The sequence below is a fragment of the Rhamphochromis longiceps genome, linkage group LG17, assembly GCF_057381845.1.
Source record: "Rhamphochromis longiceps isolate RC_006_pf linkage group LG17, R_longiceps_female_GT1.1, whole genome shotgun sequence".
In the NCBI taxonomy this organism is placed as follows: Eukaryota; Metazoa; Chordata; class Actinopteri; order Cichliformes; family Cichlidae; genus Rhamphochromis; species Rhamphochromis longiceps.
This window is the reverse complement of record NC_140573.1, coordinates 34,632,020-34,776,198: the sequence shown is the minus strand read 5'-3', so window position 1 is coordinate 34,776,198 and position 144,179 is coordinate 34,632,020. Positions and strand designations below refer to the sequence as shown.

The following is a 144,179-nucleotide window of genomic DNA, read 5'->3' as shown; positions in this document are numbered from 1 at the left end:
TTTGTAGCTTTAAACGGACTGGCACCTGGATATGTGTCTGAGCTGCTTCACATTCACACACCTGTGGAAGCCATGAGGTCATCCAACCAGATGTTCTTACACAAACCCAGAACCAGATTAAAACAGAGATGTGATCGAGCTTTTGCAGCCATAGTTTCATTGCATGAAACACATCAGGTTATCTACTAACACTAGCTAACAACTCTCTGAGTGGTAGTGAAACACAAACTGGAAACAGAGACTGTTTGCCTTCAAAGCAAATGTATTGGCTGCAGTGCTGAGGCACAACTTTTAGTTCGAAGCTGAATGTTTCTCAGTTTCTGGTTTACATTGTACTTTTCAAAGGAACTTACAGATAAAGCTGGAAAACAATGTCAGTCATCACTAGCATGGTGTAGTCCTCTGCCTGAAACGTGTCCTTATTGTAATGGCTGACAAACGTTTTGTGGCCACTTCCTTTCCAATAGGATTTTTCAAAAGGCTATACACAGCATTATTAAGACCATACAACCATTTTTCCTAGCATAAAACACAAAGTACAGATGAGTCTGATGAATTAGAAGTCTTGAAGGCATTTAGTCATGAGTAATAGGGACAATTCATTCAGTGGGAATTATTCATGTCTGTACCAAAGTTCAATGCAATCTATCCTTATGAAAATTCAGAGATTATTATGGTCATTAGGATTTGTGTGTTGGGAAATCTGCAAGCTTTTATGGCAATCAAAGCAATCGTTTTGGGGATATTTTATTCTAAATTGAGGAGTGAAGCAAGCAACACTATCACTAAAGTCATTTTTGAGTTAGCTAAAATAGCACAGATAATCATTACAATATACAGTAATCTAATAAGCCAGTTCGTGATTTTTATCTAGTCATAGCAAAGTGATTAGTCAGAATCCAAGAAGAGTTTCCAATGATTTTTGCATATATCTGCTAGCTTAATTCTATTCGATTTTGTATTTTATGTAATTTCTTATAAACTTTTATAAATTTAATTTATTAAGCTTTGCATGCCTTATAATGCGCAATCACAAAAATCTTTTCCTGTAAAACACCTTTGAAAATCATAAGCTGGCAGGCTCATGCACGAGAAAAGCCTGCCACTGGGTGATGAATACATGAAAAATATAAATCCTGATACACAAGTGGGTGAAAACACAGTAACACTCACTCACTTATGTCTGCATGGCTTCAGAACACATTGTATTGACTTACAACAATTTCTTAAATACTTACTCTAATTTAAAGCATAGCTACTGCTTGACTAACCCCACCCCAACCTTAAAACAGATCTTTGCCCTAAAATTTAAGGATTGACAATGTAGCAATTGGCTTTTTGTACTGGTGAGGAAGACATGTTCTCCTGTTATCCCCACAACATGAGGAGTACCTGGACCCCACACACACACACACACACACACACACACACACACACACACACACACACACACACACACACACACACACACACACACACACACACACACACACACACACACACACACACACACACACACACCTTGCATAACCAATCCCCCTAGATTCCTAATGAAAGCTTTCATTATGCGTATACGGCCACTACTTAGAGAATCTTGCAGACTAATGATACCCATTTGCACCACTCTTGACTCTGACACCAAAGACTGGCTGTAAATCACTCTCCGCACGTTGCGCTAATTAATAAAGCCGTGCCAGACTTTGCGACTCTAGGGAAATTTAATAATGATCACAAAAAAACCTTCAAAGTCAAACTTGATTATTATAGACAGAAGTGCTGGAGTTTGTTTTGCTGACTCAAGAGCAAACCTCAGCGGGTATTTTGAATGCGTTTATGCTTGTGAATGTACATGTTCAGTTGTTGCATGTGTGCTTTTTTGCAGCCTAGGGGTTCTAGGCCTTCAACCTTCTCAGTGGGAAAGCACCCTTGTAACTACCAAGGTCGAAGTGCAATGACCCTCAGTCTAGCAGGGGGGTGAAGGTCAGCCATCCTACAGGGAATCAGTGGCGACACCTAAGACCAACAGGCTTGAGTTAGTAGACCAAGCACTGCGTCAAAGTTGACAGTCTAAATTTTATGTGAACAGTGCTCAAGAAAGAAAATCAAATTCAATCCAACAGATTCAATAATGGCATAAATGGCATCAGGTAGGAGCCAGTCTCCTGAATAATCAGCTCAGAGACCAACCTTTGCTCTCTTTGCAACTCACCAGGCTCATTTAGCCTGCCATTAGCCTGAGGGCACAACATGGTGTGACCTCACCTCGCCACAACCAAAACAAAGGCACTGACAAGGTCGCGTGTGTTACTTTAATGGTTCTGAAGTGTTTTGCAGCCAACAGAAAATAGTGGCTCTGCTTTTTCCTGACATCAGTTCCCAGAAAAAGAAGAGATTTATTTTATATGGATTCTCAGATATTTGACAAACATACTGCCTGTAAATCGAAAGTGTATCAAGTTGTGAGATACGTACTAATAGCTACACTCAAACCTGAATGGTTGTATTTGTCAACTGAAAATGTTGTCTACACTGAAGTAGCTCAACAACCTGAATAAAGGATTTAAAACCTTTAAAACATCACTTATGGCATCTTTGTTTCTCTGTCATGCTTCTTTGATCTTTGTGGTCTTTTTGCTACTTCTGCCTGTTCATGTTAAACTCATCTATGGATGTTCCCTTTCCTTTTAAAGAAAACCAATCAGCAATAGATCAATGCATAGCTTATCTTGTGTGGGCTAATGTGTCTCTAGCCTTTGCATTGATTAAATCCTCATAATCCTTCACTTTGTGTTGCTGGATGGCATTATAAATGGACATAAAAGATAATAACTCAAGCTTTATCTCACTAGGCACTCTTAACGTGTCAGAAAATCCATTTGACAGCTCTTTACCCTAGAATGATTACAGTACATCTTCTGTTGACCATTTATTTCTCACGTGATCATTTTGCATTGGATAATATGGTGGATAAAGTTTACAATCAAGATTTGAAACAGTCCTACATAATGGAAGTCTCAAACTATATAATGGACGAGTGACACATGCAGTAACCTTTTCATAACAAAACTAGATTGCTTTATTTTCTGAATGACCTTCAACTGGCAAGACAGAAAAACAGAAACCCCGCCTATTTAAAAGGCATTTCTTGCAAATTTAGTTTGGGAGTGTCCTTTTGTAAAAGTCAATCAAATTAAGCAAACTTTAAAGTGTTTAGTCAGACACTAAATAGGTTGTCTGTTGGTTTGATGGATTTGCTTTTCCTGCCAGCCAGCCCCCAGTCTAACATGAAACCATACATCATGCTTGATTATGGCTCACTTTATGTGCCCTGCTGCTTTGACACCTCCAATAGTTAAACCGATTGCTACCAAGCAGCATCACAATCAAAGGTCTGCAGCTTTTAAAGTCACATCTTCATCTGGAGCAAAAATCTGGTAATCTCATCACAGTCTTTTAATGTTGTTAGTGGTTTCTCTCCAAATCCAGTTTTCAGGGAAACCTAAAACACTTTTTCTGTTTTCTGCATAGCTAATCTTGTCGTTTTGAATAAAAAAAGACTTCGGATTTCAGTCAGTAATTCACTTCTGCTCTAGGCTGCACTTGAACCAAGACCACCTAGGAAATGTTTTTAAGTAGCTTCTTGCTGAAGCCGTCCAAATGGAATAAAGACACTATTCATTGACTCGCTGGCCCGATTTCTGTTGACTTAAGGAGAGGGGGAAGAAAACATGAAAACACATGCAGATTTAGACACAACCCTGCAACTTCCAGCCTAAATGGATGAATTTCAACGTGAGTTCTGAATAACTCAAAATAACACCATTTGTAAATGCCATTTATTTAATGTGAATAAGATAAATGCATAAACGGCGTTCCCAAATCCTACAAAGGCAAGAAGATGAATGGTTTCGTTCTCCCTTCTTGATCTTTCCACTAGTGATGAAGAGACACGGCCAGGTGATGTCAGTTTTTGTTTTAACTGTAGCCATAATGGTTTTTTGGAACCAAAAATGTCTATTTGGATGAATGGGTGGACTGAATGTGTATCTGACATCCCCATGTTGTTGTTATTCCTGCACCATCATAATAATGTTTGCCTAAGATCAACATTTCAACTGACCAATCAGGCTGTTGTAATGTTATAACTTTGCAGTGTGTGTGTGTGGCAGGGTAGGGGTTACTACTGATTCTATAAAACTCTCTTCTGGATCAACTAAGTAAGTATTTCAAGTGTTTTCTTTATTAATTTATATAAACTAAAATATATATATCATCAAGTTAGGCTTAGACAGATTAGGTTACTCATCAACTTCTTGGCTAAATCTAACTAAATGCTCAGATATCACTGGTCAATTGTGATGTTGTTCCTAGACCAGCATTATTATGACAATGCAGGAACAATACCAAAACCAAGATATCAGATGGTGCAGACTGGTAAGTTTAGTAGCTTTAGCTAGCAAGTAAGTTTCAGATTCTACCATAGTTTCAGACACTTTATGTATTTGTAAAAGATGCAAATAAAATAATACTCACTTACGTATTGGGATGTGGCTTCCAGCCATCAGCTACAGGCTCAGTGTTGACACCTGTCAGTCAAAACAGCAATTCTGGTTGCCTTGAAGAATAATTTCTACTGTCTACTTAAACTTAAAAAGCTTTCTAAATAGAAATAATAAGAAAGAGAAAAAAAACAACAACTCTCAAACACACCCCAGTGGTGATTCAAACTCATGACGTCACACTTTTATAGCCACCAGATATCCTAACGAGCTAATTGATTTAATTTATAAATAGTAGCAATTCTGAGTATATGATGTTGACATCACAGAGAGGAAAAATTTTAGGAGTCCAATGCATTAAAAGCCCTGATGAAATAAAATTTTGATGTACAAAACTAGAAATAGCTTAATTAACTTAAATTCAATTTTATTTATATATCACTAATTTAAAACAACAGCTAGATCAACATGTTTTGGAAAGAAACCCTCTTCATCAGACAACCCCCAATGAGCAAGCACTTGGCGACAGTGGAAAGGAAAAACTCCCTTTTAACAGGAACCCAGTGTTTAATAACTTCTTCTGATCTATATTTCTCACTTTGTAAGAGATGGTCTGACTCTACCTTTGATCTACATGGAAACAAAATAGAAATTATGTCAGGGATTAAACCAAGTTTGAAGGGTAGGTTTAAAAATTCACCCTCTGCACAGCTGGTATGAAGGGGGGGAAACAAACAAACAAACAAACAAACAAACAAGCAAACAAAAACCATCAGGCTGTGTACCAAGTTGTATACACGCTAGTTTTTGCTGTCAAGCTGGTCGTTTTAATATGGAAATCTATGGGGACCTATTTGTGTTTGGAATGAACTTCAAGGGTACTTCTTGGTTTCCTCCAGGTCATTACTTAATACCCAAATGCATCCTGCAAAAGGCCTATGCTTGTTACTCACAGCCCATTGAGTCACAATGAAACCCAACGCTGTCCCAAGGTTCATGCTGGTTCACGTAGCAGCAAAGCTATTCTCAATACTCGGAGGGGTGGGGGTGGGGGTGGGGGGGGGGGGGGGGGTGTTAGTCATGGAAAGGAGAGTGGGAAAGGACCATTGTGGATAACATAAGGTATGGCCTGTGTGCTTTTACCCTCACTCAATCCCATACAGAGTGGGCAGGATAGAACCTTTGCAAAAAAAGAGTGTCGGAGTGGGGTCAAAGTCATATAAAAAGAGCCCTAATCTGAACATAAAAGCAACATAAAGAAAATCACAACTGCTCAGTTATTATTTGGCATCTATAACTTGGCATTAGAGCCAGTCTTGGGTATCTGAGCACACTAAAGTGTTGTATTCGGGGCTGTAGTAACAGTGTCCATAAATAGACTGAATTTTGATAGTGTTTTTTTAAGCCCTCTTCAAAATGAGAAATGCAAAAGCAATTTAGAAATGACTTAAACAGCATGTTTATGTGCTCTATGAGACACTGGGACCCTCTGGCAGCTGTCCCTAATAAATGTTACTAGTGGAAATGGTCGAGTTGGTGTTAAAAATAAATAAATAAAAAGATGAAGCCACATTCATGACTTCCACTTATGTCGCTGTTTGACAGCTGGATAGAAGCAGGCTAATGTCAAATCAAACCTGTGTTTCATAACCTAAGTTTGTTTAATGCTGAGTCGTAAAAGGTTACAAGAGACCGATGTGTGTGTTATCTGGCACAATGTAGCAGAAACATATATGAAGATCAACTGAATGTCTAGCAAGCAAAATGGCAGAAGTATAATAAAGCAAGACGGCATACAGTAATAACAAAACAGGCACTCCCAACAGTTTCAGCTGAAGAGGGGGTCTGAAATATGCTAGCTTGATTAACCTCGTTTGCTTGACTAACCACAAGTGTGTGCATGCATCCGTGCACGCTTTCTCTCGTGTGCAGGGTGATTGCTATTGCGCGCGCGCGCGCGTGTGTGTGTGTGTGTGTGTGTGTGTGTGTGTGTGTGTGTGTGTGTGTGTGTGTGTGTGTGTGTGACACGGTCTGGCTGTTGCAGTGGCATTCATTACAACTGCGCTGGTGGCGTGGCCCCCTGCAGCCCAAAGCTTTAGGTAAATAAAAGCGGTAGGATTAAAAGGGCTGTTTTGCACTCAGAACTTAACAGTCTTTTTTTGAAGTAAGCTGCCCTGATGCGCATGACTTTAACCACACATCCATCACATCAAGTGATGTCAAATTTATTTCTAAAGCATTTTATACATAAACAGGTTAATTACAAGGTGGTCTACAGAGCGAGAGACATCACTCTGTTGCCTGGAGGGAGTGGGGGGCTGAGTCAGCCAACATTAACCACATTAGGGGAGCTTATGTGAGTACTAAGGCAGGAGTTTGGCAGAGTGGTGAGAAAGTATAGTAACAGGGTGCACAGTGAGCTCATTAATACAAAGAGTTGTTGTACATTGATGAGTGATGCTCTAAATTCAGCAGCATCCCAGGATTAGTTGAGCATTTGTTTTTTTAATCTGTGCATTCAGGATTAATTGTGCCACATGGTCATTATGTGGATTTACTGTCCATTGAGCGATTATTTGGAGACACAAAGGCTCAGGTTTGTTATGATCTCATTATTCCTATGACGACCAAAAGTGTTTACAGTTTTCCCATTACAAATATAGATCACTACTGCATGCAATGCATTTTGTTAGTGAAAAAAAAAATGCAGTTCCCTTACAAAATAAGATTGCCTTTTTACATGCACGTTAATAACATGGTTATTTTATTTCTGTGAGAACCTGATTTCTTAAATAAATAACCTAGTAAATTAGAGTAAAGGATTAGGCTAAACCCGGATGACACCGCGGATTATCTGACAGCACAACCTGATTTTCTTGCTGTGTTTACGCTTACCTGGGATTCTATAGGGGGGTTAAACCAATGTGTATGAGCATGACAAGAAATTGTTAAAGGGGGAGTATATATTGTTTTGTACCTGACCACTTTCATTTTCAATTTTTGCTTGTTAAACCACTTTACACTGACTTATGAATCAAACATACAAAAGGCACCTAACTCGAGGGACACACCACTCGAGAACTTAACAAGAAATAAATTTACATTGTGAGTTTAGAGCCGTTTTTACTAGCAGCCTGTCACAAAGACATCTATGGAAAAAAGGTAGATAACAGTTTGAAAGGCATAATTTTTGGTTCATAAGTTTTTTGCAAGACTAAGATTTTTCCCAAAAAGCTATTAGTCACAAACTTGGAATATCCTAGCATAGTGTACAGTTTGTCCTTTAAATAATAGGAGGAATTGGGACAAGTGGAGGACAAAAGAAGTGACAGGTCTAGAAACTATCCATCTTAGAAATTAGAAATAAAAAACAACAGCAAAGGTCTAACAGAGGACCTACAACATCCATCTGACCCTCACTTGATCCATCTACTGCTCATTGAAGCCTCATCAAAAATGGTCTCAAGAAGCCATTGCTAAGCAAGGGAAACTGTACAACATGGCTGAGGTATGGCAAATTACACAAGAACTAGACTGAAAATCAGTGGCAGCGTTGTGTTGAATCCAAATTTTAAAATTTTGTTCAAATTGTAACCACTATGTACAGAGGAGGTACTACAGTGAGTGTCAACAACTATCTATAAAATATAGTCGAGGCTCTGTCACAATTTGAAGCTTCATTTTAGTCATTGGTGTTTAAGGTTATAAAAGTCAGCAGATGTTGCAGACACAGAAAAAAGGGGTTACTACATTCAAATAGCTCCTACAAGTTCTTGGATCTAAATGTGGAGCTTGATGTCAAGCCATAGTCTTTCTCCAGCTTTTATCAGTTTGTTTGTTTGTTTTTTTACCAACTTAAACTATAAACTCTTAATCATGTTTGTAATGACCATTTCAGAAATTGTGCCATACTTGAAGGGGTGTTTTCTTTTTTAGTTTGGAGGGCCTACAAATCATAAATGCTTTATTATTTTTCCAACAAGCCCCAAGTTTCATGCAAAGTCTTTATAGTGGACTGAAATATTCACATGTAGAATTTATGATTAAGTACGCTCCATTGTGTCTCAGCATTAAATGAATTCATGCAGTTGTGTCCTTGTCCACATTATCACCATGAAATTAATAAGGCCCGTCAATCAACTTAGCAATATTAACTCAGAATGATGGCGACAGAATTACACACACACACACACACACACACACACACACACACAAAAACCCCATTCTTCTGGACTGCTGCCCTGCAGAAATAAGTTATTAGTAGTAATTATTAATAGGTCTCTGCAGTCCTGTGGACAATAATATCTTGCTGTGCCCAGTAGCTGCTGTTATAACAGCCAGGCGATCACATCTTGGTTTGGCAGAACGTCAATATCACGCCACAGTGTTTGCATTCCCAGCTCGCCGGCTTCAATAATTCGGGAGTCACGCTGAGTTTGTTGACATTTATTCCTTTCTTGACTTAGCTGTGTGTCTGCACAGAAAGGAGATAATGTGGAGAAATATTGTAGGTGGTATTATGTTTAAAATCAGTATGCATCCATAAAAATGTCTTGAGATTCATCTAATGTAAGTTATTGTTTTAATACATCTGTTTGATAACCCCTTAAAACATCCTAACTGCATGATGGTATGCTAATTATGAGAGGTCTGTGAAGGTTCTCAGTCATCCAGGTCATCGCAGTCAAAGGAGCTTGCAAAGAAAAGCGTCTGGACTTCTTTAAGTTGCTTTAAGACGTTTCACCTCTCATCTGAGAAGCTTCTTCAGTTCTAAGGTCAAATGGTGGAGAGTCCCAGATTTAAACTCCAAAACACAGACTTAATGTGGTGTATGCTGTACAGTGCAGCGAGGAATGCCCAGACCTCTACATTGGAGAGACCAATCAGCCACTTCACAAGTGCATGGCACAACATAGAAGAGCCACCTCCACAGGACAAGACTCAGCAGTTCATCTGCATGTGGAAGACAAAGGTCACTCTTTCGAGGATGCCAATGTTCGCATTTTGGACAGAGAGGACAGATGGTTGGAAAGAGGAGTGAAAGAAGCCATCTATGTCCACTGTGAGCGACCATCTCTGAACAGAGGCGGTGGTTTACGACACCAACTCTCTGCCATCTATAATCCAGTTTTGAGTTCCCTCCCCAGACGCCTTAACGCCCACTCACATCCTGGGCCATCTGACCTCAGGAATTCGCATGATAAGGTGGGGCCAGGTTTCACAATGAGCTCACCCGAAACTCTGGCTGATTGGGACCCACACCCACTTTCACACCTTGGCTCAGGCGATTAGAGGATCATCAGGGGGTCCTTTTGTCCCTCTGTGGGGGGATACTCCCACTAGGTTTATATCTGGGACTCCCCACCATTTGACCTTAGAACTGAAGAAGCTTCTCGGATGAGAGGTGAAACGTCTTCAAGTAACTTAAAGAAGTCCAGACGCTTTTCTTTGCAAGCTCCTTTGACTACTTATGAGAGGCTTTTTAAATCCGTCATGGGTTTCTAATTCCTTAGACACAGACTCAAACATCTTATAGGATACACATGAGGTTCCACACCTGTTTCTATATCTACAGCTGCGTCCGTTTCTCCAATATCAATCTGCAGCTGAATGCAAATACACCTCTGGTTTACACCCATGCTCTACCTTAAATGGAAGGCTGAGCTCCTATAGTTTAAAATCTTCTCTTTCAGCTGTGCCCTTTATGTTGGACTCCAGCGAGATTTTCACATTATACAGTAAGACATGATGAGACAGACAGACATCTGCGCCTGAACTCTGGATGACTTATCATCCTCGAGCAAAAGCCCATCACTTTCTGCCTGTAACTGTCAGCTTGTCATCTGCACCTGTAGCTATGATAGTTTTTACAGATTTCACCGTAGGTGTCGTGGTATTTTAAAGATTTAATAGGGATTATATCCAATGACATAGGCATTGTTATCATTGTGAAATGCAGGAAACTGTTCACATTATAGTTTCATATGCACATTTCATTGCTTCATAAGCTTTGTTACTGGGACAGGTTTAAACAGATGCACCTCAGGACAGAAAACACTTTGTCAGAGCTGAATAATAAATTCCGAGTTTAGCGAGTATGACCTCTTTTCTTTGAAGACATATCCTGCATTAGGATAATGCACTGACTCCTCTCCTCTGACCACAGTGTCCTTTGTACAAATCACTTTTGACAGACTCGTGGATTACTCATCTCATTACCATGTCCTGTTTGGTAGCTCTTCAAATGTGAGCAAGCCAGGCAAAAAATAACCTGGTCCTTCTTACTGGAATAAATGTTACCTGAATTATTCCAAATTAAAGTTCGTAATCAGGTCTAGAAGTGGCACAATCACCAGTTCGCATGTAAAAAGAATCTATTACTCGAAGCACAGCAGAAGTATTACACAGTCATGACATCAACACATAGAACCCAGCTGAGAGTATCCAATCAAGATCATCAAGGTAATGAGTCCTCAGGTTTCACACGTCACCGTGGGGAGTGATCAATTATGTGTGTAACAATGTGCTTTGGCACGTTATTGACACTACACTAGCATGACATGGGTGGAACAAGCCCGCGGCGGGGATGAGAGGCGCAAGCAATTACAGATTTATGCAAACCACAGCCACACAAGCCCTGCACACACTCATGCTTGTGCAATACTCTGATGTTGCACAGCTCATTCCTAAACAGGAATAAAAATTAGTCAAAAAGCAGAGAAGCTGCATGTACATGTTAAACATAAGAACTTTATTATCCTTAAATCATTTACTGTATCACCCTCAAAATGACATATACCATAATCTTTTTATCATAGTGAGCGCGTATGCCACTTAAGAAGTAGGTTGTTATAGCAAGTGTTCTGATCATGCTGGATGGAGACACCAATGTTTTTAAAGAATAGTGTTTATACACCCTAAGCATTGTGTACTGTTGATACATCATTCTTGGAATAATGAAAATAATCTTATCTTAATACCGTTGTGATAGATAGCAGTTTTTGCTGAAGCAGATTATGAATGTTTCCAGATAGCTGCCCAGCAGCTTTGATTTGATTTGGGTGGGTTGTTAATCACCTTTTTTAGGCTATGGCTAAAGAGACACCTAAACACCTCGTTACTAGCAGACTGATAAACTGCTAAATGCAAAAGGGTGAAGCTGATATAACGATGAAAAGGAAGTTCCATGAACTTAATACCCATTTCCTTTTTACATGCAAAGACAAGATTCCCTAAGCGTCTCTGGAGGTTTGCTGTCAGACTTACCGGAAACAATAGTGGGTCAGAAGTCAGTTCACAGACCTGAGTCTCCTGGGACCTGCAAAACAGCTTCAACTCAACGTGAAATAAAGGACAAGTATGTAATATGTGCCTTAAAATATTCCTAAGAAATTATGTCTATGTTTTAATGATGCAGATTCCCCGGGATGACTTATCTTAGTCATATCAAGCTAAGAAGATGAATGAATATAATGACTTCTCCACATCAGCAGCCTTGTCTACTTTTTCCATCTCATTATCACAGATAATGCGCAAACAAAATACACAGACAGGGAGCAAGTAATCACCCAGCCCCTCCTTATACTGATATGACATCATTGTACTGCACAGTTAGTGGGACAGCCCTGAAACAGTAACATTTCTATCCTCTCACCGACAGGCGCCTTTAGATGTATATTGTTTGTTCCCGCAAAGGAATCAAATACAGACTGACTAGATGTTCTGTACCTATGCAGAAGGTCTGTATTTAGGCTACCCTTCTCCAGGCCAGTATAATTATTTGCTCTCAACCTAATAATATGCAGACTTAACCTCAGTTTGACCCCAGACGAAACCCATCCCCCTTGTGTGTATGTCCAAGCAAAAACAATAGACAAGGTCTGGAAGTGCTCTCTCTCCTTGTTTACATCCTCCCAAAGTAACATAACAGATGATATCTCATTATCAAAACACATCATGTCATAAAGCTGCTGTCAGAGTTTTGACACATCAAGTCGTGGTGCATGAAAGTGTTAAGAAGCCACATCAACGTTTCAATTAAAGTAAATAAAGACCACAAAAAGACAGCCCAAATAAAGCGCATTTAGGTCATTGTATAGTAGAGAGCTTTAGTGGATTTGCAGCCTAAATTTAAGTATGATACAAAAGGTTTTTAGTTTTATGAAAGTTATATACAGGCCATCCTGAAAAAAAACAAAAAAAACAAAAAACAGATAATGAAGCAAATGACAGTTTATCTTCAACCAAGCAGCTGAAAGATAAAAATTGCACTTTTCCGAATCAGCAAACCGCAAACAATTCTGGGTACTCGTGGCAAGAGGTACTAGCGCACGCAGGCTTTCAATTGAAATCAGTTACACAGCGATAAAAAGAAACAAAAAATGGCAAGAAGCCGTTGTATTATTAACTGCAATAGCCGGTCGCATGACAGCCACAGGAAGCCGACGGGTAAAGAGATCGGTTGTTATCGGATTACGTTGTTGAAGAGAAATTGTTCGAGCCATGTTTCCGAAGTAACAAAGAGGCGACGGATGGCCTGGATTGCAGCCATTCAAAGAGCAAATATAACGTCCCAGAACACTCCAGCTCACAGGTTAGTCTGCTCCAAGCATTCCCACAAAGGTCAGTCTTCTGTTGTAGTTAATACGTCATTTTTCATAACATAACTGGTGATATAGGTTACAAGCAAGTCTGGCGCTGAACAGCTATGCTCCTTTGTTTATTGTGCATAAATAATGAATTGTCCTGACATAATATTGCGTTTCGCTTCTGTTATTACCATGGTACATTGACAAAAACATGTACTTTTATTCACAGGGTAAAACAGTTTTTTTGTATCACTAATTGCCCAGTACGATTACAGCATACAATATTATTGCCACTGCTACATTTCTGTAATCCGTACCAGAAATTATTTCCACTGCTAATTAATTACTGTTGAGCTCAAAAGTCCTATTAATAAACTGTTAACGAATGTGTATTTATGAAGACTTGTGAGACTGGTAAACTTATGATAGGTACGATGGTCTTTTGTTCTACACGGTGCATTTTAAGGTCCTGTACCCATCCATCGGTAAACTGTCCCTGGGCTTGTTGCAGTGACCTGAAGTTACTAAACTCCATGAGTGTGTGCACTCACTCCAAGAACCGTATAATTATAAATATGAGCGTGGTGAAAGTTGGGCAGCATGCTAACATCTTTTGTCCACTCTGTGTGCTCGTAAGGGTCTAACCCTTTCACTCCTGATTTTTTCCTCGTATCTTTTTTTTGACTTTTCATCAAGTCTGTCTTTGTACGGACCGGCATTGTTCTCCTTCGTTTTGTACATACCTTTTTTGGGGGGGGGGCAAAGAAAAAGCAAGAATTTATTGGAACTGGAGAATGAACGTTTTGCGGTGCTGCAAATGCTTGCATTTGATGCGGTACTTGGATTGTTTTGCCACGAGTTCCCGGCATGCAATGCACGAAAGTCACGTGGTCTGTCAATCTCTATAGTTTTTGCCTCTCCCCCTCCATGCTTTACCCAAGAAGTTTCATCACCTAACCGTAGTATTACAAGCTGGCTACTCAAGTACAATTGTACTGTTGGCTACTACCAAGTTCTTTATTCAGATGCTATTCTTAGTCGCTCTAAATGAATGCTCTGTATTGGACATATAGAGGACTTGATAGAAATGTTGACCTGCTTTCCAAGCGGCGCATATTTCTTTAATGCGTTTCTGCAAGACTCCCTCAGGACTGTAGATTAATGAGGAGAGAGCCCGAGCTGGAGAGGTTTTGGTGACAGGGCTCTCTATCTTTGTCTCTCTCTTCTCGACCCACTGGAGTCTCACAAAACTGAGAAGGGCCCCAGTTGGAAGCAGGACCGCTGCTGGAAGCCATACCGCACTCATGACACAAACATGCATACACTCTTTTTCTCTGTCGGACACGAAGTACACTTAAAACAAGCGTATAAAACCTTTTAATTGCACGGTTTTTTTTTTTTGTTTACAGCAGGGATAATGTTTGAGTATTTCTGTATGGCAAGGAAGTTTTTGTGGACAGCTGGGGGATGAATTACAAAGAGAGAGGAGGATATAACAGGAGAAGGCAAAGAAAGAGGAAAAGCAGGAGAGAAGCAAGACGGCGATCTCTTGCATTTACATTCATGATTAGGAGAGTAAACACTAAGACCGAGTTTTGTGCGTTGCATGTGTTTTTCTTGTCAGTCATTATTTGTTACAAGCACAGGAAAGACGCACAAGACTGATTTCATTTGGACTATTAGGCCACTTTGTTTTGGCTATTGCTCAATGCTCTGCCTGCTGCAGAAATCAATTACATGTGTGGAACATTTGTAGTCCAATCTCCCAATGATTCACAATACAAATTGGGAATGTGGAGCTTTAATTGAGCCCAGAGCTGTTTTTTAAGCATTTATAATTCGCTGGTAAAGGGACAAATCAAACACTCCACAACATACACATGCAAGCCATCATTGCATGTGTATATTCAGTTGTTTAGAGTGGTTTATATAACATAGTTGTAGCCAAGGTCAATGAAATTGGAAACTACTGTATACAATGTACACAATATTAAATGTTGTATGTCTTTATATACATACAGTTATTCATTACAACAAATCACAGCAGTAGCAACAGACAAAGAAACAGAAGCTTTCCCAGTGCTGATTGAGGTTACAAGTTTACATATGCATAAACAGGTAAATATGAATATGAATCTATGAATCCTGTGCATGTGTGTGTGTGTGTGTGTGTGTGTGTGTGTGTGTGTGTGTGTGTGCGCATGCGCTATAGTGTGAGTGCATGGACACAGAGAGAGGTTGTTCGCAGGCCCCTGTCCCTCCCCATTCCTCTACAAGCCCACATGTGTTTTATTAGCAGGCAGGCCCATCGGACTGTAAATTCCAACGGCGGGATGGCCTGAGGATACGCACGGCCCGAGGTTGAGAAAGATGACAGGCATGGGAGGAATAACTTCCCTTCTTGTCTGGCCTCCATTTTTTCTGTCTTTTTAAGTGTCTGTCTTTTGAATGTACTCCAACGAATTCTTTCTGCTCCATCTTATACTTTCCTCACACTGTCTTTTGTTTCTGCAGCTCTACCTTTCTCTCTCGTTCCTCTTCCCTCCATCTGATTTCCTCCCCCTACTTACTTTGTTTCTCTGTTAGTGCGACTCTACTGATTGTTCTGTGACTCCAAAACCACAGCATTCCCACAACAGCAAACACTTATAAGACAAGAGCTGCGGCTTAAACAATGGTTTCCGTTTGCCCCGGGACAAAATAACTCACTCTCTTCCGCCTCCAAACACACAAAACCCTCTCTCTATCGCTCCCTCTCTCTCTCTCTCTCTCTCTCTCTCACACACACACACACACACACACACACACACACACAGATAAAGCAGAAACATGCGCACACTCCCACACAAACACTCAGACACTGATACTCACGCCCCAGTATCTATCATTACAATTTATGTTAGCTCTCCAATTCTCCAGCCCTTTCCCTCTCCATCAATATGACAATCACAATTAGAGCATGACACGGCAGGTCGTGACCTGCACCCCTCTGATGCCCCCTGAACCCTGACACCCTCATCACGGTGACTGACACACACACACACACACACACACACACACACACACACACACACACACACACGGGTACAACAGCAGGCTTTCACTTTTATAGTAGAAAAGAAAAGTGCAAGTGACTGAGGTTTAGCCTATAATCAGCATTTCCTCGTCCTCTAAAAAAAGCAAAGCCTAACCTAAAGGGAAAGTTAGAGTTTAATATAGGGATTAAACTTGATGCCGTTTTCCACTACACATTTTCTCCTATCAAAAGACCCAAAGATGGCTTGTGTGTTGGCATACTATACACATAACCAATGCTGCAGTGCAACTAAGAAATAATCCATCAACAACTGTATGAACCTGATTAAAATCTGTTTCAATATCTATATTATATATATTATCCTGATAACGCTGTAAGACCTGCTAGGAAAGCCGTTCTTCTACTCCACCAGGCATAACAAGATATTTTAAAAAAGGATATTTATTTATTTATTTTTAGAAGCTTAGCATAAAGATATGCTAAGCTTGGTTTCTGTGCTAATGAAAACCCACAGAAACCAAGATTGACCACTGATCTTTCTTGCTATGGCTGGTGGAGGAGAAGAACAGCTTTCCCACCTGGTAATTATCAAGATGATTCGCAGCAGTAGACCCACAACACCCTGCGCACAAAAGGACCATCAAAACTTCTTCTGGAAACCCAAGGTCAAATCGCCACAGGCTAGCAACAAGGAAGCTTGACTATGCTTTGATGACTGCTTACCTATTGTCCTGAAGAAAGTGCTAAGAAACAGCTCAGATGCTACATATTTTGTCATCTCGTCTATGTGGAAGGGGAAAGCCAATTTGGAGACATGCCTAAAAGAACCACTGTTCCAGACAAAGCAAAAGACAAGAGGGAAATCCTACAGCTGGCCAAAGAATGTTGCCTTCTGAGGAAGTCATGGAGGAAAGCCGAGGGGGGAAAAAGGCTTAGGAACCTGGGAAAGATCAGTGAAAGGCTTTAGCACCTCAAGATAACTGAAAGATCAAGAAGTGCAGAGAGCGAGGGGAAGGTTTTTCCATGCCATACCAAGGCCATGCAGCTGGAGTGTTACACTAAAGACCAGCTGTGAAGTAGTTCAAATGCAAGACCCCTTCAATAACCAGGCAGTTCCCAGTCCACCTGAGTTTGATACCACTCCTTCAAAGTGGAGGTCAAACAGATAATAGAATGAGCAAGAGCATCATCGGAACCTGGATCTATCAGTGTACCCTTCAAGCTGCTCAACTGATCATGAAACTTTATGAGAGGTGTTTGGAAAAGTCTCTTTCTCACTTAAGGTTTCCCAAAACTGTAACCAGTTCAGAGGCATTGCTCTGTTGAATGTGGAGGGAAAGATCTTCTCTCAACTGAACCATTTAAATCCTGGCAAATAACTACTTCAATACTAGTTGTGAGCAGGCAGGTGTCCCAGGGTTCCCTATACTCCACAATGATGTAGGAGCACATCCAGATAGCCAAATGCAGCAAGTAACAAGTACTGCTCTCTTTATGGCCAGATTATCCTGATAGGTACAAGACAGACTGTGAGAGAGGGTAGATCCCTGTCAGACCAACAACTCCCAGCCATCTGTTGCTACATGGATTATTTTACCACTTTTCTCTAGACACAAGCTTGTACCTCTAGATTGGTTAAAAGTCTGGAGGAGCATCTATCCCTGGCCCAGAAGGAAATCAAGCCTGCCAAGTCCAGCAACTTGTCAGTCAGGAAACTGCAAAGGAACAATAAACACCTTCTACTCAACAGACTCCCCCTCTTGGTTGAAGGACTCCTGAGAAGACTTGATAGAGAAGCCAGCACTGGAAAGCGTATTTACTCCATGTCCACTGCAGTTACAGCCCAACATCAGGATGGTCTGCAGAAGATTGACCAGTGCTTCCTTCCAGGGAAATTCAAGGTTGGTGAGTGTTACTAGTCCATTTAATACCTACAGTCCATATTATATCGATACCTAATGTGACCTCTGAAACTAAGTGACATCACATTATCAACAGTCTTAAAATTGAAAGCAAAAGCTAACCATTTCCTTTGAAAAAGGATAAGTCTCACTTGCTGTCTTTGTATCACAGCACTGTTTGTCAGAGACATCTTGAAATTTCCATCCCTGGGTTACAAAAAGGAAAAGGGTAAGACTTAGTCGAGCTGAGAAAAATCACCAGATCTGGCAAATTAAATTGCCAGCCCTCAAGTTGGCACAGGAAATAAATGACATGTGACTTATCTCCTGTACTTATTTCATGCAGTACACTATTTTTACATAGAATAAATTAGATTTTAAAAAGCTATGAGATGTTGCCTTTTAAATGACATCTTGTGCATTATTTTTGGGATTACAATGTCTTTTCAACAAATGTACTTTTCATTTTGTTTGGGTTGCGTTTTCTCAATAGGTGAAAATTCTATTAATAAAATAAACTTAATAAAAAGGTGGATGTTAAATGAACTCTACACTAGACTGATCACTGTAGACCTGATGAGATACCTAGTGGACCTGAATGCAAGATAAAAGTCCAAAATTGTACAACTTTAAACCAGAGATGAGCAGTAGATGTACGCAAAACCATAAAATCCAGGAAACAATCCAGCAGCCGTCAAAGAGAGGTAGGAAAAAATCCACACGGAATACTAAAAATGGCTGGAATGTTTCACAACAAAAAGCATATGAATACAAGATAATTTATCAAGGTGTAAGGGAAAAACTGTAATGTATTGACTGAGGAGACTGAATTGAAATTGGTGACACTAACGAGCACAGGGCAACTGAGGAAGGAAGGAAAACTGATAGGAAAACCAATAAAGACAGGAAGTGCAAATACAGCAGGAAGTAGCTTTAATAATTGTTTAGTTTAATATCTAAAGTGGCAAAAAAATTCACTGGATTTCTTGAACTTTGAATTTTAGATATCTCGTAGACAATGAGAAAAACTTAAATCCAAACAAGGACATAAAAAGGAAAAAGAACAGCAAAGATTTAACACAAGTTCACAGTCTTCATTAAGATATTCACTATTATACTTTTTCAAAGCAATTAATGACATTAAGCTGAAATAAGAAAAATCCTGACACTGTTCAGTTTTATCGCTTGTTACGTGGAAGTCAACTGGAAAAGAGTTAGGAGGTAAAAACTTCTTTAGAGGAGTTTATGAGTGGTGACGCCATTGTTCTGCGCAGTTTAATTACCTCTCTGCCAGCAGGTCTGGTTCCCATTATGTCTGCTAACAGCCAGCTCTCTTCTGCTCTCCTTCCCGCTGCCTTGTCCTCAGCTGGCATCTTTTTCACCACAAAATATACTCATCTCAACATGTATTGCACTCTAGCATTCAAACTTTCAGTGCTGGTTTCACTAGAACAATTGGAAATGTTTGCCAGCAGCGCTACCCGGTTGCATTTCTGTTCAGTTAAAGCCAGTTATCACGAGTTTTCTAATTCTACATGTGGTGTACTAATGTAAAATGTCAGTCACAATGGGATACTTGCATCGTGCTGCGCTATAAAAAACTATTAATCAGAACCAGGATGCTGGCTCATGAGGGTTTTTCCATATGACAAACTTGGCACTGGAAAAGGTGTTGCATACCTTAATAATATGCTTGAAGCTCAAAGTTTTGACAGTGTACTGGCTCTGACCCAAGTGATGTTCAGATGGAGAGTGTTTGGCTCTAGCAGACAGGCTTGTCACTGTTTTCCCCTGCTGAAGACAGGATGTGGACACAGTGTCTTAGCTTACCACTGAGCTAAGGATAAGCAGGATTCAGGAGACAGATGCCCTCTCTACCTTTGAGATGAGACTTATAGCTACTTTTTTAAATAAAGCTTGTAGTTATGGCTGGATCAGGTGACCCCGAGTCCTCCCTTAGTTTTCCTGCAGTATGTTCAGGCTGCTGGAGGCCCTTCCCATGCATTTCACTACTATTGCATGCTGTTAAATTGTGTTTTCCTTCTCCCACAGTGTCCGTTTTATGCCGTCTCTCTATGATCTCTTCCCATTATGCTCTTCTCAGTATAGCCGCTAAACATTCAGTGTGTTGGTATAACAGCAGACAACATAGTTTGATTACAGTTTGTGAAATAAAATTCTATCATCTGTGGGGGTTTTTAGTGTTTCAACCCTGAAAAAGTGACAAAGACTGCTCAAGGTAAGAAGAGGCGGTTGGTTAAGGTGAGGAAAATGGTTCAGATTGCATTCCAGAACTAATGTTTGTATACTTTTGCTTTTACTCGCTGTTTAGTTTCTAAAACTACTCGAGTATTGTTAAGCACCAAAGTTTAGGCAACAGGAAAGATTGCATTTGGGGTTACAATACTAAAGTTTTAAGTAGATTTTAAGGTGCTTTTGTCTATCATTGTCTATCATTGGACAGTTTTGACAACAAAAAGTTGTGCAATCATAAACTTGGTAAGAAAAACATTCATTTCAGAATTTTGTGTGTGTGTGTGTGTGTGTGTGTGTGTGTGTGTGTGTGTGTGTGTGTGTGTGTGTTAAATACACTACATGGACACAAATATTAGGCCACACTTCTTAATCTTTGAATTCAGGTGTTTTCAGTCTGATTGTTTCAGGTAAAATAAATTAAAAATCAAGCATCCATGAGGTCTGCCTTTACAAACATTTGTATAAGAATTGCTCACTGAATTCATTGTATGCTAGCATTGCAACAAGCTAGTGTGTGAAGTTCTTTTCCTTCCTTGATATTCCACAATTAACCGCAAGTGGTATTAATGCAAAGTGGAAGCATTTAGAAGCCACAGCAACTCATCTATGAAGTGGCTGACCACATAAGGTTAGAGTGGGCTTTGAATAGTGTGCTAAAATTGGACAATGAAAGATAACACTGAGAGAAAAATCTGAAAATCTCTTTTTGAACTTCAAGGAAACATTTAAACTGTGGTCACTTATGCACACGACAGTAGCTGCATGCAAAATTCCTTTCTAATCTTTGTGCTTGCAGTCAGATTACAGCTCGCGGCTGCACACTCACCCACTCAAATGCAAATTAGTGTTTCCACTGGTGCTAAAGTATTGTGTGCTATATTGCAAATAAAATTTAAATGACATCAATTAAGCATCTTGTTCCCACGGATGTTTACCCACGACATCTAGAGCTGCTCCACTCAGAAGTGCCTCCCATCCCGCCCATAACCTCCCATCTCATTACCTACACGGCTTTAGGGTGAAGAGGATGTGGTCTGCTTAGGTAGGATTTGCTAATGTTTTCCCCCCAACACAATGTGCAGACTCCAGCTGTGGGTACAGACCCACAAGTTCATGTACTTCTAGGTGTACCTACACACGATTATCCAGTGCCGCTCAGGCACTGCATACCGGGCGCTGACCTCAGAATTACCTGTGGAAGATTTTTAAAAAAGGAGGGGGAAAAAGTGAGATAATTAAACACAGATTAAAAGCCAGAGATAGAAAGAAAAATGAAGAAGGAAGAATGAAGTAGCCTCTCTGTGACACAATCTGTTGATCTATAGCTCAGGTAATCTTGCACATCAAAGTACAATATTATTCATCTGTGATTGTATGTTTATCTGAGTGAGTGGGCAGCTATTAGTTGCCATACCTTTGCATTTCAGCGTGATTAGAGTGAAGACAGTGGGCAGTATGTGGGCAGAAACAAGGATATAACTCACATCAATGGTGAAGCCTGCTCCTACAGTTGGATTCACACTGTGAGCTGGGGTATCACAGGGCATTTCTTGCCGCTCTCTCAGCTGCACGAGAGTGGGAGACCGACACTCAGTTCAACACATTAAGGATGTATAAAGAATTAAAGCGGAGGAGATGACAGAAGAAAGACTGAAGTAAGAGCGTAGGATGTGACGAATGGCACAGAGAAATAAGGAGCCTGGTGTGGGAAAGAAGGGAGAGAAGGACACAGATATGATTAGTGCTCAGCCTGGGCTCTCTTTGTAACTCGTCCAAAGCGTCTCCTTATCTGGGCTGTTGCTGCATTCCAGACAAATGCAGCCCTATGTCTCCTATCTCCGTGTTTAAGATGCTACTAATGTAGCCATTATGTCTGTGATTTGTTGATAGGGAATGTCCAGCAACTCTCTTTTCAATTAATTACATGCTCGCTAACCTCAGCCAGGTCAGTGTGACTCAGCTGCCTTGTCAAACAATGTATCTGAGGAAAGTTAGTTTGCACTGAATGACAAAAAAAAAGTTTCTTCCGCTCTTATTTATTGTCACATACTTCAGGAAATGGAGCTGGTCTCAATAGTACAAAATAAAGGAAATTCACAAATAAATGTTTAGTTTGTTAGAGCTAACAACATAACACTGAACTGCTGTAAACGCCCCAAATGTGAACTATTAGCAGCAGTCTGAGTCAGTGAGGATATTGCTTGAGAAAGGTCATACCTACAAAGAGCTATAGAGCTAAGTGGGAAACATTGCCTGTGTGCAAGACTGCAAATGCATTCAAGAGCTCATCGTTCCTTCCCAAGAGGTGAAATGAAGCCGTGGGCAGAAGGACCAGTTTGACCCTACACTGAATAATTGTGAGAGTGAGAAATGTCTGGTTTGCTACTTGGGATGTAGAAAATGGAGGGAGGGAGACTAAGGGAGAGCCAGAAAGGGGAGGCAAACAAAGTATCTATCATATAAAAGGTTAATGCTAAAGGGAGAAACAGAGAGAGAGAAAAAAAAAAGAGACAGAGGGAGAGATAATGAAATAATGCTGATGGGCTCGAAGTCTGCAGGTAGAACTGATGCCATCTCGCCGACAAGCTTTTTCCTCTCCACACTCGACACTAAATCACTCACACTGACTCAGAAATGCCCAAGGAGATTGGGCTTTCAACAAATGCTAAATCTTTAATCTTTAATCTCAGAGTGCGTGCATGGTACAAATATGTACAGTCTGAGAAATTAGACATGTTGAAAAATTCAAGCTACATTTGATTAGTGCTGTGTAAAACGATCCCTGGGCTGCTATAACTGTTAAAATCAGCTGCAGTTTTATAGTTGGATCCATTTTAGCAGTTATAATCCAAAATAGAAATTATGCAGTTGCTTGTCTCACTCACATTTCTTCGTAACTCACATTGTACTGTAATGTGTGACATATGGAAACCAAGTGATATGTTTTCTTTTGGATGTACGGCTGAATATTGTAAGAGGAGCAGCGGTTCTTGCGAATTTTGGAGGGACGATGGGCACCTTGCTGTGGCATGAGCTCATTGGTCCTTCCAATGATGTACTGATTTTGACTCCTATCCATCCTTGGTTACGCCCAATGAAAACCTCGGCATCTTCAGCTCTGCTTCTGCAATCCTTCTGTCAAAAATCTCTGCCGTCACTCATCCACACACTCAACCCTCCCTGCATTGTCTTCTTCGCTACCTTTCACTACCTCTACACCTTATATGTTCACCTTTCCACCTGTTTCCTTCTTATTCACGCACATGTTCTGTCTTCCACTTCTACTGACTTTCACCCTTCTTCTCTCCAGTGCATACTGCTGCCTACTCTTACTCCAGATCACCATGTCATCTGCAAAGTCATCGTAGTCACCATACACCTCATCTGTCCTGTCCATCACCACTGCAAACCACCAAATCTCCTCATCTTTGTTCCTCAGTCCAGAGGATACACCAAACACCTTATTGGCAGTTTCCCCTCACCACTTCAGCTGTACTTTCCCACTCATCTGGTAACACTTCACTACCACCCAAAGCCTGTCTCAACTCCTCCCTGCAACATTCTTCCTTCCTCAGCATCTGCCATTTAATCCTTGCCTCTGCCTTCACTTGCTCCCCCTTCTTGATTTTCAAAATTAGCCTAAAGACTACTATTCAATGCTGCCAAGTTATATTCTCCCCTGCCACCACCTTGCAGTCTCCTATCTCTTTTAGCATAGTCAACCCCTCTGCAGTTTCCTCCGTCCTTATGTCACCCCATGTTCTTCACTCTTAAAATATGTGTGTTCACAACAGCCATTCCCACCCTTTTTGTAAAATCTAGTAGTAGTGCTTAACAACACAACTACCCAACACCTGCTCGTCACCTCTGTTTCCTTCATCTATATTGAAGCTTTCTCCAATCACCACTCCAGATACTCTCTACCAATTCAACCACTACCATTTCTAACTTACGTCAGAATTCCTCTCTCTCTCTTCTAGCTGACATCCAATGTTCAGCATCAGTTGTTCAGTGTCCAGCTTTAAACTTAGGATCCTGTCTCAGACTCTCTTTACCTTCACAACACCATCCACATGATTTTTCTTTAAAATTGCCTCTAGTTCAGCGGTCCCCAACCCCCGGGTCACGGACCGGTACTGGTTTGTGAGTCATTTGGTTACTGGGCCACGAGAGCTGAGGCTCAAGTGTAAAATTTATGGTTTTCAGGGTTTTTAATAGTTTTTTTTGTGTGCGTTTTTATCGTTAACTCGGTTTCCCGTGTGTTATGAATAAATCTTCTTTTGCTGCATTTACCCGCGACACCTTAAAGGCCGGTCCGTGAAAATATTGTTGGACATAAACCAGTCCATGGCGCAAAAAAGGTTGGGGACCACTGCTCTAGTTCATTTCTCTTTCTATCTACACCATGGCAAAACAGTTTGAATCTACCTTCAATGCTTCTGAGCTTGCTTCCATTCCACGTGGTCTCCTGTATAAAGAGTACACCAGTTTACCTTCCATCTTTCCATCATATCACATATCCATCTCTCTCTCCTTTACCAGTCAAAGTCCCTGGATTTAAGGTCTCTACTCTCACCTCCACACTCCTGTTAACCTGACCCCAATCAATCTAATGTGTAACTCTGAGTCTTATGATCTGCAAAGATTTTATGACAAACGCCCTTTCTGATATCATGTTTGCTATTTATCCAAGCTTGGGACTGGTAGTATGAGTACACTGGGTTGTGGCTCTGCAATTGCTGGATTAGAAAGGTTCTAACATAAACAAGATAACCCTCGAGTTGTTATAATATTAAATAATTAGCAAAGACGTAGAAATTAAAAATTAACCGGACATTTGCCTTCAACAAACAAAATCAGACTAAATGAGAAGCATCCAAGTTTGGAAATCAGATTATTTTCTGAAAGGAAGACGTCACAGAAAGTTTAGTTTGCGCATTTCCATTACTTCTGATGAATTTGTTTGTCGTCCACACGTTGGCTGAGTTGAAGTGGGAAGTGAATGGACTTTCTCTGACTTGATAATGGTGTTGCTTGCAGTGTGAACACTGAGTTCAGCCTTGTGTCCACCAGCCGCCTCTTTTTTTAGTCTGCAGTGTTAAACAGATGCTCGTGGGATGTGTAAACTCTGTTGTTGCAAAGTGACTACTGGAAATCTGCTTGTTATGTATTATACATGACCTACTTTTACACATTCTTACTGATAAATGAATGTCCAAAGTGTTATAAAAGAGAAGAAAAATATGATTCTGTATGTTTTGTCCTAAAATGTGATTCTGGCACATCAGCTGGGTGACCAAAGTGTATGTTTTTTCAAGAGCCATGACTCGCAGGAAAGAGTTGTGAAAGTGCTTCTTGCCTTAGCCCAGACCTCTCGCTGGTTTTCTGAGTAAGTGTGGAAAAGCTCATTGCGCAACACTTTGGTGAGCAGTAATTCTCCCTTTTAGTCAGCAGTGCACATTAAATTTCAGAAGCTTTTGAGCAAAACGTATTAAAAGGGTGAGAATGATATAGGGGAATGTGGATAAAATGATCTTTTAGAGCAAAAGAGTAAGAAAAAAAACAGATGAGGTAGAAAGGAAAGAGTTGAGTGGAAAAAACAAGAAATAAGAGCTTTTTATGGCTTTGATTTAAGAGGTGGTTATCCATCCAATGGAAGGAGGATGTAGTTTTTATATGACAGAGCAGTAAAAGTGAGCTGGATACATAGGAGCACTTTAAATCAATAAAGAGATCCTTGGTAGAAAGTACAAAAGATGAGCTTAATTCCACCGAGGACACAAATCTGCTGGATTATGAAGACAGGTTTGACTGTAATCAGATCAGCGTTGTCAAGCTCTTGCATGTTGTTATACATGTTTTTTATTATGCAGTGTAATTAAACAAACTGAATTACGAATTACTTGGCTTTGCTTCTAACAATAGCTCATCAAATCTATCAACAAAGGCTGTTGTGTACAAATAAAAAAACCAAAAAACCCCCCCCCAAAAAACCCTTTTGTCTGGAGCTAATGAGCCAGCAAACTGAACACCATGAACCATAAACACTGAAACACATAAAGTGATAGTGGTACAACAAAAAAAATGCAGCATCTGACCTGGCAGCAGGCACATAGCGGGGCTGGGTAAGACAGACTAAAATGCCAGCAGCATCTTCGGTGTGTTATTTTATAGCCACATCATTCATCTTCCTACTCACACAACTATGCACCATTTGTCATCTGTTATGTTGGAGGATGTCATAAATCTGACCACTGAGAAGTGTGTGGGTTTACAAACGTGTGTGTGTTTGTGTCTCTGCTGTGAATGATAAAACAGACATTATCTCCAGTATTCTGAGATCCTGTTTTCTCCTGTTTGATTGGCTCGATCAGTTGTTTTTTTTTTGTTTGTTTGTTTGTTTGTTTATAGCCGAACCTTAATCAAACAGGATTGTGCTTGGTACATTGAAACACAGTTTTACTTTAATGAAGCAGAAGCCCATAATTGTTTTAAGAAGCACATGAGATTTCTGGCTATGTTGAGACAGTTAATTATGAAGATCAAGAGGGTTTTTAAGGAATAAAGATGGGTTTGGTTTGGTTGGAATGGACTAGTTTTGTTGAAAATAGGCAACAACCACAGTTTGTAAAAATGGATGTAACAACCATGATCTCACTCACTGGTTTGAGCACTATTTTTCTGAAATCTCATGTATGGCATTATGGCCGGTACCATTTTGGTTTCTCTTAAGGCAGGCATGTTAAACTAAACAGTACAAAATGTACTTACTAGGCAAAAGGACCACAAATTTTTAGTTTTCTAGTGCAATCAGTTTCACCTTCTAAAGGCCAAGTAATCACCTTAACAATCATCCTAACTCTAACCCTTAAATTATACTAGAAAATATGTAATTTATTGCCTATTACCATTTCTCCAAATGTGTAGAGCACAGAGGGTTTAAAAATTAAAAGTTACACCTTATCACTGTGGCTTTTGATGCTACAACTTTTACTTTGAAAGCAAATGTTTCCAGTTTGCGTCACACTTTCCCAAGTTTCACTACTGCTCAGTTAGTGGTTTGCATGTAGTTGCAGACAGTTGGGACCTTCCATGCCAACCACCGGCAGCTGCAGCAATCTGCTGGTGACCAAACTGAAAACAAGATTTTTGGTGGAGCACCCTGTTTGGAACAAATTTTACCTGGAAGCAGTCAGGAACCTCCACCAAACACTTGGCAACCTGTAAGGGAATGTACATTTTTCCCTCGAAACAAGAGTTTCCCAGAAGGTCTCTAGGCCTGTATGCCTATCAAGTTGGTCAGCCCCCTTATAGATTGGGCTCTAAAGGGATTGGCCCAATTTTTTTAGCCAGCCTCAAATGCCCAATTGTGGAACTGCAGTTTTTAAACACTTTTTTTAATGGTTTAATTTAAAGAACATTGCACCTTTGAAAGAAAAGCTCTCTTTCTTTCCATCAGAGCTGTGAGCGAGTTAAAGGCTATGAGGGAGAGGTGGGAACTATTTATCACAGCCCTAACAGAGAGAGGGAGAGAGAGATAACTAATCACGCTCAATACCTGTCAATCTAACATGCATGTCCTTGGAGTGTGGGACAAACTTAGAGTGTCTCTGAGTACTCAGAGAGTGCCTGTGTGAGCACGGGCAGAATATGCAAGCTCCACGTAGAAAGGCCCCAGCAAGCCAGAACATTCAAATCCAGAATCTTCTTTTAACAGTGTGCCAGCACCTTAAATCACTGCCCCCCCCCCCCCCCCCCCTTCCCTTTAAAAACAAAAAAACCAAAAAAAAACAAAACAACCCAAACATACATGGTAGTATGGACACACTGGTTGTTTTGGGGTTCAAGCTTGTGACTTTCAAATTAAAATTTTACTTCCTTCTTTAACCTCTTCTCCACTCTCTCTCCTTCTCTGTGTGTGCGTCTCGTAGTCTGCGTGATTACGACTGGTATGGCAGGAATGTCACACATCACACACATAGACCCAGCAGCTGTCATGGCGACCCCACTCTGGGCCTAGTTGACAAGTGGATTATCAGACCTTAAGGTAGAACAACATAAGGCACAGATAGACCTCTTTTTTTTTAAAAGCAGAATAAATTCATTAAAATCAAAGCAAAACCCAGCCAGCCACTCCTCTAGATAGTACCTGGTTACTATTTCACTTTTTTTGTGCTTGTTGAGTGAGTGTAACATCCCATACCTAAAACTTCAGAGACCTCCACATCTAATGAAAAATGAAGACCAACAGAGTCTTTATTGAAGACAAATAGTATACTCTCTGTTCATCCCTAACCCTTTATACACTGAATATAGGCCTAAATCTCAGCCATTATATTTGACTGCACCATGAGGAGCTTCAGTTTTGACTCCATTTTCAGATGCTCTTCGTCTGAGTGCAATTGTGGTAGATATAGTGTAGCAGATCACCATCTCCTCATGTAGACAAGTTGATCTTGGAATCAGCTTGGGGAAATGTCATAAAATCTACTTAGCAGCCCAGCTCCCTTCTGATGAAGTGCATATAGCCTCATGCATCGAGTTAATGTGAATTCATGGTGCACGATCCCATGGCATTATGATTAGTACTTTAAGAACATGGTACAAAGGGCCAACGGCTGCTCAGTAGAACTACAGGAGGACAGCAAAGCGATATTAAAAAAAAAAAATACAGATGTGCAGTAAATACAGAGAGGTTAATTCTAAGAAGCAGCGAGGAAGAGATGTCGGATAAAAGAGCGAAAACAAAGGACAAAGGAGCCGGAAAAAGAATTAAGTGACATGATTTCAGAGGGACGGTCTCAGACTACAGTAGGATGACAAACTGCAACTGAAGCCACAATGTGACATTTAGAGGAGACCATGAAAATGTTTTTCTCATTCAATGCAGCCTTTATCCAAACTGCCCATCTCTTTTTCCACTGCTGACAAATGACTTAATGTTTTTCACATTAGATGCCTTCCTTTAAGCTTTCGGAGCATCATCTGTGCTACAATATTTCCATTTCTGCCATATTGATTCTGAGTTAAGCGACTGTACAAAGGCTGCATCTTACTTAAGAGACACCAATTACAGTTTCAAAAGATTAACACAGAGGTTTAAATGTGGTCATCACATTTAGCTGTTTAATGATCAGCTGTAGAAATACTTTGTTTAGATAGAAATATCCTAACACCATCATCACCAGACGATGAACTCCTACAGACTTATCTTTAGCACATGAATGGGACTGAGTGAGAAATATCAGCAACTAATCAACAGATTGACGTGGGAAACTGGTAAACTACTGGTGTTCACAATAATAAATAAGAGTAATAATAAAGCTTCCAGGTGTACGTTTCCTACCTGGATGGAAGAAGTAACAGTACAGGATACACAGTATGACGTGACAAAGAACAGAAACAAACTGAGGGTATAAATACACACAGAGACACTTGGGGAAGGTGAACATACGGGTGTAAACAATCAAGGCATCGAGACTGGGGAAAGTATAACTGAACACGTGAGACAAAGGCTTCAAAAATAATTTAAACTAACAGGAACACCCAACACTGATACAAAGGGAACATGAGGAAAGTGCAGAACTATAACTATAAAACCTAAAAGACTAAACTGAGTACAAAAGCAAACATCACTTTTAACTGGGAATAAATACAAAAGAAATACACAAAAGGTGAAAAACTAAACAGTAAGCAAACTAAGAATCAAACTGAAAACAACTAGCCAAAAAAAAAAATGCAGGCCATTCAAGCCTGGAGTGTCTTGAATCGCCATTTGAAGCTAGCTCCAAAAGTTCAGTTCTCATATGAGTCATTCTTGCTAAAGACGCTGTTCAAAATAGGAAGAAATATTAGGGGAAAAAGAGATTCTCACTATGATCTGACAGATGGAAACATGCAAGTAGCCAAGAGCAAGTCTGCTTTATTGTTCACTGCCTGCCCCTGCTTTTCAGGCAAAAAGGCGAAAGATTTTGATAACTTTTTGCCTGCATTTGCATCCCTAAAAAACAAAAATAACAAGAAAAAAAACCCCTATTAAACATTACTTGAAATGTAACAGAAAAATGAAATAGAAAAAAAATTCAAAAGTCCATCAGAAATTACCAAAAGCTCTTTACCACTTTGGAAAAAAGTAACACTAGCAGAGCAAACAAGAGAGATATTAAATCCAGGGACTCGGGATTATATCCATGGCTTCAATTTATCTCAGCGTAAAACTAAACTTGGCCGACCTTTCACCAAGAGTCACCAAGAGAGTGTTTAATGGAGGGCAATATGACATAAAACAACAAGCAGTTCCTCTGGGATTTTACAGAAGTATTGTGTTAATTGTTTTTAGCCATTTTTATTCATAGTACCTCATTTCCATAAGTTCAAATGTAATTGGACAAACTAACAATTTTAAATATAAAGTTTGTTTTCATTTTCCAGCTGAAATTCTTTTGGTGTCAATGGCTGCCGTTAGTTGCTGCTTGTATGTGGGTCTCTCTGTCTTCAGTTTGTCTCCCATAACTGAAAAGCACGCTCTACTGGTCTGAGATCAGGTCAACAGTTGTTGAAGAATATTATATTTCATCAGGCAGATGGCTGCCCCTTGTTGAGCCTGGTTCTCCTGGAGGTTTCTTCCTGTTAAAAGAGACTTTTTCCTTCCCACTGTTGCTTTTGTTGTTCTTTCTCAAAGGGGGAGTTAGATTGTTGGGGGTTTCTTCAGAATAGTGTAGGGTTTACAGTGTAACACACCTTGAGACAACTGTTGCCTCAAGATAATTTCATTATGGTTTTATTCTCCCAAGAATAATTTACTGGAGCTTTGATCTTTAAATTTAAAGAGTGGTTTTCACCTTCTAGTAAATTCTCTGTGTTGACATTTGATGGTGATTCTCCCCAAGAGCGTTGCTGATTTTGTTAGATGTGAAGGCGTTTTCCTTAACCATGGAAATATATCTTTATCGCGGAATTCTTTATTAAAAAGAAGTTACCATATTTTTTTAATTGGCCATCTCTCTGATAGTTTTACTTTTTCAGCCTGACAATGTTTATTTATGTTGTTGATTTTGCTTACCTGCTGTTTCCTGGAGACAATTGACAGGTCCCCTGTGGTTAGGTGGAGTCCACTGCTTTCTGTGCGTCAGCTGACACACCTGTTATTAATCAGTGCATCAACCAGCTGGTATTTAAGGGTGAGCTCAGTCTTCCAGTTGTACTTTTTTTTTTTGTTGTTGTTAATAATTTCCTGCATTTTTGCTAAAAGAAGACACCCAAGACCCAGGACGTCCTCTATTAAGTGCATCACGACTTCGTAGGATATATATGGTCTGTAATTATAATATTATGCAGACACACCAAGAAAAGGTTAAAGTCATTTCTTAATTTTTCACCATCATTTTTGATATGCTGACAGCTGAGGTGGGAAAAAAGAAAATGTACTTTTTTATATCCTAAAGAATTATAACCATCAATGTTTGAACTATCATTAAAATATTAAGTTAATTTGTCTGCCTTTGAAACAACGTTCAGCACCTCATTGTCATGGCAGATTTATGATGGTGAAGAGAAATTGTTTTCTGGTTAACCTGTAAGTGGGAGTGAAAAAAAAGCTGTGCTGTCATTTATCTGCAGGTCATATTCTCTCAGACAAATATACACATTTGGGCCTCCTTTAGAGCGATCGCCCCCCCCCCTCCAGTCTGTCTGTCAGAGAGGAATGAGTTTAGATTAATGAGAGAGGAAGAGAAAGTCACATTAAGAGCATATGTCATTATATCCTTACAGGAGCCGCAGAAGACAAAGAGAGAAGAAACAGTAAGAAGGCCTAAATAAGCTGAGACTGAAACAGCCTCTCGGCATTGCTTAAACATCTATCAAGTCAGCAACATATGATTCACAGTATTGCCAAGAATTTCTCCCACTTAAAACAAAGCCCCTAACAGCTGCCCAGGAAAGACACTGACAGCAAGGCGAGCCAAAACCAGCCTCACTACATCTCGTGTGTGTGTGTGTGTGTGTGTGCGTGTGTGTGTGTGTGTGAGTGAGAGAGAGAGAGAGAGAAAGAAATAAACGCATGGTCACAGACAGAAATGGGTCAGAGCAAAAAAAATAATGAGTGGCAGCAGATAACAACTGTACCGACAAGATACGGTGCATACAAACGGCGCATCCTGCAGTGGTTTACACCTAAAATGACGGCAGTGCAAAAGGTGACGAACATCACAGCAAAACTATGTGGTGAGATCAGGAAGTTCCACAAACACAGAAAATTTAAAAACCAAATACGTGATTTGAATTCAGATGATTTCTCCTTAAGTGTAGCCTTCTTGGTCAGTGCGGCGACACTTTAACCAGTGCTGCAACTTTTTGATTGCACCACGTAAGTCCTATTGTGTGTTTGCAGCATTCCTCCAGTGTGTCAAAATGGCAATTCCAGTTAAGCTGGACATACACTGTGCAATTTTTTTTTTCTTTCCAGTTGCGTTATTCAGCTCCTGCTCAAACTGTACAATTGAGGCTACGTCCACACCTAACCCGGATAGATTTGAAAACGGCGTTTTCGTCTGAAAACGGCGTTTTCGTCTGAAAACGCTCCGCGTCCACACTGTCGTTTTCACAGAGTTGTTCGTCCACATTGAAACAGCCGAAAACGCTTACGTTCCAGTACTGCGCATGCGTGATACTCAAGACGATTTGACCTGCCTCGTTTCTGTCTGCCGTTTATTTACTTTCCGGCTCATTGAAATGTCGCGGCAAAATGTCGACTGCATCACATGACTAAAATGTGTCATTGTTTTCAAAAAGTCTCAGTTTTTGCTGTCCACACTGCGACGCGAAAGCACCGTTTTCAAACGTATTCGTTTTCAAGAGCGTTTTCCTTGAGCGAAAACGCCGTCTCAGTCTGGACGGGAGGCCAAAACGGAGAGAAAACGATGCGTATTCAAACGAAAACGCATTAGTGTGGACGTAGCCTGAATCGCAGGGGTGAGAAGTGTCATGGTCCGGGTGTGTGCCAGTGTGTCTCCCTCTGAGCCGGCGTCTCCACCCCGGGGAGGGGCCTCAGTGTTTTTGCTGATCGCTTACACCTGTGGGTAATTTAGCCGGGGACTCATAAGGCCAGCGTACTCAATCTCTCTTCGCCAGATTCTCTGCTAACATCACTACACCCAACTGTCAACCCCTGTCGAAGAGCACCTACTTGGATGCTGGACCATCTGGCAGTCCCACAGGCTATTACCCAAATTACCTACCTGCCTCTCTCCCTCCACGCCAGGAGTTTTTTGGATTTCACACCCGGACTACTCACCCCTCTACGTCATCTCCGACCTCCTTTGGCAAGTACGCAGTACGAAGGAGGATTCTGAACCAGCAACATATTCATATGTCTCCTTATCCGTATCTGAACATCTGCACTCTGTTACAGTGACCCCGACCTTTTCCTGGATCAAATGTGACTTGCTTTCCAGTCCAATCCCTGGAATAGCTGTCCTCTCTGACCCGGACCAGATCATTACTTAGTTTCAGTGGTGGAACGTCGTACTTGTCTTCTCTCACCTTTTTGTTTATGAATATTTGTGGAAACATTAAACTTTATTCTTAAAATCTACTTACGAGCTGTTCGGCGTCCTGCGTTTGAGTCCTGTCACTCGTCCAAAACGGTCTCGGCCGTAACAAGAAGTCCGTAGGTCATGATGCATGGTCTCACACTATACGGCCCGATGCTCTGATGCGACCATAGTGCTCACACTGTGCGTCCATAACATGAAGCTTTTAACACAAAATCTGTCTCACGCTCTCTTTCTCTCTTCCTCTCTGTCTTTGACTCACACAGACACACACACCGCCACCATCAACTTTGATAAATTGCTAATGAAAAACATTGACCAGGCGGCTGCAATTGAGCAGCAATGTCTATCCAACTCTTTTCACGGTTGGTGGGGTAGTGATAATTTTGCGAGGCCACATCGAAAAGGCTCGGATGAGCTTGCCAAAGTTCTACAAGTTGTGCCTCCATCTCTTGTGTCCAGATCACACGCTGCACTGCCGTGCTACTCTGTTTTTCTACTTCAATTTCTGTTTGCGTGTGCGCAGTGTGAGAGGCTGCGTTGACACCCTTACGTAGGGTGACAGGATTTCAAACAGGTTTGATTTTCTTGCAACCATACGATTGATGATCGGGAGCTGGTCGTGAGGTGTTAATCGCTTCTCGTTATGCCATGTATACTACACGATGCATGACTCACGATTAAGGCGAAACTCGTGCCGATCCCCAAAACGGTCGCATGACTGAAAAGTCAGCTCAAAATGGGCCAAAAGTTGCACAGTGTATGCCCAGCTTTAGCGGAAGAACACAAAGTTCCTGGCGGCTAAATCTGCCAGAAGATATTAAGCAAAGATTATGTGGCGAGGCTAAAAATCTTTTTTTTTAATTTAATTATATATTTTTTAAAATGTGTTGCCAGGGTAATTTACACCAAACCATCTCCCTCAGACACTTCAGGACGTCACAGCAGAACTGTGTTGACACTTTGACGAGATGGATGGGGAATTTATGGTGCACAACCCTGTAATTGTCCGGAAAAATTACAAGCATGCGCCCAGTCATGCTCCTCACCTGAATACCAACTATAGCACTGAATACTGCTGTTTAGTTTCTGGGTCATCAACATTTCCTGCTCCTGCTTCATCCTTCACACCAAAAACGGGTCATTTTGATGCTTTTTCCCCAAATTGAGTCCACAGAAAGGAACAATAGAAGGTCCTTCCTCTCTCGAATCACAGTCTTTTTAGGCAGCGCTGCCTGAATAAATATTTCATGTTTCCCTATAATAACCAAGAAGAGCGGCTGAAAATATTACAGCAGAAATAATGAAGCTAAAGAAACAGTCTCAATCTGTTCTGCAACTTGAATCTCCACTAAAAATAGATACTAAAAATAAAACTTGAACTAAGAGTGAAAGTGACAGAGAACAAAAGAAGAGAAGAGGAAAAAGAGAATATAGAGTTAAGCCAGGCAAAGCCACAGTCAACACAACCATGCTGAAATGATCAGATAGACTTCTCAGCAGACAGCTTATCAATCAGCGATAGGAGCCATAGCACGTGCACGCGCGTGTGTGTGTGTGTAATGTGTATCTAAAAGGGCGAGGGAGAGCATGTGACGTGATCTGCCAAGAGATGTTTGTCTTAAGGCTGACTACAAAGACATGCTAACAAATGCTGCGGTCCAAGTTGTGTGTACACAGACTGTGGCTCAACACGGACACAGAAAAACACACACAGACGCACCAGACGCACACAAACACACACACACACACACACGCACACACACGTACAATCCCACTGAGAAATTGCCCTGTGTTGGTCTTCAAATTTGATAGCGATCTTACAGATTTGGGGCACTTAGCCTTGGCAGCTGAACAGACAGCATGATTGCATCTCTGTGCTTGTGTGTTTCCACATCTGTGTGTGTGAGCATTCCTGCTGAAGACACTTTTCAGAACAGGCAGACAAGTTGGGAGGGGAGGGACAGAAAGATGCTCACCACGATCTCACAGCTGGAAACATGCAAGACGCCAAGGACAGGCCTGCTTTCTTTGTTCGCTGCCTCCCGTCACATCCTGCAAAAGTTTCTGCAACTTCTTGCACTAAATGTGTTGCCTGCTTCTTCATCCTGAAATCAACTAGCACACATTACTTAGAGGTGAGCACACAGAAAAAAAAATTAGTCATCCACCAGATATTGCCAAAGGCTCTATGTTGATTTGGGAATCAGCCACTCTGATGCAGCAGAAAGAGAGATATTTAATCCAGGGATTTGGGTTTTAACTCCAAGTCCATGGCTGCAATTTATCGCCATGTGGAACTAAACTTGGCCGGGTTTTCTGACAAGGAGTCCGTTTTCCTTGGAGCAGAATGCTGTAAGAGTGATTCGCAGAAAATGAAATGCATACCATCATTCAAATAAACATCTGGGCTACGGATTAAAGAGTTAAAAAATTTACACATTTAAAACCTCTAGGGAAAATGTTAAAATTTTATGATGTCGCACTGTTTGTGGTTGTAGGGTATTTTATGGGTAAGCAATACATTTCTTAACTATAAAGTTGATGCAGTAATTTGATAAGACAACCTACTTTGTTAGAGTAAAACTTGGAGAATAAATTCATAGTTTTAACCCCTTCTTGGGTAAGTGTGTGCTTTTACTTTTGCATAGTCCCAGAGTCAGCCTTTCATTGAGGGCAGCACTGTTGCCCCATCATCAGAAACATATCAGATTTTTCTAACACCAATCATCTTGAGATGATTTGTTCCAGCATTCGACATGTCGGGCTTATTAAATCTTTTCTCCCTCACAGCATATTTTGACTGCAAGTCCGACCATGTCTCACCTCCTGCTGCTGCTGCTTGATTGATGACATTTTTTCACCATCTAGCCTGTCATTATCACATCCATACTAAGTAGATGTGCTTAATGTATTCATAGATGACGTCTGTTTATTATGGAGACAGGTAGTTGTCATGGAGGAATGAAAGCTGCCATCCTCAGAATAGAATCCAACTTAAAGGAAACAGATTTTTTTTTTCTTACTGAAAAAGCTGAAGAAAAAAAGACTTGTGCCGAGTTACAAATGTGGTGAATTCCAAGCAGGACGCCACAGTTTATTGAGGTCTGAGATGTTGACACAATACAGCGCCGTGATTCGACCATCTGCATATGAGATTGTTTTTATTTTCCAGCCCTCACGTGGATCCCGCTATTCTCCGCTCAGATAAATGCAACCTCATGTCCCCCCACCACCCCACCCCAAAACAGAGCTCACCGCACTGTCTTTCTCTCCGAATGTGTCATTCCTTCCCCTTATACTTCAGAAATTGCAACCACATGTCTGAGGGGACCCCAGGTTCAAGCCTACACCTTGAGGAGCAGCACTATTATCGCCAATTTACTTTAAAGTTTGAGTGTATAAGGAGAGGGAGCAATCATTCAGGGAGAGATGGTGGCAGAGGGTGGATGGAGAGATGGCGAGATTAAAAAAAAAGAGACAGACGAGGTTAAGAGGGGTGAGCCCGCCGGTGTATTTGTTTGGATGTGGATGTCTGCGTGCGTGCATTTACCCCCCTGCTGCTGTCCAAATCCCAGGGAAGATTGATTGCCTTCCAAGGATAATCTGTCCCAGACACTTTAAAACACCCCTCACCCAATCCCCATCATACTCCTCTCCCCTTCTCACCCTTCTCTACCTTCACTCCCCTTTGCTCTCCCAGCTGCTGTAACCTCTCCATCCTGTCTGTGAGCACCCTGTAACCCCTTTAAGTACTTTTCCTACCTTCCTAGTGATTTGTTATCTTTATCTTTATCTGAACGCACAAACATTTTACAGAAGAACAGGACAGAGCACAGCCCTGAGCTTACATTCCACTCAAATGAAGCTAAATATGTGACAGCACAGCTCCCATGTCCAGAAGAGATGTATCAACCTCTCTCCGTGTCCTGCTGTCTCAAAAAAAGACAAAATATCCACACTTTCCACAGCCAGTGTACCCAGAAAAGCTTGATTTTGTTCTCTCCATGCTTATGTCTTGAAGAATTTATGACTCGGCTGTGTTAGAAACCTCTTCCATCTGGTTTTAAGGTAGAAAATGATAAAAAAAAAAACGTCTGACGGACAGAGAGGCACCTTTGCTCTTTTTTTTGTTTCCTGTTTGTCCTTTTCAACCTTCCACCAATTAACAAACTAAGAGGACAAGCATCTCTGGGTGATATATTAAGCCAAGGTAGCAAGTAAATCTCAGGTAAACAGTCCTGCCTACTTCTGCCTGTGCCTGACGACTAGCTCTGCAGTGGCTTGTACAAGAAATGCATACCACCCTTCACTTAATGTTCAGTTATAACATAACATAACATAACATAACATAACATAACATAACATAACATAACATAACATAACATAACATAATTGTCCTACATTATGGTTCTGCTACAACTATGTGCATGCAGCTTCATTTCTTAGATTTTATTCATTTTTTTAGTGTCTGAGGCATATTCAGTTATAGCATGGCAACTATAGTGAATCGTTTCAGTTATATAATGATGCTGGCACTCTTTCAATATTCCTGTCAACAGATCATTTTAGTGTCTATGTTTGCTGAATGCTGCTTGCCTCAGGTGTGGGAAGCACTGCTCTGTACAAAACTGTTTTAGTTCGTCAATATTGCTGCAATGTCTTGACTAAATAGTGCACTCTTTGCTTTAACTTTGCTGTTCCAAAACCATCATTTTTATTTTTTTATTTACTTGCTTTGAGGTATTGTCTGGTTAGATTATCTAACCTTCTTTTGTCAAATATCCTGACACAAATTTGAATTAATTGCAATACTTTCAGGCCCATAATCATGATCCTTCCTCCACCATGCTCCATTGTTGGAATGTGGTTTCGACAATGGTGGCGCCCTTTTTGATTTAAATATGAAACTTTGTTCAAGGAGTGAAACTTCTACTTCATCTGTCCACAGAAGATTGTCCCATTGATTTTGTGGAACAACCCGATTGTGTTTTACAAGTTTAAAGACATGATGCAAAGTAGCTATATTTTAATATTTATTTATTTAGATGTAATGCAATAAATACCCAGACCAATTCAAATCCCTTTCTAGCCTTTTCAGATTCATACGTAACTGTTTCTTTTAAAAACATTTAGCGACTGCCTGGTAACCATGAATTGCTTGGGAAAATAAATATTTGCCAGCTGGTAATGAGTGGTTGCTGGTTGTCTAAAACTGACTACTAAAGTTCTAGTCACACAGGACTTGATACTGGTCAGTGACTCCCTGGCTAGGGAAAAATGTGTATTCCTGTTTGTTGGCTAACAATCCCTAAAGGTTGTATAGATTTTAATAGTAAAGCATAACTGTTCTCTGTTTCTGGCTTGCATCATCTTTTTCATTTCAGCTTAGAGTAAATGGCTAGTGTTTGTGTGTTATAAGTTACATATTTGAATGAAAATCCAACTATATTTTATTATTAATCATTAAAAAACCCCAGAAATGTTATTCTCCAGGAAAACTGACCGTCACAAAATGCCAATCAGTCCATTAAACTTCACACTTTCTTGTGTCACACAGCTAGCCTACATCTCTTGTGGATGTGGACAATGCTAGCAAAACAGCAATGTAAAATGACTTAAACATTCCTTCATTTAATGATATTGGCATTGTAATAATTGGAAACTATATATTCTAAAACCAATAAACACGTGTGGACCTGCAGATACAACTACCACCAAAAGCACAGCTTGGTTAAAGAAGAAATCAGATAGAGACAATGAGTCAAACCAGATGTGATCTAGCAGTAATGGAACTAATAAACACTGAAGTCAAAACCAAAAGCCTCAACCATGGCAAAAGGCCTCAGTACTTAGAGCGAGGCTAATTGTAAAAATGATGCCCCACTTTCCTTGAACTCCCTCTGAACCTGTTCACCGTCTCCAAATGATGCCCCTGTATGTGTGTTCGACCCCTGTGTGGAAATAACAACCTCAGTTGTCCTTGGGAAATTGCAGGGTATGAATGGAGATAACTGGGACTAGTCATGGCTGTTGGCAGCTAAAGCCCCGAAAAAAAGAGAGAAGACAACACACTGTTGCTATTAGCGTGTAAGTCTGCCTTTAACAAATGGCTGATGTGTCATGACATGCTCTTCCTTTCCCTGGTGGATCTGTGACAGCGTTGGTGCAAAGACAGGTCTCTGTCGGTTTGACTTGGCACGCCAAAAACTGTTGTTGATGAGATTTGTTACATATGGATTTCAGCTAGACTGAAAACTATAAGCTCAAGGTTTTGTTCAACAAATTATCAAGTACAAATTCAGGATTTTGTTGGTCCAAAAAATACTGATGTCTGCTTGTCAAACTGTAATCTTAGGTATTTATGTAAATTCCACTAAAGAAATAGGAACATTCCTTTTTGTAACAGGCTGCTAGTCACAAAGTGTCAAAAAGATACAATTTAAAACTGATTCTTTGTAACATTTCTAAATGTGCTAACTTTTAGAAATGGCACAACACTGGTTCATTCCTTGAGTTTGGTACTTTAAAAAAAAATTTAATGATTTATAGTTCGGTGTTATGTGACTTAACAAAAAGTGGTTAGATACAATCACTGGACTGAATTTAAGATCTTTGCAGAGTGTTGGATATAACGATGAGTAAAATATATAATAACTCGTAAAATGATTAATATATGAAATCATTCAAATTGCACATAAATTTTAGACTCCTGTATTTGGTTGCATCAACTTTTACTCCTTCTGCCAGGTGTTCAAGATGAGGGGATGGAATGCATTTACTGTCGATTTTGCTCCAAAAAGGAACAAAAAACAAAGTATTCATCAAAATGCAAAATGATTCATACTAAATCACAAAATGAAAACACACTGAGGTTACTTGGGTTGATAAACTGAGTTTTTAAGGCCTGAAGATAAACCATTTGACAAGCATTTCCTTAACAGGAATGCTAATGTACACATGTGTTTTCAATTTTTGAGAAAAAGTAGGACGTTACCTTGAACTTGAGGAAGTTATGTCGCATGTTTTCTTGCTTATCTTGTGTGTCAAGTGTCTTCAATTACACTGCCTACTAAGTGTATTAAAGTGAGTGCTTAAATGGCACAAAGTATTTTCAAGTGTGGGTGTCACTCTTTGTCGGCTAAGGATATCATATGTTGGCATAAACCTTTGTTTTGTTTAAACGGGCTGGTAAGCTTTGAGTCTGGAGTCAGATCTCAAGATAAAGCATTGTTTGGGCCAGAAAAGCCTGCAGTCAGGATACACAAAGGTTACATTCACACTGCAGGCGAAAGCGCATCAAATCCGACTTTTTTGACCCTATGCGACCCATATCCAATCGTGGTATAACAGTGTGAACAGCACAAATCCGATATTTTCAAATCCGATCTGGGTCACTTTCGTATGTGGTACTGAATCCAATACGTATCTGATGTTTTAGAAAGCGACTGCTGTTTGAATGGTCATGTCGATTTAAATCCGTCTTTTACGTCACCGGCACAAGACAGACGCCAATTATCAGCACCGGAGAAGCGCATGATAAGACATCGCGAACGCTTCCTAGCCATCCAGTGAAACTGTTGGGAAGACAACGTTGGAGAAATGTGAACATTTTATTTGTACTGTAAAATCTGCAGATTCTGACAGAAATCTGCAACTATCCTTTGAAGCACCACTCCTCTCTAAAACAGCAACAAGGATAATTATTAGGCCATATGTAAATAACAAAATGTATATCCTGTATATAAATTATGGCTGTAGCTTCAGTGTCTGAGAAGTGAATCTAATGTAGAAGAGTCTCAAATGTGCATTCAGCACGTGGCGACTCCTCTGGTTGCAAAAAGAAGTCAGATTATATATGAGAAAATGATTCTACTTCTCTCTTGATTTACTACCTCAGTTAACACTCCTATTACGAGCTTATATTCTCAATCAGTAGTTTCCAATAATCTTGAAGATATCATTGCATACATTTTGTCAAATATGGCTTCATCTAGAGGAACACAGGACCTTTTTGCTAAAGCATATAGTTAGGGCTGGACCAGGTGACCCTGAATCCTCCCTTAGTTATGCTGCAATAGACGTAGGCTGCCGGGGATTCCCATGATGCATTGAGTTTTTCCTTTCCAGTCACCTTTCTCACTCACTATGTGTTAATAGACCTCTCTGCACTGAATCATATCTGTTATTAACCTCTGTCTCTCTTCCACAGCATGTCTTTTATCCTGTTTTCCTTCTCTTACCCCAACCGGTCGCAGCAGATGGCCCCGCCCCTCCCTGAGCCTGGTTCTGCCGGAGGTTTCTTCCTGTTAAAAGGGAGTTTTTCCTTCCCACTGTCGCCAAAGTGCTTGCTCATAGGGGGTCATATGATTGTTGGGTTTTTCTCTGTATCTATGAAGCGCCTTGAGGCGACTTTTGTTGTGATTTGGCGCTATATAAATAAAATTGAAATGAATTAAATTGAATTGAATTGAGGTAGTGGTCTGCGGTGCCACTGCAGGGGAGATGGACTCACCTGCGCTGCATCTGCAATCATGCCTTGCCAGCTTAAAAGTCTGTGATGTCATTAGAATGTTGTTGTTGTTTATAAAAAAAAAAAATTAAAAAAAATTAAAAAAAAGAATGTTGTTGTTGGTAATGTGTTCCGCTGTCAGCTTTAAAGCTGCAGCCGAGGCTTTGTACAGCAACCGTGGGAGAAAATAAAGTATACTGAAAAGCGTTGACACGTTGTCACGGAGGAGCAGGGAGGACTCGGCACAGACTGAAATCTCAGAAAAACAGGTTTATTTACACACTCCAGGTGCACTATATACAGGTGAAGGAGAAGGGGGCCAGGGTTCCCAGGGGTGCAGAGCGGGGTCGGGAAAAGCGTCCAGAGTCTCCAAACCAAACACGAGAAATCTGCATACAGAGAACAAGGGTTAGCACGGAACTTTCACGGACAGAGCTCAAAACTGGCTGAGGCTAAAGTAGCACTGACGAGCGTTATTCAATAGTCCAGCGGCGAGGTGCTCTCAGTCACTGCCTTAAGTAGCGGGAGCAAACAAGGTGAGGAGCCACAGGTGATTGCCTACAGGTGGTGGAGGCCGGGAGCTCACAATGAGCTCCGCCCAGGCAGCGAGCAGAGAGAGAGGAGAGAGAGAAAAGACAAAACATAACATGTAGCCACACAGGGCCAGCCGAGCAGGCACGGGGACCATGACACACGTGGATTGGTCTGCCATGGAGTTATTACAATGACATTATTATCGACCAAAGCATCTGCACAAATAGCATGCTAACACTAAGCTACCCAAGAACCCAGAGTGATGTTAAAGCTTAGCTCTAAAGCCCAGCAGCAAGACCATGAACTTCAACAGGTAACTGGGGTTTAACTGGGGCAAGTGAGGCCTGCAGTTTTTCTTTAAATGTTGTTTTAGGTTCATTTATGATCTCCTGGATGAGCCGCTGAAGCACTCTTGGAGTAATTTTGGTAGGTTAGCCATTCCTGGGAAGGTTCATTGCTGTTCCAAGCTTTCTCCATCTGTGGATAATGGCTCTCACTGTGGTTTACTGGAGTCCCAAAGACTTAGTAATGGCTCTGTAACCCTTTCTAGACTGACAGAGGTCAGTGACTTTGTTTCAAATGTGTTCTTGATTTTCTTGTGTGTTTCATTTTGAGATTTTTTACTCTACTTCACTTTCTCAGAAAGGTTCTATTGAAGTGATTACTTGATTCAATAGGTCTGCCAGTAATCGGGCCTGGTTGTGGCTAGTGAAATTGAACTCAGCTTTCCAAAAATGCGGCTAATCACAATTAATTTATCATTTAACAAGAGGGGTAATTACTTTTTTACATGGGTCAAGGTAGGTTTTGATAACTTTTTCCCCCTTACTAAAATAAGTAATCATTTAACCCCTTCCTTTTTCTTTTATTTCCTTAGGTTATCTTTGTCAAATGTTAAAATCAGTTTGATGTGAAATATTTAAGCGTAACAATTATGCAATCAGGAAGATGACAAGCACTTTTTCACAGCGTTGTCCAAACAGAAACAGAACTGCTGTGAATTCAGTTCTGGTAAAAACTGTTACCCATCCCACTTCAAACACATGACAGAGCCTGGCAGGAAATTCTTATATTACTCAACAATAACATTCATTAGTGATGAAATTATTACCCTGATGCAGTTTATATTGGCTAGCTGAACCTCTCACATGGCCAAGAGAAAGTAAAATGACAAAAGAAGGGGGTATAATATAAGGGGGTATAAGTCAGAGGCATTAAGGTATTATCACACGCTAATTTGGACTCATTTCACTAAATCCTGCTTTATGCAGTTCAGTCTAGGACATTGCTCAGCCTCTTATAAGGACGTTTAATCCAGGCTGAAGGTGATGGCCTGTGACACTAATAACCAGCCACCTAGTGACACCGACTACCACTCCAGAAAAAAAAAAAAAAAAAAAAAAAAGTACTAACGCTTGTTCTGAAATTCACACTGCATGTTGTTCTCATATGCAAGTCATGAATGAGATCACTTAATTTGATTTCCAGGACAAATTACGTTTTAAACAGCCATTCTCCTCAGTGGATGAAAGCCTATTAGCAAACAAAAGACCTCCATCTAACTACCCTGAGATGGACCCATGGGTGGAGATGTGCAATCAGGGTAATGATCCCTTTGGGGTGATAAGGTGTCACGGCGGGGTGCGCCGATGTGTGCGGAAACAGGACCCAAAAGCAGATGATGACGAGGAATAGTAATGATTAACAGAAAAGTGAACCTTTATTGCGATGACGGCAGGAAATGAACCAAGAGACCAAAGCAAACAGGCAAAACACTAAGAAACAAAACACTGAGCTGGCAAAACACTAAAGGTACTAAGACCAAAAACTATAACTATGACCGAGGTGGAAAATAAACAGGCTATGACTATAACTCTGGTGAGAATAAACAGACGAACTGACAATGGCATGAAGAAAACAAAAGGCTTAAATACAGACATGAGGTAATCAGGGGAAGTGGCGACACATGGGGGAAAACAGCTGACAGACATAAACCTAATGACAGGACCAGGAGAGGAAAGCTAAATACAATGAACAAAGAACACATGACATTGTCAGAATAAAACAGGAAATGACAACACAACTTAACAGACCTAATACGTGATGAAATAAATAGAAAACCCCAAAACATAGAAAACCCAGGAACAATAACTGCCTAAACTAAAGGCAAATAGGAAATAACACAAACTAATAACATATCAAAAAATACAAAGAAAACTCAGAGTGCTGGGTCGGAGACCCAGCCTGTGACAGAGCCCCCCCCCTTAAGGGCGGGAACCGTTCAGGGGGCCGGCCGTGCGGAAGGCGACGGGGCGGGAACCGTTCAGGGGGCCGGCCGTGCGGAAGGCGGCGGCGGCGCCCAAGTGTCAGGCGTACCGGCCGAGGCTTGGAGGGCACAGGACCAGGTGACGCTGAAGCACAGGCAGAGGCCGGACCCGGCGTAGCAGAAGCACAGGCAGAGGCCGGACCCGGCGTAGCAGAAGCACAGGCAGAGGCCGGACCCGGCGTAGCAGAAGCACAGGCAGAGGCCGGACCCGGCGTAGCAGAAGCACAGGCAGAGGCCGGACCAGACGAGGCTGAGGTCGTACTGTCACGGTCTGACTGGGGCAGACCGTATGTGTTGCAGAGGAGGACTCAAACGCAGACCAAAATGTGGTGTGGATTAACAAAACAAGCCGTTTATTGAGGTTAGCAACGAGGGTACAAAATAATAGGGCATCGGTGAAAACTAAACAATAACCTAAACTGGGTGAACTAATAACAAAACATGAAAAACCTTAACCATAGTGAACTGACATGGGTACCTGGAGATGAGACATGGATGAGCAGACGACCTGACAACAAATGACTGAAAGCACACGGACTAAATACACACAGGATGATGAGGGAAGTGGGAACACATGGGGAAACAGCTGGCACACATGAACATAATGACGTCACAGTGGGAGAGTAAAACTGAACATGATGAACACAGAACACCAGACCTCTTCACAATAAAACAGGAAACACAGTGAGATATAAACATGACAACCTGGACTGACAACATACGCCACAGACATAAAATACATGAAAGCAGGGGAGACTTAACATAGTGGAAACACGAGGGGAAAATAACTAGTAACACCTAGGCATGATAATGATAAACTTAGGAAACCTGAAGGCTACATAAACTAAACAAAACGCTGGGTCAGCAGACCCAGGATCATGACACAAGGAACTGATGGCCAGAAATATGAAAGTTATAATTTCCATCATGCATATCCCTTTAGTCTTACTTAATGTGGGGAATGTTTTCTTCTAGGTTGGGTTTGCAGCAAGGACTCCACGCCTAAGGACTATACAGCACAGTCAGTGACATATCAGTAACATGCAGCATAGTCTGCTCCTTTACAAAAAAAAAATTTGCTGCCAGTGTGCTTTTTAACAACAGCTCAACTATCTTTTTTTCTTGGATATTGTCTATTGTTACAAGACAAAATCTGTCCTTAATCAGCAATGTGCTCCATGGGGTGGTTCAATGGTACTTTTCATGATGAAATTGTATGCTCGATGGTAAAACCTCAAGCCAGAAACGATAAACATCACAAACATATGTTTGTTTGCTTGCCAGTCAGGACCTAAACATGTGGTTGCGGTGTGGTGAATTGGTGATACTGAGATGTAGAAAGCCCGATGCCTGTCAGGAATGGATTAGTTACAGATTTCCTTCTCTTCCCTCCTTTTTCAATATTGCACACTCACTGGCCGATGGTCACTAAAACTACTATTGAGGGCATGTGTGAAACCTTTCTTTGGCCAGTGTCAGTCCACTCACATGACAGTTCTGAACTCTGACGTTTGATTCTCACCCTTTAGTCCGTCGACCTGTGAAATGCGAGTCCCATGGGAGTGTTGTAAAAAGCACATGGGAGGACTGTTCTTACAAGAAAATGTTGCAGTGGGACCATGAACATCACAGACTCTTCACAAACCTCAATGACCTCACAGTAGTTTGATCAAATTTCTGCTCCTTCACAGTCTCTTGCGCTGTTTTCATACATTGCAGTCCTGAAGCTTATTAGACTTTACCTGATGAAACTGTGTTCAAGAATGGAAGTGTCCACATAAATCAGATCCGACTCTACATGGGCTTTTACCTGCCATCTCCTTAGTACAAAGCCTGTGTAATGTTTGAGCCCCAGTGACAATAAAGCAGGTAACTGTCCGGAGAATTCAGAGTGGAAGTGGGTGTCATGTGTCCTACCTCCTGCACGGTATGACCAGGCACTACCCTTCACCTAAATAAAGCAGGGCAGCACACAGCTGCCTGTTGTGAGAAAGGGCATATCAGGGCAGGATTTTCCCAAAAGTATGTGGTCTCTTATTGAGATTTTAATGTGCTTGATTTCCTTTTGAATCTAGTTTTTATGCTAATCTAAGTTACTGCTGGCAGTAGAATTGGCTTTTATTTCTAACTCTCAGCAGGAAAGCAAGTTGGAGTATTTCTCATTCCTTCTCATAACTGTCTGTCCTCTCATATCTCCACCTTTTCCTTTATTTTTCATTTCTCCTCCTCCCTCTCTGTGCTTAGATACCTTTACTCAAAAGGATCTGATCATCATCCTAATCTGATCAACAGTCTAAGCTTGTCTTCGGTGTTATCTTAGTGTACTTGTGCGTATGCATGCACGCTTTCTCAGTTCTTGCGTATTTTGCACGCTGCATACTCTTACAGTTTGTACATGCACACAGACATCACTGTGGATTATCTGCGTAGGTGTCTGCATCTACGTGGGCTAGTTCTGACAAAGGCAGCGAGGCACGTGTGAGGCCAGATCATGCCGTCTTACCCACCCACCCTATTCTCCCACGCCTGACTGGGAGTGTGGGAATGTGTCATTTGATATCACCTCCAGCAGGATCTGTGAGGACAGGGCAATGCAGCAGGAGCGGGGCGAGTCTTGATCTGATCAGCCCAGCTATGCAGATTTGGTTTTATAGCGTGCAACTACACTCTACTTTACATTACTATGCAGTTCACAACCTTGGAGTGGAGTTGGTTCTTGTTTTAGCAAGCTGAAACAAACAATGCCCAGCAGATGTAAGAACTTGGACTATGCATCAATTTAAATTCTTTCAGAACCGGTAACAGCTGCTCAGGGGCTGCCCCTGGAGCTGCAGTGGAAATAACCTCCTGGCTGTCCCAAGTGGACGCCATGGAGAAAACGAAAATCAGTGTCACACACTTTGCACTAAAGTCCAAGCTATACTGAAGCTGTTTTGGCAGTTTATAATGGGCCAGCACTCCATTAAGAAACGGATGCAGGTGTTTTCTTTAATATATGGAATTCCTAAAGTCCAAATCAGCACGTCATCATTTTGGTTTTTCCAGTGTATAAGTGTGTTTTACACACCCTTATTTAGAAAACCGTCCTGGTCAAAGTGCCACTAGGAAACCTTTTCCACCACAGATGTGCTGCTCTTCACGAGAAGCTTACATTACCTAAAAACAAATAATGCTTTTTCACTTTGCAGCAGGCACGTGAAACTAATTTCACACTGTGGGCCACATCTAATGAAATTCCCCTCTCAGCTTAAAGAAGTTTACCTACACATTTTAATTAATGAAAAAAATCCAGTACTGTATCTACATTGTACATCCAAACAGTGCAAATAGTTTCGATGTACAATGCCTCAGCAATGAAAAACTATTTTTTTAAATCCAATTTATTATCAAAGTGATTTTAGATTCAAAAAGAAGCCAAAAGATTTGTGTATATATATTGTATAATGTGACAACCAGTGTTGGTCAAGTTACTTGAAAAACGTAATTAGTAACTAATTACTCATTACTTCTCAAAAAAGTAATCCTGTTACTTTACTGATTACTTCTTTTCAAAACTAATTAGTTACTTAGTTACTTTTAAAAAAAAAAGAAAAAGATACACAACCTGAATACGTAATAAAGCAATAGACCTTTCACCCCAATTCTATTTTTATGCATAATCCATCATATAAAATGTAAAAAAAAAAAATGGAAAGCCTCTTTTTAAAAATAGTTTTATGAGTTTTAATCTTTTAATTTTATGCACATTGCATTAAGCAAAAATTTAATTATATGCAACTGTCTTTGACTTGATGAAATTCTTTAACATTTAAACCTATTTTCTGCATATTCCAGCATATAAAATAAAATTAAATATTTTTTTGTGTTTACACTCACTCTTTTCAAATAGATGCAAGTAAAACACAGCAAAAAAGATTCAGCGGCACTAAATCCTGTAGCTCTTAAATCTATTTTCACCTGTTTAGCAGGAGTGGGACGGGTGGAGGTTTGACCAGTGCTGCATCGGTCATGTCAGTGGGGGGATCCGGGGGGTTTCTCTGTGAATTTCACATTCCCGTGATGGCTTGCTAGGTGCTTGCTCAGATTTAAAGTTCAAGTTTTCTTCCACGCAGAGTGTGCAGCAGACGTTAATGTTTTGTCACTTTTTACTAAGTAACTAAAAGTTAAAGTAATGCAAGTACTTCCACGCTTTAAACGTTGCATGATCCTACTCTCTCCCGCACTATGTTATCCATTGTTGATCTACACACGTCTGTTGCTGCCACGGGTGTCGCACGTGCTTACATCATTGTCATGAAACACTCTCACAAACAAAATCACGACGGTTTAGTAACGCAGTAATGCAGCGTGCTTATGGGAAAGTAACAGTAATCTAATTACTTTTTTGCAATAGTAATCCCTTACATTACTTGTTACTTGAGAAAAGTAATCGGATTACCTGGTGACAACACCTTAAAGTCAGCTTGCCTGACCATCACATGCTCCCAGAATCAAAGCAGTCTGGCTTAAAAAGCCATTCAAAGTCAATTAAGTCATTTTGTTAGTAGACGAGGGGAAGATGAAAGGGAGCGGGAGGGAACTAGGAATGACGCAGCAATACACCAGAGAGAGAAGATAAACCTAATGTGAGCCAAAAATAGTGAGACATGATTATGAGTAAGATAGGGTGATCAAGCAAGAGACAGACAGAAATATACAATTGTATGAATTTTTCTCTTCAAGCTTTTTCTTAAAATGGGTGTTTTTGTACTCATGATGTAAAAAAAAAGGAGTATGGTAAGAATAATTAGTATTTACAAATTTCTTCTCCTTTGCTCCCAGTGAGGTTGTCAGGACCACAAATCCCAATGAGCTTTTCACAGGCGAGCACAGGAATTAAAGGGAATTAAAGAGACGGGTTACGTTATTCTTCATAAGCACACCGTTTTCTTTTTCTAACTCTAATCAGCCACATCGTTTAGATAAGCTTTCTTTAACCACTTTATTCTAAACAGCCCTAAATGGGGCAATTTCCCTTTCTCTCCTATGCTTTCTTTCCCTGTGGAGTTAAGAGAAAACACATGAAAAGGTTGACGAAAAATATATTATATTTGCATCATACAGTGCTGCACGTAACTCAGCAGATGTTCAGATGTAATCTTGCTCTGCCTTGATTTGTTCCTTGAATGCTGAATAATCCTGCATGAGAATGTTTTCTTGATGTTCTCTGACAGATTGCACATGAATATTAAAAAAACCCTCACAGACGTAGAAGGTGACTCCAGTAGGAAATCATGTAAACTAAGTGTGCAGCCACCCAGCCCTTATCTTGATAAATCACGCAGCCTTTACAAAACTAAGAATCAGAGTCAAGAGTATGAGCCCACAATCATTCCTGAAGTTCTGGCTAAGGTCAACACATTATGAGCAACTTTTTCCAATGTTATACACACAACTGTTCAAACTGTCAGAAATGAACAGTGTTGTTGAAATAAGCTGATGAATTTCACACCCTGGTCTCTTGCCAGTGTGCCAAAGCCCTGCAGACATGGCCGCATATTGCACGCATGGATGTGCTGTAGTAAGCACAGCCATTTCTTTCCAGTGGCCATTTGTAGTGGAAGCTATCATTATAGGTCACAGTAATTCAGCAGTGGCAGCTGATAGGATGTCAGAACTAACTTTAACCAATTAGCTCTAAATGCAAAGCAGAGCTGGGACTGTTGAGATTGAGATTTTTTCACTGTGTGTGTACAACTATTGTTCAATCCATTTTGACCTCATAATGCAGATAGATGAAAGGTTGAGATTATAGATTCTTGGCAATCCATCCAAGTGTTGTTGAGACATTTCACGCAAAAGTACAATGTCAGGTCTACACCTGCGTTATTCCTTCTGTATCTGCAAGTATGCGAGGGTCCATTTCACTCCGAGTGAAACAAGTCTTGCCATCAGATGTTTAACACAAGGTTTGATATAGACATCTGGGTACCCTCCAATTTGACTGCATGATCCTGTTCAGTGCATTTCAGGGCACTGACCACATATGCCAACCATATGTACCAAAAATAAAAACGTCCGTAGTTGGCTTTGGCTTTGCAATGCTCACAGTATCTTAACTGTGTAACATAATGTCTGCAGTTTGTGGATAATGGTAAATGAAATCAGCTTACGCCACATATAGAACCTTTCTACTCTAGCACTTTTTTCAATGCTGAAGCGCTTTTTACCCATCATTCACACACATTCACAACTTGGGGTTCAGTATCTTGCACAGTCTTCAATGCAGACTGAAGGAGCCAAGGATTGAACCACCAACTTTCCAATTAGCAGATGATAAGTAGCTCTACCTCCTAGGCTACAGTCGACAGCTTCACGTTTACGATCACCTATCTCTTTCTGTCAATCTCTGACTCCACTCCCTAGCCACTCTTGAACAGGACCCGGAGATACTTGGGGACACCTGGAACAATAACTCCTTCCATACCCAGAGGGGCTACTTCACCCTTTTCTGGAAAAGTACTGTAACCTCAGAAATTAGATTTAGCACCTCCAAGTCAGTTGTTTCACTGCAAACCACCCGTGTGAGCTGGAGATTACCTACTGATGAAGCCAACAGAACCACACCTTCCACAAAAAGCAAAGGGGTGATCATGAGCTCAGGAAACCGGAAACCCTCCACCACTTGGCTGTGCCTAGAAATTTTGTCCAGGAACATACTTCATTTATTTACAACCAAAAAAAGTTGTAGAAAAGTCATCTGTTTGAACAGACTCTAACATGTTTGGGGTAAAAATACGATACACTACATGTGTATAGTCACTAAAGAATTGGGAACAAATCTGGAAGGCCTAGCAAGATTTTCTTAAAAGTAAATCTAATGGTAATATATACATTAATTCATTTAATATTTTATCTTGGACCAATGAATGAACCTGGTTAGAAACTTTAATTTCTTTGAAGAAAAAACGATTCATTTAATCCTTCCATGTTTTGCAACAAGGCAATAAAGCTGGTATGAAACCTCTTCAGTCATTAAAATTGGAAACACTGAACTGTGCTTTAGTGCTCTCTGAACAACCATGAGCAAAATCCTCCAGTTCACAGTCTCATCCAGGCTATGAATCATTCTTCTGTTTTTTTTAGTAATATACAAGCAGTTAAGAATTGTCTTTACAACTGTATTTCTCCCAGATACACATTAACGTGTAACTACTCCAACACAAACACTCAGAAGTCAGAGGACAACCTGGACTTGCCCTTTGATCGGATATATTTTGACAGGTTGACAGTGTTGATGTAGCGGATTAATTCGTTTGGAATAAACTGACTGCAGCGGATGTTCTCTTTTCTCTATCTGAATGTGTTGAACTCTTATAAGAGATCAGGGAGCCATGCAAGCTTTATGCTCCTCCAAATAACTATTTCAGTGAGAAAAGGGAGGGCATGGCGGTCGACTTATCCTGCGCATTTGCTCAAACCATAGCGAGGTACTGATAAGAGTTTGCAGGGGTGTTAGGGATCAGTCATGGTATTGTTTTGTATTGTGTTGCTACAGAGTGGTTATATTTTATCATTGCAAACATCTACAATATTCACATTTGTTTCTCCCTGTGTGGCCTTACCCAAACCAACTGCACATGATCCCATCTGTTGTTCCGCTCAGTTCCTTCTGCTCAATAGAATGCCACCAATTCAGTGTTTTCGTGTTTCATTTATGATGATGAATGATTTTTTTTCTCATTCTCTCTTTTTTCCCTTCCCCTAACTGGACCGAGTCCACTTCCTCTGCAGAACAGTTCTTTTTAAAGGACCACGCACACAAATGGATGTCAGGTTTTTCCAGATGCTCCAGCACAAAGGCACCATTCTTGGAAAATCTCCCCTCATACTTAATTCAATTAGACACTGAACTGTTCCTGCTTCTCAGCCCTTTTGTTTTTTGTCATCTCTACCCTCTTCACCGGCAGTTAAAGTAATTTGGGTTTATAGCCTAGCCGAGTGATGGTCAGCTTTTCTGAATTAAGTTTAACGGTAAGAGACTGTAAATTTCACATGTGAAAGATGACAAAGAATGCATAGAGAATAGACTTTTAAACTGTGGTTGGAGTCTGGTGGGATATCTCTGTATATGTCTGGATTATAGGGAAGGATCCATCTAATTAGCTCTAGGAAGACTTGTAGTAAGTCAAATTTATTTATTAAGAGCTTTTCACAGACAGGTGGGACAAAGCGTTAAAATAAACAAGAACATTAGGTATAGACAATACAAAAGATGAAATAAAACAGTAAAATTAATAGGTAGTTTTAAAAAGCAGTTAAAAACTTTTCTGTCTAAACAGGCTTTCTGTTGAGAATTTTTCAAATTGATTTATTTTATTTTAAAAGTATCCACAGAGTCAACCAAACATAGTTGTAGTGGTTCACTGTTCCACAGCCTTGGTACCACAGACCGAAAGACAACAACTAACAACTAACAAACTCTGAGTGTGTGAACGGAGACAACGAGCAGCAGTGTATTTTGTGAGAATAGCCAAGATAGATAATCTAGAGCCTGGCCATTTAGTGCTCTGTATGTTAAAAGAAGAATTTTTTTTAAAAAAAGCTAAAATCTATTGGGAGCCAATAGGAAGAATATAAAATTGCAGTAATGTGAGCTCGCTTGCTAGAACGTGTTAGTAGTCTGGCCGAAACATTTTGTATAGCTTGGAGGCAAGAAAGAGATGATTTGTCCAAGCTGGTAAACAGGACATTACAATAATCTAAACACGATGACAGAAGTGCATGAACAATTTCTTTTCCAGTTCAGCTTAGGAGACCATGTGTCGCAAGTTAGAAATGTTCCTTAAATGAAAGAAACAGGAACGAGACAAAGGTTTTACAAGCAAGTCAAGGCCCAGAGAAGAATCATATATCACTCCCAAGATTTTGAATGTTTGACTTAGCAGTTGGACAGAAAGAAGCAGGAACCTGACTGATTTTAGAATGTAGTTCAGGAGGAGCTATAATCATGGTCTCAGTCTAGGTTTTTAAAACAAGGTCATTGTCACAGAGCCAATCCAGCTGATGAGGCTTAAAATACATATGCAGCTGAATGTCATCAGCATAGAAATGATTTCACTTCTAGTTAAAAACCAGTGACCAGTTTAAAGTAAAATGACTCCACTCTGTGGCAATCCTATCAACATGTAATCTTCCAAGCCATTAACATTAAATAGGCATGGCTCATCTTTAAACTGAAGCTTCATCGGATGTGCATGGGCTTTTGGAAGACTGGGGAAAAAATTCCCTGATCAAATGAGTCTCAATTTTGCAAAAAAAAAAAAAAAAAGAAGGAAAAAAAAGTAGAAGAAGCATGGATCCATCCTGACTTGTATCAACATTTCACACTGGTGGTGTAATGATGTGTGGGATATTTTCTTGTCCAGCCCTTGACCACATTGTACCAATCTTCTGATGGCTACTTCCAGCAAAATAATCCACCGTGTCACAAAGCTCAGATAATCTCAAAGTGGTTTCTTGAGCATGATACTGAGTTTGATTTTCTCAAATGGCCTCCACAGTCACCAGATCTCACTCCAATAGAAAACCTTTGATATGTGGAATAGTAGATTCCCATAATGGATGTGCAGCCAACAAATCTGCAGCAACTGTTGATGTCAATATAGACCAAAATCTCTGAGGAATGCTTCCAGTACCTTGTTGAATTTATGCCATGATGAATTAAGGCAGTCCTGAAGGAAAAAGGTCTCCAGTCTTTGGGATCTGGTGGATCAGCAAGTTCCCATAATGGATGTGTAAACAAATCTGCAGCAACTGTGCGACCAGGCGAAAAATCAGACCAAGACTAGGCCATTTGACCCACTTTGGTAATAAAAAAAATGTCTGTTAATTGTTGACTAAGAATTGACTAAGATCAGTAAGAGAGAAATATGTTGTGAGTGGCTTAAAAATGAATATTTAGGCAACACTAGCATGTTCAGGTCACAGCTGTTCTTTACATAAACACAATTTAATGTTATTGAGATGGCTTTATGGGCTTAGGTGATGTCAAAGTCAATTTGTTTTTCATACCTTTCAAAAAAGTAACATGAACCAACTGTTGCCATGTAGGTATGAAATCAAGCTAAAACCAACAGTATATTTTGGCAGTCAGAGCAAGTGTACATGCTTTGTGGTTAAATGGCTCACAGAAGCTCATAAGTCCTCTAAAACCCTGCAGTGCACTCTCAAAAACAATATGAGTGGATGGTTGTGGTGTTATGCGAACAACACAAAGTCAGAATAACAAAGTAATTCAGCTACTTTTGTAAATGATTGTGCAAATCTCAGCAAATATAAATGATATCTTATTGCACACACTTTAACTCATGTCAGGACACGACTTTTCATGTCAATGAAATGCATGTCTTCGTAAACCCTTTCTCATAAGTCTTAATGCTCTTCTTGAACATTTATTTGCAGTCAAATTAAACAAATGAGATACATGAATGAAGCTTAGTCACTCTGTGCTTATGCTAAGCTAAGCTAATTCTAGCCTTGCCCTAGCTTCTGGTTTACCTTGCTGACCAGAGTTTCGATTTTCAAAACATTCCTTCATGAGTTGTTACATTGTAGTGAAGACGTGAAGCTGAAGGAAAGTAAGTATGATGATAAACAAAGATAACAAGTGAGAGTAAAGCTGGAATGAATAGAGTGGGACTAGCTAAACACTAGCAAGATATATTTTCTACAGGCTCGACTGATTGTGTAGACAGAGAATAACAGCATGAAATATGTGCCATATCCAATTTTAGCAGGGTATAATGTGCTTGTAAGCTTACGTCTGTGATACGCTGTGTTCACTGCATCATTCCATGTTTGGCACTGATCACCACCTGCACTCATGTATATATCATGTATATATCTATCCACTTAGCACTTTTAATTCTTATTCTTATTTTTATATTTTTATGACAGTATGTTTGCACTGAAGCACCGCAGCAATTTCCTAATGTTGTAAACCTGCTCAACATTTGGCAATAAAACCCTTTCTGATTCTGATTCTGATAAATAGTGCTTTTACTTTCCTCAACACATTATCTAATTGTCCAAGCATGGCCACATGTGAGATACTGTGGAGATAATTTGGCATATGGCGATATCAGCAAGTCATATGTAAACAGTATGTCATTCCTTTGTAAAACAAAGGGGAGAGTTAAGGGAATGGAGCATGGAGCTTTAAAGAGAGGAGGGGGAAGCAGTAAGGAAGTAAAAAAGATGAAGGGGGTTTAGGGCAGAAAGAAGCAGAATATTTAAGAGGATTGGAAAACAACGACAGTCCCTCCAAGGTCTTCAATAACCTCTATCAGGACAGGAAGCTACTCCATCAATCACTGTGAAGACAACTTTCTTTTACTTTCTTCCTCGGGCACTAAACCCAACAGACGCAGCAGCGCAGCTGCTCCAAAGTGGCCTGCCTGCTATTTTCATTCCTATCTCTCCGTGAGCACACACATTTTGCAAATACACACATACAGCTGGGATTTAGTCGGTAATTACAGGACTACGGGCAGACTCCAAACCAGTTACACCGCCGAGAAACTGATTGATGTAAAAGAGTGAGGCTGATGGCAATGAAAGGACACAGGATGCGAAACCTCAGCACTGTAACTCTTAAGATCTGTGTGTGTGTGTGTGAGAGAGAGAGAGAGAGAGAGAGAGAGAGAGAGAGAGTGAGAGAGAGAGTGAAAACCACCTTAAACATTTCCAACATACAACACATTTTACAGAAAAGTAAAAACTATATTCAACATTGTAAAGAGAGTTGTTTTTTTTTAAAATACGCTCATTGCTAGCCTGTAGAGCTGGGCGATAGAACGATAACGATATGTATCGCGATATAACTTTTACTCGATAGAGAAATTAAGCTATCGCGATAGACCTCGCCGCTCTTGTCCTCTTAAAAAAAAAAAAAAAAAAAAAAGGTCAGCCAATCCAAATTAAGTAGCGCAGAGCCGAACCAATCACAGCCGCAGCGTCACGTCGCGTGACTTGTTACGTACAGCACAAGTGCCAAGCCACACGTGTGTTTGTTTGGGAAGCAGCCAGCGGGTAATGGAGCCAGCGCGTAATGGAGGAAATGAGTGTGCCGACTAGAAAAATCAACCGAGCGTGACCGAAGAGAAAACAGATGATGGTTCCAATGCCGGAGAGATTGTCGAACAGAAGAGCCATAGAAGTTCCGTAGTGTGAAGGTATTTCGGCTATTTCAAGTCTGACAAAAAACAGAGTAGCGTGCACTGTAAATTGTGCCGAAAGCAAGTCTGGAAATACAATAAACTGGTGCATGCGTCACACTGTGCGCCACGTTATTGTTTCGGTGAAATGAATTTCTACAATACTGTTAATTCTACTCTCTGCAGTGTTTAAATGCTTACATATACACAAAGTTACTGTCCGTCCACACATACGACTCGGTTCTGCTTCTATGCCCCAGCTTTGTTTACTTTTTCCCACCGAGGCTTCTAGACTTCTGATTGGCCAGTATTTCTGCACGGTTAGGAATCTAGCGCCACCTGCTGCTTTGGCATGTTCATAGCAGCGTTTTCCTTCATTTCTGCCTTTATTGTGTGGACGGGATTATTTTTTTAAAACGAAAATGGAAAATCTCCGTTTTCAAAAATACCCGTGTACGTGTGGACGTAGCCTCAGTCTCTGACTGGAAGCGCTAATTCGTCATTCGGCTTTTGTCAGACTAAAGTAACTGTTAAAACTGTTTGAAAAGCTCAGCTATACAACAAGGAGAGATTGAGAATTTCCTTTTAGTTCTCAGTTTATTTGATATTGACAAAAGTTAGTCAGTTTTGTCTGTTCTTCTGTAAAACAAACTAAGATTTATTTTTAGAATTAATATTTTGTTTCTAAGTGGAATTGACAATTTAGTAGTCTGTTTCGTTTGTTCTATTTTGAAACTTTAAACGCTTTAGCGGCTGCCTTTTGTGTAGTTTGCAATATTTGCCTTTATTTATCTGAAAAAGTCTCATGTTCCTTAAGTACATCTACCCTGTTGAACTTATGGGAAATAAATATTTAAATAAAAACAAGCTGCTGATTATTTCACATTTTACTTGTGAGCAACGGCACATTTAAATCTTACAAATATAGTTATTTGGCTTATATCGTGATAGATATCGTTATTGCCTGAAATGAAAAAAACATATCGTGATATGAAAAAATCTCATATCGCCCAGCTCTACTAGCCTGGCATTAAGACTGAAATACAGAGCCTGAGAAATGCAGTGGTGCAAACTGTTTAAAAAAATACCTCCAACTTTATTCCAGTGTTGTTTTGTGGCAAATCCATGTGCAGAACACAACCAGTCAATTGAATCAAGTGGACATAAGGCGAAAATCTGCGTCTACCTGACCCTATCGCAAGTATTTCGTACCCTGAATGCATTAATGCTTAAAGTCTTCTTACCATAGTTAGGCTGCCAGAACTGTAGTTAAAAATAATGTATAAATTCTAAGAAATGTGAGCATGTAAATGCAGGTAAGATCAAAAGTTGTTGACATTAGATTATTTGTTAAATATTTAAATAAATAGTAAAGGGTAATGTGTTAACTGAAAAAATAATACTGCATATAGACAACAGAGAGTATAAAACATTGATGTAGCTTCGGGTGACCATATTTTGATTTCCAAAAAAAGAGGACATTTGGCCCAGTCATGAAGAATTTTAATAATACTGTTTGTTTCAAGAAAATTTTAACATATTTAAAAGATGCCTTCTTTGTGCGGTTAATGAATGGTGAAATAGAAAATGTCATATAGGCTTTTACAAGTCAACAAGTGCAAAAAAAACAACTTAAAAACCACTGGAATTAAATAATGTTACAGAAATAATGCCTCATCCGTATAAGAAAAATTATAGTGAGGTACCAGTGAGGTATTGTGCAATAGTTTCTGCTGTCTCATTTGGCGTTTCTAACCTCAATTAATTTTGTTTGCGCACCACCATTCTTCCAGTCAAAGTATGATTGGGAATATTTTCCCTGTTCCATGGTTACTTAAGTCTGAGAAATGCCACAGTTCTGGATTTCATTAAGAGCTTCAAGAGTGACTTCCACTGAATGTAGCACTATCACACCATTGACAATAGCTTCAGTCTTAGTGTAGTGATGTTCGATTCGTGAACGAATCGTTCAATACTTGAGAATCACTTTACTGATTCGAGAATCATGATTCACAAGCGCAACTGACTCATCCCTGTTGCTGTTAACAATCTAATTCCATTAGTAGAAATATATCTAGCTTATAATTAAAATTGTGGGGGGAAAAACAACAGCCAGTTTCTTAACAAAAACATTTCTGCTCTGAACTGGAAGAAAAACCCCTGAGTAGAAGCTCACATCAAGACAATAGCTCCTCGGTTCACAGGAGCATCGCTCAGCTAACATGCTAACAGCACATTTGAGTTACTCATCCCCTCCCTCCTGTGCTGAATCGTAGCGTAAGCGAATCACTCAGGACTCACTCACCCCCTCCCTCCTGGCTCACAGCTTCTTCTTCTTCTTGGTTGGCAACCAATGTTAAGGCGCATTACCGCCCCCTGGCTGACAGCGCAGTGGACATTTAGATGAGAAAATATATATTTGACACATTTAAGGAAAATACTAATAAAATAAAATAAAAATAAATAAATGTTCCCTTTAGAATTTTTTTGCTCTTTTTAGCTGTATAAAATAGTTGTTTTCTTTTACAATCATTCATCTTTTCAGCGCACCACTCCATGCTCTGTCCCATCTGTGAGCGCGGAACAACCAGTTACAACACAGCAGTTCGGGGATGATGTTGCACATATGGCTCCTCTGTAGGCCTATAAGCAACCCGGACATTTTCATCCATCTCGAAAATCCCCCCGGATGCCCTGGACAGAATGTGAAAAGTGGACATGTCCGGGGAAAAGAGGACGGTTGGTCACCCTAATGTAGCTTCCACATCAGAGAAATGAAGAAAATGTGGAAGTATCTTAAACCTGCATTAAATAGCAATAGCTGTGGTTCCAAAAAGACTTCCAGTCCTATATAAGTCAGCGGGTTTAATATCCCGACAGTTTAGGTCATATTGAATACAAAATCAAATTGATTTTGTAAACCTTTGCCATACTATGTTTCAACAAGGAGGCTGATACCTGGTATGGTCATTCGCTAACAACTTATAGAAAACAAGTTGTTATCCAGTGAGCAAGTTGTTTCACATCCAGGCGCTCCCCCCTTCACATCTGGATTTCTTAAAAAACAACATGGGATCTTATTCAAAATGAGACTTCCAAAATCAGTGAGTGAGTTCCCTATAGCTATGTCTATTGATGCTAGCGGCTTCCTACCGTTTCCAACAAGCTATATGCTAAGCTAAGCTAACCATCGCCTAACTCTGACTTCCTAAAAAAAGGTGTCCTAAAAACACTTGTATTGATTTCGTTTTTACTCACATTTTGGTAAATCCATAAAGGTCCCTAAACTTAAAAACATTACTATAGAACATACTAAAAGCTTGCATAAACAACAACTTATCTGGTCATCTCTTAGCTTCATATGTAATGTTAAGGCACGAGAAATTATATATATATTCAGGTAGACCTAATGTTTCTGCTAAACACTGGTTGCAGTGCTGCAGTCTGGAACAAGCTATTGAGCCCTCTTTCTTTTTCTCTCTTAACCAGTGGAGAGACACCATTAAAAATAATGAGCTTTCCTCTGTTTCTCTGTGCCTTGCAGTCAGTGAGAGTCTTCTGCTCTGGCACAGAGTCCACAGTGTAGGGAAGAGGTTTAACAGGTTTTTTTTTTTTTAATCTTAACTTTTACAATGTGAGAAAAATTCCCGGTTGTAGCAAGTAACCCATTAAGGGCTCATGTGGAGGCAGTTTACCACAATCCCGCTGGTGTGCCGGAGTGTGTAAAAAGTTGGGTCACAAACAGGGCAGGAAATTAACTTTTTCCATTGGCTGGACGTGGTACCTGGTCATATCCAAAAGTTAGCAACAGGCACTTCTTATATTTTAGCAGCCAGATGTTTTATAGCTTTTTATTTTATCTTAAAAAAAAGAGATATGTTGGAGCTGTGCTTTTTTCAGCTAGAAATGGAATTGGTCTAATGGTTATAAGATTAATTTTTCCACACAAAAAAGGGATTTCCTTAAACTCTAACTGGCACAGCAGGTTTGCTGTTTTTCACTGCTGCCTGAGCCGCACTCAAACCTGGCATCAGTGCTGCTCTACACATCTGCATCACATCATTTTAATAAAAAGGAATGATATGAAATTTATACACTACTTTGAGACCGCCATTCTCATTTAGACACAACACACTACGCATTGTGGACTGACATTACACCTTTCATCATCATTGTTTTGTCCTATGAAGTGGTAGCACATCTAACATGTGCTACCAGTACCGTTCCTGCAGCACGGCAGCATTAACTTATCCCATAATCAATCTTGTTTCACTCATTCATTCCCCTCCGTTCCACTTGTCAATACCACAGCTGCAGTTACTGGGTCAGTTCATTTTCCACATGGAGGCATCTCACATGTGGGACACTGGAGAACACTAAAATGGGTGACATGGCAGCCTCTGGGCAGCAAAGAGGTTGTGTGGTGTTACTGTTGAATGGCATGGTAGCATAATAAAAGGGCATGGCCATGTGCGTTTTTTAAAATTAAAAGAAAGGAAACATGCCCTGTTAGCTCGTGTACCAGTCCAAGAAATATATTTGGAGGAAAAACCCTAAACCAAATAATCTGAAAACATTCTCTTTTAATGACACTGTGTCAATCACAATCTGAATTTTGGGGGGGTTTTTTGCAGGAAGTGTCCAAAAACGTACCAGAAGGATAACAAGCATTCGCTTTTTGATACTTCTATGTCAGCTCTTAAGTTACTGATACTATGGCAGGGCTGGTATAATGGCCAATATTAGCTATTTGCCAATATATCAGTATGAACATTTATAACAGACGATAAATGAAAATTCAAAAACTAAAGAGGAAAAAAACCTTGGTCAACTATGTTGAATAGTTTTGCTGCTATAGGGCAAGCAGCTGCAAGCAGAGTCAGGCATGGCTTAAATCAGTAATACACAACTTTTTTGCCAATAACAGAAGATGCTTTTTAAAACTACATCTTAAATAACAGCGTCAAAAAGAAAAGATTGGCCCACATACCAAATTTTTAAACCACTTTTTAAAGGTCTTTGTTTTGACAACAGCTTCCTTCGTGTTAGTTTCATTTCCCGCAAAATGACTAGAATCCAATCCAAGAAGCGCCACTGAACTCAGTGCATCATTTGAATAAACAAATACCTTAAATGTAAGTGTATGAGCAGGTTCACAGCAATGATGGGAATGTTTTCTTTTATTAGGAAGAGTCAAAACATATTTTGACACGGTAACAATAGCAGCGTTGCTCGTCCTTATCCCACCTCCCATGACAATGATCAGCCTCCAGTCTGGAGAATACTCCGCAGTGGTTACTGCATTAACACGGTAGACAGGACTTAGAAACAACAACAACACACACAGAGACAGAAACAGAGACTGACACAGAGACAGAGCAGATCAAAACAAACACAGGTCCACCTGCATATCAGTGTCTGTCTAACTACACTGTGCACCACCTGTCAGTCAACTGAGTGAGGGACAGGCAGTTTAGAGAGGTCAAATGTGTTTATATGTTCAATCAGTGTGTGTGGGCATGTTTTGTATTTGTCAAACCAGAAACAGCAGTGTGCACTTCAAAAATTGCCCTTAATTTCACCATTAGTCATATATAGCATTTCATTGTTTTGCATTAGATTGCTAAGTGATTTTGCCTGCTTGCTTTCCTTACTTCTTCCATTGTTCATCCAGCATTCCTTCCTTTTGTCATATAAGGCTTCCTCCTCCTCAGTAACTACAGGAGCCTCCAAACCACTACCAGAAATGGCATAAACATATATTATTGACGACTGAGTAAGAAACAACCAAATTTCACCAGGTAATGAAAAACTAGGAAAATTAAGAGTGATATACAGTGCTTCCTCATTTGATGGTGTCTTTCACAGCCTTTCCTCCATCTCTCTTTGTGAGGGGGAAAACGTCAGACCATATCAGTGCTAAATGTCTCTCATAACTTCCTTGTCATTCTCAGGCCTTTCAGCTAGTGAGATGTGCAGTAAATTTGTCATCTTTGCTGCTGAAGTGGGTCAACATTTCTCCACAGCCGGCTGGATTGCGAATTAGCCCGAGAGTGAGGAGAAGTCACTCATCCCGTGTGTCAGTCACTCTTTGCCTATAATGTAGAGTGATACTACTCGGCACTGATTTTAAACTGCAAGTGAGCTAAATGTTAGTGTAAAGCAAAACATTTCAAAGTACTCAATGTAAAAACAGTTTATTACTGTGAGCAATGATACTTCTGACGCTCAAAATATTAAAAGCAACCAAATCTCTGGTATAATAAAATATTATATTCATTTTAAATTAAGACAGCATGCTAATGCAAATATGCAATTAGACAATCACATCAAAGCAACACAGCAGTGGATTTAGGCATGTAGACATGTTAAATACTTTGCGGTGTGCTTGTCGGTGCCAGGCAGACTAAGCATTTCAGAAACTGGTCATCTACTGGGATTTTCCCACACAACCGTGTCTAGGATTACAGCAAATGGTCTCAAAAAGGCAAAATTTCCAATGAGCTGCAGTTCTCTGGGTGAAAATGGTTGATATCAGAGGTCAGAGGAGAATGGCCACACCTTCCATACCGATTACAACCAAGGTATGCAGAACAGTGTAAGGTCACACCTTGGAGCAGATAGGCTACAGCAGCAGACCACACCGGGTGCCACTCCTGGTATCTACAAACAAGAAACTAAGGCTACAGTTGAATTGAACAGTAGAAAACTGGAAAAACAATCAGATGAATCTTAATTTCTGCTGCCACATTAGGATGGTTGGGTCAGACAAGAACATGTCCACCTCTTTATGACCACAGTGTATCTTCTAATGGTTGCTTCTAGCAGGATAGCAAAGCTCATCTCAGATTGGCGCTTTAAACATGACAGTGAGTTCATTGGAGTCAAATGACCTCTAAGGTCTCCCAGATCTCAATCCAAGAGAACACCTATGGGATGTGGTGGAATGGGAGATTCCCATAATGGATGCATAGCCCACAAATCTTCCACAACTGTTTGTGTCAATGTGGAGCAAAATCTCTGAGGAATGTTTCCGGCACCTTGTTGGATCAATGGAAAATTAAACGTTTAAGCTTATATCATTAGTTTAGTAGTTTTGAGATGGTTATTTTAGTTATTTTGCTCTTTGGATTTTGATTGGTGGAAGATTGATTGGATGGGTAGATCTTAAGGTTTAGCCACTGATAAGACTCTTTGTTTAAGAGTCTTGGTTTAAGACTAAAAATGACAAAATATCAATATATAACAGTGACCTAAAAACATTTGATATCCAGAGTACACCTGTGGCATCTAACAGAATGTTCAGTACTGTAGGATGTAGTCTGTGCGCTGTGCAAGCATGCAAGTTTGCCACAAAAATCTTCAACAAGTGAAGAAACTCATTAGTGCTGATGTATTTCTTTACCAGACAGTTTAGCTTACAGGCAGATATTTTATCAAGCAGTGCAGTGGTTTGATGACAGCCTGCATGTCAGAACCCACCTTTAACAACAACACCCATGCAAGCAGTCGCTTTTCGTATTACTTACAGTGATAGCTATTAAGAATAGCTTAGAGGTATGACCAGCATGAGTTATTCATGAGATTGGTTTCATATGCTGGTGTCTGTAAACATTCTCATCAAAATTCCATAAATTAGTCACATGAGGCAAAGCTGGCTCCGTTTTAATCCAGATCGAAAGCTGCCCCTTAGCAACGTAATTACACCCGAGTTTTATCCTTCATTATGCTTTTTATTGGTTCTTAAAATGGCTCTCTCACTGGTCCACCGCTCTATGTTTAAACGAGAGGGGATCATGTGAACTGGAGGGCTGGATTCAGTCACAGAAAAGGAGTGCACTGAAATCCTAAACATTATCATTAACCTTTCAGCTATGTGGGGCAGCTGCTGTTCTGTCAGATAAGATGATGAGCATAATACCAGTTTGGAAAATAGTAAACTGGTGAACACTTAAGGAGTCCATACTCTACAAAATAGTTTAAACCACTTTACTGTGTGACACTACACCGCTAGGAGTACCTGTGACGTTTGCTTGACTAATATGGTGTGTTTTCGCCATCTGGTGGTATCTTTTTGACAGTGTAATAAATCCATGCCAGTGTTCCAAATGGAAATATGAGTATCTTAATAGGAAACAAGCCATATGCAGATTAAATCCAATGGTGAAAAAATGGATAGCTGCATTATTTCAACACGTTGCCTTGTCAGTCTATAAATAAGAGAACGATCTAAAAGCACTGGTATTAATAGAGCACTTTTTAACTGAGTGGTCAAAGTGCTTTTTAGTGCAAGTCTGATTCACCCAACTACGCGCTCAGTGCTTTTTATTCTATGCCTAAGCACATTATATAACATTCACACACTCACATTATGATGAATCTATCAGCATTCATCACCAAGGATGCTTGGGCATGGACATGCTTGGGTAGGAGCTGGAGATTGAACCATAAATCTTTTGACTGGTATAAAACCCCCTGAGCCTCCTGAGCCCCAGCTGCCCATCAAGACTAGTCTAGGAGAGGATATCACTTACTGTGATTTAATCAATTTTTTAAAGCATCTAGATAATTTGGAAGAATACATTTCAAACCCCCATGAAAGATTTATTTATTTGCACTTCTTTAAAAAATAAATAAGAAATAAGGTAACGCTTGATAATCACAGTGACATAACATAAAGTCTGTTAAATTTAAATCTTTCTAGTTAGGAAGCATAAACATTTGCAAATCCATTTCATCAAAGTGATAACAGGTGGAGAAGCAACAAGATAAGCCCCAGAATGGAAATGGTTTCACAGGTGGTGGCCACAGATCAGTGCTCGTTCCTTATCCTTCCTCTACTCTTGCTTATTGCTAGTGTGCTTGTCACTATTGGCAGCGTGAGATCATGTTTAGGCATGCCTCTGATGAGACAGTGGATGGTGTCCTGGGGAATCTCCTTTCAGACCTGGATGAGTGCATCCGTAAGCATCTGTGGCCCAATTTGCCTCAGCTGGATTCAGGTTTACCAAATGTGACGGTGGTTCATTAGCATCAATACATCAGTTATCCATGAGCGTCTCTTTCTGGTGCAGAGTATTGCCAACCCCATGTCACTAGCATAAGGTCTAACATGGATGTGGAGATCTGCGTGTTGCTCTAAGAATATTCTTCACCAGACCATCAGTGACCCATTGCCTAACTGGTCATGCTGGATGATCTTGCAATCAGCAAAACATTTACCACAATGTCTCCAGACTCTTTCAGGACTGTTACATGCGCTCAGTGTGAACTTGATCTTATCTGTGAAGAGAATAGGGCATCAGTGGCAGACCGGCCAGTCCCAGTGTTCTTTGGTGAAAGTCAGTTGATCTGTATGGTGCTGAGCTGTGAGCACAGGTAACTCTGCCAGATGTTGCCACCTCACCTCATACTATTGGAGTCCGTTTCTGACAGGTACACTGGAGGTCATTTTCAGGGCTCTGGCAGTGGGTTAATGCTTTTCAATGACCCTGTCCTGCTCTCCTCACTCAATGTTGGAGACTATGCTGGGAGACACTTTAAATATTCTTGTGATAGCACATATTGATATACCTTGCTGAGCAATCAGAATGGCAGTTGTGTAATCTAAATGCTACATAAGCCGGGATAAGAAGAGAACAGGGAGATGGAGTCCACCTGCAAAACAACTTTAAAACGACAACTGGGGAGAAGGGAAAAAGCAGACTCCAATCATGCCAGCAAAATGCTCCCAACAGCACAACAGAGGCTCTGGAACCTCTCTGGCTACGTTCAAACTGCAGATCTTAATGCTCAATTCCAATTTTTTGATCAAATCCGCTCTAGTGTGAACCCTCAAAGCGGCCCGCATGCGCAAAAGAAGACATCACACACAGCGTGCTCTGTTTAGACCCAGACCAAACGTATTGTTTGACTGATGGCCCTTAATCTACAGACTTGTTTCGGACTTTACGTTTCCCAATGTTTCTTTAAGTTATATTGTTATTTACATATGGCCTAATAATTATCCTTATTGCTGTTTTAGAGTGGAGCGGTGCTTCAAAGGATAGTTGCAGATTTCTGTCAGAACCTGCAGATTATACAGTACAAATAAAATGTTCATGTTTCTCCAACGTTGTCTTCCCAACAGTTTCACTGGATGGCCAGGAAGCGTTCACGATGTCTTCTTGTGCCCTTCTCCAGCGCTAATTGCCGTCTGTCTTGTGTCAGTGACGTAAAAGACGGATTTAATGCGACATGACCGTTCAAACCGCAGTCGCTTTCTAAAACATCAGATACGTATCGGATTCAGTACCACATACGAAAGTGACCCAGATCGGATTTGAAAATATCGGATTTGTGCTGTTCATACTGTCATACCATGATCGGATATGGGTCGCATAAGGTCAAAAAAGTTGGATTTGATGCGCCTTCGCCTGCAGTGTGAACAAAGCCTTTGTGAAGGTCAAAGGTTATTGGTCTCTCTTTTTAAAAAAAAAAAAAAATCACATGCACATTTTAAGTGGACTTAGTTAAGATTGCAGTTAATTTCTGAAATTTTAGGTCAATGCTTTATTATCTTTAAGATGGAGAGTGTGGAGTTGAACCCACTCAAATTGTGTTTTTAAGATTTCAAACTTAAACATTCTGAATGAAAATACAGAAATTTTTTTTTTTTTAAATCAGAAACTTTGTTGTTTTACAGGATTTATTTATGGCACGAGAAACATACTGCATGAATTCTTTTACATAGACATTTGTTCACATTTGGCAGTGGCCTCCTTTCATTATGCTTTTTGAAGTGCACAATATGATTTTTCTTTATACTTACGGTCTTCAACAACAAACTAAAAGACTACTAGTAACATAATAACGGTCAATGAAAGTACAAAGTATTGTAGAAAAGCTGTTTTCTTCTCCTTCAAACAAATACAACAGCTATGTCCTCCTTTAACCTTCAGGGGTCACACTTCATGATCTCTCTGAGGCAGATGGTAGCATAGCACGAGGAGTCCAAGTCGAAGTTTAACGTGAGAGTGAGCGACTCCGAACCTGCCATCGTTCTTCCACCCTCTCTGCTGGCTGCTCTCTGCAGCTGATACCTGAGGTTGTGCGGCACTGCCAGCAGGGGGCGGTAGCAGCCAGGCAGGTTCAGTTTGAGGCTGCTGACTCTGAAGCGGCAATCTTCCAGTCCATCTCTGACCAGTCTCTCTCGGTACCAAGTTCCCATGGCATTTTCTGGATACTTCACAGTGTTTCCTGGCATCGGTAACACAACCTGGCAGAACAATAATATAACAAGTAGCAACTGCAGTGTTACTGTAGTGTACAAAAAACAGCATTTGGCAGAGACACAAATAGCTCCAAACACTCCCTACTTGTTCTAGTTTATAGATACCGTCTTGCTCCTCTTTATCTGTCACCACATGGATCTAGAAGAAAGCACAAACACAAAGTTAGTGGCACTGACAAGGTGTTTGAAAAAAGTAACAACGTGTCCTCACATCGAAAATGTGTCCTGTGACCAAAAGAGCACAAAAAAATGTGTCACTAAATAATCCTATTTACTGTTGAAATTACCAGGAGGTATTTCTGGACTGCAGCAGCAACAAAAGTACAGTAAGTGAAACCATAACAAAGTTACTGTTGTAAATCACAGCCTCAACAAGCAGAAAAAAAAGGAAGTAACCACAGTTTTCACCTCTATTCTGTCCTTTCATGCACACTAAAAAGGGTAGTTTACCTCACTAAAAGGAAACAAATAGAAACAATAAATAATTAATTGATAAAAAAATTTTAACGCACTGTTTGCTGATATACTTCGTGTTGTTCTCACCCCCCATTCTAACCCCAGCTTTGCAGTTTCAGGCCAAGATTATGCTTTCATTTCTCCAGCTTGGATTCTTAAATGCCACTCCTCCTTTATCCCCTCCTTTGGTGTTTGGCCTGTGCAAACTTTACTTTGAAAAATAAGACAAAACTTAAGCTCATGCTTGCATGAACATGTGAACACACAGGAGGAAACACTCAGCTTTAGATGTGCTTGTACTGGAAATACTGTGTGGTTTAAGCGGTGGGCACTGCCTGGGTAGCATGCAGGACGCAGCACACATGACTGTACCAAGTTTAAGATAGAAAAATTCAAGGATCTGGTAAATGTGTGAAAACGAACGCGGGAACTACAATTCTAGCATTTAGGTCCACGATGAAGTCAACAAGCTGGTTCCTGTACTTCTGTGATAATGTTTGTCACAGATGCAACCAAGTCACAAAGCCTGGAAAAGTGTTTGCTCTGATTATAACACAAAGCTATCCTAATTACTCCTGAGCTATCTTTTTAATCAGTTATCACTTTTAAAAGATCTCCTTTTCCTGTTTTATCTGCCTTCTTACCTGAGCCATGCTGGTTTCTCTAGCATCTTCCATTTTGTTTTGACCTTGTCGTAACCACACCAGGTCACCTCTTCGGACACTATGACCCATTGTAGTTAGCCTGTGTGCCGCCGCCTCGTTCCAAACTCTGACAACCACAAGAACATCGACATAATTTTTCAAATTAAAGATCTAAAGCACTGGGATGGCGTGTTATTAAAAATACTGTTTGGCTTTTATATAACATTTATTTTAATTTCCTAATAAATAAAAGAAACCACTTATTTGGGCTACACCTAAGGCCAATTTATCTCCCTCACCTATAATGGAAACCAGCTTTAATAAATGCACGACTTTTTTTTTTTTACATATCGCTATCTGTCAAACCTGTTTATGTGTTACTTTCAAAGATTTTTATTTAATATCATAAAAAATAGTCAAAGACGTGCCCCGCCTTGTGCCCTATGACAGATGAGACAGGCTTCAACTCCCCCGCAACCCTGAACAGGAGAAGCAGTTAAGATAATGGATGGATGGGTAGATTCTCCTTGCAGCTGACCTGCTACAGTAAGCGTGAGGGTAGAAAATCCTCATGCTGTGTGGCAGGCTGAGCCAGGCTTGGTCACATCCATCAGGACCTGTACCATAGCGGTTCAGGGCCCGCAGCATCAACCGCTCCCTGGGCTTGGACAACGGCATCAAAGCTAAGGACTCCTTAGCGTTATCTGGAGTGGAGAGGGGTGAAAGACAGAAAAATAAAACGACAAAACATATTGAAATTGCAAATTCTAAAAAAAGCATTTGCATGACGTTAATTTAGTCACATTTCATAAACCAAAACTTGGTTTATGAAATGTGTCATGAATTCACTAGAACAGCAGACGCTGACATTACAGAATCATAAGGTTTTAGCCAAACATGGATAATGAATTTCAGCCAACTTTCAAAAATAAATAGAGGAACAGATCATCACACTGTTCTGCAAAAAAACCTCAGATTCAGCAAAGAATAGTTCTCATTTTAGAAATTTCTGAAGGAAGAAAAAGCTCCCATAAAACTAAAACAAACCTGTTTGGAGGAAGTGTCTCTTTGCATGACTCTGAGGATCATCGCCTTCCTCTGGAGTGAAGAAGAGACGTACAGCACTCACCTGACACACACATTACATACAGTAACTCAACAATGTGCTGTTTTCACTGAGCAATGCCGGTCGTGGATTAGCTTTATATGACTGTAACCAACAGTATTATCATCTTGAATACATAGCGAATGTCTCAAACGCTCACCATATCCTCTTTCAGTAGAGCTAGTCCTACTCGATCAGACTGAACGCTCTGTCCACTCCCAAACCTCTGTGGTCCATAGTAGTTGACAAACCCTCTGGCCTACAGTGAAAAACATCAGAGGTCAATGTGTGGTGGTGGCCATGTAGCTTGTATGAAGCAGACATTCTGGACCAACAAAACCACTTGCTAATGAGCAGACATATTTTAAAACTCTATCAGGAAAGACATGATTAGTCGAGGACTAATTTCAGCTGTGGCTTCTTGACAGCCACCCTTCCACTGAGACCTTTTCTGATGAGGCTTCAGTGAATAGCAGATGAAGGGCCAGATGAATCTCTCAGCTACTGTGTCAGGCCTTTGCCAGATTTTTCCCCCTCCTATTTTTAAAGGACATGACGTTCAGATTCTGTTTTTCTGCTGCAGTGAGGTTTTTTTTAGGATTACCACTTCTTCTTTTTTCCTCTATTTGTTCACTTTCCTCAGATTTTGGAGGACTACACTAGGGCTGGGCCATATTATACCGTTCACGGTAATACCGGTATAATGTTAGGCAACGATAGGAAAATGAAATATCGTGATAGAATGGGAGTAAAACGCGCATGCGCAGTGCCTTTGTTTTCATACGCACATGGCCGATTGTTGGTTTGTAAAAATGGTGCAACTTCCGTGATGTGGAACTGGTTTGGTGTTTGTCCATCAGATACACAACAAAGCACATTTTTTTTGCAGAACATGCAAGTGGCCGTTGTTATTGTCGTATTTGTCGGACTAAGATGCTCTTAAATCTGGGAGTAATCTGGGTCCCAAACTCCGTATATTTGACTTCAGGTCAAACAACCCTGCAGCATCACTGAGAGTTGAAAACTGTCTAAATTCTTTGATCTTTAATAAAACGATCAGCATTGCTGCTTTACCAAGTGTAACTATAAAGTTTAACTTCCAGGCATCCATGAAAACAAAAGTTATTACATTTAACGGAGTTAGAAGTTAGCAGGAAGCTAGCGGAAGTTAGCTCGCTAGTTTCGCTAGTTACCTAAGCATGATATAGCATGTTCTGACTGAGAGATTTCTGAAAAAATTCAAACGTACAGCTCTGCTATCACTTCCAACATAAATGAAGACAGGAAACTAAACAGCAGTGACGTTTTTAGGGTTACTGAAGTTGGGCTAGCTGATATATAATGATGTGCTACGTGATCGCTAGCGACACAGCTATGTTAGCATAACATAAACAGTGAAGCTGGAGGAGGAACACTAACACTTTTCCACTTATAAAAGTTAACGTGAAGGTTCCTCATGGTTAGAGACAAATGCAATCGCATGGCAGGATGCTGTAAACGGACCAAACTTCAGTCAGGAGAACAACTGAGATAATCCATCCACAATACGAGGTTAGTCATTAATATACTGCAACAACATGGGAATAGCTCAGCTGCCAGAGAATTCAACATTAATGAATCAATGTTACAGAAGTGGAGGAAGCAAGAAGAATGAGTTTAATAAAGTTTGATTTATCTGACTGCTTTGTTTCGCTTAATGTGCCTTATAATCCCGTGTACCTTATGGTCCGAAAAATGCGTACTGCACACTGCAGTTTAATGTTGCAAAGCACCTCTTTTTAACTTCAGTGGATATTATACATGGTTATGCTCAGGATATGTCAGCCCATTTCTACTGGAAATGCCTTTGGGTTAAACTTTCAGCAAGGAATTTGCATTTGCACTGTTACATTTTTATAAAGCTTTAATGTACATAAAAACCAGCTTCTTGTTTACGTGAAAATAAATGGAAGGTTGTCTTTTTGCGCTAGTAATGTTGTGGAGTTGTATTTTGTCTCGCATCAATTATATCGTCAGTTATATCGTTATCGCAAATTTTCAAATATATATCGTGATAAATATTTTTGGCCATATCGCCCTGCTCTAGACTACACTGAGGTATACCAGGTTTTTAGCTAATAGCTCTTTGAGAATCACCTTGTTGGTCAAACTGTGATATCTTTGCATTATTAGAATCAAATAAATAAACTTTAACAAATGAAGAGTTTTTGTATACAATTCAAAATGTATTCTATGCCAAGCTGTGCAAGTGCAGACACAACACTGGTTCACTATTTAAGTTAGGTGCCTTTTTAAGTTTGTCAATATCCAATAAAAAAAAGTTTTTTAATAAAACATTAAAGAAAGCCTGGTTCCTGGCATATGCTTTTACCACAGGATTGCAGAAAACCTAAAACTCAAAATATACCTTGACATTCTCCACTGCTTCTTTCACCAGTGCTGCCAGCCGTGTGTGCACGTCTCCGCCAGAGGAGTGCGTGTCACCGGCACCGTGTGGTCTCAGGTCCCGGACAACCAGGTCGAAGTGATTCCCCTGCAGTCGTCCAAGCCGGAGAGGCTCGCTGACAGAACGCACCTGAAACACGCGGATCCCTCTGTTCTGAAACTCTGCATTCTTCTCTTTCAACCTAGTCACACAAAATGCAAAATATATAAATAGTATTTCAAGAAGAACTCTAACATAACACAACTTTTGGTGCTTTTATCCCATGATTTGTAAATAAGAAAAAGAAAAAAAAAATATATATAAATATATACTCAAAATGCATGAAAGAAACACAGCAGTACCGTTGAGGTGAGACCTTCTTTACCACCATGGACTGGTAGGTGATTGCTCTCTTATCCTTGATCCCAGCATAGGTGAAATCAGATGGCAGGACCCCGAGAGCTGCTGCCATGTAGCTGATGGCCTCCAGAGTCTCAAGGTTTTCCTTACACAGAGTGAACGCTGGAAAAACACGCAAAAAACATCTATATTTTTATCACATTTGAAAACGTTCCCTATGGGAAATCTGATTTTTTTAAACCATCTTTGATTTTCATTTTCTTAACCTGTGTCATCCTGCCCTTCTCACTAAGAGTTTTCTGGTCTTTTTCTCCTGCTTTGACCGATTCAAATCACAATTACTGTGAAATAAAGCTGCCATAATTATTTTATTTATATTTAAAATTCTTCATTCTTCTTCAGTTTTTTCTATATTATTTATTTGTTTACTTAAAGTAGGTAATTTGATCTAAAGCATTAACCTTGGAGTTTTCTCCTGTTGTTTACATTTTATAAATGATCAATAACATGCAATGCTATGCCTTACCAGTGTAAACTTCATCATCTTTACGTTCCTCTGCTGTTCGTTTCTTTGGCCTCCCTCGCTCCCTCAGCCTAACTGAGATCGATGTCCTCCCCTGGTCATTGAAGCTTTTAGTCTCCACCAGTTTCCCGAACCTTCGATTCAGGAAGTGATGGACTGCCGTCCTGTGCTCCTTATTGTCATCAGGTCCAAACGTATAGGACGAACCTCTCACTTTGGCATCTATAAATCTGAAAAAGTCCTCAGCCTCATCCTCCTTAACAAGCTGGGAGAGCTCTCTGTAGTCTGGGTCCTCCCTCACCCTGATCTCAGGCTGAATGGTGACAGTCATGAGAAAAGGGAAGCGGTGTCTGACAGCTCGGTGGACACTGGCTCTCTGGTGTTTGTCAGCAAAGGAACCAAGGGAGAGCTCCAGCTCAGGTGGATTTTTATCTCTGAGAGTTAACACAAACTGCTCGAGCTCCTCACTGACCGACTGACCTAAAATCACACCTAAATCTAAACTCCCTAGACTAGGGAGTGGGTCGTGTACCCCCCAATCCAGAGGGACATCAACATCCTGTGAGGCTGAAGAATGACTGTCCTCTTTATATTCTGCATTGGTTCTGTCATTTCCAACTGAAGAGGCACAGCCCGGTGTCTGTGTGGCTGCTGCTGTGTTAACATGCTGTCCATAGATATCTATTTCAGTCACCACAAAATCCTCAATGAAGTTTTTGATGCTTCCAAGAAAGCCTTCATGGTTTGATATGAAGCATGCAGGGACATTCACAGCCTCACTAACCTGCTTCATGATCAATATATCTAAAATGTTTTTACTTACTCCTGAGGGTAAAAGAGGCAGAAATAAAACGTTATCAAAACCTGCTTCAATGTAACTGAAGACACATGTCATACCGTGTCATTGTTATAAAGCAAAAGTCAATGAAAATGAGGGCAATTTCAAAATGAGAGGATACATGCAAATCGGGAAACGTTAAAAACGTACGGCAGTAATGTTTTTTTTTGCTTACTTGAGATTTTTAAAACATCTGTAACACACCTGTGCGAAATACGAAGAGATGCTAATACATGACAAACGAGATTTGAGTCGGATTTTAAGCCTGCTAGTGTCGCCGCACACCATTAAAATAATGTTAGAATTCTATCGGTGATTTATTTCCGTGTAAGTTCTTTTACTGAGAGCAAAGCAATCCGTCTATTTCGAGTAAACCTAAAACCTTCACATAAACCTACCTCGACATTGATAGCAGAGAGCTGTGGCTGCTATACAAAAGAAAGCAGGTTACGTTACTATTCTTTGAATGATAATATAAACGTCTAAAGGATTAATTATCGTAAATTAACGGTTTATTTACAGCACAAACCTGCAGGCGCCAAGTAAACAACACGCCTGTAAACACAACCACGCTGAATGACTTCGGTATTCTTCCGGGTCATGTGACCATCATATGACTTTTCTTAAAGAGACAGGCAGGTAAGGGCAACGCAGAACCCAGATGTGGACCCTCTAGTAGGAGGGTTATGGGCAGATGGTTCTGACCTCTGGGCCATATTTGAAACCTTAGAGACATGAATGAACAACATACACAAAAATGTTTATTTATAAGTGCAACCTACATTTATTCTTATTCTTATTAACATTCTTGCTTAGGGGGAAGTTTTTTGGTTCTTTATTCAGTAAACATAATTTTTTAGGGGATTTTTACATGTGGTTTAATGACATAAGTAATGGTTCATCACTCGAGTAACATCCTTTTTTTAGTGTTTGAATGAGTCCTGTCACTGTGGCTTCACTAAAAATGAAATAGTCAGTTCATCAGCCACCGAAAAAACAACAACTTTGAAATACCATGAGAAAACCTAGAGAGCTGTTGGTCCACACCAGTTTAAAAAATTAAATGAAACTCTTGCTTTGTGAAGGAACTATTAAGAAATGTGAGGCAATTGTGTGGCAACATTAGAGCCTTTCAAACAACTAGTTGGGTGTTTAAATTCCTGCCAGGTCATGCATCCAGTAAGGATCCAAAATCAAATGTTCACTCTTACCAAGAAACACTTGGTAGCTCAGTACAATAACATCAGTACAAGACAGATATTATCACACATCAGTCTATCTGCACATGTTTTAGAGAGAGAGAGTCAGACCCCCTTTGGTCCTGAATGCATATTTCTATAAGGGCGGTATTACTTACAACTAGTACGGATGCCCTCATAAAGTGTTATCTGTCTGAAAAGTCAGTCAGTGATTTAGGTGTGCTTTTATGTAAAGATTCACATGGCTGTATAGAAATCCTTCATTGTGTTTCAGGTTGAGCTGCTGAGTAGCCACAGTGCAAATGTTCCTTATAAAGATGAAAGATTCCAAAAACAATGGTGACATTGGGAGAAACACTCTGTCTTCTCATAAATGCAAAATTCAAAATACAGAACTACTTCAGTGATGGATTTCAGAAGATCAGAATCTTATTTCAACATGTTGTAAGACTGACAAGGTATTGTGTTCATTCATAAGTATATACAGATCTTATTAATAACATATGCAAAACCTGTATTATTTAAACTTTTTTAAGCTACTTTCAGCTGCTCCCTTGTTAGAAGGGGACATCACAGCGGGTAGCCCCACATGTTTGACTTGGCAGCGTTTTTACCCCAGATGCCCTCCTTCATGCAGTCCTCCCTCTATCCAGACTTGTAACAGTCATTATACTAGCTTGTGTACTCCTAGCTGGAATTTGTGTCTCTGGCTTGACTCAAACTAACAACTTTTCACTAGCAAAGTGAATGAGTAAACCACAGCATGTATGCAATAGAAAAAATAATAATAACTAGACATTCAGTGTAACCCTAATTTTAAAAAGGCAAAGGAATTTCTTTTTCTTTCAATATTTACACCAAGAGAATAAAAGGGTGCACTATTTGGGGGTTTTGACCCTTTGTACTTTTCCACCCACCAATATCCTCTGTTCAGTAGAATGGCTCTGTGCCTTTGGGTCACACAGTTTGAATGTGTGCCAAAGATGTTTTGAATGTGTACTGGAAACACTGGACAGAAAAATCTTACGATAAGGGTCCATACTCTTGCCAGCAGAGTGTGATGAGTGCGTTGATTATACTCTCCAGATGTTTCTGTAGTCCATCAGGAAATATTTTCCTCTGGAATGAGCCTTTGTAAGAAAGAATGTAGTGACTAATAACATTGCAGCAGTGCACATAATGTGTGTGGGTGAAATTGTGTGAGTTGCATAGACATATGGTGTGACTGTGTGTTTGTACATGCACGCAGGACTCCAGTGAGGGGGTCATGTGACAGAGTTTCTAACAATCTGTTCTTCCAAGACACCAGCAGACAAAAAGGCTTTTATTGAGGAGGACTGTGCCGAGCTGTCACAGAGGCACACAAAGAGGAAAACAAGGATCTGATACAACTCCCCAATGTTAAATTTACATTCTTCTGTGTGATCTCTCTTCCTGTCAGTCCCCTCCCATCTTTTTTATTGTCAAGTTTTTCAAGCTTTTCCTCTTCTTTTCAATGGAAAATATTAGGATACGCTACCAATCCTTTTCTCTCTCTCTGTCTCTTTTTTTTAAAGTCCCCCCACTAATCATGCAAATACATCTGCAAAATAAACAGGAAATGGTTTTGACTCAATTTGTCAATAACAGTTGTAGATATCAAAACAATATTGTGAAACCCTTTGACTCAGTTTGTTAACAAGTTTGTTTACATTCTTTTTTAGTATTTTTAAATGTCTATGTTCAAAAGTCTTCATTTTGTAAAGTTTTTGGTTGGATATGCCTCTGAAGTCATAACATACAGAATTATCCAACTAATTGTCAAAATCTGCCAAGCCCACAGATGTGAGCATCAGTATAGTAGAACACATTTTGTGGCCCAGTTACAATTTTTGACTATGAAGGAGGTGCTCAGTTATACATTTTGGACAGATCAGGATGCAATGTCTAATATGTCATACATTTTGTTTTCGAGGTAGGTTTTTTAGGATTTGGTCTGTTAAATGAAAAAATAGATAACTACATTGCTTAACCACTGAAGGAAAACCTCAGCAGTGAAGATGCACCTCACAAAAGAGCTATAAGCCAGCTAGCTAGCTAATGAAAGAGCTAGCTAGATAAATCTTTTGTTAGCCAGCTAGCATGTGAGGTTGATCGATCTATCTATCTATCTATCTATCTATCTATCTATCTATCTATCTATCTATCTATCTATCTATCTATCTATCTATCTATCTATCTATCTAGCACATTGTTGTCATTTCTTTAAGATACATGTTTGGTTGTGCTGCAGGAAAAAGGGAGTTAATATGTGCAGGAAGGGGAGGGGGGGGGGAGGGGTCCTTGTTGTTGTGTAACTGTACGGGGCTGAAGTGAGGTGTTGTACGAGAGTTACAACAGGTGTCCCCGGAGTTAACGGCCCATTTACCTGTGTTACGGAATAAATGGACTAACTGAGATCAAAACGTCTGGTTCTTGAGAACGTTACAATACACACACACACACACACACACACACATATATATATATATATATATATATATATATATATATATATATATATATATATATATATATATATATATCCTCTTCTGTACAGTGAACAGGCTGTACAGTGTTTATCAGCGCATTTTCTGTGTTTACCCAATGCTGTAACTCTGCAGCTCAATGTATCTTGACTTATCAGTCACTTACAGCTGTGGCCTCAGCACATTTTGACAGTTAGATAAACTATTTTGCATATTCTGTGATGACTTGTGCAATGAAATGTTGCAGATATGTTATTGAAAGTTAAGGTAAGTAAATAAAGTTTATTTAAAAAGCGCTGTGTACAGAGAATCAGTCACAAAATGCTATAGAGCAAAATAGAGGAAAATAAAGAAAATGAAGTGCTGAAATAGGGGAAAAAACCAAACCAAACCATATTGAGGCAGAATGAAGGTATTTAACAGATTAAAAATACTACATTAACTGTCTTTTCAACACAGATAGACAATTCTGTATATGATCATTAATGCACCTAATGCTCTCTGCTTTGTAAATGTCATTAGAGAATTGAGCTGAAGCCACTGTCATTGTGTCTTCTGTGTTTTGCTGTATGTGTGAGCTACTTTGGAAAATGCACTTCCTATATCAAGAACTTGTTGCAGGAAACATGTCAGACAAAGTGAAAAAAAAAAAAACAACCCACACACTCCCACTCCATTTGCGGTCATATTTCCCAAGTACATCACATATAGCTAATTTTGATCTCATGTGGGCCAGACGGGTGCATCTCCCTTTTCTGTCAGTGTAGAGAAATTCAACTACAGATGAGAGATCTTAATATAAGAAAAAGAAGCACAACTTCAATGGTTTTAAAATATAACTATAACTTAATTTGGTGTAGTTGAATGCCCATAGAGGGAGTCTTTATCTGTTAGAAAAGCTGTAAAACTAATTAAAATACATTTCAAAATTTATGTCCTCTTTCACATTTTCCAAAACTTTACACTCCTGTTAATATGACACCCCATCCATATATGATCGTGCGTTTTTCGTGCTCATAAATATTGATCACATTGGTAATAAATATGTTACTTAGCAGTCACCTGCGTTTAGGGATTAAAGTCAATTGCATCATATTTAAATTTTGAGGCTTCTACGTTATTAGGGGACCGAAATAAATTATGTTGCAAATTTAAACACAGATTTGCAAATTAATGGTATTTTTTATTTCGTAATAAGGTTAACAAAACATTCTATTTTGCAAAAAATAAATAAGATTTTTCTTCATTATTTCATGTTTCAGGCTTTAAATTAAGAGGGTTAAGCAACTTCATGAGCTGGAGAATAAGACTCCACCCACCCACATTCTCACCATTTCCAGGTGGGGAGCGCAGTAGTCTAGCGGGGAGGGACTTTTAACGGGTCTCGCTTCTTTAAAAGTAGATTTATTTCTTTACGGGCACACAAACTATCACTTTTGAGGGACACATTCACTCGTGGAGCGACATCAGAAGACCCAAACATGGGAAGAGCGAATGTGTGGCTGAAACGGACTTTCATTGTCGTGATAAGTCTGATCGCGGTGAGTATGGTTACGAGGCGCTAAAAGATTGTTTAGATGCAGATGTTGAGACCCTCCTCGTGCTATGCGTAAAAATCTACTTTATCCAGATGCTGCAGTTAAACCCTTTTCAGTTTTACTCAATCGAGTTGCCAATGAAGGTTGTAGGAGGCCCTTTTTTTTTTAAATTTTTGTTTTATTTATTCGAAACACATTGGAATAATTAGCGAGACGGGAAAACAACAGTGTCCAGGAAACGGTAAGATTGTTAAATAACAATTAAATTAGGGGCTGTATTAAACAATAATGTGTACTATAATGCTTGTAGTCTTATGTGATGTCATCATTGGTTTTCCTTTTTTTAAGTATGAAAACAAACAGTTAAAATGTGCATAATGTTTCCAAAAATCCAAAATATGATGTCATAAATTGCTTGTTTGGTTGTTTGTTTGTTAAATGAAGAGGAAAAAACAGAACAAAAGCTAGGAGTGACAAACGTACGGTGCAAATGTGGCCCACTCTTGGCACATAGTCAGCAACATGACATTAATGACTGTAGAAAACAGACTATGTGCCAGCATCGCCATCTTGGCACAACATCTGGGACCCACCAAACCTGATTGAGTGGCAGTTATACCACGTGATGCTCTGGTTTCCCCAACCTATTAACTCCCTCTTCTCCTTCTCCCACCTTATTCTTCTCATCATTCCCACAGTTGAGGGGAAGTGGATTATGCAACATGTTTTTCCCGCTAATACAGCTTGTCCCTCATGGTTTAGCTGTCACTATGTGTCTCATCACTTGCTTTGGATTTACTGATTTACAGTGGTTTACCACCACATGATTTAGCCCAGAGCTGTTACAAAAGAAACACATTGTGCAATACTTCACTAAGATTAGCACGAGCCTATAAGAGCTGATGCCAAATGTCAAAAGGGTAAACAAATGTACAGGGTGAACTATTTATCAGATTAACATAACAGTGTAAAGCTGGATTAACTTCTTCAGTAGTTCTACTCTTCATTGTAGTCATTAGTCAACACATTCTTGAAATTCAAATGATTCTATTTAACAAATATTGTTGGGTTTAACAGATGTCAGCACTTTCTTTAAACCAAACCATAATCCAAGAACCAAGATGGTTCAGAAGTACATCCCACCAAGTATACTTTGATTGTCTCAGATCTGCGCTTTGGGTCAATGGTTTTGCTGCAAAGTAGCATAATTATCAAGTTTCATTTCATGCCCCGAGCTCCTCATGTAGATGCCAAACTCTTAGGCTTCCAGTTCTTGTAACAACATAAGTCAATTATGGATCAATACTCAAGGGGTGGATTAAGTATCTTGCTGGTATTTAGGCGTTACCCCTGTTAAGTGAGAGATCTTATAAATGGATTTGTTCAAACCAGTTCCAGTTCCCAGGCTATTTTTTTTCTTGCATATTTTGGAGGAAAATGCATACGTCACAATAGTTAGGAACAGTTCTATGACTTTATTTGAAGAAATGCTAAAACCTTACTTGAAGACATGCAAGCACAAGCACAGTCATGGTAAAAACCAGGTGTACCCTCTATTAGTTGTGTGCAAAAAAAAAGGAGCAGCTAATTTGAAGTAATTGTTTCTTGTATGACTTTATCAGGTTCTCACTCTCCTTTAGGAGATTACTCTCTTAGTCTGCCACAGCATTTCAAATGAGTTCAGATATCGACTTTGATGGGGCATTTACAACACCTTCATTCTTTGTTTTTGAAGTCGTTCTGTTGAATGAATGTCCTGTTTCATGACCCTGTTTTGGCCAAGTGTTAACATTCAGAGGTGTCCTCAAATTTGACTGCAGAACATTTTTAGATAAAGCAGAGATCATGACTGACTGACAAACTGTACAGTGCCCAGGTCCTGTCTCTACAAAATAAGCCCAAGTCATCACCCCTCCATTACCATGCTTGACAGTGGGTATGTTTGTGCCGAGTTTGCTGTAGTGTGGCATTGTGTATTATGGCCATATAGCTCCACTTTGGTCTTGTCGGTCCAAAAAGACATTGTTCCAGAAGTCTTATGGTTTGGTCAGATGCAAACGTACAAACCTAAGCTGTGCTGGCATGTTTTTGTTAGAGAGAAGAGGCTTTTCTCCTGACATCCCTTCCATTTTCTAAACGTGCTGTCATGAACCTGAACATCAAACTGAACCGTGTAGCATCTGATATTTAGCTCCTGTATTTGTTTGTTGCATGGCCAGACCCTGGATTGAATTCCTTAGACGTCCACTCCTTCTCTCTGTAGAACAAATGGACTAAAATTGTTTGGAAGTGATCGTATAAGCATTACCAGACTAATGAGCACCAGCAATCACATAGCTGATGTCTTTCCACTTTGACATATTGATTCCTGTGTAAGCAGTAAGAGTGGACTTAGTTTCCCACAGAGTGCTTCTGCATTTTTTCTTCATTTGTGTGTAATATGTCATGTTTTGCAGTTCATCTGATACAACAATGCTTACGTCAGTGTTGTTAAGTTCACAAAAGCTTATGTACCATGTTATAGTTTGCTAACCAACATATTGAGTGTTTGAAAAAAGGGTTTTGTATAAGGGGTTTAGTAATCATTACATCTTTTTACTACAAAAAAATATGTTTTTTGTAGCTTATATGTTCATATTTTCATTATTATTTTGATCAGGTGTCACATAACCTATTCAAGATCATTAATGTAAAGCATAGTAAATGTTTAAATATGTAAATGCTTATCATTTAATTCTAAATAAGCAGAATTAATACTTTCATTTGTACACAATTCTTTTGGGGATGAGGAGAAATCATTGATGACTTTCGGTAACCTTAGCGTTTCTCACTCTGCCTGTTACAGCCCTGAAAGTGTTGAACTGTCTCTTACTGTTTTTACAGATAATCAGTTTGTTGCTGCTGGGATTCAGTCTTTTTAGCCATGGACACTTACACCAACAGGAAGAGGTATAAAATGTATATTTATAGAACCTTGCATTATGACACATGAATGTGTGTGCGATTTAACAATGTCCTATTGTATGTACGACAACACATATATGGCTCAGCAGCAATTTCTATATTAGTGGCAAAATAAGTAAGCAAATATTATGCAGCCGTTGTCAGACAAATGCCAGCATGTAAGTGTTTTCTTTTCCTGTAGTATTCTTAATGACAAACAACATCTGCATGGGGCACTGAAGTCAGGTTACACCCTTGCTCACTCTCAACCTGCGTCTTTGTTTTTTCTCCACAGGCAGAACGCGAGATTGCAGTCATACATGTTATGTATGTTATTGCTGCGGTAATTATTCTCTTGACCATCTTTGGCGCAATCGGTGTCTGGAAAGAGATACGGTGGGCTCTAATAGTGGTGGGTAAAGAAAAAAAGAAGACAAGAATCTTGGTAGCTGTAATAAAAATACAATTTATAACAAAAACAAATAGATCCTTATTCCCGTATTTCTGTGTGTATGTGTTTCTGTTTGTCAGTATGCAGTTGGAATGATTCTGAGTAGTCTACTCATGTTGGGGCTTAATATTCAAGGACTGGCTTCACAATCTCAGGTATTACCAAAGTGCCTTTCCACATTAGAAGATACAGAAATGTTTTTTAACTGTTTGTATATTACTTTGCTTTTGTTGCGCAGGTACGTCAAGATGTGAAGAAGCAGTACCTGAACCTTTTACCCCTGGTTAATGCTACTGAATTCCTCGATGATATACAGACAGAAGTAGGTAACCTTGTGTTGTGAAGTTGTGAGTGAAGATGTGCATGTGTTTGTAGTGTGTGTGTGTGCTATTCATCTAGCTTCACAACCCATTAATAAGTAAACAAATTTAAGGTCTTTCAGATAACAAAATTTTGCAGTGTCAATTTGAGGCATCATATTGCCAGCTTATACTGAAAATTACTTGCAGCCAGTAGTGTAAACATGGCACAAGGAAATAATAGCCGATGAGGTCATAGAGATGTTTGTGAGCAGCGATAATGGATAGCCCGTGCCAGTTTTTGTAAGTATAATCTTGTAGAATTGCAGTTCCAAGTAGTTTCAGAGGTGATCAAACAAAACTAACTAAAAACAGAGCTCACATATAATATGTAAGGCTAATGGCATAACTAAACAATGCTGATACACAACTTAACTGGATGCTAGGCACATGCTCTTCTTATAATATTAGCAACTTAAAATAGCTGTTTTAGTGTTTTATAGAGAACTCTAGTGAGAACAGAGAAGAAATGCAGTATTCTTGATTTTAACAAAAGAAAGATAACACAGTTTTCAGCAGCACAGATCAGATGCTGTTTGGTCAGACTTAACTGTTTGTAGAAGGGATTAGGAGATGGTTGTTTTGCAGTTGTCTCTTTATTTTCTTCTCTGATTCCATCTCAGTTGGAGTGTTGCGGACTGGAGAGCTACCGGGACTGGAAGTTCAACATCCCAAATTCCTGCCTATGCACCGACAAGTCCACTAATCCATGTGTAAGTGTGAAAGCTAACATGCCTACACGGTTAAAAACATTTTTCAATAAATTTTCATTTACAAAGCCCAACTTCCTCCCAAAGTAGCACCACCAGGCTCCTTTGTGCTACAGTAACACTTGGGAAAACAGTGGTTGGAGACTGTGGTACAACCAAACCATTTTCAGACGGTAAAGCAATTTTAGTGCATCAAGTCAGCGATAAAACGTCATTAAGATTTTGGCTCAGTGGGGTCAAGCTGGCATTTGTGATAATATGTCAATTAACTATTATTAACTGGTGAAAATTGCAATGATGTCAACGCCATTACCGCATTAACGCGGCAAATCTACATTAACGAGTTACCACGGATCGCCCCGTGCGTGGGGCTGCACGAAATCAACGTGTTAGCGTGGTTAGCTCGTTAACACGTTGACGCCATGCCCATCATGCAGTCTTATTTCGATTGTTTGCAGCATGTTGGCAGTCTGTCTGCATTAAAAATAAGACACCAGTTATTTGCAAATCTGCTTGAAAATGACTGCAGTCAGTTAAAAAAGCATGTTTTAAAAGCTTTGACACACAAATATCATCACATTTTAAAAACTACATGTTGTCTGTGTGTGCATACACTTCATGCACAATTATAATTTCTGTGTTTTCCAGGTGGCGGCTCCTAGAAACAGCAGCCTCTTTAACAGCCAGATGGGTGACGAGCCTATTATGATTTATGAAAAGGTATTAAAGGCATTCTCATTAGAAATTATCTTTTTTTTTTTCAAGTACAGGTAGATGTGTAAACTCTATAAGCTGTTATGAACTTTGTTTCCATTTATATCGGTTTATCTCATTAATCCTTTACTTGTTTTAGGGATGCCTTCCATACTTCATCGAGATCATAATGAGTCTGATTAGGATTGTGTTGGGCGTAACACTGGGAGTCATGTTATTGTGGGTGAGTACAATCAGTCTGTAGCTCTCATGGTTATAGCTCCTTTGATGTGATCTTTACAAAGCGTGCATGGCTGTTGACAGAAATGTTACGAGAATTTTGCTTAGGTGATCCCATTTGTACAAAGTCTTAATTTTTCCCTTAAAATTCGTCTTTCACTAATATTTTCAGTCATAGGGTTTCAAAAACTCTTTTCCATCCTGAAATCTTCCTATGCAGTTGCTAACTACAGATTTGAAAACTGAATGAAAGCGAGCAAGTATCTGTTTTCGCTGCGCTGGCAAACTTGCCTTTTTATTTTCTTTGACTATTCTGCTCTCTCTCAGCCTCTTTCTAAAATTGCAGGTGGACTCAAAGCAACTCAAGAAATAATAAAAAGATGAACAGGAAGTAAAATAAACCACCTCTGTTTGATTCTGTTTTAGATATTGTCAGCAGTATTGTGTATAGCCATCTTGTGCCAGCTCGATCGGAAGAAAGACACCCCCGCAGTGGTCTACAGTGCAGAGGCAAAAGCAGGCAACTACACCACCCTCGCAGAGGTTTCAGACCACTCCTGATTTCTTTGTTTCTGATTCAGCATGTTAAGCAAAGCTAAGACAAACCTCGGAAGCAATGGGATTAATAGAAGACGTTGTGATGATTGGATATATTGACTATATCATACCATGTAAGTGTATTTTGAACTTCTTTGTTAAGGGTATTTTCTATTCACTATGTAATCCCTAATGAGCTGTAAATTTGGGCTGTGCCACAAAAAACAGAACTGTGAAAGGCTATGTTCCTTTTTTGATAAATATTTCTATCCAGTATAACCAAGAGGGATATGATAAGTGACAGAGTGTGTTAACTGCTTTGCGCCTTTGAGCTCTGTGTTTGGAGACTGGTGGTAATTCTGCACCAACATGGAGCGTAATCTAGTACCTCTGATCTGTGATTTTTAGCACCGGCAAGCAAGAAAATAAGTAAAAATTCAGAGTTTAAAGCTAATGTGCTCAGTAAAAAAGCACTTATGAGTAGTACGGGTGAATTAAAGCTTAACTGATATTTTGTAGTTTGGTAGCTTTTCATTTTTCTTTAACTCTGACTTTTTTTTCCATTCAAAGCTTTTTAATACTCTCATATTTGATAAGACTGGTATTCAGTATAAGATGCCTTTTTTCATTGCTCCGTATCGTTTAGATCAGCTGCTAAAGAAAAAAAAATCCTTCAATCCAGTTTCTTCCTTATCCTTGCTGTGGCACATCCCACATCCTTTATCCACTGCATAAATGGTAAATGGCCTGTATTTGTATAGCGCTTTACTTGTCCCTAAGGACCCCAAAGCGCTAATAAATGAAAGGACAAAAGGAAAATATACAGCTTACAGTTTACACCTATAACTGTGTAAACCACAGTTAATGTATTGATTCTTGTTCCCCAGGTTTGTGGGAACATTTTAGAAAAATTCGAAAGACTGTTTTTCATTGTGTAATAAAACATTTTATATTCCCTTCATATAGCTTGGTTTTGTTTTGTTTTATAAACTTAAATTTGACATAAAATCAAGTGACATGATGACACCAGTAATGATTTATCAAGTTATGCAGCCCTTAGGTTACAAGCCCACTTCTTAATGGCTACAGCTTTCATAAACTAACAATACTAATTACTAAATAACTAATTAAGTAAAATGATCACTCAATTTTGACCTGTTCCACAGAATTTTTTAAAAGACATTTTACAATTAGAAGTCATCTAAAAATTATTGATATGATGGCACTGATTAAACTAAAAAAGTCTCTACACTATTTTTTTAAAAAGCCCCCTCTGATGTTTCATATGTCTTTGTGTATTTGTTGCAACACATCTGTTTTATATATCTTAAGAAAACCTTTTGTAGTGACGATTCCATTGTTTATCCAAACAAACATTCAACAATTTAAAATCCACAAGCCACTGCTGCACTGTGGTGATATTTTACACACAAGCAAAAAAAAAAGTCCAATGTCCAAAACTTGAACATGGTATTTTATGGTTAATTTATTGAGTTTGGCAAGCAATAAACAAAAATAAGTTTTTACTGTTTCCTGTTGCTTCTGCTCTCGTAAAAAAGAAATAGGTCAATCCCAGTGCATGCTAGTCCTATACTAGTCCTAGTACTTACAGAAAATGGCCCTACAGTTCATCCTGGCTGACTTACAAAGATAAACAAATTTCAAAATAATAAAAATAAAAAATAAATGGCTCCAACACTCTGGCCCCTAATTGTGCATACAATCACAGTTACTTCAAAATTCTTTAAAAAAGGAGCTATTCCCTCCGGCATGTCCTTAATCTTCATTGATGATGTTACTTCTTCAAGAGGATGCTTCCAGTAGCAAAAGAAGTGTTGCCACTGGCCTTTCCAAAACACAGGTCTCTGTAGCATCTGCAATCAAGACAATATGTCCAGGTATAAGACATCTTTTAGTCCCCTGCTATTTTTGTCTTTCTTGCATCAGAGGTATGTCTTTAGAAAGCCATCTTTTCCAGAACAGCTTTGCCATGTACTGTACCCATTTCCACCTTTTCCTAGCATGAAGATCACATTGATCAAACACTCCTGGTGGCAAAATTGGTTTGTTTTTCAGCAGCAACAAATAATTGGGTGCGAGTGCTTCAAGATCATTGAGTCACTGCAAACTCTGGTAAAGGCTCTGTCGTTCAATATAGCTTCAGCTTCACAGAGGACTGTTTGGAGGCCTTCATCTTCCAAAGCTTGTTTTTTGAGAACTGAGACTAAAATACTCCTTATGGAACGAATGAGACGCTCCCACACATCACTTTGGTGAGATGCTGCCGGGACATTAACGTCCCATTTGATGCCATCCTGAATAAAAGCGTTTTGAATTTTAGCATAGTTCAGTTCAGCCAAGCTCTCTTTCAGCTCTCAATTTGCACCAACAAAATTTTTAGCATTATCAGATCTGATGGACGAAACTGGGCCTTGTCTATAGATGAACCTCCAGACAGCATTTGTACAGCAGTCTTTACTGAGTGTTTATGCAATTTCCAGATGTACTGCACGACTGGTCAAACAAAGAATAAGAACCCCATACCTTTTAAAGAGACTTTGTCCTTATAGGCCCAAAGTAGACCACTCCAACATTTGTGAACGGAGCCGTGTCTGGCAGGACTCTCTCTGCGCCATCTTTTGTTCAACAAACTTTTCTTTGTTGCGTGTACACATGATACAACGAGATTATTTTCTTGGCAGCCGAATTTGCATTTACTATCCAGTCTTTTTGTCTTAGTTTTGACAGGATGTACGCTCTTCCTACATGTGCCAAGTTTTGACGGAAATGCCGTAAAATCAATGTTAACACGTTTATTCCCCTGCATCCAATGCTGGGTCGAGCTTGAAGGGAGAACTTCCCCTTGGAAACTGCTTTGAGGCCATTGCTTATTAAAGCCATTTCAGTTTTACATTTCTGTTGTTGTGCATGCTGAATAACAGCTTGTTCTGCTTTGGCCAAATCTTCTTGAGTCAGATTTTCCCATTCTTGTTTCCATTTCTTTCTTTTGACTTTCCAGATCATTTTCATTCAGATCTGCAACAACAAACTCTTTCCTCTTTTGTCCCAGCAACACCAAGGTCTCTTTCAGCTTTAAAACCAGGCTACTGAGATTTGAAGTTTTGTCCAAGATGAGAAGTAATGAATCAGACAGTTTGTAGCATCTTGTGATTCCTTCACAAAAAATGCTCACTGTCAGGTCCTTTGTGACCTCTGGGTCATTTGTAGGAATTGCACTGTGATCCACATCCATTTTAGGCCATTCCTCTGACTTCTGGCCTATTTATTCATCTCCTACATTTGAGAAAATCCTCAGCTTTCATGCCTCTGGATGCGTCGTCTGCATGGTTCTCCTTAGAGGAAACATATCTCCACTTATTCACATCTGTTGCTTCTTGAACAACATAAATTCTATTTGCAGCTAAGGTATTAAATCTTCTGGCTTCCTTGGAGATGTATTTCAGTACTGTTGTGCTATCAGTTCAAAAAACAGATTTTTCAAACTTTTCCTGCAACTCTTTTTGCAGAAGTTAGTTCACTCAAACTGCAAGAACTGAAGCTGTCAATTCCAGCCTGGAAATTGTAGTTTGCTTAAAAGAAGCAACTCTAGCTTTTCCCAGGTTAAAGGCAGCATTTGAGATGTTATTCTTTTCCAGTTTTAAATATGACACTATCCCATAACCATCTGGACTTGCATCAGAAAAATGATGAAGTTGTGCTTTATCTGGTCTTCCAGTGGAACTTGGTTTAAGAAAGCATTCCACTGAATCAGCTGGAGCTCCTCCACCCAATCACGCCCCCGCTTAGAGGGAGAGTGGGGAATAATTTCGTCCCACTTCAAATTTTGTCAACAAAAGTTCTTGTAGCAACAGTTTAGCTGGCATACTGAAAGCAGACAAAATTCCCAAAGGATCATGCAGTGAGCCGATCACAGACAAAATGCCCCTTCTACTTGGTGGACGATCCTGCGGAGAGTTTCTGAACTTGAACTAACCCAGTGCTCTCTCAATTGGAAATTGATCCAAATCCAGACCCTTGATTTCCTTTGCTCTTCTTTCCTTTGGGATTGAGATGTGCACTGTGTGACTGTTGCTGATCCATTTTGAAAGCTCCTCCTTTAATGCAGATATCAGCCTCTGCAGCATGCGCACTGCCTCTTCTTGTGAAGCAACAGATTTTAAACAGTCATCCACATAAATGTTCCTTCTCACAGTATCCATCCGTAGTGTGGTTATTTTAAATATAAGAGAAAGAGAAAACTCTAAGAATATAATAATTATAATTAACAATAATTAATATAGCCAATACCGCCACCAAGAGATACCAGCTTTTGAAGCTGGACAGCACAGCCCTGTTTTAAATACAGTCAGAACAACAACACCGGGCTGCTTGTCAACAATTTAGACGTGGATGCAAGATGACATGGAGCATGTTATAGTTTCCTTTTTAATATGATGGACTGAACACAGGCGGTATCTGCTTTTGTCTATGCAAAGGTGAATCTATTTCTATCTGTCTCTACTGTTTCAAGATTTAACTGAAGTGTGCTCAACTGTAACTGTCAGGATATGTTTATCCCAGCTCTCATAGGGCAATGAAATTAAACTGACTTATGAAATGTTCTTTGATTAGGTACACATTGTGAAGTTCATCATTTTCTTACAAATAAAACTATAATGACAAACTCACATGCATAAGATGAGAGCACACTGTTGTTATTGACTCATCATTATTCTCAGCTGTCAGACCATCTACAAGACTAGATAATGTTTGACAACCGGGAAGCACTTTCTCTTCAGAGCGGGACCACGGCAGCCTTGTCCCGGGTGGACGAGGAGAAGCCTCCCATCATCCTGTAAGCAGACCGATATGGGCCAAAACCATCATCCGGGGAGCTGTCCTGGCTAATAGCCCTCCCCCAACACGACTGCACCCAGTAAACAACAGTGGAGATACACTACTCCAAAATTAGGCAGAGGTGCACCTCTGTCCTTATGATCACATGCATTGTCTCCTATTGTCACCACATTACACAACCTATCAGATACCTCACTTCTACACATTCCTTCTCATCATATCTGGGGCCTCCTCCATTGCTCTGCAGCTTCCCTTTAAATAGGTCCCGTGACCAGCTGATAGCCACCTCAGGACACACCCACGCCTCAGCAGGTGATTGTTATTAGGCAATTTGTAGGAGTCCTTTAAACCAGTCCTTTATGCTTTCATTGCTCTCAGGCACCATAGTACTTTGGAACATAGTACTGACAAATGCAGGCAGAGGTTCACCTCTGGAGCCTGAGAGCAATGAGAACATAAAACGCATGCACACAAGAAGGAGACGGGTGGTGGTTTAAAGGACTCCTTCAAAAAGCTACTTGTTGAGGCAAAGGTAAGCAAGATCAAACTCCTCTGTGGAGTTTACTGAAGGACACAGATCCAGATGTACAAATAAGATTTGTGAAATGGTGACTGTGATGCATACATTTCTCTATAAGAGGCACAGCTATAATCCAAAGAATGATCAGGAAGGGGCCTTATGCAAACCTGAAATGAAAGATGAGTGAAATGTCCTGTGGTATTTTTTTAACTGGCATGATGGACAGATTTTGCAAACAGGCCAAGACTTCCTGTGGTGGTGGAGGACCTCCCTCTGGCTGAACGCAGTGACTGGTGTGAGGGTCAAAGCCCAGAGCTTTGAACACTTCCGAGCTACAACATAACAGAAACCAAAAGATTTCAGGGGGTCAGCAGAATGAACAAAAAACAAGCTACACTTCACCAAAGTGTGGTTTTTGTCCTGGCAAATTAGTTCATGTCACCAAGCATGGACTTTTTAATAACTGGGCTGGATTATTTTGTAATTTGTCAATTTCTTCCTCCACAATTAGAAAGATTTGGCTGTTATTTGCATTTTTGTTTTTTGTTGTTGTTAGTTTTTTCTTTTTCTTTTTTTTACAGCCATCATCATTATTAGAATCAATGTAGTTTATTAATCCCCGGGGAAATTATGTAAGAGACTTTACTCACTTTAAGTTTTTTTTCCCCAATACTACAGTGTTACAGCGGAATGCGACCACTTTTGAATTGATGGCGACATAGTTATTTAACTAAATCACAGCATATGTGCTGGTAAGTAATCCTAATTTGGTATCTGTAGTATAATCACCAGTGGAATCACAACACTCCAATAACAAAAACAACCACCTTAGATGATACAAATGAGAAAACATCCTCTCAAACACAGTCCATGCTTCCTGGTGAGAGTCTTCGTTCTTGTCGTCATCCCTCATGACGACATCACAGGTGGATTCTCCCTCTGTAGGAAGATTTGGCTGTTAAACAATTTTAAAAATACATTTAAAAAAAATTTGCTAATTAGAAAATACATACTTGTCTCTGGGTAATGTTTAGCTCATTATCAGACTTCTTAAGACCATAAAAATACATACCTTCCTGAGTACAGGCACAATATACATGACACAAAGAGACACAACAACCATAGTACATCATTAACTATTCATGTGGCTGCAAACAGTCATAACGTAAACATAAATCAATTGAATTAGGTCTTCAAATGTGCTCACTTGACATTGCAGGCTCATCAAAATGGCGAGAGATCGCTTTTGGAACCTGTGTTGATCTTATATTAAAAGCCTCCAGAAGCTCTAAGACTCCTTCAACGGCCACTGAGACAGCTCCACGGTCTGTCTCACTCACTGTTTTACCTGAGAACGAACACACACACAAAAAAAAACTGACTTATGGTTGTGTAATGTGGTGACAGTAGGAGACAATGCATGTGATCATAAGGACAGAGGTGCACCTCTGCCTAATTTTGCAGGGTTGCTGTATTACTGTTACAGTCAGGCGTGCCTTATAAACTTTAAACTGTCCATAAACATACATATAAACAGGAAAAAGAACTGGTGTGAATTTGAAAATAGAATACGAGCACAAAGTGACAAAGGTCCTACGCCTACTGCTTACATTATAACATAATATTGACACAGCAATGCCCTTGACAAGTTTACAATGTATATTATGGTGACTTTAATTTCTTGAGAAAGTGTTAGGTGTTAGTGCCACCTAGTGTCTGTGCAATGAAGTCAAGTAATGACAAAATGCTTCCTTTAATTGACAAACTGAAAAGAAGACAATTCTGTTGTAATGGATAGAAAGGTTTACCTGTTGCTGTTATTTATAAGGGTGACATTTATTTATCAAGTCAACAATTTGCCCAACAGCCTGTCAGTCAGCTCTTATATCAGCTAATGGAGATTTAAGTAAGTAAGTGAAATTATATTTGTATAGAACCTTTCGAGATAAAAATCACAAAGTGCTTTAGAAAAGATAAAACAAAACTGAACCAAAAGCAAGTTTTAAAAAAAATGAGTTTTAGCTGTTTTATAAAAGAGACCACTGAGTCCACAGATCTCAAACTCAAAGAGGGAGAGTGTCAGGGTCTGGGGCCACAGTTACAAAAGCTCTGTCACCTTTCGTTTTCAGCTTAGTTTTATGGACAACCTGCAAGAACTGATCACATGACCCCAGGGACCTGCTAGGGATGTACGGATGTAAACTATCTCTGATGTTGATTTTGGCGCTTGTCCATGCAGAGCCCCGAATGTCAAAGTCATAATCTTAAAGTGGACTCTGAATTTAATGGGGAGCTAGTACAGCTGCATCAGCAGGTGCGTGACATGCGAGTAGTTAGAAGACTTGGTCAGAGACCTTGCAGCAGCATTCTGAACAACCCAGCAGATGTTCCAAGGGGGCCTTACATAAACAAGTGAACAAACAATTACAATAGTGCAAATGAGATGAAACAAATGCATGTGTAACAATTTCCAATTCAGAGCATAATACAATGGGACTCAGTTTAGCAATATTTCTCAAGTGATAAAAACAAGAGCGAACCAGAGAAACAGGAGCATAATGGAGACATTAACTGTCTTTAATTTGTTTCTGCCGTCATAAGTTTCCACTCACTGATGCTCTCTGCGTCCTGCTGCATGGACTGGCCCCACAGGAGAGGTTCCTGGCTCCTCAAGCAGTTGTAGATGTAGGAGATGGCTGGAGTTGCCAGGTGGGTCACAGAACCTGACAGGCTTCTCCTTCTTTTAAGGGAGTTCATCTCCTGAAGCCCCATCCAGGGAATGACGATCACCGGGAAGCCCAGACCTAACAGAACATGAAGTAAACACAGAATAAGAAGGTAGTACTGATTAGAGTTAAGCCATAACAATATATTCTTTAAACATGGAAGTGGCATTATCTTTTCTTAATTACAATTTTCTGATCAGGTCTCTTCTAACTGTATTGATCCTGGAATGAAAAAATTTTTGGGGTGCAATTGCATGATCATGAAGCCTGCTATGAAAGCTAAATCCCCCCTTACAGTCCCAGCATGTTACTTTAGGGAACGTTAAAATGTAATATGCTGTTCTATGGAGGTAGAAATACATTTTCAAGATAAAAGGCTAAATACATTGTTTGAAGATAACTTAAGCGTTTCACTCATGACTGAAAAATTACAACTCTAGCAAAATGCCTTAACAACATTAAATGTTAGAAATCATTCTACAAAACACGGTTAATATTAGTTACGTCTTTAATAGCAGATTATAGAGTAAAACACCTCCAAGGCATGTCGCTAAAATCACATCTACAACCCCAGCAGTCTAAATATGTGACATACCAATACTCAAATGCATGCCCTGAGTTTCTGATGGCTTATTAATCTTTGCATTTATCAGCAAACTGACATGATGACAGTGTTTTAATACCATTTTAACATATTTCATGTGAAATAAATGAGTCCTATGGAGACAAAACCAAAACACTTTTTTTTTTTTAAACAACAAATTGAAATTCCTGGAAACTGAGAATAAAATAGAAAAATCTTATTGAATCTGTATCTGACCTCACAGGATGTGAGGATTTGTGACATCCAGTACAAATAGTAACTTTAGTAACTTGATACTGCTAGAAAACACATTCATGCCGGTTAGACGACAGATCTGGGACGCATAAGCCAAACCACAATCGGGCCAGATGTGGCATGCCATCACATAAACAGTGCCATCATTGCCAGACCTGGCCCACATCTGGTTGACATACCCCTTACCATGCCAGTCAGCCAGCAGTGTCTGGCTTCACACTAGAGCCGGGCCAGACCTGTCTGTTACGTGGGATTGTCTATAAAAACAGAATACTGTCACCTTGGACTGAAAATATGCAGTTTGCATTTTCACTTGTTCTTCTGGCAGTTGCAAACTTAAAAGGGATTCTTGCAAATCTGGTAAAAAAAACAAAAACCATAAGCCCACCCCAGTGCATGCTGGTCCTATACCAGTCCCTTTACTTAAAGTTAATGACCTTGCAGTTCTTCCTGGCTGACTTACAAAGATAAATAACAAAACAAAGAATTAAGCAATTATTAACCTACAAATAAAACGTGTAAATATCCCAAAATAGGTGAACCAAGAAAAAATTGTGACAGTGTGTGACAGTATGCAGTTGGAGTGATTTTTAGAGAGTATCGTCTTGTTGATGGTTATCATTCTATTATTCTTAGGACTGGCTTCCCACCCTGAGGTATCACCGAGTTGACTTTAAAATGTGGAGTTTCTGTGGGGGGGGTTTTTTGGGGGGGTTTTTTGTGTGTTTGTTTAGTTTAATCCAAAATGTGTTTTAGAAGACACAGTATTGTTTGTAATAATATTTTTAATATTACTTTGTTTTTGTTGTGCTGCTAGTTGAAGAGCTGAAGAAGGAATACCTGAGGCTTTTGCCGCTGACGGAAAGCAGCAAAGAGTTGCTCGACGATTTACAAACAGATGTAAGAAACCTCGTAGTTTGAGGTTGCGAGTCAGGATGTCCATGTTTTTGCAATCACACTGAAACATACCTCTGTTAATACCTGTAGCCAATTTGAGGTAATTAGGAAGTGGTTGTTTTGCAGTTGTCTCTAAGTATTCTTATGTTCTCCTTTGACTTCCATCTCAGTTGGAGTGTTGTAGACTTCAGGGCTACCAGGACTGGAAGTCCAACATCCCAAAATCCTGCCTTTGTGCCAAAGAGTCCACTAATCTGTGTGTAAGTGTGAAAGCTAACATGCCTACACTGTGTTCTTCTGTAATAGAACCTGTTGATATAAGGCTGTCATTATTAGTAGTGTTCATTCATTATGGAGGACCAATTGATTTAAAAACACTTGAATGTTGAAATGTTGCTTCGAAGATGGGGACGAGTTCAGTGACCTCCTGTATCAGCTGCCAACTTCAAAACAATTTTAATGAGTCGAAACAAGGCAGAGTCGGCCTGGCATCACTTTGTGATTGAATGGCATCAAGTTGGCAATTACATGCAATCTGTTTTTGATAATATGGCAGTTAACTGGGATAAATTTGCAAATTTGCTCTCCACATACACCAAAATTATTCAGATTTTTTTTAAATTACAAATAAATTTTTAAACATTACTCTGGTCTCTGTTATCCCTGCTTGTCATTCTTTTTTTTCTTTTTTTTTCTTAAAATGATTATGTTTTCTAGGTGGAAACTCTTGGAGGCAGCTGGGAGGAAAATCAGACTGTTATGATTTATGAACAGGTATTAAAGACATTCTCATCAGTTTTTCCAGGAACCTTTGCAAACTCTATAAGCTGTTATGGTGTCATCTGATGCAACTGAGATGCAAATTGTTTGTTTCATCTTTAGAAAATATGTATCCTATTAAGCCTTTCCTGTTTCAGGGATGCCTTACGTACCTTGTTGAAATCCTCATGCATGGATTTAAGATTTTTTTTGGGCACGTTACTGGGATTTTTATTATTGTGGGTAAGTACAGTCGCAATCTACTAATTTAGCATAAAAGACCAGAAAAATGGAGTTTAAAGAAACCAGAGGCGAGCAAGTGTCTGTTTTCTTTGGCTTTTCTGCCCTCCTCAGTCTCTTTCTAAAATTGCAAGAGGACTAAAAGCAAGTCAAGAAACAACAGAAGATGAACAGGAAGTAAAATAATCAATCTTTGTTTCACTTTCCTGTAGATGTAGTCCCTCGTGTTGTGTAGAGCCATCTTGTGCCAGCTGAATCGAAACAGAGACACCTCGGTAGTGAACTAAGGTGCAGAGGCAAAAGCAGGCAACTGCACCACCCTCACAGAGCCTCCAGACCACTTCCGATGTCTTTGCTAGTTCTGATGCTTCCAGCAGTGATGGCCATTATTTAAGCATGCTAAATAATAAATATATTTATGATAATTGGTTATATTGAATATATCATATCCTACAACTGCATTATGGACTGCTTTATTATGACTTTCTGAATTTCAACTCAGTTGATTGAGATTATTGATCTGGGATATCAACACTGAGTGAAAATGCACTGTTTAAAGCTAATATAACTAAACATATATCGAAAACAAACTGAATATCATGTGTGAATTGTTTTAATACTTGATGATTCGGTAGCTTTTAATTTTTTTATACTGTGTAAAATTTGGTTTGTCGATGTTTTGTTGTTGTTTTTTGTTTGTTTTTTTTTACTTTTTTTTTGTATTTCGAGTTTTACATTTCTACTTTGTGTTCATTTTTTAATACGATGTGTTTGTTATATACTGGTGTTTAGTATGAGGTGCCTTTTTTTTTCACTGTGCTGTATCATTTAGGCCAGCTGCCAAAATTTACATTTAAAATGCATACAACTATCATTTACATTCCTCAGCATCTGCTGCTGGGTTAACCGAGCTGTTAGCGTCATTAAGAGGACGGGCAGTTTCAGTTTCGTAAGAAAACAAAATGAAGACGTAAAAAAAAAAAAAAGACAAAACTTGTTTTATTCATTCTATTTACAAAATATTACATCATGTCATGCAAATAAAAAAACAAAAACAGTGTGTGACAGAAACAAAGACACCATACGTTGCCAGAACGTGTATATTAGGCAATAATGGTTAAAGTGCACAGGTAGACACTGGATCTGCTGCTTCAGATTAAATTAATTTGACAATATATGAGTCGAGTAGACGTTTCAACAGCAGGCAGCTCATGCAGCAAGTTAAAGTAGACGCGGCGTGGCATAAAGGCTTCTTTGGTGAGAGTTGCATCAGTTGGGGCGTTACAGTCTCTGCAAGAAATTGGGTGGCACATTTTCCTACAAGAGCCTCTCACAACCTCTTTGCAGCAGCCTTGCCAACATCTGTGCAAAACCTTCAAATCAAAGAGGATTTTACTGCGTGTCTACTGTATGTGCAACAAAATAGAATCCCCTCTCCTCCTCCTCACCTGCTCCTCTCTGCTGGGCATGATCACACAAGGTCGAATTTTTAGATGTGCTTTAAGAAAAACTGAAATCAGCGACAAGGTTTCAGATATTCAGTGTGCATAACAAGGCATCAAAACATTCTGCCGTCCCAGAGACATGTGAATCATTCCCTTGTCTCACCTGATTATGCAGTAATATGCATGGCTAAATGAATAACTGAATCAAAGCACTTTGTAAACAGTGTTTAAAAAAGCTGCTACATAAAGGTTATTAATATTATTTTGCAAAGATTATTAGTTGCTCTAATGCTTAAAAGTCAATGTGTGCTTAAGACAAGTATTCGTGTTTCATTACGCCATCTTGACTTGAGGTACATACGTCAAAACTCAGAACTTACAGTTGGCTTCAGTGAGGCAAGCTTTCAATAAAACATCGAAGCAGATTAATTATTATTAGATTAATATCTGCCTTTTGAAAGCCTCACTGATATATATCCAAAAGTCTTAATGTACAGAACAAAAAGCCAGAAAAAAAAAGCATAAGAAAATGTGATAACTAGTTCAAATTGATTAATGTCATTAAATTGCACTTTTTTTCTCTCTCTCTCCTTTTTTAAAATTTTTTTTTACAGCAGTAAGGCAGACGAGTCATTTAAATCTTATCTACTGTGCGCAAGTAGATTACTTTTAGACATGCATTTAAACATCAACACAGAAAAATGATAAGACAGCCAGGTTATGGAAATTAGGATGCGTGTATTAAAACAGCAGGGGGCTAGAAAGCACCGGGAACGTATCTGTTTGATTCGAGAAGAGCCATAAAGTCCTGTTTCCTTCTGATCTGGTCCATCAACTTGATGCTCATAACAAGTAAAATAACCTGGAATAGAAAAGAAAAGAAAAGTTAGCACAAGGAAAATATTTCAAGATGCTTTTCACCAACATATAACTATATATATATATATATATATATATATATATATATATAAACCACATACCCAAAACACTCCGCTTCCAAACTGTATACCCATCGACAACGAGAATGCAAGCTTCAGCTCGGAAACGTAAATTGGAAGGCAAGGCTGTGAACGAAAAAGTGAAAGTACAGGTGGGTAGGGGAGCATAGTTAGTTTTGTCTTCATCTGTGCCAGATAACAAGATTATATCATAATTATATCATTATACTTTAAGTATACTGTGCAGGAAGGACACCTCCAGCAAAGTGGTGATGATTCACTGTGCAGGGGTTAAAAAACTTTGCCTGAATTTAAAAATCAGAAAGAAAGTCTACAAGAAATCAATATTTTTTTGTTTTTAAGAATTTTCTTTTTACCTCTTGATAAACATAGTGGTTCTTTGGAGCCCCGAGTGTGGCGCTGCCTCGTAGTCGAATCTGTCGAAGAGCACAAAATCTCACAGCACAATGCAACAAATTGAAGACAATTTCACCAGTTTTTGTTTTAGCTGTGCCCGGCGTTGATTGTTCCTTTCAGATTTTCTTGCTATTGCTTGCTGATCAGCACAACACACTCATGCTGATGAAGCTACACTGAAACCCAGAACTAAAAAAAACAAAAAACATAAAATGATTTAAGTTTAGAAATTCCCCAAAAACTAGGTTCGCTAAAAGATTATCTAGAAGAACCCAGAATGAGGTTAAAGTGTATGCGAACCCCTACCAAGTACCCAAAGCCTGATTTTTCTTTAGTAACTAACAAGTACTGTAACTCCTTATTTAAACACCGGGTGGCATGGTGGTGCAGTGGGTAGCGTTATTGCTTCACAGCAATCAGGCTTCTGCTTTGAGCCTCATCCTCCAAACACTAATGGTACTTCATCCCACGGTCCAAAGACATGCATACGACATGTAGGTTTATTGTGCATTAAACTGTGCATATATGCGAGTTAGATAAAGTGCTTTAACTGTATAGGATGACGTGGCGTATGAATGTATAGATAAAAATGTCACATTAATACAAAATGATTAATTATATTTATTAAAAAAGATGGAAATGCCACAGTTAGAATCAGAGTTATAGTCCTTGCCATTTTTTTTACCAAGTACAAAAATAAAATATGCACAGCTTAATTGTTAGAAATTGTGTTGTCATTTAGGGCCAGATTAGGTAACTGCGCCAGTGAAAAACCCTTTTTTGGCATCAAAAAGCTACTGTGAGGTTTGCCAAAAAAACACTTTTGTGACATAAAGCCACAGGGCACATTAACATGATGATGCATTTGCAAAAACAATGCCCCTATGAGAATGGAAAGTCTGATGGGTGAACTATTAATGCACTCATTTGTCCACAAAGACGCAGTTACTTCGTATACAAATTAGGGCTGCCACAAACGATTATTTTGATAGTCGACTAGTCACCGATTATTTTTGCGATTAGTCAACTAATCAGATCATCATCCATTGGACGTACAGCGTACAGCTTATTGCACCAGCAGCATCTGGTCTTATATAACTATCATTAGCTTACAGCTTGAAGTGTTTGTGCTAACTAAAAATAAAGACAAGATGGTAGTTTATTAATTTTTAATTAAATTTGCAGATTGTTTCGGTGAAGTTTAATAAACTCCTTGCTTTCTAAAATATAACAGGACACCGGAGTATATTCCCCAGCGTCTCACACTTCTGATAATCAGCTGTCTGCTTGACAGTTTTAGCTGTGCAAAAAACTATAACTTTAATCTCAGCCAAACAGATTTACTCAGGAACAAATAAAATACTAAAGAAAGCCAAACAATAACATTTTTAAGTTATCTAAGTGACTTATATATATGTTTAACCTGACTAGCGAAAGACGGCGGTGGGTTTGAAAACGATTTGCCGGGAGTCCGGTGTTCTCACGGCTCTAGTTAGCCTTGCCCCCGCCTAGCTAACGAGCTAGTGGGTAACAGACGTCTCCGAAAACGTCGGAGCGCTTTTGAAAATATGTGGTGTCTTGATAAACTGAGCAGATATTTGAGGTTTACACAGCTACATTCTCGCCTGAAAATATGTTAAACGTTTATTTTGTGACCCAGAAAGAATAATAAGAGTAAAGTTAAAACTAACTAGCTGCCGCCATTGTTGACAGCTGCGCTATGAATTCTGGGACACAGCTTCTTCTTCTTCGGGGTTTAACGGCAGCTGGCATCCTTGTACATGCAGTGCTGCCATCTTCTGTTTCAGTCCGTTATTACACTCTTAAATCCTACTACTCATTCCTGCGTCCTTTGTGATCTTACAAAGCTTCAAACGATGCGTCGACTATTAAATTAGTCGTCGACGATTTTAATAGTCGACATAATCGTGACTAGTCGACTAATCGTGGCAGCCCTAATACAAATACAAGTGCAGATTCGTGGCTCCAAAACATGCGCAGCTGATGAGGAAGTGAGGACGAGCAATTTATATCCTAACATAAATGACAGTGTAAGCTCAAGCTTTACACGTGTCTCTAGATGAGAATAGACTGAAGAAAAATGGGTTGTTTTTTTTTTTATAACTGTGAACTTATCTTTCCTCCAAAGGACAGAGTGTAGGATTATTATTCAGTGTGTTATTGCAAACCTTTCCACCACATAAACCTGAAATCTATGACAGCTGCCCTGTGTGATGCACAGAACACCAAACATTATTTAACCATCAGATCATGAGTCGTCCCTGCATTAATTAACATTTGTTCCACATGCACAAATATGCACATTCTTCTTGTTTTTTTCTGGAGTCTGTGTGAGGCTGCACGCACTAATAGTGTAAGTCTGACACACTAGCACAGTTAAGTTAATCGCTGTATGTTGGCAGACATTTCAATATGGCTCCAATGTAGAGACTTTTTTTAAAAGAGAGAAAATACCCAAAAGCCACTCTGTGTGCGCACTGCTGAGAAAAGACATCCAGAGACTTTTTAAATATAAAATACTAGCATTAATAATGAGCGGCAAAAAGAAATGGCTATAAACATTCTCTGTGAAAAGTGACAGAACATATAGTACTGCTCTCAAGGCTTTAAGTCGTCCACACATCACCGCTACACGCTCTTTCTGATAACATTTCCCCTTCTCATTCCCAACTATCACAACTCACACGCCCAAAATAACAAATGCTTTTTTCAGCATTAAATTTAATATTGCACTGCATGCTACAAAAGTTAATAAATCGAATTTGCAAGATTCATATTCTCCTTCCAAAACTTTGTGCAGTGATAGGGAAATTCCTACTAATACATATACAGTAAGGCCAACCACCAAAACATCTTTCTCTGCGTTTCAGTCAGAAAACTGACACTGCACCCCTTTGTTAAATCCTGACAACAGCTTTTTAAAGCCTAAAGAGGGTTCTTTAGGCTTCACTGTCGTGCTGTGTTAGTGAATCTGGCCCATGGACACAGTTATTTTTGCAGCTGATCTCATTAAATATGTATTTAGATTCCCTTTCAGAGTGCCGCAGGGGAGCCACAACACGCATGCGGGCAATTGGGATATTTTTTAAAGTGAGCCAACAGATTTGCAGCGTTTCAGAGTCAAATTCATGCTACAAATTACAGAAAGGTTAATGAAATCATAAACATAAATGTCTGACTTTGACAAAAAATGGTTGAAATAAATAACCCAAATGTGTACGTACTTGCATGATGTGCTGAGAGGACTAAATAGCACTTACTTTTTTACTATTAACTATATTCCTTTTACATTTGGGTTTACAGTGTAGAATACATTCAACTTTAGTTTCCATTTAGATTTTTTATTTAGGTATGCCTGAATCTTTTTCAGAAATATCTCAAATGCAGTATTCCATTAAAACTGTATGAGTTCTACTTTGGTCTGTGGATAAACAACAACTAGTTAACCTCAATCCAAGACAACTTAAGCTATACACAGAGTCAAAGAGGAATAAATAACTACATTCATCGTATTGCTAGTTGGATATTTAAATGAAAAAACTGCTTTACTTGGACTCAAATTACACTGGCACTTGCTATGGGGAAAACCAATTGTGTCTTCAAGTTTCACCAGTGAAACTGCTAATTTAAATATGTCATTGGTTCCTCAGTTTCTAGAGGACAATGTGTGGTTACAGGACCAGAGATGAACATAATGACCACTGTTCTTATAAAAGAAAGACACTCACGCATTTTCCTGGATATTGGCAGTTACAGGATGAAGGGATGGAAGAGCCCCAGTCTTTGTAACCTTCAACGAGACCGCAGCATTCCAGCTGGAGGTGAAACACAAAGGTTCAAAACAGGTCCAGCAGTAATTATTTTTTGTATCATTTAGTAAAAAGTTGCAACAGTTCTTTAAAGTTTCATTAACACAAGGTGTAGCACTGATTTCTGACCTTTAGTTCGGTTTGGATTTGGAAACCTTCACTACAGACTTGTGTTTATTCCAAAGATACGAGTTTCAGGAAGGCTCTTGGCGTCAGAGGGAGAGTATTGTCATTAAAGCAACGGGTCTGAACATCGCTACTGTAATGGGCCTATTCTTTTGTTTAAGCATAATGCATGCAACCCAACATTTCCTTCCTGAGGTAGCCAAATTAAAAAAAACAAAACCAAACAACACTCACGAGTGGTCAGTGGTGACCAGAAAACAAGTAATAGCAGATGTTTCTGGCGTGCATGATTGACAACAAAGCACTTTCACACTAGCAAAGTGTAGCTAGCACAGCTGCACTATGCTAGCTGTATACAAAAAAGGCAAAAGTCAGCAGTTAGCAGAGGCAGGCACACTTTGGATCTTTTTAATACTCAAAAAGAGGTTAGTGTTTTTAACATAAAACATACTTTTATGTCAGAGTATCCTAGCATACTGTAGATTTAAAAGTTGCTAAAAGCTGGCTGAAACAAACAGGGCAAAAATAAGTCATGACCTTTATCATAATGTTACATTATAGTTTCTATTTACAGTTCCATAACTAGCAACACTTATCAGCCAAATTGGAATGAAATACAACAAAAAGTCTACCAGGGTGAACCACGCCTCTTGCTCTATGGTAGCTGGAATAGGCTGCACACCACCCGCTGATATAAGGATAAGTGTAAGAAAATGGATAAATGGCCAATCAAATTTTATTTTAGATTACAGTGGAATATACTGGGTTTGGGAGCTAGCAGGGAGCCTGAACTTCAGTTTCTTCAGTTTGTTTCTAAAGGGAATAAGCAAGTATATAATGGTCTGTGTTACCACAGAGAACCAAGGTTGTATCGCCAAGGTGTTTGAGATGTTTGTACTGGAGAACTTAAACACATAGTATTAAAAACTTGGCCCTAACATGGGGGAAATAGTTATTTGATTCCCTGCTGAAATGATAGGTTTGCTCACTTACAAAGAAATAAACTGTTTAATATACAGTTTCGTTTTATTGGTGACAGACCAGAAAGCCAGAAAAAACACATTGCATAAAAGTTTTTAAGTGATTTGCATGTAAATGAGTGAAATAAGTATTTGATCGCCTCTAACCCAGCCAGAATTCTGGTTCGCACAGACTTGTTGTTTCACAATCGATCAATCGATTGCAGATACTCCTGATCTCAAAGTTATGTGTGTAAATCCCAGCTGTCCACAGAATCCATTTCTTGCATTCCAACCTCTCCACTACCGTGGGAAACACCAAAGAGCTTGCAAAGGATGTCAGAGACAAGATTGTAGACCTGCACAGACTCAACGAACACCTTCCCAAAGTTAGGCACAGAGTTGGTGAACATTATGCTTTGTGGGTGTTTTTCTGCTAAGGGTACAGGATGGCTTCACCGCGCTGAGGGGTCAACAGATGGGGCAGTGTACCGTTGAATGTACGTCTTCCGTTAGACAGACAGAACACAGTAGATGCATCATGGATGGATCTTCCAGCATGACAATGACCCAAAACATGCTAAGACGAATCAAAGGAGTGCATAAAGAAGAAGCTCATTAATGCCTACCCAGTTTCCAAATCTCAGTCCTATAGAAAAAATGTCAAAGGAGCTGAAGGAGCAGAAGCTTCTCTTTACAGTTTCTGTAAAGAGAAGTGGGTCAAACCCCCTCCTTAGATGTGTGCAAACCTGGTGACCAACTACAAGAAACATCTTATTACTGTGCTTGCCAACAACGGCTTCACCACCAAGTCAATGACATGCAAATCAAGTTATCACTTTTATGTAAAATGAAACTATCATCAAAATCAGTTCAATTCGATTTTATTTATATAGTGCCAACAACAACAACAACAGTTGCCTCAAGGTACTAATTAGAAGGCTGTCCATTTGTATGGACAAACTTACAAATTCAGCAGGGGATCAAATAATCATTTCCCCCACTGTATAAGTAACTTCTGCTTACTTCTTGCTGAATATGATACAGCCATGTCTTGTTGGCTTGGCTTGTTGTAGTGAGTGGCATCATGGACAGCAGCTTGGACTCTTCATTGACCACACGTTTCTGAGGAGAAAGAAATCAACATTAAAATCTTCTCTTAGCATATTAAGACCACAGCAAAAGCTTTTTTTTAGCAGCTTTAGGTGACATTTTACTGCAGGGCCTTCACGTAATGTCATACCTCATAAATATCTTGGTAACTTAGTGCTGCTTTAACAATTATTGTTTGACTGGCTGCTGCCATCCCAGCTGCATACTGCACACAAACAAAATCAGTGAAAGTTTTAGTGACAAAGAAATCAAATGAACGAAATCGAAAACAAGAATAATGAATGAGTCGAGCTTTGTTATTTGACATAGATTTGACCCACATGCGCAGCAGCAACACAAACACACTTTTACCAGAATAAAACACCATCTCTTTTCTTTGAAGGCTCCGAACACGCCGAGCACCGAGAGCAGCAGGCAGCCAATCTCTATCACGTACAACATCACTACGGAAACAGTAGACACCATCTGAAGAGGAAAAACCACAATGGTGTTAAAATGATACACCGACTGGACTTGTCAGTTTTGATGAATAAGCCTTGAATCAAACATTTGTGAAAGATTTCACCCGACCTGAATTTCGCTTACACTTAACATTCACTTTTAAGGTTTGTTTGAGGTTAACAGTCATGCTTGCATTCAGAAGATGTGCACTGAGCATGATGATTATTCACTGTCTTCCTCAAGGACACTGATGAGACCCCTAGTATAAATCCCCAGTTGTCTCCACTGAAGCCTGACAAGCATTATTGCCACCTTCAATAAATGCACACATCTGAAACTATTTTTTCCAAACCCCAAAACCATGAGAAGTCGGTCTTACTTTTCCAGTTTGTAAGATATCTCGATGATAAGCCACTGTCATTGTCAGCAAGAAGAAGCACAGCGCCTTTGGAGAGGAAGAACGCAAACATGTGTTAAGTGTGCAAACAGCTTTGAGTTAAGAGGATGTCACAATGAAATAAATATTTGAGGTTAATGATAGGTCTGCTTGTTTTGCAGCTCGGGGAATGTGGAACTGCAAAGATTCTCAGTTTAGGGCTTAAATCATGGGTGTCACTTCTTAAAGGAGCAGCAGCTCCTTTGAGTGCAGATGGAAGGCAGAAGTACTGAACAGCAAGGTAACAGCACAGCAAAACAGAAGGCCTTTACATGTGACTCAGCTGGGAAAACACAGAACACTGTAAACATTACCAATGTGAGAATACTGCATATGTGATTTGAAGGGAAGATGCTGGGGTGAAGATGGACGGAAAAGGATGGGTGTCCTTATATTAAGGCAGAAATTCATCACAATGGCAATTTCACCCCCATTTCTGATGACTTCTTAGTGTATAACCTTAAAAACACATTGGAAGAACCATACAGCAAACACTGCAGTACACTACACGCGATACGCGTGGTATACAGACAAAACAGCATTGTTTGGTTTAGATTAATTGATCTGAGTGGGAACACGACAACAAATGAACTACTTAACCTTATAAAAAGATATCAAACAGGCCCCTGGGCTTTAAATGTATTGATTTAAAATTCCTACCATATGGACTGAATTTGCAAAAATAAACGGCCTTTTCAAGCTCGTTTTATCCGCCACCACGACCACCGCGCTCCGCTGCATTCTGCTGCTGCTCCCCCGGGCTTTAAAACGCCCTTTTACATGGAGAAAACGTTACGGATGTAGACCTGGGACCGTAGCAGTCAGGGCATCTGTCTGCTGTATCCGCACAGGACGTCACTGTGATGTGCTGGATGAGGAGTCTGTGCCGCTTTCAGGTGCATTCGGAAATATTGCAATCCGGGAGTAATGCTTAGCTTAACCGCGGTTAAAGGCAGTGGCTCTTGCCACATGGCCACAGCTAGCATCGAGGAAGCGCTCGTATCCTCTGAACAAAACTCAGTAAGACAGGCTAATTTATTCGAGCCGCCAAATGTTAATCTGTGCATGTCTAACTACAATATGCCAGGTTTGCTGAATCCATACAAGCATACAAATGTATATATTTGTATGCCTATTTTACATTATATATAATGTAAAACAAAAATGCTGTATTTCACCTAAAAAAATGACAAAACGAAAGTACACCCTCTATCACTTCTAAGGTTTTATGTGTTAGGATACAATTCAAAGTTATGTGGTCCTTAAATGGTCATTTTTTGTGGTCTTTAATTATGAAAATACAGTCTGAGATGAACTGTGACACATGGCATTACACCATGTCATTATTTATTGAACAAAAATGAAAGTAAATTGCAGATGCAGTTTTTGAAAGTACACATTTTGAGTACGCCTGTGGGCTTATTTTGCAGCCACAGAACTCCTCTGTGCATCTCAGTGTTCTACAGTCAGATGTGAGGACATCCATCTGATGGCTAAAGCTTGGCTGAAAAGGGGTTATGCGTCATGACCATGAGGTGATAGATCTTTTAGAGCGGTGGCCCCCAGGTTGTGGAACGCTCTCCCTCCATCATTACGTTGCCTTGATTGTATTTATTCTTTTAAAAAGCAGCTTAAGACTCATTTATTTAGATTTTAATTAGATTTGTGCTGTATGTTTGTTTATTAATGTATTTTATGTATTCCTGTTTTATATTACTGCGAAGCACTTTGTGGTTTTTATCCTGTGAAAAGTGCTATATAAATAAATTGATTTGATTTGATTTGATGATTCCAAGCACAGCATCAAATCTACAACAGAATGGCTGAAAAGGGTGCTGCAATGTCCCAGTCGAAGTCAAAACTTCTACCTCAACCTCTCTTAAGGCAAGACCTTAAGAGAGCTGTGCATAAATTAGCGAACTGAAACTTATACAGTAAAAAGAATTGGGACAAAGGCTGACGATGTCACAGTAATAGCTACTAAAGTTGGTGCTTCAAGCTACTGAATAATTGAATTTTCTCCGTTTTTCACACATTTCTTTGATTTTTGTGTAGTTTTTCCTAAAAATGTTTTAGAAACTAGTAAGGCCGAAATTTTTACTATGTTCTAATATGCAAAATTTTAAAAGTGACTTAAAAGAGTGCACTTTCTCTTTCCCATCAGAATAGAATAGAATAGAATAGAATTCAACTTTATTGTCATTGCACATGCACAGGTACAGGGCAACGAAATGCAGTTTGCATCCATCCAGAAGTGCTTTAGTGATATAGATATATTACAATATATATTAGCAATAATATAGATATGTAAGTATATTACAGAAATGGGTCTATTATGTTATAATGTACACAGTATGAGGTATGTTGTGAATATTCTATAACTATAAGTATGTACAGGCTGTAGTGAGTACAAGCTATGTACAGGATATGAACAGGATATAAATATGAAAAACCTATGCACCTAAAATGTAAATAGCTTTGAGTTCAAGTATAATACTTAAAGAAATATGCTTAGTTTCAATAATGTAATATTCTCTGATTTTCAGCAGACATATTGTGTGTGTAGGTGGTCAACAGACTCCATTTCCCAGGATCCAACAATGATGCTGGGCTGGGTTACTTGCGAAAAGCAGGTAGAGCAGGTTTCTATTGTTACGACAGGTGCTCTAAACAGCGAAAAAGAAAACAGGAAGAACTGGTGAGGGAAGAAAATAAAAGGGAGGGAGAGAGTCAGGTGGAGGAAAGTGACACGTGTGTGAAAGAGCAGCAGGTGGATTAGACAACCTGGATTACGGACACACATCTTTAAAAATTCTTATTTTGAGGAAGCTCTCCTTTGCTGCGACAGCCAGAACCTGTGCAAAGGGGCAACAGGCCGTGTGCTGTTTTTTGCTGGGGGCTAAAAAGTGGGTCAACAACTGAGAAGTTGCTGAAAAGAAAAGCAGAACTCAGACGGTTTTGTTTGAAAGAACACAAGAGGGGCAGACTGAACTAAAAACAGAAGACATGCAGACTTATTAGGAAATTTTTTTGAATGACTGGATGGATTGTCTGAAGCTTTTTTAACCTTTGAACTGCTCTCTATCTTGACAAACCTTCCACCAGCCTTAAACTGGTTTTGCAGGCCATATTTACCTAAACCTACTCTGCTGATGGAAATCTAGCCTGCTTACCAACTGTAGATTTTGTTAGAAGAAGAAGGAGCCAGGGCATTTTTTCAGTTGTTCCCTGTTGAAACTTTGAACACACCACAAGTTTGATATCCATATTCCTTCTTGTGACTGAGTCTTGATTCAAATTCAAAGATAACCCAGCGTCTCTTACCCTCAAAGAAAACCCATTCCTAGCGATCTACATTACTGGAGGGATCATTTCCTTCCATTTATTCCCAGGAAAAGACACACATTCCACTGTGACTTCATCATGGAGATGCCAGCACCTGAACATGATGATACTTTTGACTTCCTGTTTAAGTTAATCCTTATTGGAGACTCAAACGTGGGGAAGACCTGCGTGATTCAGAATTTCAAGTCTGGGATTTTCTCAGAGAAACAGCAGAACACCATCGGAGTAGATTTCACTGTACGGACACTGAACATTGAGGGGAAGAAGGTGAAGGTGAGTTCCCCGTAATGTGCGTGTCTGTGCGTGTGTGTGTGAAAGGCAGTTGGTAGCGTTTGTGGGAGAGAGTTTGGGTTTTTCCTTTTCTGAGGCTTGAGTTAGGCTAAAAAAAAAATCCAAGTTAAGTTTCTGGCTTACTAGTTAATGTACTAGTTAATACATCTATTTTAAGTCACTTTAGCCGGTCCATATGCTGTTGATTAGATTAAATATATCATTTAGGACAGGTCTGCTCATGTCATGAGGAGTGAGGAACCTGGATGAATGGAACAATAGTTCTTTTAAATGTGCAGATGTGATGAACTTCTCTCATTTTCTCAGTAAATGATATAACAATGGGGAGTCGTTCGGTTACAGTGCGAGTTACTGTATGCTGAGTTGTAAACGGGTCACGCCAGCCACTCACACGAAGGACCTGTAGTTCAGGTTTCTCTGCTTGACCTTTTGTATGAGTAAAAATAAACTTCTCTGTGCTGTCATTACACACAAAAAAAGGAACTAATTGTTTGGGTGGATCATGATTGCTGTGATATACTTCTGGTCTGAATGCCTACTTGGATAAATACATCTAGCTCCTTATTCATACAGTTAAGTCGTGGCTTGTGTATAATACATGTTCATTCACTATCTGCACTGATCAGTAAACACAGACATGGTAGTGTGGCTTTTTAATGCCTCCTTTTTGTTCCCCTAATTTCTAACTTCATCAATCACAGGGGAAGAAACAGTATGTCGTTCAAGACAAACACACAAATACAGTAACTGCAGTGTTTGGTGGGCAAACAGATGGTTGCATGATATAAATTCATGGCATGCATTCTCTCCTTAACTAATAGATCATCTTTTTAAAGCTAGGGGAAATATTACAACTATCCGTGCGTTAGTATAGCAATGATGTGAACTATTTCTAAAAAAAAAAAAAGCACGCAAAGGGAAGTAGTCCAACTTCAAATGGCGAGTTTTAACTGTGGATGTTTAAAGATTCTGTGTTAACTGGTATCATTTCAGCTGCATTGAATCTTCTGAAAACTTTCTATTTTTCACTTTAGCCTGTCTGTTTTTAAGCATCGGCAAATCACAGTGTAGGATCATCTTAAAGATTCAATCAATTCATGGTAAAATGGTAAATGGCCTGTATTTTTATAGCGCTTTACTAGTCCCTAAGGACCCCAAAGCGCTTTACATATCCAGTCATCCACCCATTCACACACACATTCACACACTGGTGATGTAATTCATAAGTAGTCTTACAACACCATCTAATTTTGCAAGCCTAAGACCTCATAATTCAGACTATTGGTATTAAAAATATCTGGATATCTTGGTGATCAGAAGTTATATCACAGTCGTATGGACCAATAGGAACTTAAAATTAATTTCTTATAAATTATTTTGTTGGGTTCTTCTGTTATTGAAATGATAGACTTTTCGTATGATGTTCATTAAGGCAGAAAAGCAGGTATTTGAAAGCCCCTACAAAGAGTTACTTAGTCACAAAACGAGGCCGTTCACATCGACATAAAAGAGTCATTAGCCTGTTTTAAAGGCATTGCAGATTTATATTGATCAGCATCATATGCATGTAGAAGTCTATGCTCAAAAAAGATCTGAGCATATGTCTATAATCTGCATTAGGTGTAACCATCACATAGCATTAAAACAAATGGGGTGGGGTTGGTGAGTCTCGTTTGTTACTATGACAGTTGTTACCACACTAACAAGGTCTGTCTGGTCCTCGGGGACTGTTATTCAGGGGAAGACTAATGAGTGCTCAACTGTGTGAGCATTTATGTGTGTAGGTGGGTGGTCCAGATAGCACTCGTGTTGCGGGGCACTCCATATCACATTTTGAAAGATTAACATCTGTATCCACTGAGCTGCCTTGCACTAGGTGGAAATTTTCATGTTCCAAAATCCTGATATCTTTATTTGGAGTAAGTACTTCACTGATACAGAGCACTGAGAACAAAAACCTTAATCCAGAAATGATTGTCTCGATATAGTAATAATACTCTTTACTTTACTATGATACCATCCTCCTGTAATTTCTTAAATATGATTTATTGTTGCAGATGCAAGTATGGGACACAGCAGGTCAGGAAAGATTTCGTACGATCACCCAGAGCTACTACCGCAGCGCTCACGGCGCGGTGATTGCCTATGACATCACACGGCGTTCAACTTTTGACTCGGTGAAGCACTGGATAGAAGAGGTGGAGCTATATGGAGCAGCCAATGTGGTTCTCGTCCTCATAGGTGAGTGCTGATAGGACTGATAACGACTGAAAGCATTAAGGAAATGAAGATTTCTTGGTATGCTGTTAGCCCTAAAGAATACTGGGAATTTGATTACAATAGCCTTTAAATGAGAAAAAGCCTCTTCTCCTGGCAGTTTTTACACAGATTACTGTGAAAACGTTCTCCTGTGATGTGGCTAAGGAGTTCGAAAGGCTTGTTCACACAGATGTTCAGTGGTTGAATCATGAATGTCTTTCCCAATTCCCCCCCAAAACTGGTGTGATGCATCAGTCATTGTGTAAATAAGTGAATGCTGCTTGGTGAGTAGGATGCTTTGACTGAAGAAATGCACTTTTGTTTTTAAGTGAAAATGATACCATGCTCAACTAAATAAAGAAATATTGTAGTTAGCATGGCCTGCTTATGCAAAATATACAATTGTATCATTTTCAACTGTTCCTGCGATCTGCAAGCCACTTTGCAACCCAGCCACCTGTTTTTGTTCTTTCTAACTTAATGCCCTATCTTTAGTCAATTAAGCTTGATTTGTGTCTTGGGAGTCTTGCTGCTGCTTACTACATTTTAAAATTAACATGTGTTACTGCTCACAGTACTGTATGGACACGAGTAGAGTTTGACTTTATTATGTAAATTAGGTGCAAGGTAATATTAACAGAACCTGTGTCACTGTGTGTACATCACTTAGCTTCTTTATTCTCTCCATTTAGGTAATAAATGTGACCTGGAGCAGGAACGGGAGGTTCAGTTTCAAGAAGCCTGCAATCTGGCAAAACAAAAAGGCATTTTGGCTGCACTAGAAACATCTGCAAAGGTAATACACGCATATAATAAATAGATGGGACCATTTAATGCTGATGATACTTGTTATATAGAGCTTTTTTTATATTTTTCTAGGATAGTCAGCATGTGGACGAAGCCTTCATGCTGATGGCCAGAGAGCTGCTGTCTCGTAACGGCCTTAACGTGCAGCCTGAAGACTCCGAGAGCAAGGACACGCCTCGAGTTCTGCTGCGAGCCAACTCTCGGCCAATCAATGGCACCATAAGTGCCAACACACACACACCAGAAAAAAAATCGTGTTGCTGATACAAATGCAGACAGGACAAGAAAAGGGACCGACGTTGGATGTTGGCAGCAAGAGAAAGATGGAGCTGAAGAACTGAAGGAGATACATCACTGTGGGAATAAGGGCGAGCACAGGCTCAAGAACATTCAACAATATATGCATCGAGGGGATTCAGGCAATTATCAGAAAATAATTGCCTTAAAAAAACAAGCAAGAAAACAACCAGTGTACTTTTTTTGTGACTTACCTGACCTGAAAAATAGTTGACCAGTCTTTTCATTTAGAGAATAACAGAGTGGTGATGGGAGTAATCAGTGTTGTGGGAAAGTTCCAGTAAACGTTTCTCATTCATGTCAAGCATTACTTGGACTGCTTTTGTCTCCCATTTAATACCATTTTATTTCCACAAGATGTCATGAGGCTACTTAAAATGAATCCAGCAATTCATTTATAAACTGAAGAGCTATTATGGCTGTTTTTACAAGTTACAATCACACCTACTGGGAACAAATGTGCAATCAGTTAAACACAAAAAAGTCCCAATTTTCTTTCTTACTTTCTTTTTTTTTTTGTTGAAGTTTTTTCTTTGTGCCTTTATAGAGCTTTTGAAAAGCCAGTGAAAGACAATTAGATGTTGTTACTAAATGCTTTCAGAGGACTGAGTATTTCACCCAAGTGACCTCTTGTGTTGTCTCTGTAATGAGCTGTGATCCTCTGCTGCTGCAGTGTGTTTGAAAAAGTCCAGAGGGGGGTCTGCTATGAGCCAAATCACTGTGAATAATGTCATTTTTAAGCCCTTGTTTTTTTCTAAGATACAAAAGATACACGGATAATGATATCTTACATGCTTAAAAATGTCTGTGAGAGGTTGCACTTTGTTGTGCTTTAATGCTTGTGAACAAAATGAAACTGCCTTTAATGCACCATGGTCTGCACTTGTGAAATTTTCTGAAGGTTGGGTTTTTTTTTCCAACATATGTCCTTATTTTTAGTGTGTTAATGAGGGGGATCCTGAGACTAAGAAGGCCACATTCACCAGAAATTAATATAGTTCACAGTTCATACAGTAATTCATACTTGCTTTTAAGTTCCCAGCCGATTATAGGGGAACTTTCCTGAGAAGGGCTGGACTGATGAGTACTGAATGGGTGCCTTCCTTATGAGTTAACACAAGATGGCACTGTGCTGTTACACATTGTGCATGAGGTAGGCTGATTGTTTATTGACTTAAAGACTAAGGTTATTTGGAACATCTGTCAGGGCACTAAAAACAATTAACCAAGTTTATATGAAAACCAGGAGGCAGGAAAAAGTCTCATTAGCCTAAAGGCAGAACCACGCCAAGACTACTTCCTCTAAACATAGCTGACAGGGTCAAAACCAGGATGCAAAGTTGGCAGACCTCACTGAAACACCAGCCTTGAAGCAATGTAACAAATGCTATGCTGATCATCAGTGTTTGTTGTTTTGGTTATCCAGTGCTTAAAAAGACCATCCAGGTGTAGCCTGGTCCCTTATCAGTAACATTGTGCTGCATCTGACAAGCAACAAATTATAAATACATGTGAGTTTTGTATTTTTTTTCTCCTTGATCCAGTCTGTGAGTTATTCTTTAAGAATGAATTATTGCTTGGATTATCATTTCTTTGCACGCAGTCTGGTTTAAAAGCAGTTAGATTGCCATCATCGGTGCTCACTTCCTTTCCTTTTAGTCAGTTTTGTCTGATTAGTTAGCTTAATCTTTGTCATCTGTAATGTAAAGGGCTGTTATGTCATTATGGTTTAACTGACTCTGCTGTTTGTTCCAGACTCCTTTTTATGTTATACACAGTACTGCGCAAAAGTCTTGAGCCACTCATCAATTCCTTATATTTTGTCTCAAAGGAACCAGACTTTTAAAAGCCATATTTTAAAGTGGTACTTTTTCACTCATTTTCAATCCAGTCCTTGTTTCTCACCAGAAAAGTGTTTGTTTGTTTTTTATGTCAAACTATTTAACACAGACCTATGAATCATTCAAGCTTAAAAAGGCATCTAGGTTTAAGGGCAAACCAGTGTTGTGTCTATGTGCAACAGACAACTTAGCAAAGAACAACTTTTTAAATTATATATCTTTACTTCATTTTGTTACTAGCTGGCTTTATCACAAACACATTTGTTCCCATTTCTTTGGGTGAATCCAGGAAAAAAAAATCCAACAATAACACAGATCAACAGTCATAAAATTGTAATTTTGCAATAATAAGGTGATTCCCAAAGCCAAAAACCATGAAATTAGACAACTGGAGGAGAAAAGAAGTGGTAGGTGTATAAAACTATCCACAACAGATGAACAGTATCTGACAGCCATGCCTTTAAGAAATAAAGTCCAGTCCAGTAAAGACCTAACAAGGGACCTGAGAGATGGATCTGGACCTTCAGTTGATCCATCTGCTTTTCACTGAAGCCTCAGTTCACATAGTCTAGGTGGAAGGATGACTGTCAAGAATCCTTTCTTAGGAAAGGGAAACGGGAAGAAAAAGCTGAGGTATGCCAAATTACACAAGCACTGAACTGAAGTTCACTGGAAACAGATCTTATGGAGGGATAAATCCAAATTTGTAATTTCTGCCTGAAATAATCACTATACACAGAGAAATTAAGGAAAGGGGTGTCTACAGCCATCTATAAAACACTCTGGAGGCTCTGTGATGGTTTGGGGCTGCATTTCAGTGGTATAGGAAATCTTGCCTAAATTGATGGAATTATGAATTCAAGAATTTTTCCTATAAGAGTTCAGGGTGTGTTGAAGAATAACAGTGATCACACCAAATACTGACTTTAAAGCTTGCTAGACTTCAGCAAACACACATTTCCCATTTTCCTAGACTATTGCACAGCATTGTTTCCATGCTACCTGCTCCATTCTCTCAAGTTTTGACCCTGTTTTATTTTTTCCTTCCTCTATTTTCTAATGGCCTTTAATTGTGTTCTTTTATGTTTTACAGCCCTTTAATGGATAATTTAACATCTGGCCCAGGAACAGCAACTCAAAATGAGCCATTTGGCAAAAAATAGCACATTTATACTAATGGTGATTAATGTGCCTTGTCCTTGAAAAAAAAAAAAAAGAACATTAAATTGTATTAGGTTCGTCTTGGGACTCATTATGTTATGTATTTAAGAAAAAAAAAAACATTATAAATTTAAGCTTCTTGGGTACCTTTTAAATTGATCAGTATTACATTGTATGGATAATTTTTCATTGCTTGGGAGTCTCCGGTGGCGATCAGTAAACAGCAAGAACCTTCTTATCGTGTTGGGAGTTTCTATGTGGTGTTTAGATACCCTTCTCTGTGCCTGTGCCTGAAATGGGCTCCAGCACCCCCCCCACCATAAGCAGCTAATGATATGGAATATGGAACACTTTAGCAATAATCATTTGTGATCCTTGACACATTACCTGCAATGTATCTGGAAATTTTCGATCACATAGTAAAACACATTTTCAGAAAAAAACAATACAAAAAACAACAAATTTTATTTCCTGAAAACAAGTAGACAAAAGCATACGTTAATACCAAAAGACCAAAAACTACTTTTTAGAAGAAAAAAAAAGTATATCCTGAAGTCAAAATTAAAATTACTGTAAGAGAGAAAAGTGATAGAGTTAGGTATTTCTGCAACCCATACAGAACAGGGAAGCTTTATCCCTAATAGCCTACGTAATGGATTTTACCACAAAACAGAGTTCCTCCTTTTATTAAGCCATCGTTCAGCTTGTTCTCAGACATCCATTTCAATCTTATTGTATACGTTTCTACCAGTCCTCTGAGCCGTCTGCATTTTAGCTCAGCCTGATGATTTTAAATTTGTTTGGTGCCGCCTTTTTCAGGTGTTGTGGAAGATTTGCACCCTGTCCATCACTATTGTCCATCCCTGGCTTCTGTGCGTCATTTTCTGACTGTTCTTGTGCCCCCTGTCCTGTATCTGTCCCTTCTGTTTGTTTATCTACAGGACATTCCCCGTTGTAGGTCTTGACGTAATCCGCGACACGCCAGCCCTTGAACTCAGGCGGCCCTGAGCAGATCAAGCCAGTGTGATGGACGCCAGGATGGTGCTTGAGCCAGTAATTTAGGTAGTGGATGTTGTAGTCGCAGAACCACGGGTTGTTGTCCAGTGAGAGCTTCCGTAGGAAGTAGAGGTCCTCTAGTACACTGTACTGGAAGTATTGGAGACTGTTGTTGGAGAGGTCAAGCTCACGGAGGTACAGCAGGCCTGCAAATGCAGCTGGGAGCAGGGAAAAGTGCAAACTAAATTAGTTAGCATTCTGTTGGCATTCATGAGGTTTAAAGAGCAATTTAAGACTCAACAGAGAATAAAATGACTAAAAAGGAAGAAAAATACACACAAAGAAATTGCCACAGTTTAAACTCTACCATAGTTTCTCACAGTCTTTGACATATTTTTTGGCTTTTGGACCGTTTTAGTTCATTGTTGACTGATTGATTATCTTTAAGAATAATCAAGTAATCAAGTCTTTTTATAACCCAGTTCCATAAAAGTTGCAAAACAACGCAAACTTTTTTTCTAGCTTTTTTTCTAGCTTATCAACATACCTGGGTCTTCTAGGTCACATTTTTGGTTTCATGCTGTGCCAAATTTTTTCAATTGGTGAAAGGCTGATTCCATTCATGACGTATGAAGTTTAGCCTTGTCTTACTTAAAATATGCAAGACCTGAAAAAGATGCCATCTGAATAGGAGCATACGTTGCTCTAAAACCTTTCAGTATTGACGGTGCTTTTCCAGATGTGCAAGCTGCCGAGGCCAGTTTCCCTGTATAGACACTGGGTTTCAGCTGGGCTTCATGACACGCAAAATCAAACATTTTGATTTAAAAGGTGACTGCTGATATTCTCAAATGTTTCCAGTCACTGTTAGCTGTCTGATTTTCTAATGTGTGCACGTGCATGCCCATGGATGCATTCTCAGTGGGAGTAATGGGACAGCAAAGACCATTTCACGCTCCCCAGCCTTTGGCCAGGCTTTGATCTTTACAGAGCGGAAAGGGGGGGAGGAACGTATGGAGGTAGAGAACTAAGAAGGAGGAAATTCATGACATTGGGAACTTGAAAAGGAAGACTGAAAAAGTTTTTTTTTTGGTTTGGTTGGGTGTTGAGGTTCTTTCAGTGTCTACATTAGCTTTATGAACATTCATCTCCAAGAACAACACAGACAGAGGAAACTATAGCAGAGGAAGGAAGTGTAATAAAGGGGGCAGGGATGCTCGTTTCACCTCCTCCTCCCATGTCTTATCTCTGGACTCATGAGGCTTGAGGCTCTCCCAAATTGGATACTATTCATGTGCTTGTTGGAGCCACAATGACCACATTCATGCTACTTTCCCAGGAACTGAAATACATGAATCCTTTCATCCAACTTTGCCAGAAAGTCTGAAGCACATTTCCTAAAGGCTAAACTGTTTATTAGGGACACTTACCTTTTCTTCCATGCTCTTCAAGAGATCCTAATCTAAGCATCTAAACTTAGAGTCGCGATCCGGTCACTGAAACTTCACTTGCAATAACACAGAAATAATGCCAGCTGGATAAACTGACTTAGTTAAAGACTATTATGAACTTTTATTTATTTATTTATTTATTTAACCTTGGGTGGGACCCTTTCCTTTTACATTTTCTAAGATATAAAGTTATTAGTCTGAGGAAAATTAGGAAAATTAGGCTTTAAGTGCACTGCATTATCCTGTGACCATCAAATTACTGCTTTGTCTATTCTGGGGTTTTGCCTGGCCTAGAAAACCAAAACAATCTGCCAAAGACTTCCATGAAAAAAGTAACACAAATAAGAGAACACTGATGCAATGTGCCAGATTTTTTTATGTTGCATTTTCATTCATGTTTCTTTTCTCTCTGGCCACCTTTCCCATGAAAAGCATAAATAAACAACTTTTTCTTTTGAATATACTCTGAATGTGGACATGATTAAAAAGAGGGTTTGGGGATTTAAACCACATGCCACTGGCAATCACAAGCTCTCACAATTATACTGAATTTCTGTTTGAGTTTCCAGAGAATGTTAGACACAGTGGGGTGAGCTACAGTAGATTGTTTGCATGTGCTGTTGCAGGATAATGAAGCTTTTTGAATTTCCCTCTTTGCCAGAAAAGGGATGGACTCGCACATAATTAGCTCGGTGAGATTAATGAATTCTCACTTTTTAATGGTACTCCTCTATTTCTGAGGTCGAATTTGTATTCCGAATACTTTCTCATCTAGTCCATGTCAATGTCCAATGTTACATATTTCCATAAAAATTGGTTTTTTTTCTCATGAACTATAGGGTAATTTTACATTATTTTGGGAACTGCTGAAATAAACAAGGAAAGAAGCATTTATGTGCCTCTGAAGGAAGGAAAGGATTTGGGAACTCTCTAATAAATCAGTCACAATGCAGTTAAGTAAACTACATTGCAATTTTTTGCCTCTTGAGGCCAGTTGCGAGTAGTTGTAGTGGTTGGTTGCCCAGTGGTTGAGCGTGCAACAACCATCAATGTATTGATAGCCATTATAGGTCAAGGTTGACAAGCAGCTATGTCATTTTGCAGTTAAATTGCTGTCCTGCAGCAACTATTATATGTAAATGGCAACTTGATTAAATTTAATCAGAAACTGGCAGCAGACTTTTTCCGTCTTATTGCCATTTTATTGCTGCCTTGACTTGCTTGACTTGCTTTGAAGATAACAGCTAACTGCGAGTGGTCACAGACCTGGTCCCTGTCTTCAAAACAGCCATTTCAAAGGTAATGAGATTGCAAGTTCATTGCATATTCAATCATTTTGCTTGCACTGCAATTTCTAGCCACATTTTCCCCAGTGTGTACCATGAACCTGTTCACAATTTTAAATATGTCACATTTTGATTGACTTGGATGTCCTCAAAATGAACCCTGAGCACAAGCCAGTGAGGCTTAGAGATGAGGTGATAAACAACATCTTTCTAATAAATCACAGATATCTGTTTTCCCTGTGAGTGGCACATGTGCTTCTTTCTCAGGTTCATCTCAATAAATTTTAAATAAAAAAAAAAAAATAATTGTGCAGTATTTCTTGAGGGAAAAAAGTGAAATATCACAATGTGTTCAAGGAGTTTAATCCTCTAGTGGGACATTATAAGACATTCCTGAATAGAGAACTGTGGGAGAATCTGTAGGCAAAGAGGATGGTTGTCCTGCCCCTGCCCTCAAGGAGTAGCCAGAATTTCTGCTTGTTATCATTACAAAAATGTAGTCAAGTATAATTATTGTTTTTCTTGGCTTATTGTAACTAAAATATGAAATTGCATGGTCTTAGTCATTAATGATGCATAGTAAATGCAAGTTAGAGGGAAAAGCTTTTTGAATCTTATTTTAGGAAAAGCCTACAAATATTGTTTGAGTTATTTAAAAAAATCTTTTGATGCAGAACTCAAAATATTGCTAAGAATGCTATCAAGTTATCGATAGTGAATGCAGCCTATCACAAGTACGTCTGCCTGGCAAATAGCAGAAGTAAAAGTTCAAACCTTTGATTTATATTGTTGATTAAAAAACACTTTCTCAAGAGCTAGAAGCATCTATATGATATCATAGGTATGGTAAAATCATTGGACCGCCTTTAGCTTTGATTACGGCACACATTCGCTGTGGCATTGTTTCGGTAAGCTTCTGCAATGACACAAGATTTATTTCAATCCAGTGCATTAATTTTTCACCTAGAACTTGCACTGATGGTAGAGACTGACCGCTGCGCAAAGCCTTCTCCAGCACATCCCAAAGACTCTCAATGGGGTTAAGGTCTGGACTCTGTGGTGGCTAATCCATGTGTGAAAATGATGTCTCCTGGCATTGTCATCTTGGAACATGTCCATGCCATCAGGGAAGAAAAAACCCATTGATGGAATAACCTTGTCATTCACTATAGTCAGACCTCCTTCTGGGACCACATACTGTTGCTGAACCTAGACCTGACCAACCCCAGATCATAGCACGTTCCCCACAGGCTTGTACAGTAGGCACTAGGCACAATGGGTACATCACTTCATCTGCCTTGCTTCGAATCCTGATGCGCCCATCACTCTGGAACAGGGTAAATCTAGACTCATCAGACCACATGACCTTCTTCCATTGCTCCAGAGTCCAATCGTTATGCTCCCTAGTAAATTGAAGCCCTTTTTCCTGGTTTGCCAAACTGATTAGTGGTTTTCTTATGGCTACACAGCTGTTCAGTCCCAATCCCTTGAGTTCCCTTCGCTTTGTGCATGTTTACTATTAAACCTAGCTCTGAGTTCTACTTTTTTTTTTTCTGATGATGGGTATCCTTCCACTTTTTAATAATGCACTAGACAGTTCTTAACCCAGTTTTAGTAGTTTCTGCAATCTCCTTAGATGTTTTCTCAGCTTGATTGGTGCCAATGATTTAACCCTTCTCAAACACACTAACATCTTTTTCACGATCATGAGATGTGTCTTTCGACGCGGTTGTTTATGAAATGAGAAAGAACTCATTGCACCAGTTGGGGTTAAATAAGTTGTTGCCAGCTGAAAGATAATCCCCCATGCAGTAATTGTCCAATATGAGGCTTGTACCTATTTGCTTAGTTAAATCCAAGCCAGGTAGTGTAGTTAGGTGACCCCGAATCCTGCAAAAGCTCCTGTGAAAAGCTGCAATAGGCCTAAACGGCTGAGGCTTCCCATGATGTACTGAGCATTTCTTCTTCACTCACCACTTTTAAATCTCTTTGTTTATACACCACTCTGTATTTAATTATTTTTTATTATTAATCCCTGGCAGAAAACACCTTAAAGAGATTGTTGTGATTGGCTGCTATATAGATACAATTGAATTGAACCACCCTTAAAAATGTAATTTATCTATCTGAGTTGTGCAGTTGGGTCTGTTTTCTGTGCTGTGACAACACAAAATACTTGGATATCCAGATACGAGTGCTCAGATTCACATGTGTGTGTGGGAGAGAGAGAATATGTGAGCGGTGCTTCTGTTACCTGTGTCTATATGGTGCAGGTTGTTACTGCTGAGGTTGAGAAGTTTGAGGTCTTTGGACAGCACAAAATGTTTTGGCTTGAGATGTTTTATTTTATTGTTGGACAGATCCATCCTCACTATGTCAGATGGCAGGTCAGGTGGGATGCTAATCAAATCTGCAGACAGAAAAAGTTCAGAAACATTAGGCCTTCAACTTTCATGATACCTGAAAGACAAAAGTTTTTACTATCATCAGTGCACACAAAAAAAAGATATGTGAACAGAGGGTGTGAACATTTCCGGCTCTTCAACTCAGACAGAAATGTGTCTGCATCTTTATGGCTTCAAGATGGTTTGCAGGTTGTGTGCAACTTTTTACATTTTCAAGATGTAGTCAAAGGGGACATCATGTATGACAACATTTCACTTATTTGCCAGAGGGATCTCTTTTCTGCTTACACTGGAGGCATCACTCACACACACTCATACTTGTCTTTGAAGTCAGTAATGCACTAAACAGTCAAAGCGTCCTACGTATCGCAATCTCTATAACAGAGCCTCTCTGGAGTTTTGAATTAAAGTCCCACACCGGAGGTAGATTTTATAAATGTTCCTCCTGCCGTGATGGGGGAGGTGAAATAAAGATTTGACGCTGTCACTACAAAACCACTGAAAATAAAAGGCTGAAACCTGTATGTTCGGCACTAACAATGAATAGATTCAGGTTTCTCTGATCACAGTTTACCTTTTGGAGGTTTTGGATCAAAGCCTTCACAGATTAGACTTTGTGGCTTTGTGGTTTTTTGAGTCATTAGATTTGTTGAACCTGTCATGGTGGGCAACATCATGAATATCTTTTAAATTGGAAGTCCCATCTGCCGTGCCAATCACATTGTAGCGCTGTTTAAAACAGACTAGGTGGCCCATGCAACCTGTATCATCAAAAGGATCATAGCTGATTGTTTGTGAAGCAAAATAGACTGGAGGAAACATAAGTGTGCATAGGCAGCAAGCGTGGCCTAAGACATAATTAAACAATGCTTTGCTTTGGTATTGAATGCCAACTTTTTGTAGATTTGTAAGTAAAATCATGAATGAAATGTGTGTGGCAAAGCATACAAAGATGTTTCCTGAATGTATTTATTTACACAGGCTGCATCAGAAGTATGCTTATGGACACATTTATAGCGCAGATGTTGTACTCTTTACTGCCACAGATGTTATAGCTGGTTTTATTATGCAGGCATGGTGCCATTAATCATCACAGACTCCAAGAAAACACACACACATGCAGCACACACACAGATGTAGCCAACAGACTCGGGAAGTGTAATGATTATTGTTTTGTGATGTGATGCAGGGAAGCAAAAATTGTCTTCAGAGAGCATTCCAGCACATGTTATCAGTCCAATGTGGTGAGAAATTTTCTTCTGGAAAACCTAAAGGGAATCCCAGCCTGCCAATAGGTGTAAATGTGTCTGAAATGTTGTCAAAGCAGCTTTTTAGGAAAGGGAAATGCGGTCATTCCAACATTAGACTTAAACTTCCTGATTCCCTTGTGAGAAATCGGACTTCAGTTTTCCGAGCCAAACGCAAATCCTCCATTGCAAAGACAGATACATCTGTGGTCTTCGGTGTTTTACCATAAATAAAGACCTACGCCTACACTGTGTATTCAGCTGTGACAGTAGTGTCTGTGACCAGAAGTCCATGTTTCCCTCTGGGTAGTAAAAGTTCAACAAAAAGCTGAGCTACGGTGTTGGGTGAGCAGAGACCGATTTGCTTGTTCTTCTTTTTTGGAGATAATTGTGTTTTCAGGAAGTTTCAGGAAGCTTTTATCAGGAGTCACTTTTTTCATGGCACAGATATGGCAGATAAAGTGTTAAGCACTTTCCTGCTTTAACATCTGTTAACATGTATCTACTGATGAGACAGATGAATGAAGGAAGATACGGAGGAAGGACCTGGGTCAGGAAGTGTGAAAGTCATTTATCACTGCACTGGGCTCTCACTGAATCTGCTGAAGTCATTAGTTCGGTGAACAGCTGTACCTCTTGGACTTTTCTTTTTTTTAAAAGGACTTCATGCTTTATAGCTGCATGAGAAAACGTTTCCTTTTTGGAAACCCAATCTATTTAAAAAATCCATTATAAATATATATATATATTTTAAATTCTCACAGATGTCATAATCTATTATTTGTAGTCTAAGTTGAATCACCTGGTTCACTTCAACAGGCCAACTTTAAATAACTTTTTAGCACTAATATACGTGGCCACTCACCAATGCAGTGCATAGAGGTTCCTGTATTAGTACAACTAATACTAGTTAAACACAGGAACACAGGGAGTAAATGCAGTATTTACACAGTCTCAATACAAAGAACGAAGCTATTTACATTATTTAGTAGGAGTGCAGAGCATCAATCTGGAAATTTATCTGTGTAACCCACTCTACTATTTATGTGCTAGCACTAAGGATGATTTAAATAGATATGTGGAGTGAAGTACCGGACCGTAGCCAGAGTCTTTTCTTTCTTGGCTTCAGATTCCATAAAATATCATGAAGCGCTTCAGTCATTCCTGCAAAGCAAATATTCAATTTGTGCAAAAACACTGAACTCACTCAGAGCACGTGTTGCAAAACCTTTTTATACTGTTTAGACAGCAGAAAGTGAAGCCATTAATTTTTTACAGTGCTGATGTGATTACAGGGGGTCCACTGTGCATAGTGAATAGTAAGCAGCCATTTATGGCTTTTTTGGAAGCACACCCCACTTTTGACAGGGGAAAAGGTTACTTCACATGTTTATGTTAGGCAGTATTATGTGTTGCATAGTAGCACTAGGATGCAATAAAGTAGTTTATATATTAGGATGGGCCTTTCTCGGTTCCACATGTCATGTGAGGTCAAATGCACCTTACTTGTTAAATTGTAAATGTAAATGCTTTCATGGCAGAGAAAGAAACACAGATATGCAGTGCAATGAATCTTAGTCTATTCAGAACCCTTAGCAACAGAGTTGAGATTATTATTAAGTGGAAAACCTATTAGTAACTCTGTTTACTTTATATTTATGACGGTGACCAACTCAGTGCTCCTCCCATGCTACATTGATTGCTTCTGTGACCGTTTCACCCCAGTGTGAAAAAGTAAAAAAGTTTCCCAAAAGGTAAACAGTTAACATTGCAGTCAGGACCCTTGAAACCACAGCAACTTCTCCTCAACCTAAAATATGGTCTTTTTTTTTTCTGCTAACGATCTGCCCGCTGTCTGTGATCCACGAGATCCATAGAGAGCTATAACAGTGCTATGAGTGTGGGTGTATGTGCAGCCAAGTCACCATATACAAATGACTCATTTTTGTGCTGCCTACTCAGATGTCAAATGTCCCAAGTTTTTACACAGCACTTGTTACCACTGAAATCTATGATTTACCGGCTGTAACAGCAGCTTTGAAAACAATGTCTAGGAACATAAAACTGGGTTTCTGAGCATCATCATGAGATTTATAATGTTGGGCGGGGGGACTGTTAAAAGATGGAAGATTTTTGCTCTCATTTAACACGTCTGGCTTATGTATAACATCTTACAATATCAGAAGTGATGGGGCTTCCTAGAATATTTTATATACTCTAGTGTAGTTAAGGTTTCTGTTATGCGTAGACACAACACTGGTTCATCCATCAAGTTGGGTGCTTTTTTTATGAGTTTTCAGAATGTCTGTCAGGCTACTCAGCCTGACAGACATTCTGAAAATGGTCATGTACCAAGACTGGACTAAAAATGAGCGAAAAAGCAGCCAATGTCCAAAGGAAAACCTTAAAAGCCTGTGAAAAACACAGAAGAGCTATTGCTCAAGAGTACTTTAACAACTAAAAGATAGTGTGGGTCCTTGGAAGCAAACTATAAAGAACTCAAACTGTTCTTATAACAGTGGCCAAGGACTTTACTAAGACACTGTAGATAAATGGGCATTAACATCACATCATGGCCCTAAAACCAATATAATCACAGTGCTCTGTATAACCTGAGGGGGGTGTCTACTTATCCCTCCTTCTCCTGCTGGGTGAAGATGTTTGGCCTTAGGTCTTCAGTACTCTTGGGGGCTGCGGGTGGCCCGGTTTTCCCCGATCCATCTCTGTCTGCTTCTGGCTCCCGGGCTTCGTTTTTGTGGCTTCTAACCATCATTTTCAAGTACATTCGTGACAAAGACCCATACACATACACACACACTCACACTCGACACTCTCTTTCTCTTTCTCTCTCACACTCACACTCACACACACACACACACACACACACCTACACACATACACACTCACACTCTCTCTCTCTTTCTCTCTCACACTCACACTCACACACACACACACCTACACACACACACCTACACACATACACACTCACACTCTCTCTCTCTTTCTCTCTCTCACACTCACTCACACACACTCACACACACACAGGTATATTGTTGATTTATGCACCTGTGCATTTTCAAAAGTTTGTGTTCCAGGTGTTGTATGTTTATTTTTCTTACAGATGTGGCAGTTGGAGATACATTGTGCTATTTGTACTCTATCCTTTTATTACAGTATGCCTTCCCCATCATCTTCACCTATAACATCTCAAAGTTTCTGGCTTCAATTCTCAACACGTTGGTAGGCAGCTCTAAACACCACATCCAAAAGACATTAGATTTTGTTGACAAAGGGATGTTATTACATCTTTCATTACTGAAGCAGTGGACGCAGCTCGTAAGAAATTACAGAATGACCTCAACTTCAACAACAGGAGCACTCTCAGCACTGACCAAGTGTGTTTGCTTTTGGAACTGTCTTCTTTCCACATTTTTTACAAAAACTGGTCAGCCCAAAACATGGGCAAACAACAGTTTCCCAGTTTCACCCACTGTGGCCAACTTGTTCATGGAAGAAGTGGAAAAGAGGGCTCTGCTGTCCTACCCTGGAACACCACCAAATCATTGGTTCAGGTATGTGGATGACACCTGGGTGAAAATCAAATCTGACGATATACCACGGTTCACTGGTCACATTAACTCAGTGGACCAACACATCAAGTTAACCAAAATATCAAGTTAGCCTTCTTAGACTGTAAGATTCAAAAGTTGATGTGTAACATAAACCAATGCATACAGATCAGTATTTAAGATTTGTTAGTATTTAAGCCACAGAGACACTGTGTCCCTGTGGCTTTCAAACACCAAAATACTCTGTGCCAAAAATTGGTCCACCCCAAGGATCTGGTCCCCCACAGAGTAACGGGGAAAACCCCACAACCTCTGGTGAAGTGCATGGCAAAACACAAAAGAGCTAACTCATCAGACCAAGACTCCGCACTCTATTCACACCTACAGGTTAGTTGAAGAAATCAAGGAGGCCGTTTACTGAAAAAGGGAAAGACCATCTCTGAATTGAAGGAATCACAGCATCTTACAATGTTATGATTGCAGCAATTCCACAACCCTGTGTGAATGGCCATTGATCAGTGGTCTCTGATCAGTGGTTGTTGTTGGTCATGACAATTTCCATATTAATAGTCAAGAAACTGACCTCAGTAGTGCTAGTTTCATGCATCAAGACACTACAACAGTAGTTCATTTGGGCTGAATTACAGCAAAGAAAACTCTAAGCACTTAGATTGTCAAATAGACAAACGATTAGGGGGAAATCATGTAAGTGTAATGCTTAGATTAGATTTCACACGGCTAATACAACTATTAAATGAAAACACATGTGCTGGAAAAGAACAAAATGAGAAGTAAATATGCAGCGTGGGCATCCTTTCAAATCAAAAGCACAAAACCAGGAATTAACTGTCATGCACAACAGCTGCACCATATTAAGGAATATTCACACAACACATACAGCTTTTATGGTGCGGTGTGGTTTAGAAAGAGGCAGGATGGGGAGAACCATTACTGGGCATAAAAAAGGAAAGTTGTGGAGAGATGGATGGGATGTTCACCCTGTGAGCAAAACAGAGAAACCTTATGATGCTTCAGATAAAGAACATATTCAAATGTCTTACTGTAGAAAAAAAATAATTAGGAAAATATGCAAAAGCTTCTTCAAGTCCTTACAACACAGAAGCTGCATTGTGTGGTTTTGGCTTGTCGATTCTCTATGAAAGACTGCTTTCTCAGGAGGATACAAGCTCGCCATTGATAGATGTATTCAAATCCTCATGTGGGACTTGGTCAGAATAATGGACGCAGAAAGTGTCAGAGTTTCAGTGTGTGTTAAACAGTGTGTTAAATTAAATGGATGGTGAGAGGACAACAAAAAGAAGATAGAAGAGGAACTGGAGAGGCCACATGAAAGTAACCACAAGGGATCTGCACAAATTCAGAAATTGCCATCTGTCTTTTTGAAGGCAACACTGGGGTCACTATGACAACAGTCTCATAGTGACAGCTTAATGCAAAGATAGAACCAGATGTGAAAACCTGGGTGAGAACTTGGACTATATTTGCAAAGTTTAGAGCGCACGTGTAGTGCTGTGATAAAGTAATTGCCCCTAAACCTAAAAACTGGTAAGCACAAGTCCTTGTCAATCAAGTGTTTGCAATGACTGGCAGTGAGTCTTTCACATCGCTGTGGAGGAATTCTGTTGAAGGTCATGCAACAGCATCTCAAATGCCTTTAAGTTTGCACTTTGACTCGGCCAATCCAAAATGTTCATTTTGTTTTGGGGTCAGAAAAGGTGGCTCAGAAAAACAAAGAAACCTTTAGCATGACCCACATGTTAAACGCTGCAAAGCCTCAAAAACCCTCCAATGTGGCTGAATTAAAACAATTCTGCAAAAACGAGTGGGCCAAAATTCCTCTACAGCGATGTCAAAGACTCATTGGCTTCATTGCAATTTTTTTTTCTTTTATTCAGGTGGTCTGTCTAATATTAATATTTATTTGATGATGTGAAAAATCCTATAAAATTCACACAAAAAGAAAAAAGAAAAGAAACGAAGAAGAAGTCAGGAAGGGGCAAATACTTTTTCATAGTACTGCAAAAGTTTAACTCATCAAATGTCACATTACATGATGGGTAATAACAAGAACAAGCCTAAAATACTGGCTGATCAGATAAAGACATCTGCCTTCACACAAAAACCTGTACATGTATGATATATATGAAACCTTACTTTTTAATCCTAACTTTTCCACTACTGAGCAAGAGTTTGAAAAAGGAGAAGAGAGCGCCCAGCCAGGCTCAGACAGCCAGTGTAGAAATTGCTAATAAAACAAACACGTCTCTGCTTGCCGCCTGATTATAATCCAAACATAATTCAACAAAAAAAACTCTTGCGCCTAATTTCAATGAACAAATAAGCAGGACTGTGTCCCGAAGAGCGCTGAGCAAAGCTAATAAATGTGCCTTTTCATATGAAGTACTCCTCTCACAGCAGTTTATCTGTTTGCAACAAAGAAGCGGCCAAGTTTAGCAAAGCACCTGAAATTGGACAAATACTGTCTGATTCAGAAACAATGAAATTGTTCTTTGTCAGAGTTTATTTCATTCCTACATTTAGTTTAATTAAAGCTGATCATTTTTCTGTTATTGCACTAATAATAAACATCTGTGTTTTTCTATAATGTCTTTTTAACTTTGACTAAAAGTTATATCAATATACTAAAGCTAGGATGATACACGAGGTCAAAGTCACATTCCAGAACAACATTCCTTCAATTAGAGAAAATTAATTAAATCGGATTGACAGGTTAGTGAAAACAACTGTTAAATGCCATAATTTTCTATGTACTGCACCCTGGCTTTTCTTTCAGTGAAGTCCTCGAGATACTTTGTCAGTGATAAGAAAATAATCACATCCTACTCCCCACATGGCTTCTTCTTTGTGTTGCGTTTATGGCGTAAATGTAAAGTTGGGCTACTCAGCATCTAATTAGTCTTATAAAGTACTTTGTAGTTAATTTGAAATGCAACTTTTCTAACAGGCAAACAAACATGTAGTATAAAGATTACTATGTTTCACCAGCTCAGTTTAGTACATGGTAATATTTTCTTATTTTCACCACATTTCCAAGAATAAAGCTTGGATGTAAGATGATTTTTGTGTGGTCTTACTAACCACAACTTCCCCATCCAGTACATAATGCTCACCGTCCAAAAAAAATATCCCCCCCCCCCCTCCCCCATTTCACAGTTAATAAAAAAACATTTGAACATAACAAACTCTGTAAATGAGTTTTTTAATAAGGTGCTTTTAGTCCAAGTTTTTCTGCACAAACCTTCACACCAGTCCTTCTAAAACATCTGGACAAATCAGCATCCTCATAGCAATGCTGCTAATAGGTAACCTCTGCTGCCCCAACCAAGACCTGCATACGTCAACTTATATTATAATGGCATCCAAGTTGTGTCTTCTTGCCTCAGATTTCAAGGCAAGAAGACACAGATTTAAAGAATAGGTCACAATGTATAGATAAAGATATAGAGAGACAGAACTTGACAATCTCTCACCTTTGTTGCTGCAGTCCAGCAGCGGTTTGGGAAACATGTACGTGCGGCACATGGAGGTGGCATCTGGCTTCCTTATTTTTGGCGGAGGCTTTGGCCGTTCTACAACTCCAGGTTCTGGCCCCTTGTCTTCCTCACACAGCAGGTCTACAGTCAACTTTTTTAGTTTCTGACCCTTCAGTGAAAGAGGCTCTGCACATATGGCGTAATTGCCCAAGTTGCGGTTGCCTGGCAGCTGCAGTTTTCTGATCAAGCTTTCCAAGGGACACAGGCAGCTCCACGGGTTGTCATAGAGACGGAGATAAGTAAGGCGGGGTAGGGGGAGCAGGACCTCCTCGGAGGCTGTTGTCATTTGGTTGTGCTGGAGGAGCAGGGTTTTGAGCTGGGAGAGGCCACTGAACGCATCATCCTCCACCCTGGAGATGCGGTTCTGCTGGAGATCCAAGCTCTTCAGCTGGGTGAACTGAGCAAACATGTTGTCCCTCAAAACCTGAAAGGAGAGATGTACTTGAGTTGTTTTATTTGCATTTCTGGACAATATGGTAGCATTTACCATCAGCTTACTTGTGCATTATTCTTATCTTTACTGTACTAAAAAACTTCAATCGTCTGCAGTTTGCAGCTTGTAGGAATTTAGCCTCCTACGGCCATTTGACCCCATGTTATACCACAGATTCTATATAAAAAATGGCCATAACTACTGTGGCATTACCCACTGATGTATAGGCAACTGTTTCAGAGCCTGAAGTTTAAAATTCCCATATTGCTGGAGCCAGATGTCAGACATTTGGAAAATACAGTGGTGCACTATGTTAAGATTACCATTTCTGAACAGCAACAGTAAACCCAAAGTGCTGCAAGTGGTGAAAGACACAGCATGGATCAGTTTTCTCTATCTGTAATTCCAAGTATCTAACTTTTCAAATTACATATTTTTAGTGTAAAAAATACATGTTAAAGATGTTTTAAATGATAAAATATATCCTATTTAAATCCAAAACAAAGTGCCGAAGACTTCCCGCATAAGTTATACCTGTTTTCATTGCTTTCATCAGTGTCTATTGCTCAGTCATTTCCACTTATTAACCTGCAGGCTAACATTTTGTTTCAGTTCTCTCAGCACCTGCGACATAAACATCCTGTACTTGCTCAGACATGCAAAAAGCTGCACACATAAGGAAGAAAAGTCTGTCTTTGATCTTGCTCCCAAATAACTGGTGCACAGATGCTCATGGCATCAACAAGCCATCTGAAGCATAGAGAGTAATAGATTATGGATACTTAACTCAGGCTTAATTGCTGCAAAGAACCCAATTTCTTGCAAAAAAAAAAGATCTCCAGTCCGCTGTAATTAACATCAGTTGTTATTTTTGCACCAGGTGAACAGAAATCTGCCTGTAAATACCTGAATCCTATTTCTCGCCAGCAGTAGGTGGTGGATATCTTTGGGCCAGTCCTGCATCACAGTGGTCAGCTGCCTATCCTGGCAGTCAAGGTATTTTTCTCCTGACTCCATGTATTCCAAGCACACCTCAGTTTGACGCCTCATGATGCCGGGCCTGCCTCTACCCCGTACATGGCCCCGTGCGCCCCTCTCCACAGCCTTTGACCGAGGGCCTCTCCGGGGTTCCGCTGATCCAAGGAGTAGCAAGAGCAGGAGGGAAACAAGGAGATGCATGACAGGAGAGGAGAGGATGGAGCCTGGCAATCAGGTCAATTTCGGAAGTTGGATGAGGAAGGGATACAGGTCAGTCACTGCTGGTGGCACAAACAGAGGAAGAGAGGGAGAGAAGAAAATGAATTTTCAAAGGTCTTCAGTGGAAACTTCTCACAAAATCCTAAAAGATTTGCAAGAGAGTCCTTAATAAGAACCTGCATCTTGGGCCTTACTGTGTGGAGTTTGGATGTTCTCCTGGTCCATATGCAGGTTTTCCTCAGTACTCTTTATACCAGGAATTTGAGGATTACCTGAACCCATTTGCTGAGTATCACACTTTTTTTTTTAATCTTCATGAGCACTTTGCATTGAATGCTTTTATAGAATAGAAAACATGAAAATGTCAGTGTTTGACATCACATTATTGTGTGCATTTATGTGCAACATAAAGGAGAAGTTGACACAGATAAAGAGTATCTGCTTTATTACAGCATATCTGTCAACATCTGGCAATCTGTCAATATCTGGCAACAACTAAAGCAGTAATGCTGAACATGTTGAAAGAATTAGTGGGAAAGCTGAGTGATTGTGGAGTGGGCAGAAATGGGGTGTGGGGGTGGAAAAGGGGTTTTTGAGAAAAAACGAAAAGACATGTCTCGAGGTTGATGTGTGTTCATAACAGTTTTCTTTTATTTTTTCTTTCAGTTTTCTTTATTTTCTGCCTCCAGCCAAACAAAGCTGAATGTTCAAGATCTTCTAAACACAGTTTTTCTCCTTATAATATAGGAATTGTTTGTGTTATAAAGTAGAGGGTCGGGGTGTGTGTGTATTGCATTTGAAATCATGTAGTTTCATGTGTTTAGAGCTATTTTCCTTTATCTAAAAACACCAAGAGTGCTCGATACAGTAACAAGTGTGTTATGTGTATAAATATCTGCCACATGTACGTGTTAGTTGGACAGTTTGACAATACAATATATGTTTCATTATCTGTCAGGTTCCCAGACAACTAGTGAAGATCATCCAGAACCACAGAAACCTGGCCTGGATGTAGTACTGCACATAAAAAGCCATGTAAAGCCACAAGTTTGCGGTTTGTTCACACACCATTTACTATATAGGTCAAACCACCAAAATGTGGCGTGTTAATTAGTGAACTTAAAAGGTAATGTAAGCAGTTTTGTTTTTTTAAATATCAGGGCACATGCAGGCAAGCTGTTTCTACTGGTTTCCAGTCATTTTGCTAAGCAAACAAGGCTGATTGTAGTTTCATATTTACAGCAGCCTACCAAATTTCCCAAATAAACCATTTCTTTTAAAACCACATAGAGCCTGTATGTCTGTTTCTTGGTCTGCTGTTCTTGCCATTTGCACTGTCAAACTCCAACACTGTCATCAGGTGCAAATATGAATATGTCAAGACTGTAAATATTATTATTTATTGCCTAATAATGATGGTAATTGTCTTTTTTTTACTCTACAGTTGGTTGTTCTCACAGCCTGCTGGCTATGTTAATATGCGCATGTGTATGGGTGTGCACATTTCATGCCAAAATATATGAGTCATGAATCCCTTGTGTTATCAGAGCCAAAAAGAAAAAAAGAGGGGGAGGCCGACAGGTCTGCCAACGTGCACCCCGCGCACACATACAGACACACATGTGTGCTGACTAAGGCCAACTGTACCAAACCGCAGCTCTCTTACCGTCTTTCAGACTCATACAGTGGAACAAGCCTGTCAATGCAGATGGTGTCGTTCCATTGTGAAGAACAGACAGGGCATGTAGCTAGCTACAAGCAAAAACAGCTGAGAATGTATCTGGGGAAATACTTTGCACTTCACTGAGAAATCTTCTGTCCATCTACAAATGATCTCTAATCAAATGAAGCAAACATAAACCTTCAGTTTCTTTCACTGAAGCCATTATATGGAGCAATTCCCTTCCAGCGAGCTGTCTCTCCAAACCCAAGAAGAACTTAATGAATTGGTCTTCTAAGTCACTACCTAACATTATCTGCCTAACTGTGCCTGTCTTTCTTCTTTCTATGTATTTATGTGCCAGTGTGCAAGCAAGAGAACATGTTATAGATCCTGTGGTAAATGTTTATGAAGCTGATGAGTGGCATGTTTTAACACAATGAGAGACTTGTGCCACGTATAAAGTCCAGACTAGATTAGACTCAGGTTGAAAGCACAGAGAGACTTGTTGAGGAGATCCAGACACATCCCCTGTGTATCACTATTTAAGTATTTGCCAACGTAAGTGCTTTCAGTTTAAGCCATTTAAACTGGCATAATAATAATAATAATAATTGTATTATATTATATAAATGACCTCTGCTTACAACCAAGCTATGCAGAAGGGCATCACTGAACCCAGAAGCAAACATCCTACAGCAGCAGAAGATCACACTGGGTGCCGTTCATGTCCACTAAGAACAGAAAACTGAGGCTACAGTTCACACTCACTCGCTCAAAATTAGACAACAGATGATTGGAAAAATGTTGGCTTGTCTCATGAGTATCAATTTCTGCTGTGACATTGTTGGCTGAGTTAAAATTTGGCATAAAAAACATGAAAGCATGGATCCACCTTGCCGTGAATCAATAGTTCAGGCTGCTGGTGGGGTAATGGTGTGGAAGATATTTTCTTGGTGAAAATATTTGAGCCCCATAAAATACTGAGAATGATTCAAACACCACAGCCTAAGTATTGTTGCTGAACATGTCTAGCCCTTTATGTCCACAGTGTACTGATCTTGTGATGGATACTTTGACCAGGATAACAAGCCATGTCACAATAGAGCACCTTTGGGCTGTGGTGGAATGGAAGATTTGCATAACAGATGTGAAGTTAACAAATCTGCAGGAATTGCAGATGCTATCATGTCAATATGGACCAAAATCTATAAAGAATATTTCCAGAAGCTTTTGAATCTATGCCATGAAGAAAAGGGGGTCAAACCCACTTGTGATGTATACCTACCCATTTATATATGTAACTGTGGTGCTGGTCTATCTCTCTTTTTATCTAGTTTATCTGGTTATCAAGCTTCTAGACAACTATTGGCATAGTCACTCTACATTATCCAGCACACATTCCAGCTGTGACCATAATAAACCCACTCAGGCTAAACCCGTCCCTTTGGTTAGCCCCATGGCCACAGCAGACTAGTTTAGTCCTTCCACTCTGGTATTATTTCCCACTCCAGCTACCACTGGTCAGTGTATGCCAACCCAAAGTGGTCAAAGAAAAAGAAAAAAAAAACTCTCCCTCCATCTTAGAACATCTACAGAAGGCCCATTTATCCTCAGGGGCGTCTCTAAATATCACACAGACTGTTTTCCTGCCACTATAACATCTGTCCTGAACAAGAATAGAGTTTGGTCTAGACGTAAAATGTGGTAGCAACGTGTCCCTGCGTTTTGACTACGTGAAAATAAACCTCTGCAAAGAATTCGAGTCCTCTCTTTTGCCTCAGAGACCTTAATCATAGTTCATTTTTTTGTTCATAATTTTTGTGTGGATAGTGTCATGTCTGTGCCCAGTCTGGAACACAGTTGTATCCACAAGTTCAGCAAAAGTCCTGCCTGCTAGCAAGAGTGACATTTAATTGTCTCCGGGTTACTTTACAACGATAAAGATACAGCATGTTCTTTGAGGGTTTTTTTTTTTTCTTTTTTCTTGTTGCTAATTACTTTTTTGCATTTCTGGCTCAGTTGTGAGGAATTTATTTTTCAAAGAAACCAATAACTTTTTAATAAGACAATTGATGCATGCAGTCTTTAGATGAGCAAAAGAGCTTTAAGTTGTCGACACAAATGAAAACAAACCGCTGAATAAATACCCAAGTCTGAGGAATATGTTTTGGGGACAGTTTGCAGGGAGTGTTGATCTAACTGAATATATTGTCTCCCTGCTAAACCAGCTTTAATGTGCCTTATCCAAAGTCCTATTATTTTTTACCTTATGTCATTTTATGAGCAGCGCTCGGTGTAACACATAAAAAATTAACAGATTATAACATTCATATTACATTCATACATCTGTAATGCCGTGAACGCACAACCATTCCTACCTTCAGTATTGGAATTAGAGTTACTAATCAAACAGTGAGATTACTTTTGTTGTAGTCTCAGTTTTTAAGCATTCTCTGATTATATACAAAAAGCATATGATCAAAATCAAATTGGATTTTAATTTGCATTGCAACAATTGCCCAATTTTAGTTCACGCATGAGATGTTGTCAGAGGGTGTGGACATTTGCACATATGAATCATAAAATATTTCACATAACAACAACAAAGTGACAGTGAAGTGCAAACTGGACCCTGCCCAGAGACAGCTCTGGTCTGTTGAGAACACAGCATCAAATGCCTTCAAGCACCTACCAAAGTAACGTGTTATAATAAAGCAATAAGTGAAAGATCTCCAGACCCAAGCTGAGTGTATACTGACCCCAACTAAGCACCAATTAAAAGTAGCTTGATTTTTTGGACAGGGATTAAGGCCGAAAATGTCATCCATTTCTACAGTAATCTCTCTTACATTTTTCTGTGAAGTGCTCTCCAGGATGGTTTTTACCAATTATGCTACACTGACCAATCACTTTGTCAGGTACACATGTTGTGTGGCTTTTTAACACAAATTACTAACCAGCCAATCACACAGGAGGAATTGAATGCATTTAGGCATTTAGACATGGTCTAGCTGGCCTGCCGACATTCAAACCATGGATGAGAATGGGGAAAAAAGGAGATTTAAGTGGCTTTGAACGTGGCATGCTTGTTAGCGCCAGACAGGCTGGTCTGAGCATGTCAGAAAGTGCTGATTTATGAATATTCCCACACAATCTTCTCTAGAGTTTACAGAAAATGGCCCGAAAAACAGGGAAAATATGCAATAAGTGGCAGAAAAAGTGCCTTGTTGATTTCAGAGGAGAACTATCACTCTTATAGGAAGTTAACAGTAACTCAAAAAATGTACTATGTGTTCATTTAATCTCGAACTGGTTTGTTGACCATGACATTGGTTTCACTGTACTCAGATGGTCTGACACAGTTATCAGGTCTCAATCCAATAGAGTACCATTGGGATGCGGTGGAAGATTTGAATAACAGGTATTCAGCTGACAAATCTGCAAAAACTGTGTGTTACTAACATGTCAACATGGACCAAAATCTCTGCAGAATGTTTTCAGCACCTTGTTGAATTAATGCCATGAAGAGTTGAAGTGCGTCCAACGACTAAAGGATACTAGCAAATTGAGTGTCTTGTGAGTTTATCTTTAAATGCAACATCTTCTGTATCCAGACAAAATAAGGTATTAGGGATTTGTGTTCATATGCGAATATTTGTATGATTACTCTCAAGGAATCTCTAGTAGTGTAATAGTAACGTAATAAAAGTTTACAGCATTGCAATAAAAATGGATATTGTGCAAAAAACGAAAAGATACAAGTGATTCATTGACTATATGTACAGTAGTACCCACACTGCACAAAATATACACATAATTTAGGGCTGTCAGTACTGGATAATAAAGCAGATAGCAAAGTATGCATACAACAGACACCCGCAGACATATGCCTGAGCATGCTCTGTCTTTGAGTGTCTGTGTATGTTTCTTGAATTGTCTGTGTGGGCTCAAATGGGCCATTTGGGCTCAGTAGACCAGAGCAGACAGGTTGGCCTCTAAAACCATCGCATACCACCTACATCAGGAAGAGGCACTGACTGCAGTTTGGACAAATACAGATGGTGGCTGCTTGTTTATTCGAAAACCAGATGCAAAAGATGTTTCAGACTAAATAGAAACCGCAGGAAGAAAGTGCAAGTCCCAAAGGCAAAATTTAAGTTACCAAAAAAAGTGACATCAGCAAAAGGGAAATTCCTGCTGGCAAAGAGGAGATATTTTTTGTTTGGTTTTAAGTGTCACTGTTTTTGTTAAGCCAAGAACAAAGAAGAAAGCCTTTTGGTTAAAACCCTGGCTAGCTGGGGGAAAACTGCAACAGCAAAGGGTGCCCGTGTAATAGATCTAGTCAGATTATATCTGTGGGTCAAAGCACAGACCACCGGTGACCTCTCGATGACTGCAGGGATATTACATAATCAGGATAGAGCGCTGTTGCTGGTTTACAAATGATGAAAAGACAAGTCAAAACCACGGCAATGACTTCCAGACTGATGATGAAGCAGGGCGTACCTAAAAAGCAAAAAAATAAATAAAATAAAAAATAAACCCTGAAAATTGTAGTGATTAGTGTAACAGTATATCGCCAGCAAAGCCTTGAGACTGCACAGTGGCTACCTGCACTGGTCGACCACAGAGGATCTTGGTGGTAACAGTGGACAGGCCACTTGGTATGGAAAGAGTTCAGACCGCCAGGGGAAACAGTTCAGAAACACAAGGGCCACTGTGTTAGAGAGAGAAGTGAGAACAAGAAGGGGAGGCTGTAAAAACAAGAATGAGGTTTTCCTGCTTAGCTACTAATACAAAATGTAAAAATTCCATCCAAGTCGCATGCACACGGAAGCCATCAATTGGTAAGTCAGGCAGTTAATAAGAGAAGAAAAAAAGACAGAAAATCGGAGAGCATAGACAAGGAGTGAGCTTATATGTGATAGGTGACTTTTCTTCTTTAATACACTGGAAAGCCTCCCTTGCTTTGACCTTGCTTTGTTTCCTTTGGGTTAACTCTCCTGCATGCCCAAGTGCAACTGTTTAACAGACCTACCGACAAGCTACTCCAAACAGAGAGAGATGAAGACAGGGAAAGAATAAAAGTGCAGACAGTGGGAATGTATAGAAAACAGAAGTGGGAGGGAAGTCTAATAATAATAATCCCTTAATGCTAAAGGAGAGGATGAGACAGTAACAGAGACAGACATGCTGCGCATGTAGAAAGCATTCAAGAGAGAACCCTCACACGTCCCTGAGAGCCTAATTGAAACCATACAAGTTCATTTCTGCAGTGGAGGAAAACTGAGAGTGCTGTGAAAGAAATGTTTGGAGACAGAAAGTGAACGCTTGAGTGTTTCGGAGAGGGTCAGAGGTGCCCCCGCTCACAAAAGCAAACAGCAGAAGGACTTTTCTGACAGAAACGAGCCATTTTGCCTGTCTTTGTGTCTTCCCCCTGCAAGACCCACGAGAAACAGCTTTCTAGAACACTTTGAAATCCAAACACGTGCAAAAGCATGTCCAAAATCAGCAGTTGGTCACCTTTGAGAGTGGCCAGAGTCCAGCTGCATCTGTGCAACTCCTGTACGGGAAAAATGGCCAGCTTTAAGTAAAGATTATGGAGTCATTACCCTACCACCACCACCCATCCTAAAAAACAAAGAGCAGGGGAGGTGCTTTATCTTATTATTATGCAATATTTTGCGGTGTTTGATAACATAGTATGTCCTCAACCTTCAGTGTCTACTTTTTTTTAAAAGGGAGTTCAAAAGCTGACACAAGATGTTTAACAGAGTTCAAACGCATGCACAATGCCTTCCCCCACCACCCAGCTTTGGTTTGGTGCCAGACACATCTGAGCGGTAAAGACAAACAGAGTTCTCCCACTCATGTTCTTACCCCAGCGTGCTCTATTTAAATGTAACTGCAACAAGACTGAGAAGAAGGAAGTTTTACTAAAAGGCACCAATGCACTTTGTAATCAGAGTAAACCTGCAACTTTACCAAGTTTCTCTTCTCTCCTTTTCTCCCTGAAGAATTTCAGGGTGAAACCACACACTGCTCCCACTTCCCAAGCATACGTTTGGAATTTCAGTTAAAAGAGGGCACGTAAATCTGTGTGTGCATATTGCTGCAAGGACATGCGCAAATATAATCAAATATAAGCAACCTGCGAGAAAACAGCACAATCTGTGCAGCAGTGTGTGGATCCTTTAGAATATTCTAACATCAAGCTTTTTGAAAATGTGAATGTTTTTTGCCATTTCCTTGAACTCTCTTGCAGTCCTTCTTCATTTTCAACGAGATAGAGAACCGGCTGCATTCAATGAACATGAAGTAGCACACAACAGGGTTCTAAGGGCGTGGCTATCTATAATTTCTTCCTTACAGTGCAAAGAGGGTCCAAGAAAAGAAATTCACCTCTCTCCCTGGCAGAAGTGGTGCTCGGCTCAATCTGTCGCAGCAGTGTGAGCGGGACCACCAGCCAGTTACATAACATAAGAAGGAAGCATCTGAAACAAGAACTTGGATGTTTCATTCCTGTTTTTTTTTGTTTTTTTTTCTCTTTTGCTGCTTTTGCAGAGATTTCAAAATTAATCTCTGGCGACAATGATCCCCATCCGCCCACACGCACATTTTAAAATAAACTTGGCACCTCTTCAGCACTTCCAGCTAAAAATTTCATAGTGGAAAGAATGCTTACTTCAGCAATTCAACAAATCAACAAATACAGAGCAAGAAACAAGAGAGAGCTTTGCTGAAATTATTTTTTAAAAGATTTTCTAATCTCCTCCCTGTTTATGAGTTTTAATTGCATTTTGCATGTTCTACACACTTGTGTGTTGCTCATTTCTGCCCTTTCAAAGCTTCACATTTGTGATGAGTTGTTATTGAGTTAGTGTCTGACACTCAATCCAGAATTTCAATTTTGCTTCTGCATTTGCCAAAACTTGTCTTTGACTCTCTTACTATCAATCCTTTAGTAAGTAATGAAAACTGACAGAGTTTTTTCATTCATTGTTAGTGCACGCCTTTAAACTCCCTGTAATTTCTAAAGAACAAAGGGGTTAAAACAAAGGGGAAGTAATATATGTCTGTTAAAATTAAAAGTCAACTCTGCAACTTTGCACCCTTTACTTTATGATTTAACTGGTTCACTGTGGCCTTTTGTTAACACTTGGAGAATCAGATTTTGTTAAAGAAATACACTTTGAACAATCCCAAGGTTGCAAACTTTTATATATAAAGGTCTGATGCACTATTTTTTTTCCTACCTGTGCAGGGTGAGAATCTGACCTGGGCTCATCCACTAGAACCTGCAGATCTCCGGTTGATCCTGTATCCCAGGCTCCTAATCCTGTCATGAGCGCTGCATCCAAGCCAAGAAAATCTGCCTGGCTGCCTGTAAACTTAGAGCCTGGAGTGAGGGACGAATGAGTGGCTGCGCTTGCTCTCTCTCTCTCTCTCTCTCTCTCTCTCTCTCTCTCACCTTCCCTCTCTCTCTCTCTCTCTCTCTCCTTTTCTCTCTCATGAACTCCTTGCTTTTCACCCACTCAGCTAGACTGTACTGAAAGTGTGAAGAGAGAGACACAGAGAGAGAGACTGCAAGCAATGTAAAACTGATTCTCGAAGGAGCTACAAGGCTTTGTCTGGTTTAGCAGTATGCACACACACACACAGACATGTGTGGGAGGGCTCCAACCCTGCACTGATTCCGTCTTGAAGCAGTGGACTTACCCCCAAGATGTGCTGCTAACTGGCCTGATAGAGAGTACTCTGAGTAAGAGAGAGCTTGTGAAGTCATGCACTCGCCCACCAATGCAAACACCAGTGTGCCAGCCTGTCTGTCTCTTTCTTTTTTCTGTTGTGCTACTCAAGGAAGAAAGAACCTTCTAGATTTACCTTAAATCTTTACAGGCTTGTTCCAAAATAACTTTGGTCCACTTCCAACATCTGCTTCAGTGGTGAAGCACTGTTTTGTTATTAGTCCTTGGAAGATGTTACATACATCTTGCAAGCAGAGCGTGGGGTTTCACAAAGTTTTGCAAACAGTTTGCTACTCAACACCTGGATTGCATCAATTTAGGATACAACAGCACAAGAGAAGTAACCAGAGCTCATTTGGAGTTTTATACTATGTCCTCACAGTATGGGTTTAAGTATCAGCACCTTAACATTTGTGCTTTGTACTCCCCATAAATCATTGCCATTACATTTGGCTGATGTTCATGCAACGATTAATCTGTCATATTTGATTGCTTGTTACAAGAACCGTGTCAGAAATTGTCTTTGGAAACTATTTGACAAAGGGCAGGTCCTTTCACAAACAGATGACTGAATGGATCTTCTATTTTTAACCAATCAGCAATGAAACATTGGGTGCAGAGAGCATCAAAGAAGAAAAACAAGCTGCAATCTAAGAATTCAAGAGAATTAACAAGCGGTTTGTGTTGTCAGCTGTGTATTTAGTATATAATCAGATGATTCTGCATTTGTCCATAAAAAGCAAGCAAGCCAATATATTCTACAGGTTGGTGAATGGCAAGAACCTGCAGCAGTTCAGCTCTAAACACATAACCTCGACTCAAGATGGGCTCTCTTCTAACACTGTCTTGCAAATTCTGCAAGAATCCCAACCACAAGTAAAGCTGCTCCATCTTGACTTTAAGCACGATTCTTACATTAAAATTGTATCCAGTGTGTTAATAATAGATGTCAATAATTTTGTCTCTCATCTGTTCTTGAATTTCATTAGATTCTCATATAATATATGTGCGGCAGCACGTGGTCTGTGGCGCTGCAGGGGAGGTGGACACACCTGAGCTGCATCCACAATCATGCTGAAAAGCATTGAATTGTCAACTGGTCTGTGGTGTGTTTACTACAATATTGTTTACTGAGCTCTTAATAAAAAAAATTCTCATTTAAAAACTGCATTTTGCATTATCATCTTTGTCTAACATTAACATTTGTTTGATGATGTGAAACATGTGAATGTGACACATATGCAGCAAAATAAGACACTTACACTTCTCCAGCACAGTTCTCACATCAGCAAAAATGAAATGGCACACACACTCTGCAGTAAGGAGTTTGGAGGGTGAAGACTATTTAAACTCTGATAATACTGCAGTGGGCATCTACATTCTCACATGCAACTTAGGACTGCAGTGGATGTACAAACAGTGTATTTTTTTGCTTTAGCACTTCTGTAACACAAGACTACTCGCGCATTTTTAATAATTTCTTTGATAAAAGTTGACATTTTTGTTTAATAATAAACATATTCACTTGACACACTTGCACACTTGCAGTTTGTTGCAAACATGAGTAAGAAAACAAAGCAGAATAGTGTTTTTGTCATGAATCGCTGTGCGGCAGGCAGGAGTTGGACCCAAAATGCAGGACTCACAGACTCGGGGAGGTGAACTCAAAACACAGCTTTATTTGCTGGTAGAACAAACATACAAAACTAGACTAAACTGGGAAACCATAAACTAAGAACTCACAGGGAGCCACAGGGAGATCCACACACAGCATGAGGGACGACGCAACACTGACTCAGAGAAACACAGGGTTTAAATACACTGGGAAGTAACGAGGGGAATGAGACACAGAAGGAGGGCACA

General features: G+C 39.6%; 6 protein-coding genes across 12 annotated transcripts; 2 read left to right on the top strand and 4 right to left on the bottom strand.

Moving 5' to 3' along the window:
- Positions 1 to 68,056: 68,056 nt before the first annotated feature.
- LOC146650058 (pseudouridylate synthase PUS7L-like) lies at positions 68,057 to 75,616 on the bottom strand. Of its 5 annotated transcripts, XM_085387172.1 has the most exons (11): positions 75,556 to 75,610; positions 75,425 to 75,454; positions 74,192 to 75,013; positions 73,668 to 73,827; positions 73,288 to 73,507; positions 71,041 to 71,139; positions 70,823 to 70,904; positions 70,314 to 70,479; positions 69,776 to 69,902; positions 68,761 to 68,814; positions 68,057 to 68,660 (listed from the first exon to the last, which is right to left on the bottom strand). In XM_085387172.1, exons 3-11 carry the CDS (start codon positions 74,979 to 74,981, stop codon positions 68,340 to 68,342), a joined length of 2,019 nt encoding a protein of 672 aa, XP_085243298.1. In that variant the 5' UTR covers positions 74,982 to 75,013; positions 75,425 to 75,454; positions 75,556 to 75,610; the 3' UTR covers positions 68,057 to 68,339. The 5 variants fall into 5 exon arrangements, with proteins under 5 accessions (XP_085243298.1, XP_085243294.1, XP_085243295.1 ...); XM_085387168.1 differs by having other exon boundaries at positions 75,202 to 75,616; XM_085387169.1 differs by having other exon boundaries at positions 75,231 to 75,616.
- Positions 75,617 to 80,062: 4,446 nt separating this feature from the next.
- LOC146650057 (tetraspanin-8-like) lies at positions 80,063 to 87,164 on the top strand. Of its 2 annotated transcripts, none has more exons than XM_085386964.1 (9): positions 80,063 to 80,273; positions 83,154 to 83,219; positions 83,509 to 83,625; positions 83,745 to 83,819; positions 83,903 to 83,986; positions 84,647 to 84,736; positions 85,382 to 85,453; positions 85,587 to 85,670; positions 86,093 to 87,164. In XM_085386964.1, the coding sequence occupies exons 1-9, from the start codon at positions 80,214 to 80,216 to the stop codon at positions 86,225 to 86,227; spliced, it is 783 nt and encodes a 260-aa protein (XP_085243090.1). In that variant the 5' UTR covers positions 80,063 to 80,213; the 3' UTR covers positions 86,228 to 87,164. The 2 variants fall into 2 exon arrangements, with proteins under 2 accessions (XP_085243090.1, XP_085243089.1); XM_085386963.1 differs by having other exon boundaries at positions 83,745 to 83,822.
- A 4,573-nt stretch (positions 87,165 to 91,737) lies between these two features.
- Positions 91,738 to 94,475, bottom strand: LOC146650056 (uncharacterized). The gene is made up of 4 exons (XM_085387273.1): positions 94,193 to 94,475; positions 92,788 to 92,928; positions 92,408 to 92,519; positions 91,738 to 91,912 (listed from the first exon to the last, which is right to left on the bottom strand). Exons 1-4 carry the CDS (start codon positions 94,473 to 94,475, stop codon positions 91,738 to 91,740), a joined length of 711 nt encoding a protein of 236 aa, XP_085243399.1.
- Positions 94,476 to 98,073: 3,598 nt separating this feature from the next.
- LOC146650055 (tetraspanin-8-like) lies at positions 98,074 to 108,004 on the bottom strand. The gene is made up of 9 exons (XM_085386844.1): positions 107,406 to 108,004; positions 106,689 to 106,754; positions 106,220 to 106,333; positions 105,999 to 106,073; positions 105,782 to 105,880; positions 103,590 to 103,676; positions 99,801 to 99,860; positions 99,466 to 99,549; positions 98,074 to 99,347 (listed from the first exon to the last, which is right to left on the bottom strand). The coding sequence occupies exons 1-9, from the start codon at positions 107,484 to 107,486 to the stop codon at positions 99,243 to 99,245; spliced, it is 771 nt and encodes a 256-aa protein (XP_085242970.1). The 5' UTR covers positions 107,487 to 108,004; the 3' UTR covers positions 98,074 to 99,242.
- Positions 108,005 to 109,400: 1,396 nt separating this feature from the next.
- LOC146650054 (ras-related protein Rab-19-like) lies at positions 109,401 to 114,387 on the top strand. Its single transcript, XM_085386497.1, has 4 exons — positions 109,401 to 110,363; positions 112,439 to 112,622; positions 113,333 to 113,436; positions 113,520 to 114,387. The coding sequence occupies exons 1-4, from the start codon at positions 110,169 to 110,171 to the stop codon at positions 113,709 to 113,711; spliced, it is 675 nt and encodes a 224-aa protein (XP_085242623.1). The 5' UTR covers positions 109,401 to 110,168; the 3' UTR covers positions 113,712 to 114,387.
- A 17-nt stretch (positions 114,388 to 114,404) lies between these two features.
- Positions 114,405 to 142,236, bottom strand: lrrc17 (leucine rich repeat containing 17). Of its 2 annotated transcripts, none has more exons than XM_085386496.1 (5): positions 141,825 to 142,236; positions 132,615 to 132,967; positions 131,213 to 131,699; positions 122,734 to 122,889; positions 114,405 to 117,960 (listed from the first exon to the last, which is right to left on the bottom strand). In XM_085386496.1, exons 2-5 carry the CDS (start codon positions 132,885 to 132,887, stop codon positions 117,518 to 117,520), a joined length of 1,359 nt encoding a protein of 452 aa, XP_085242622.1. In that variant the 5' UTR covers positions 132,888 to 132,967; positions 141,825 to 142,236; the 3' UTR covers positions 114,405 to 117,517. The 2 variants fall into 2 exon arrangements, with proteins under 2 accessions (XP_085242622.1, XP_085242621.1); XM_085386495.1 differs by having other exon boundaries at positions 132,615 to 132,964.
- Between the last annotated feature and the right edge of the window lie 1,943 nt (positions 142,237 to 144,179).

Excerpts from the sequence above, each read along its gene's own strand:
- LOC146650058 (XM_085387167.1), bottom strand. The coding sequence starts at position 75,083 with ATGACATGTGTCTTCAGTTACATTGAAGCAGGTTTTGATAACGTTTTA. Across the intron at positions 73,508-73,667 it reads AAGAAGGTCTCACCTCAACG|GTTGAAAGAGAAGAATGCAG; the intron begins GTACTGCTGTGT and ends TTGTGTGACTAG. Across the intron at positions 71,140-73,287 it reads AAGCAGTGGAGAATGTCAAG|GCCAGAGGGTTTGTCAACTA; the intron begins GTATATTTTGAG and ends TTTTCACTGTAG.
- LOC146650057 (XM_085386963.1), top strand. The coding sequence starts at position 80,214 with ATGGGAAGAGCGAATGTGTGGCTGAAACGGACTTTCATTGTCGTGATA. Across the intron at positions 83,220-83,508 it reads ACTTACACCAACAGGAAGAG|GCAGAACGCGAGATTGCAGT; the intron begins GTATAAAATGTA and ends TTTTCTCCACAG. Across the intron at positions 83,823-83,902 it reads TGGCTTCACAATCTCAGGTA|GTACGTCAAGATGTGAAGAA; the intron begins TTACCAAAGTGC and ends TTTGTTGCGCAG.
- LOC146650056 (XM_085387273.1), bottom strand. The coding sequence starts at position 94,475 with ATGCCACTTCCATGTTTAAAGAATATATTGTTATGGCTTAACTCTAAT. Across the intron at positions 92,929-94,192 it reads GCAGGACGCAGAGAGCATCA|GTAAAACAGTGAGTGAGACA; the intron begins GTGAGTGGAAAC and ends GTTCGTTCTCAG. Across the intron at positions 92,520-92,787 it reads TGATGAGCCTGCAATGTCAA|AGGGAGAATCCACCTGTGAT; the intron begins GTGAGCACATTT and ends ATCTTCCTACAG.
- LOC146650055 (XM_085386844.1), bottom strand. The coding sequence starts at position 107,486 with ATGCAGCGGAGCGCGGTGGTCGTGGTGGCGGATAAAACGAGCTTGAAA. Across the intron at positions 105,881-105,998 it reads GTTACCAAGATATTTATGAG|AAACGTGTGGTCAATGAAGA; the intron begins GTATGACATTAC and ends CTTTCTCCTCAG. Across the intron at positions 103,677-105,781 it reads TGTATCATATTCAGCAAGAA|CTGGAATGCTGCGGTCTCGT; the intron begins GTAAGCAGAAGT and ends TTTCACCTCCAG.
- LOC146650054 (XM_085386497.1), top strand. The coding sequence starts at position 110,169 with ATGGAGATGCCAGCACCTGAACATGATGATACTTTTGACTTCCTGTTT. Across the intron at positions 110,364-112,438 it reads TTGAGGGGAAGAAGGTGAAG|ATGCAAGTATGGGACACAGC; the intron begins GTGAGTTCCCCG and ends TTATTGTTGCAG. Across the intron at positions 112,623-113,332 it reads TGTGGTTCTCGTCCTCATAG|GTAATAAATGTGACCTGGAG; the intron begins GTGAGTGCTGAT and ends CTCTCCATTTAG.
- lrrc17 (XM_085386496.1), bottom strand. The coding sequence starts at position 132,887 with ATGCATCTCCTTGTTTCCCTCCTGCTCTTGCTACTCCTTGGATCAGCG. Across the intron at positions 131,700-132,614 it reads TGGCGAGAAATAGGATTCAG|GTTTTGAGGGACAACATGTT; the intron begins GTATTTACAGGC and ends CTCTCCTTTCAG. Across the intron at positions 122,890-131,212 it reads GCTGGACTGCAGCAACAAAG|ATTTGATTAGCATCCCACCT; the intron begins GTGAGAGATTGT and ends TTCTGTCTGCAG.